The 144,179-nt window shown below is 37.8% G+C and overlaps 1 protein-coding gene and 1 long non-coding RNA gene across 7 annotated transcripts; both read right to left on the bottom strand.

The window, feature by feature from the left end:
* Nucleotides 1–24,611: 24,611 nt before the first annotated feature.
* LOC113064195 (uncharacterized) lies at nucleotides 24,612–32,660 on the bottom strand. 6 transcript variants are annotated; one of them, XR_003278788.1, is made up of 9 exons: nucleotides 32,396–32,660; nucleotides 31,833–32,103; nucleotides 31,683–31,746; nucleotides 31,388–31,530; nucleotides 30,809–30,979; nucleotides 30,540–30,607; nucleotides 28,358–28,556; nucleotides 26,054–26,134; nucleotides 24,612–24,718 (listed from the first exon to the last, which is right to left on the bottom strand). It is a non-coding gene; the product is annotated as an uncharacterized LOC113064195 (long non-coding RNA). The 6 variants fall into 6 exon arrangements; XR_003278790.1 differs by having other exon boundaries at nucleotides 31,683–31,733; XR_003278786.1 differs by lacking the exon at nucleotides 31,683–31,746.
* A 7,128-nt stretch (nucleotides 32,661–39,788) lies between these two features.
* LOC113064194 (transmembrane protein 132C-like) lies at nucleotides 39,789–142,503 on the bottom strand. Its single transcript, XM_026234826.1, has 9 exons — nucleotides 141,670–142,503; nucleotides 108,868–109,774; nucleotides 76,141–76,284; nucleotides 59,355–59,541; nucleotides 50,314–50,457; nucleotides 46,635–46,843; nucleotides 43,627–43,894; nucleotides 41,804–41,995; nucleotides 39,789–40,957 (listed from the first exon to the last, which is right to left on the bottom strand). Exons 1-9 carry the CDS (start codon nucleotides 141,716–141,718, stop codon nucleotides 39,839–39,841), a joined length of 3,219 nt encoding a protein of 1,072 aa, XP_026090611.1. The 5' UTR covers nucleotides 141,719–142,503; the 3' UTR covers nucleotides 39,789–39,838.
* Nucleotides 142,504–144,179: the final 1,676 nt, after the last annotated feature.

The raw sequence follows: 144,179 nt of genomic DNA, 5'->3' as shown, positions 1-144,179 counted from the left end.
AGATGCCTTTATCTAGTCTTTGACCTGTGCTCTGGTTCAGCTCATCAGTGACCGCATGGAGTGAAAAGAAGAAATCTCTGCAGCAAACAAACTGCTCTGTTTTATTATGCCACCAACCATATCTTTGCAATGACTTCCATCGCCCTCCGCCCTAAATAAAAAACCCCAGCTATCTCTCTTTGAGTTAACACTGCTTGAAATCTTGAAATTGCGTTTTCCTCATTGCATGTGGAAGAAATAGGTTGGACTAACCCAGATAATCTGAGGAGTTGCACCTCAGGACTGTTATAGATTTGCAGAGAGGATTTCATCTCCAAAACTGCCACAAGTTTCTTCCACAGAAGGAACAGTGATGTATGAAATACACTGCCAAACATGTTACCTTTGTGTAAGTGTAAGTGTTGAATTAATTTGTCATGTACCATGTGTTATGCTGGTAAATCACACTATGCTCTTATAATATTGTCAGTTTTACTGATAAGTAAGTACTTAATTTTGTTGTATTTTTGGAGTCCTTTCATCTCATGAAAATATTATTATATATTTTTTGGTTTTAAGTCAAATATGAAATGCACTGACTTAGCACAAAGAGCATAGCACAAAGAAAAACATATTCGTGTGTAGGATGTTTTTAATAACAGCTACGTCTGTGCTATCATTACACAGTCACCTCTGGAGCGTCGGATATTCTATTGATTACAGGTTTACAGGACTGAGGTCATTGTGTTTCTGGATTACGCAGTAGTTGATCCCTGCCCACATGTGGGCCAAATATGGTGAATCTCCTCTTAACTCCATTCACTTCTGGCTTTTATGTATTTGTGGTCAAAGGTAGTATGTTCATGTTTCAGGCAGTGGTGTCTGCACTTTTTCCAAGTACATTACAAAAAGTATATTTAACGGAATTTTATTTGAGAGGGTGTATGTTAGGACAACTTTATTTATTTTATTTAGTTTACTGAATTTACTCATTGATATAATATTAGATATAATCTTTTGCAAGTCCAAAGACAGAAAAACATTTAAATTATATAAAAGATATAAATATATTTTCAGTTTTAGCTGAAGGCTTTACCACTGCATGATAAGAACATGAAGACACACACACACAATAAAATAAATAAAATAAAATAAAACAGTGTTTGTATACATCCTGCCTCACTTCTCACTTCATCAGTGTGTGCTGGAACCATCACTGACGATCCAATGAACAAGGGCAAAAGACTGAGAGTGGAGGACTTGGCATCCTCTTACAGAGAAACTCTAACTGATGAAAGCAGCCGCATGGCGAGCTTCCACGAGTTGATGAGGAAGGAGAGAAATAGTGAGGCAGTGATGTATGACAGTAGGTGAGATATCAGTTATTAAAAAGAAAATGGGAGAACATGACCTCTCATAAAAGATTAAATGAAAAAAAAAAAAATAATAATAAAATGTTGTGTTGTTTAGTGGATCAGGGCTGGTAACCAGAAGGTTGCTGATTTGATTGTGACCTGAGCAAAGCACTTAAACCCAGTTTGCTCCTCCTCACTTTAAAAAAAATCAGGGCTTTTACAACATAATGGGATACCAGAACATTTAAAGTTCCTCTATAGATTGCAATAGTCTGGTTCCGGACGTAAAAATCCTATTCACTTTCTCTGTAGGGGAAATTTATTTTTGATGATAGCTCATAAAATGTTAAAGACAGACCTACTGTGAGATATGAGGTTGTTAATCAATACAAAATTTTGTTGAAGCAAAATTTCCACATTATTTGAACTTGCTTTTTGGTTTTAAATCAAAGTTTATAATGTTGTGATTCACCTTATAGCTGGTTGGTTTGGTTTTATGGCTTATAACTAAGACTTCTTAAAATTCCAATTGGAAAAATACTTAGAGAACCAAGGGTGCTGAAAAAGTGGGTGGGCACTATTGCATTCTATTAGGCTCTGTAGGAAACTTGATTCTGATTTGTCAATTGCAGCATCCAGTCATGTGATATTTTCCTAATATCGCAGTAGTCCATGACAACGCTGTATCTCAGTCTGCTCTTTGGCTGTACTTTTATGTATCATATCAGATTGCAGATGAGCTTGCAGGTCGCCGTGATTTTGCCAAGACATGTTCCTGGATCAACATCTTGCAATGATCCTGGATCAACATTATTGTCCAAAAATATAGACTTAACCCTATCCTTACCCCAAACCTAACCCTACCCGTAATTTATTCCTAAAATCAGTGAGAAATGATAGGTGATTAACAAGGAAGCAACCTAATCCTGGTTTTAAGCCTAAAAACAGATATTTTTTGAAAAGTTATATCTTAATTCTGATTGGTTCTGACAAGGATGTTGATCCAGGAACACGTTGTACTTGGTGAAATCACGCTCGCCCGTGCTTGCAACTGGCACCATCTTGTGTCTCAATTTTCGACTGTAGTTGAAAAAGATCATAGAAGACTTAAGTTTTAATATTACTGTAACACTGCTTCAGCATTCATCTTAGGCGGATTGTTTTTGTATGTTGTATTCAGCTGGTAAGTGGCATAGAGTCATTGCCTATAGAATAATTGAGGCCTAGCTAAGCTGGTTCGCTAAAAGCAGCCAGATGTTTTTTTAGAAGCTTTAAGTTGAGAAAGAGATCTGGAAGTGACCATATCTGTATTGGTATGATATATCAGATTTGTATTTGAATATTTGAAGAGATGTCTGCTCTCTGGCCCAGTTTAAGCTATTTAGAGGCTGTTGTACTGTTATGGCTTGAAAGATTTTTACAGTGTACGAAATGTCTTCCCCAGAGCTACTGACAAAGTCTGAGAAGAGCATTTAAAGTTCAGCAAATCTGACTTGAAAGTACAGATGAAGCGTTTCTATGCTTTTTGAAAAGCATATGAAGTCAGCCTGTATTCACTTAGCCCCACACATATTTAATCTATTTCTGTTTGCTGAGTCATTGGGTTGTGGTTTATTGAGACTGTGCTTAGTGTTTTAGGAGGCTGATAGAAAGAGCTGCAAATGTAAGCAGAAGCATTTCAAAACAGAATTTGCAAATCTTTAAAAGATTAAAAGCAAAGGGCTGGATGTCTACAGTAAGCTTTTACAGTAACTCAACAGGAGGCCTGATGGTGCCCAATTCTTTTTAATTGCCAAAATGCGCTTTCAGCTCTTCAAGCAAAATTGTATCTAATTTGTTGAGGAACACATTACTGTTTTGCTCTAGTAGTCAGACATAAAGCTGACTTGAATCAATGAAAGGTAGAACTGTAAACGAAAACGAAAATATGAACTTTAGATACAACTGAAAAATAAGGGGCTGTCTGAAGTTTCATTAAAGCAATACCTTATAAAGCTGCAGTAGGTAACTTTTGTTAATATATATTTTTTTTACATATTTGTTAAACCTGTCATTATGTCCTGACAGTAGAATATGAGACCGATAATCTGTGAAAAAAATCAAGCTCCTCTGGCTCCTCCCAGTGGTCCTATTGCCATTTGCAGAAATACATCGCTCCTGTTAAGAAACAACCAATCAGAGCGGCGGTCCGTAACTTTGTTTGTGTTCAAAATGTAGAAAAATGTATATAATAAGCGAGTACACCATGAATCCATTTTCCAAACCGTGTTTTTGGCTTGTCCTGAATCACTAGGGTGCACCTACAATAAGTGTTTATATTCGGACTATTTTAGATTTATTCGGGGGTACCGTGGCGGAGTAACCCAGTACCTTTGTGATTCTTCATAGACATAAACAGAGAGAAGTAGTTCCGGCTACGATGTTCTTCTGCAAGACGCAAGCAGTTCTGTTTATTAACCGCTAGAGCATCAAAAGTTCCCCACCGCAGCTTTAATATTCTGACTTGGCTGAACTCATTGTTTGATTTGAGGCAATGTATGAAACGTGAAATTATCTGGTGTCTTGGGCTGCTTTAATTTGATTCGAGGTGGTGGGTGTAAGGAATTAGGGCAGAGTAGCTCAGGGTCTTTGAAAAGACATAGACCTTAAAATAATGAATGAACAAGGTGAAAGACTATCAAAAGGTTGGAAATTGTTGCTTTTGAGTTCTGGAGGGGAATATATTTGGACATATTTTCTGTAGTAGCGTGTGCAATTTGTTTGGAACCCGTCTTGTTTTGCGTCTGGCAAACTGTGCTGCTGCTTATCGCTTTGATCTGTGACAGCCAGTTATTTCTCTTCTGTTTCTGAGCGCTGTCACCTCGAGTCAGACTGTGGACCTACACATTGCTGTCTCAAACAAACATTAAGCCAGTTGTAAACACATGAAATCCCTCTCTTACACAAAACTCCCTACTTCCATGTGTCCTGTAAGAGAGAGCAGGGATAAATAAAACTTTTGTTTTATTTTATGTTATATATATATATTAATTAATTTTTTATTTCCAATATGCTAATTCTAACGTGCCAATATAATATTTCTAATATGCCAATTTGGTGCTGGAGATTTATTTCTTATTATCAATGTTGAAAACTGCTTAATATTTTTTTGTGGAACTTTGACACAATCCTGAATAGTCCTAAAAATTGTATAATAGTTTCCACAAAAAAATTGCACAGCAAAAAAACGATTTCTGAAGGATCGTGTGACAATGAAGACTGAAGCAATGCCTGCTGAAAATTCTGCTTTGCTGTCACAGGAATAAATTATACAAATATATTCTAATAGGCAACAATTATTTTAAACCATAATATTTTATTATAATACAATAAGTGATGTCGTCGGCAAGGGGAAATCAGTTCAGAGAAAGACCAAAGCACATTTTGATTAAAGATTATGAAGTCACCGGTTTGTTTTTTGGAAATAACATGCCCAGATGAATCATTCACAAAAAGCCCAGGGGCATGCATTAATAATGTAAATAGTGTCATGTTAAAGGTGCTTAGCAACACAACATTCAGAATGAATTTGTTATTTCAAAAGGATTTTACATTTAGGAATATATAATGAAACGATCTCAAATTATAAATCGCAAGAAAATTCCAACTGTTCATCAGTCTTCATATACCTCACTTTAGTTGTTGATTATTAAATATACTGTGTGTTTGTGTATAATTCATCTGGCTTAAGAAGTCAGTAGTTTGGAGTGTGCAGGGAGAAAAAATAATGATATGACTACACAAATCAAACCAGGTATTAAAGAGCTGTCACATGAAACAGGAGCACCTGCTGCGAGAGAATGTTTGTGACAACAGGAGGCCCACAGAAAAGGGACATGAGGGGGTTTAAGTGTTGACACAAACACTTATAAAGAATTCATTTGTTAACTCATGTTGTGCAGATTTTCTGTCCTGGTTGCAAAACATCTCCTGCATCATGCTAAATGTGCCGTGGCAGCAAATCTATCACACAACCGGCAATGATTTCACCTTTTTTGTTGCACTGTACTGTACCTCAGTGTTACAAATGAGGGGGATTCTTGTGCAAGCACCTTCTGTCTTTGTGTTGAAAAGTTGCATTCAAGAACAAAGACATCATGTTATGAGAAAAATCTCATAATAGACCTTCATATGAGAATAAAATATCATATGAGATTTTGTATTTATTTATTTAATTTTTTGGTGCTGTATGTGCATTATTTAATTAAAATACAGGCATAACAATTTGAAACTGTACCTTTGGACCACCTAAGTTAATAGGTATTTCTTACAGAGCACAACCGAATTTAATAAGTGTGAAGTTATTGTTTTAGGACGAGCAAGGGCTATTGATGACAGTGCAGTTGTCTATAGACGTCTACCTTTAGTTCAGGCTCAATGTGTATGACCTCTTCTCTCCTGCTTTAAACTTGTAGATAGTATGGCACAAGCGTTCTCTGTCAGTGCTATTGCTGCCCCATATGGCCGAGGACACTATCTGTCTGTGAAGCTGAGCAGATGATTTATGCCCCATTTATTGCAATGCATCCGTTCACCGATTTTCCCATTAGAGCTGTTTCCAGCACCACATGAAAAACGCATTTCCTCTCAGGTCTATTTTTAGTACTTAATGCTTAAGATCCCCTCATTTTCTCAACATTAGAAATAGCCCAATCCTACAGTATAATGGCTAAATCGACGGCCGTCACTTGAAATCCCATCGTCATCTCTCCCCCATGTCAAAGGTTTGGTGGGTTTGGCCTCAAGCGCGGTGCTCGATCACTGACTGTCTTTCAGTTATCATTCCTCCCGGCTGCTCCACTGAAAGCACATTGTTTCTGCTGATCAATGAGATGCCAGTTCAATGCTGGTGACACAGTTGGCATGACCATGGTCTCTCCAATGATATTCATTTTCTGTATTATTGTTATGAAAAGAGAGCATTCACAATGTGACTTGCACATTCTGAATAGCATGCAACTTAGATAATATTCACTTGTGTCATTTTGTGCAGATGCAAGTTATAATATGCGTATAAACAGTATGCACCTGCTAGTAAAGTTCATTGACTGTTCAGCTTCAGCTCAAGTAGCTCATTCCTTAAAACTTTTCACTATGATTAGATTATTTGAAGCAATCATATTTTATTCACATTTTTTTTTTATTCAGAAATCTTTGTTAGTGCATTGGTAATAGCTTGTGGTATTATTTTTTGTTATAATTTCTCACCTTTATTAAAATATATATAATTATTGTTTTTACTCCAAACAGATACTGTATAATTATTTAAATGGTTGCTGTTAAAAATTATTTTTGAGAAAATGTCCTGTCAGCTCTCAACGGGATGAGAGTCGATACATTTCGGTAAGTTGTACTTTATTTTTCAACATAATTATGTTCTGATGTTCATTCATGTATTTTGTGCTATAATGTGTAAAAAAAAAAAAAAAAAAAAAAAAACAAAATATATATATATATATATATATATATATATATATATATATATATATATATATATATCGCTAATACTGTAAGCATACTTCATTGCGACATCTGACAAATCAGACTGCGCTTCACATATTTTTATGAATTAATACAATTCAGTTAATCATTGTCATAATACAAAAATGAAAACCCATTAGTGTATAACTGTTTTTATCAGTAAAACTTTTGCTGACAAGATTCACTATTGTTGGTACATTACGGTCTAATTAAGGACTCTCACGCATCCACAAGCCACAATCGTTTGACCTTGATGCTTTTTTCTTCTTTATGAGGAAATGATTGACATTTGCAGTGCTGATTGGGAGGCTTTTCAAAAGGTGCACTCAAGAACCAGACTAAAAAGCAAGAACTGTTTTGCATATATGATCAATGCATCAAGATACGTACTGTACAACCACTTCATCAGCATGCCATTAGAACACAGGTGTCCCTTTTTAGAAAGCTATACATCAAGTGTACATGCCATATGTTTGCAGCACATTGAATTTTGTACAGTGCCTTGAAAATCATCCATTTCATTCCCAGCTATTCTCTTGGTAGCACTCCAAGTAAAGAAGGGAGGTGGACTTCTTTGGCAGGCATATGTGAAATGTGAAAATGAGACAGCTTGATGGCAATCAGTCTGAAGTGTTTGGTAGAAAATAAGCTGGACAGCGGGGCTGACGAGATGGATGTGGCATGTATAGGCATTGGTGGAAAGGCGATGACAATCAATGAGGCGCCAGGGCTGGAGTCTCACACACTTGCCTCTCATTACAGGCTGCAGTGCGGCAGAGCCAGGAGCCGTCAGGAATCATACAGGATTGTGTTGGCTGATCAAGGGGGCTGTGCACTGGGATGGCCGCAGCGGGGGGTCTGCCGACTGAGGCGTCTGAAGTTATGACACCCTCTGGGGACACACAGACAGGTGTCTAACTGTCGCAGGAAGTTTGTGCGACAGCAGTGGAAGAAGGGGAAAGCTTTGCACTTGAGGAACCAGCGACGGTGTGAGAATAATGAAAGGGTTACAATGCCGTGGGTAAAATCGGTTTGTCTTAAAGACAACTCTAGACCTTTTGAAGAAGTTTGAATGACATTATGTAATGATAATAATAATTAAAATGTAATATTTCGAGGTGACTGAATGCATCAGGCCGAATGGAGGCCTTTGCTTCTTTATTAGTCCTCATGCACGTCACTTACGACATCCACTTAAGATTCCTACCCGGTTATACAGAAACCATTTAAATGCATGGAATATGATGACTCTAAGATGAAATGACTCATCTCTGAATGTGACACATGATGGTCATTCAAATGTCACAGCAATCCTAATGGAACCCAGTGGTTCTTTATCTGACAACCAGCACATGTTCTTACACAGGATATAAGTTTTTCACCTACATTGGTCCTGTACATCACTGGATTTTTCATGCAAATAGGCTAATTTCTAATTTTTTTTTTCTTTAGTTTTTGAAAAGGGGTCTCATGCTGTCTTTTTCCATCTCTCTCTACATTTTTTAAAATCTTTTTAAGTCCCTTTCGCCATCTTATGTACCTCCATAATGTTTTTGTATTTTTTTTCTCTTATGCTCACCAAGGCTGCATTATTTAATCAAAATACAATAAAAACGGTAATACTGTGAAATATTATGACAGATGAACTGTTGTCTGTTTAAAAATATATTTAAAATGTAATTTGCTCCTGTGATGATAAAGCTAAACTTTCAGCAGCCATTACTGAAGTGTAATAAATCGGGGGCGTAAGCTAGCCTATCTTGAAGCAAGTGCAGACAGAAACGGCTCTGTATGTCATTGCTTGTCATCATGCTCTGATCCTTCCCTATTCGCTTTCTTAGTCTTACACCAGTGTCTCCAAAGGCCTAAAGGTCTTTCCTGCAGGCGGGTCTTGCTGATGATTAACATAAGAACCAAAAGCCCTCTGCATGCATCTGCCCTTGCTTCATTACCACCCATTTTTTGTAGTAGGAATTTCCACCAGCTCATGAATGCAGGCATCCAGCTGGGGAGCAGCAGCTTAAATGATCTGGATGCATGGTAATTAGGTTATTTTTTCCACTGTCAAACATGAGAATGGCTGACAGGGAGCATAAAGGCAAGAAAACAAACAAGCACACACACACACGCACACATAGGCTGTCAAACCTCAAAGGTATGCTTACAAATTAGTTGCATTTCAGAGGTAAATACTTTTGAGAACCTCACCGAGTGCACAAGAGAATTGAGTTGTGTCTGAGGAGTCTTTTTGCATAAGAGGAAGTTAGGCTTGCAAATTGAACTGGCTCCAAGACAAAAAAAAAAAAAAAAAAACCTTTTGAATATTTTTTCCATATATTTTTGGCCTAAATTGAGCAAGTGAGTAAGAATAGTGTCCTATAGTATATGTTTCACTTTTCTGACATTGATGTACAACGCTGAAGACAGAGCAATATGTTTCTGAGTTAAAGTATTCAGTGTTGCCCAATCCTGCTCCTTGAGAGCCCATATCCTGCAGATTTTTAGCTCTAAGCAGCTTGCCTGGACATTTCTAGTGAATCTGAAGACCTTGATTAGCTGGTTAAGGTCTGTTTAATTAGGTTTGGACTGGATCTCCAGCAAAACATTTGGACACCCCTATGTATTTAAATACAAGTCTTAGATTTAGTAAGTCTCATATTGTGTAAAATGAAAAATTTATTTTCATTTTAACCAGACAATACACTGTGCGAATCCACTTCCACCTTACAGAGAAAAAAAAGGTAATTGTAAACTTATAAATGTCACATCCACACAAGGAAGCTTTATTAACATAGCTTTATTAACATAGGACTTTTGACAGAACAAGTAAGTGTGGTCACAGACGAAGAATCTTCAAGCACTGATCACATAGGTGAGTTCAAGCACAAGGCTAGGCCAGACAACAAAGAGTCACTTCCCTTAATCGCTGTGTCTGAATCTCCACAGAGTCACAATATGATCCACAAGAAGCAGGTAGAAGATCCATAAGATCGATTCCAGCCGGTGAGTGAATGAGTGAGGTGAGTATTTAAAGGTGTGGTAATTGCTGGTGCAGGTGCAGGTAATCAGTATTCAGGTGACGGTTCACGTGAGCGGTGCATGGGAGATTGAGTGGATGGTGACTGGCAATGGTGACTGGGGCTGAGGGAACGAGCTGAGGGTGTGACACTACCCCCCCCCCCCCCCACGGGTGACTCCAGGCATCCTAGAGCGACGACGGGGACGACCACGACCTCTGGGAGCCGGGCGGTCTGGGTGTTGTCGGTGGAAATCTTCGAGGAGAGCCGGATCCAGGATGTCATTGCGTGGTACCCACGACCTCTCTTCGGGACCGAACCCCTCCCAATCTATGAGGTATTCCAGGTGGCCGTCCCGCCGCCGGGAGTCGAGGATCTCTTGGACCTGGTAGATGTTGTCTCCGAGGATCTCGGGTTGGTCTGGAGGGGGAGGCGGTTCTGGTTCTGTGGAGGAAGGAGAAACTGGATCAGTGTGACGTTTTAGCAGTGAGACGTGAAACGTGGGTGAGATCCGGTAACGTGGTGGTAGGTCCAGGCGGTAGGTGACGGGATTTATCTGAGAATGGATGGTGAACGGCCCTATGTAGCGGGGACTCAGCTTTTTGCAGGGCAGTCGGAGGCGGATATCCCGAGTGGAGAGCCAAACCTTGTCTCCAGGTAGATAGACGGGATTAGGCGATCTGCGTCGGTTAGCGGTCTCTGTATGCCTCCGAACTGCCCGTTGGAGATGGATGTGAGCTGAGTCCCACACCCTCTCGCTCTCCTGGAACCAGTGATCTACCGCGGGCACTTCAGAGACTTCTCCTGACCAGGGAAACAGCGGTGGTTGATAGCCTAAAACACATTGAAAAGGGGTTAAGCCTGTAGTGGTTTGACGAAGGGAGTTTTGGGCATACTCAGCCCACGGCAGATACTGGCTCCAGGTATCCTGGTGTTGGGAGCAGTAAGTACGGAGGTACCGTGAGATCTCTTGAATCTTCCGCTCGGTCTGGCCGTTGGTCTGAGGATGATATCCAGAAGATAAACTGACGGATGTTCCGAGGAGTTGGAAGAACGCTCGCCAGACCCTGGAGACAAACTGAGGTCCTCTGTCCGAGACAATGTCCTCTGGAGTGCCATAATTCCGGAACACGTTGGTGAAGAGGGCTTCGGCGGTCTCGAACGCTGTGGGAAGACCCTTTAATGGGATTAGTTTGCAGAATTTAGAAAAACGATCAACAACAACTAGAATGGTAGTGTACCCCCTTGAGGGGGGAAGGTCAGTGGCGAAATCTATCCCTAGATGGGTCCAGGGTCGGCGAGGAATGGGCAGTGGTTGTAATTTACCCACGGGAAGTTGACGAGGTGTGGTGGTAACGGCGCAGACCGAGCATCCGAGGATGTACCGGGTAACGTCACGAACCATGTTAGGCCACCAGTACTTCTGCTGGATGAGCGAGAGGGTTCGCCTGCTGCCAGGGTGTCCTGAGCCAGGTGACGTGTGCGTACTTTCCAGTAGGGGGAGTCGCTGGTTGGTGGGCACGTACATTAGACCCGTGGGTACCTCCGGAGGTGCAGGCTCCTCGAGGGTGGCGGCTCGAATTTCCTCGTCGATCTGCCAGAGGATAGGCGCGAGGAAAACGGAGGGTGGTAGAATTGAATCAGGCTTGTTGGTGTCTGGATCTGGTGAGTACATACGGGACAGGGCATCTGCTTTAGTGTTCTTGTGACCGGGCTGATATGTGATCTGGAAATTAAAGCGAGCAAAGAAGAGTGACCACCGAGCCTGACGAGCATTGAGTCTTTTGGCATTCTGCAGATATTGGAGATTTTTGTGGTCGGTGACAACAGTGAATGGGAACTGAGCTCCCTCTAGCCAGTGCCGCCACTCCTCAAGGGCGAGTTTAATGGCCAACAACTCACGGTCTCCGATTCCATAATTGCATTCGGCAGGAGAGAGTTTCTTAGAGAAGTACGCACACGGATGGAGTGAGCAAGGTTCACCAGACCTTTGGGATAACACGGCTCCAATGCCGTGATTGGCCGCATCCACCTCTACTACGAAAGGCTTGGACGGGTCAGGATGTCGAAGAATGGGCGCTGAGGTGAAGAGGTGTTTAAGATGGCTGAAGGCTTCTCGAGCTTGGGGTGTCCAGCGCAGCCGGCGCTGACCTCCTTTTAGGAGGGATGTTAGAGGAGCAGAGTGCAGGCTGTAGTTCTTGATAAAGCGCCGATAGAAATTGGCAAAGCCAAGGAATCGCTGGAGTTCTTTCACCGTTGTGGGTTCCGCCCAGTTGGTCACAGCATCTACTTTGGCTGACTCCATCTGAACTCCCTCCGCAGAGATCACGTATCCGAGGAAGGAGACGGTAGTGCAGTGAAACTCACACTTCTCAGCTTTTAGGTAGAGGTGGTGGTCTCGGAGTCGTTGTAAGACGTGGCGGACATGGGTTTGGTGTTTTTCTATGTTCCGGGAGTAGATCAGGATATCGTCTATGTAGACAATGACGAATTGGTGGAGATAATCACGGAATATTTCGTTCATGAAACTCTGGAAGATGGATGGACTGTTAGCAAGCCCATAGGGCATAACCTGATACTCGTAGTGCCCGGCAGGGGTGATGAAAGCAGTCTTCCACTCGTCTCCCTCTCGGATACGGATCAGATTGTAGGCACTGCGGAGGTCGAGTTTGGTGAACACCTTGGCTTCACGCAGTTCCTCCAGAGCCGCCGGAACGAGTGGTAATGGGTAGGCGAACTTGACGGTGGCGTCATTTAGCACTCGGTAGTCGATGCATGGTCGAAGTCCGCCATCCTTTTTGGGGACGAAGAAGAAACTGGATGCAGCTGGAGATGTGGATGGTCTGATGAACCCCTGATCGAGAGCCTCCTGGATGTATTCCTCCATCGCCACCTGCTCAGGACGGGAGAGTGGATATATTTTCCCATGTGGTAGCTTGGCACCTGGCAGCAGGTCGATACAACAGTCCCAGGGCCGGTGTGGTGGTAATCGGGTGGCTTGTTCCTTGCTGAACACATCGGAGTAGGAGGAGTAAAGGGCAGGTCTTCCTATGGAGGTGGAGTGCAATTGAAGGTGCGGTGGCTCGGACTGTGAACTCTGGACTGGTGAACGGTGAATGTGACTCTGGCATCCCGGATCCCATGCCTGGATCTCCCCTGTGCTCCAGTTAATTCGTGGGTTATGTTGGGCCAGCCACGGCCTACCCAGGACGACGTCAACGGTAGCGCGAGGAAGTACGAGGAGGGCCAGTTGTTCCCGGTGTCCGTGGGGCAGAACGAGTTCCAGCTCGTGTGTCCTTCTAGTTATTTTGCCTCCCCCTAACGGTGATCCTTGGATGGTAGTGATACGGTAGGTGGTCTCATTCTGGGTGATGGGTATACGGTGCTTGGTTACGAAGTGAGATGAGATGAAGTTGCTTGCGGCTCCGGAATCCACCAGGACATGGATGGGAAGATTACGTGAGTTAATTGTTATCTGGGCTTTGATATGAGGTATGTGAGATACAGATGGGGTAATGGAAACTGTACTCACCATTGGGCGAGGCGGACGGACCGGGCAGGCGTGGATCAGGTGAGTGGCCTCGCCACAGTACAAACACAGCCGCTGCTGGATGCGGCGTCTCCGTTCAGAGGCATCTAGGCGGTAGGAGTCGGTGATCATGGGTTCCTCCTGGTTTCGTTGAGGCGAGGGCGTTCTGGTTGATGGAGAGATGGTATATGAAGCCGGGGAGGCACAAGCCGAGAGGTGCTGAGCAACATTTATAGTTTTTCTGATGAATGTCTCGAGATCGACATTATCGTCGTAAATGACCATTTGTTTTCTGATCTGGGGCTTTAAACCTTTACGGTATGCAGCTAGCAGGGCAGTTTGGTTCCAACCACTGGTGGCGGCTAATGTCCGGAAACGGAGAGTGTAGTCGTGAATTTCCGTGGCTCCCTGGCGGAGATTTAAGAGTTCATCATGGTTTGAAAGAGGAGTTAGAGCCACCCCGAACACTTCCTGGAGGTGGGTGGCAAAGGCATCAAATGAGGATAGAACCGGACTCTGGGAGTTCCAAAGAGCCTCCGCCCATTGTAGCGCTCGTCCGGTGAGGAGAGAGATCACAAAGGCGACTTTGGTGGCCTCATTGGGGAATTTACTGGTATTCGCGTTGACGAACAGTGAGCACTGCAGAATAAACCCACTGCAGCCACTCGGTTCACCCGCATAGCACGCGGGACGTGCAAGGGGCGTGCTGTTGGTGGTGGAAGCACTAGTTTCGGTGGGTGGTGAAACTGACTGTAATACTTGGCGGAGGGCAGTCACCATTTCGGTGAACGGGTCCGAAGCCGCTCCCTGAGCAGCAGCGTTAACATCCATGGGAGATATGAAGTTCTGTTTTAGGGGCTGGAATCCTGTCACATCCACACAAGGAGGGGAGGAGATGGGTAAGTGTTTACGTGAAGCTTTATTAACATAGGACTTTTAACAGAACAAGTAAGTGTGGTCACAGACGAAGAATCTTCAAGCACTGATCACATAGGTGAGTTCAAGCACAAGGCTAGGCCAGACAACAAAGAGTCACTTCCCTTAATCGCTGTGTCTGAATCTCCACAGAGTCACAATATGATCCACAAGAAGCAGGTAGAAGATCCATAAGAGCGTCCATGCAATCTCGATTCCAGCCGGTGAGTGAATGAGTGAGGTGAGTATTTAAAGGTGTGGTAATTGCTGGTGCAGGTGCAGGTAATCAGTATTCAGGTGACGGTTCACGTGAGCGGTGCATGGGAGATTGAGTGGATGGTGACTGGCAATGGTGACTGGGGCTGAGGGAACGAGCTGAGGGTGTGACAATAAATGAGGAATTAAAATCACATTAAGATATTAAAACACAGCTATGAGAAATTTCTAAAGACTGACACTAAAGAATGGCCGCCCGAAAATTCAGCTTTTTATGACAGGAATAAGAAAAAATGAGCAATTAAAATCAAATTGTGAGATATTAAAACACAATTATAAGAAATAAAAAGTCACAATGAATTTAAATAATAAATAAAATTTGTATGCTACAGTTGTATCATTTAAAATTTGTATATATATATATAGTTCAATTAAATAAATAAAAAAATGTATGCTTTTAACAGACGCTTTTATCCAAAGAGACTTACATGCAATCATTCAGGCTAACAATTTTCTCCTAGCATGTATATATATAAAATGTATTTACCCTTTCAGATGTTGGCACCACACTGTGTCTACGTAGTCACTATGCTCTCTTAATATTCTCATCTGCTTTAGTCATAATAATAGCCCATATCAGTTGACCACTAATTCAGATGCATTCTGTGCAATTGGATATGATCAAGCTCTTGTTATGGATTTTTTTTTTTGTCTTTCTCCCATTTATGCAGTGCCTGGAACAGCAGCATCCAGCTATCCAAAGGGTCATTCAGACTCAGAGGGTCTCCTACCATAAAAGCCGGATTAGCTCTGACCTAATGAGTTGTGCAGGGCAGATAGCTCCCGTCTGCTCCTCTAATCCACAGCCAAGGGAACGCCACTGCAACTGGCCCAGTGAGCACCACCCAATGACAGCGTAAAGCTCTCAAACACAGCTTGAATTAATACACCTCATTAAATGCCCGGCCTAACATCTTTGTTTATTTCTGCGAGGCTATTATGGAAAATTCCACTCAAAATGTGTGACATTTACTAACTTTGTTTCCTTCCACAGTGATACTGTTTGAGCACAAAAGGCTAAAGACAAAGTTTTACAATAATCCCTTGGAGGAACGTAGCATTAGAGGAGTAATACTTCTGATATCCGCATATGCATCTCATATGATATGAATACCAAGAACTTGTACTGGAGTATTGTTTGATGCATGATCCGAGCTCTTTTTGTCTTACTAATGTTTCAAAATGCAAGCTTGCATTTGATGCCATCGAGAGCAAAGATGGGTGTTTATTTCTCAGTATAGTTGACCTTCTGTACCCTCCACATGCAAGAATGCCCTGCCTAATACCCCAAATACATTAATATTCTTTGTATGGAAACAAAGCCAACCTAAAGTGTAGCCATCACACTGTTTTTAAAGACCAGCAGTACTATTTGTTTCGAATGCCACGGCAGGATATGGACTGAGGCCGGGTTACCTCTGGCCTCGTCCTCTGTCCGGTACAGTCTGGAGCACACTACCCATCAACTCTCTGCTACACCGCACACATAAACATCCTCAAAAAATATCCATCTCCCCTCCTCAATCATCCCACACATTTCAGTGCAGCATTTGCTTGGGACACGGAATGGAGACGTGACAGGGTTGTGAATAACGAAGGCGTCCGGTGTCCTGAAACTGCCTGAGAAACAAATGAATGACTTGTTGGCCATTATATTGATCACAAGTGTCTGCTTGTCCTTCATTGTAATAAATAAAAGGGTCAAATGGTTTATTTGTTAACTCGAGATGACAAGACGAACTGTCCTCTGTTGATTTAGGAGATGATAATCATTTTAAAAATCACCTGGCGAGCTCATAGTTTCTGATCAATTTTCCTAAAGCAGTACGTTTGGCCAGCTCGCTCATCCTATTCTGTTGAAGCCTGCAAATTGTGTATCTAATTGAGTCCTACTTGGCTTACTAGAAAACAGAGGTTTTATGGAGACAGTAAAGGACCAAGGCTGCAATCACAAAGACTCGATGTGAATAACTAATTTCACTTATTCAGCTTTAGTTAAAAATCCTCTCACGCAATAGAGCTTGGTCTCACTTAAGGGACCATCTGTCATTTTTTACCTTGTCTGAGTCGATCGGTAATTGCATGCTGTTTACGTCTGTCCCTGCACTGCTGGTGACCCCAGCCCTCGCCCTAAGCACAGCCTGGATGGTCCAGCGCTGCAATGATGATGATGATGATGATGATGATGGCCCACTCCCCTGTGATTAAACTGAAAGAACATCTGCACATGCTCGCAATGTTAACAGCTGTGCCCTGCTCTCCTCCCATACCCGGTTCTCCTTCTCCACCTCACAAGGCTGATCGCCAACCAATCATTGTGGTGTAACTGAAATAAAGCTGAAACAAAATCAAATAAACTATAGATTCTAATAAAAAATAACTAACTAAAGTTAACTGAAGTTTAAGTACTAAAATAAAAATAAATTTAAGCTACAGAAATATTTAATAAAAAGAAACTATAAAAGCACATACTAAACATTAAACTAAAATTAATATATAAATCAGAAAATATAAAAGAAAATTCTAAATATTAATAAAAACAATTTTTGATAATACTAAAATAAAAAGGTGCAGGCCAGTACAATTTTAGTATCACTGATATATAATTATCGTTATTATTAATATTTCAATAAATGTTTTTAAAATATTTTTTTCATAAATCAACTTTTTAAATTATATATATATATATATATATATATATATATATATATAGTTTTTATTGATTTATATTTCAGTACATTAAAAACTAAATTAGAATGAAGATGAATATATGAAAATGAAATGTTTTGAAAAAGTTTTTTTTTTTTCTAGTAGTAGCTCAGGGTGAGAGCCTAGAGAGTCCATTCACTCCTTCAGATACACACAAAACTTTATTGATTTTCTTTTCCTCCTGCACACCACTGCATACATACAGTGTGTATATATATATATATATATATACAGTATTGTTCAAAATAATAGCAGTACAATGTGACTAACCAGAATAATCAAGGTTTTTAGTATATTTTTTATTGCTACGTGGCAAACAAGTTGGTTCAGTAGATTGTCAGAAAACAAACAAGACCCAGCATTCATGATATGCACGCTCTTAAGGCTGTGCAATTGGGCAATTAGTTGAAAGTGGTGTGTTCAAAAAAATAGCAGTGTCTACCTTTGACTGTACAAACTCAAAACTATTTTGTACAAACAATTTTTTTTTTCTGGGATTTAGCAATCCTGTGAATCACTAAACTAATATTTAGTTGTATGACCACAGTTTTTTAAAACTGCTTGACATCTGTGTGGCATGGAGTCAACCAACTTGTGGCACCTCTCAGCTGTTATTCCACTCCATGATTCTTTAACAACATTCCACAATTCATTCACATTTCTTGGTTTTGCTTCAGAAACAGAATTTTTGATATCACCCCACAAGTTCTCAATTGGATTAAGGTCTGGAGATTGGGCTGGCCACTCCATAACATTAATTTTGTTGGTTTGGAACCAAGACTTTGCCCGTTTACTAGTGTGTTTTGGGTCATTGTCTTGTTGAAACAACCATTTCAAGGGCATGTCCTCTTCAGCATAGGGCAACATGACCTCTTCAAGTATTTTAACATATGCAAACTGATCCATGATCCCTGGTATGCGATAAATAGGCCCAACACCATAGTAGGAGAAACATGCCCATATCATGATGCTTGCACCTCCATGCTTCACTGTCTTCACTGTGTACTGTGGCTTGAATTCAGAGTTTGGGGGTCGTCTCACAAACTGCCTGTGGCCCTTGGACCCAAAAAGAACAATCTTACTCTCATCAGTCCACAAAATGTTCCTCCATTTCTCTTTAGGCCAGTTGATGTGTTCTTTGGCAAATTGTAACCTCTTCTGCACATGCCTTTTTTTTAACAGAGGGACTTTGCGGGGGAATCTTGAAAATAGATTAGCTTCACACAGACGTCTTCTAACTGTCACAGTACTTACAGGTAACTCCAGACTGTCTTTGATCATCCTGGAGGTGATCATTGGCTGAGCCTTTGCCATTCTGGTTATTCTTCTATCCATTTTGATGGTTGTCTTCCGTTTTCTTCCACGTCTCTCTGGTTTTGCTCTCCATTTTAAGGCATTGGAGATCATTTTAGCTGAACAGCCTATCATTTTTTGCATTTCTTTATAGGTTTTCCCCTCTCTAATCAACTTTTTAATCAAAGTACGCTGTTCTTCTGAACAATGTCTTGAACGACCCATTTTCCTCAGCTTTCAAATGCATGTTCAACAAGTGTTGGCTTCATCCTTAAATAGGGGCCACCTGATTCACACCTGTTTCTTCACAAAATTGATGACCTCGGTGATTGAATGCCACACTGCTATTTTTTTGAACACACACCTTTCAACTAATTCAACTAATTGCCCAATTGCACAGCCTTAAGAGCGTGCATATCATGAATGCTGGGTCTCATTTGTTTTCTGACAATCTACTGAACCTACTGGTAACTTGTTTGCCACGTAGCAATAAAAAATATACTAAAAACCTTGATTATTCTGGTTAGTCACATTGTACTGCTATTATTTTGAACAATACTGTATATATATATATATATATATTAGGGGTGTAACAGTTCACAAAATTCACGGTTCGGTTCGGTTCAATACACTGATGTCACGGTTCGGTTCGGTACGGTTCGGTACGTTTTAGATACAGCAAAAAGAAAAAATTGGCAGATAAATTTCCTTGATTTTTTAAAAAATGTTTTATTTATTAAAACTAACAAAGTATGTGTTTTTTTTACATTGAACAATGATGGAGCTATTCTTTACCCATCTTCTATGGTGTTTTCTTAGCAGCATACTGTATAAAACAAAAATAGCTCCTTATAATTTTTTTTTTTTAAATTAAATGTAATATTGTTGTAGTGGTTATGAACAAATACAAAGATGTAACTCTTTTTATATGGAACTCTATAACTCTTTATATTTAGTGTGTTTTTACTCAATTGGTTCTCTATTTGGGCTTATGTTTTTTGGAACAAAGCAGGAATTACGGTCTGTCTGAAATGGGCTCGTGAAGGAATATTGTAATGGGGCTCAATTACATTAAGCATGTTCTTAAAACCTGCGTTTTCCACTACAGAGTAAGGTCTCATATCCGCGGCTATAACGTAAATGCACCATTCGCTGCGGTGATGTCCGTATACGGAGCCCGGGACGTCACCTGTAGGAGAAAAAAAAGCAATCCGTGGCGACGGTTTTGCAATCCGTCCCCTCAGTTTATAAACCGTACTCACGAATTCATAAACTGTTCACTCGATTTAACAAATCGTGCCCACGGATTAACAAACCGTGCCCACGAATTTCCAATCCGTGCACTTAGATTTTGTAAACCGTACCCTCGGTTTTTGAATCAGTACCCACGAATTCATAATCCGTGCGCACGCTTTCGCAATCCGTTCCCTCGGATTTGTAAACCGTACTCACGGATTCATGCAGCAAACTCCTACGTGTTAACATACAGTTTTATTGAATATTATTATGTGGAATAGGTTTACAGCAAAGTGTCTTAAGTGATTCTCTATCAAGTGTAGTACGAGGTGGAATACAAAGATTTAATAAGAAAGATGCGCATTAAAATCTTGTTCAATTGCTGATAATCTATAATAGCACTTGATTATTATTGTGCAATAAACCTGGCATTGTGACTGACTCTGGAGTAATTTTTTCCTCTTTTGTAAGTTATTTTGGATAAAAGATTCTTATGCATAACCTGTTTAATAATATATAATAATGATACAAATAAAAATAAAGTTATTTTTTATAATTTTAATTTGTAGGCTAAATAAATGAGTACAAGACAGTAAAAATATTTGTCATAAAATAATTTGTGAATTGCTTTATTTTTAAATAACCTTTGGACAGTTTTGGAAATGCTTGTGTACAATTCTTTCTTAACATGAAGACTTATTTTTGTGATTTTATTATACTAAGCTCCACCCACCTCACCCCACCTGCCGGAGTTAGATGCATGTTTCACTGTTAAGTGTAAAATGCGTGTCAGTTTTCAAATCCGAGGGAACGGATTGCGAAAGCGTGCGCACGGATTATGAATTCGTGGGTACGGATTCAAAAACCGAGGGTACGGTTTATCTAAACGCACGGACTGGGAATTCGTGGGCACGGTTTGTTAATCCTGGGTACGATTTGTTAAACCGAGTGAACAGTTTATTAATTCATGAGCACGGTTTATAAACTGAGGGGACGGATTGCAAAACCGTCGCCACGGATTGATGTTTTTTCTCTCCTACAGGTGACGTGCGGGGCTCGTAGTACCGAGCCTTCAGCGTGTACTGAGTGAGCGAGCGCCTGACTGAGTAGCCTAACATAAACATATAAGTTGGTGTTTTTTTTTCTTCGGGGGTGTCAGGGGCATTGCCTGTTACGTCGTTTGGGTAATTGGGCTACCTTGTTGAACGCATAACATTATATTTCACACACCTTTTTTATTTTCCAAATTTAATTAATTAGTCCAACGAACCGTTCGGTACATAATGCGTACCGCGTACCGAACCGAAAGCCTCGTACCGAACGGTTCAATACGAATACGCGTATCGTTACACCCCTAATATATATATATATATATATATATATATATATATATATATATATATATATATATATATATATATATATATACATATATATAAATAAAAGGAGAGCGCAGAAAAATCCCAGGATACAGGGATTGCTACACAAATCCTTTGCAAGATTTAAAAAGATAAAACTTTGTAGGGGTTAAGCTGGGACTTCTCACTCTTGTGTGGTTGCTGGATTCCCACTATTGAAGATTAGGGGCAGAATGCACGAGAATGCAGCGGGACACCTGCTCAAATGATAGAGGGACCTGTAGCAAGGCTGCTGAAGCTCTGAGTTAATGGTGGGAAGAGTGGAGGTGGAGGAGGAATAAGGCACACACAGCTGTCACTGTGTCCTCTTTCGTCTCCAGGGCTGGCTGGACTTTTCATGTGCTGATGGCATCTTGATCTCGTTATGGGTGTCATAGTCCTCACTGTGTATGTGTTTGTAAGAGGGAGAGGGGGATGGAGAAATGTGTGAGGGTGATGAATGTCAGAGAGTTTGCTATAGGAGTTAACTGCTGGTATTAGCAGAAAAGTTTGTTTGTGAAAGAGAAAGAGTGATTGACAGAACAATAGTGTTTGACTCTACTCTGCAAGCTTGTGAATATGTGCATGACAATTAAAGTGTAGCATAGGAACAGTGAGAGATATCTGTCTAAATTCAAAGAGCAATACAAGAATATGAAATGGAGAAAAATAAATACAGAAACCCAGCAACAAAAAGCCTACATACCTAAGCACTATAAAAGGAACAGAAACAAAAGAAAATTCTGCATCCTACATTACTTACTTGTTCTTTTTTGGGTGTTTTTTTTTTTTTTTTTTGAAAGGGTGCGAACTTAATGACTGAAAATAGCTGCATCTGATCTAAATCACACACACACACACACACACACTCAGATATATATAAAGTACAGACCAAAAGTTTGGACACACCTTCTCATTCAAAAAGTTTTCTTTATTTTCATGACTATGAAAATTGTAGATTCACACTGATTCACACTCGCTCCACCCATGTGGCTCTTCAGTGTGCACCACATGACAGTTTGGAAAACACTATAAAATGGTACCATGTAGAGAAGATGGGAAACAGATGAAACACACAAAAAATGTCTAAAACTATTAGAGAAAGATCATGACTAAAGTATGTGTGTGAGAGAGATATACTGAACATTATTATGTGATTTAGCTTAAAGCGCTATAGAGGGTTTTTATTCTGAATAATGGCAATTATCTGATGCACAGCTTGACATGACAGCCATCAGTGACAACAAAACCTTGGCTAATGTTCTGATATTCTTGGAGGATGTGAAGACTTTTCAGCATCTCTTTTTCTCTGGGATCAAAACACGTTTGAACTCAGACTTCTTCAAGATCTACTTCAAAAGCAGGGACAACAAAGTACACTTAATTTTCTGAAGGAAAACTGAATGATGTTTGCCCATGCACAACTCACTGCTATAATGGTAAGGCGCTCTGGGAGGCTGCCAGGGTGTAGCCTTCAGTTGCTAAGATGTTTTATGTGGTTACTAGGCAGCTTAAGCCGCGTTTCCACCGCATGAACTTTACCCAGAGAGCAGCCTCTCCTGGGATAGACCTTCTGATATGTGCCGCTGGCTCTGATGTGTCTTTAGTGGTTAAACATAAAATATAATTCAGCTGCGGGGTAAATCTAACAGGTTTTCTTTGGTCTGTATTCAATTTATCTATATGTTAAAATGAAAATAAAAAGGCAAGTCTATATAATATTTATTTCATTGTAATGGCTGTATATAACGTTACACTTATCCCTGAACTACATTTCTGCAGCTGTTATTATGTTTAAATGAAAATGAAAGGAGGCAGTGGTATTTTATATCCTATTTCGTTTTATTGTAAATATACTGAGGGGAAAATTGCAGTAGCCAAAGCGATCTGAGTTCACGCAGCATTGGTTGAGTTCAAACACCATTTATTCGGATAATTTTCAAATATTACTGTTATTGTGTCATGAAATGTAATTTTAAAAGTATTTCAGGTGAGAAGTAGTTGTTTAAAACTCAAATCTATGGTTTATTTATAAAGATCATGCCTATTTAAAAAATGTGTTTCGCCGATCTCGTAGACGGTGAGCTCCACTCGATCAGCGGAAGCTCAGTCCTCATGTATCCGCAGAGAGCAGCCTCATCTCGTATAGATCTTCTGATATGTGCCGCTGGCTCTGGTGTCTCTTTAGTGGTTAAACATAACATAATTCAGCTGCGGGGTAAATCTAACAGGTTTTCATTGGTCTGTATTCAATTTATCTATATGTTAAAATGAAAATAAAAAGGCAAGTCTATACCCAGACAGCACACATACGTTGTGCCGATGTCGAGCCGACCTACAAAACTCCATCGGGACGATATCGCTCAGGGAGCGTTTGCTAATAGGCAAGATGTCTCGGCGACGTCGGCCTCTGATCGGAAATGCTCTCCGGCCGATGCTGAGACGATACATCCCGGCCGCTCTGCGTGGACGCGGTTCACCGGCGTTTTGCTCATCGTTACGGACCACCCGCGGCTACCGCCGCTGGTTTATAATAAAACAATACACACCACTCTCAAGAACAGATGCAACTTTATTAATATTTTCATTTATTTCATATTACATGTACAAATACATTAACATTTACCAGATGCTTTGATCAAAAGTGGATAATTCGGGATTATTTGTAGTCTTTTGAAAATTAACCATGATTTTACTACAGCTTTTGCAGTAAAACCATAGAAAAAACTAAATCAACCATAGTTTTACTACAATCACCATGATTTTACTACAGCTTTTGCAGTAAACCCATAGTAAAAACAAAAATAACCATTACTACAGTCCTTGCATGGTTAAATGTTGTATGAGTATAGCACCTTTTGACAATACTTATTTCAAAGTAGGTTTACAGGAAATGCATGTTTCAAGGTTACAGTTTAAAAAGCCAGAGATGACTGAGACTCACCGGGGAAGACCATTTAGGTAATAATAAAAAGTCATGTGTTCAGTGCTGTCAGCAGCGCATGCGAACTTTATGCCAAGAACTTTTTAAAAAGAGTTACATAAACACAAAATAAAACCAGGCAAACAATACTAATTAAGCAATTAAAACGTTTTAAATTGCATGATAAAAGTTCAAAAATATTTTCTGATAAAATCTTACTAAACAAGTCTCTAGTTTTGTATTCAGTTAACATTAACATTATCTTTCAACATTTTTAAAGTGATGCTTACAAATAAAAGGGGACATGTAGGTCCACATAACTCAGAGAGTAAATATTGTTCATTTACAGATATAAGAGACGTTACAATAAAGCAGTTTGAAAATCATCAAATTTACCCTTATAGGCAAAATAAGGATAATATTTGTTTTGTGTGTCCAATGTTTTGTGTGTTCATGTACAGTTGTCGTCTGTAGTCTTTGTGAGCGTTGGTATCATCTGAAGTCTTCACAAGTAAGTTTGGATTCAGTCTGGAGCTGGTGTAATCTCTAGAAACCTTGGGATGGCCATCCTGAGATAGAGACAGGAAAAAAAAAGGAGAAAGTTTAGAATAGCTGCTGCTGTTCATATTATTTCAGACAAAATATTATTTATTTAATCACATATAACTGGAGTGCATGGTTATTAGAGGTGTTGTGTGAATACTAAACTATGTATTTTAATTTAATTTAAACAACAACAAAAAAGTGTGTCCGAGCCCCAAATATTATTTGGAAGGCTATTTTCAAAGTAAAATACCAATAGGTTTTGCTTCCTTTAGTGGACTTTGATAAATTCTTGGGTGTTAGAATTTAGTGACCTCACTACAGGCAATGCACCATAGATGCTGCTGCCTCAATTTGAGATTATTTTGCTATATATATATATATATATATATATATATATATATATATATATATATATATATATATATATATATATATATATATATATATATATATATATATATCTATCTGATTTAATCACAAGTAGGTTTAATAAACGCACATCCACTTCCAATTCACCAATCAATAAACAAAAATCGACACTGCCACTAATGCTCTCAAAAATCAGTTTATTGATGAAGTGTTTCACGTGATCCCTGTAAATGTAATATTTGTGGAACAGGCATCTCTTTAGAATGGAATATACATTTCAGTAGGTGGAACATTATATTTGTAATTTATACTACCGTTAAAAGTTTGGGGTCAGTACAATTTTTTTACGTCTTTGAGAAAAGTCTCTTCTGCTCACCAAGGCTGCCTTTATTTGATCAAAAGCAAGTAAAAAAAACTGTAATATTGTGAAATATTACAATTTAACAACAGTTTTCTACGTGAATATATTGTGAAATGTAATTTATTTCTGTGATCTAAGCTAATTTTTATTACTCCAGTCTTCAGTGTCACATGATCCTTCAGAAGTCATTCTGATTTGCTGCTAAATAAACATTTTCAATTACTATCACTGTCTTATCAATTATCAAAAGTTAAAACAGACATTTCTGTTTCAAACACTGTACTGTTTTAAAACTCTATTCATCAAAGAATCCTGAAAAAGTGAAGGAACACAGCGGTTTTCAACACTGATAATAGTCAGAAATGTTTCTTCAGAAGCAAATCAGAATATAAGAATGATTTCTGAAGATCATGTGACACTTGAAGACTGGAGTAATGATGCTGAAAATCCAGCTTTACCATCACAGGAATAAATGACTTCTCTAAATATATTCAAATAGAAAACTATTATTTTAAATTGTAGTGAATTGTATTCATTTCATAAATTAAACTGTGGTTGCCATAAAAGACAAAAAACCATACCTTCCCAAACTTATGATACAGTTGTGTATGTTCAAGATTGTACTTACTGGTCCTGCAGTTTATAGCATCTTGGAGATGTTATCTGACAGCAGCGGTGGGCCGTCAGGGTGAGCAGGGCTCTGCTGGCCCTATAAAAAACAAAATTGTGTGAAAAATGCTTTTAAAGACTATTTAGTTATCATTTACATTTGTGTAATGTTCACAAATTGCTTGTGATTAGTTTAGTTGAGGTTGACCTGGAATATCCTACATTACAAAAAGTCTATGGCCAGCACTACAGATTGTGCTACCCCTTTGTTGAAAGAAGTCACATCTGATTTGTTACAAGCATTAGTGACAGAATCATCAGCCAATCAAATTTTGACATTCAATGACAGCACACCCTCTGTGTCTAGAGACGTGCCCAGTGCTACCCCCAGCGTTAGACTGCCCTTTTAGTCAGGGATTTCCAAAGTACGAAAGTGAAATTAAATGAAAAGAAAATACAGCCTACAGACCTGGTTGCCAATCTACTAAAATGCTTTTTTAAGGTGCTAGTTTGCAGAAAAAAAGAGAATAACTGAGAAATGAAGACCTACAACTGAGAAAGGAAGACCTACACCTAAACTGAAGGCCAGCAACATTTTTATGCACCATTTCAAAGATTGCAACTACGAGTGCTATGAGTGGCTAACAGTTAACACCAAGCACAAGTTATTTTGTTGGTCGTGATTACTTTTTAATCTGAGTCAAGGGACATGAAAAGAGTTCTTTATTATTTGATGAGTATCGTATCATGCACATTGTTATAACAGAGGTCGACCGATTCATTGGTTTTGCTGGTTAATCGGCACCAATAGTTGATTTGTAGAACTATCGGTTATCTGCAAAATCCATGGCGATATTTTTCTGTGTTGCGTTTGTTTTGCCATGTGACACTGTGCGCTGCACAGAGTGGGAAACTTCAAACGCGAGTTTAAATGCAGCCGTTCACATAGTTTTCTATTAAATAACATTATATTAATCTCAAATCATTGTAAATTTACATAATGACTTCACCCTAGGCTATAAATTATGTATTGTGCATTTTACAGCAAAACGTTGGTCTTTCTGTGGTTCTAATACAGTCTGTATGCTTCATATAGAAAGCTGTAATACAGATTGCGCGTTTTCTTTCCGTTTGCTCTTTTTTTTTTAACACTGAACTTTAAACACATATGCCACATAGTTCATCCGGTGTGTGTGACAACTGTCACTTCTCAAAGACGCTGCACATGATTAGATAATCATGCACTGTTCTAAAATAGCAGCAAATAAAATGTGATGCATTCGGTGTGTAGGGTTGGGTATCGTTTGAATTTTATCGATTCCAATTCCGATTCTGCTTATCGATTCCTGGTTTCGATTCCAATAAGATAAAAAATCCAATATAAAAAAATTAAGTCAAACATTTAGATGTCAAACATGTTTCCGTCTTTTTACAAAGCATTCTGTTACAGCTGAATAACACGAGCAAAAATCAGCAGCTTACAAAACACTGCAAGAGGAATTTTGCCTGTGCTTAAAAAAAAAAAATACCATAGCAAAAACAATTAATTAATAAAAATATTAAAGTGTTAAAGACAAGTAACCAGTCAGTAGTAAGATATGAACAAACAAATCAATTAGCAATATCCTAAATACAACTAAACAAAATTTCAGGTACAGAAACTGTAATTAAAAGTTTAAAAACACTGCATAGTTTTCTTTTTATAAATAAAATAAAGATTAATCAAAGTTATTAAATATATTCAGTCGAGATCAGTGAATTATTTTCTTTTGTTTCTTTTGTTCTTTGATTAACATTAATGACAGACAGCGCATTTATTAGGCTGTTGTCTCTTTAAACAAAAATACTGTACGTGTGTGTTTTCTTTCTCATCTGTTTACATTCATGTAAGACAAAAACGTTTGTGTTTATGATGATATACTGATGTAGTTTTCTGTATATTGGTCGACAAATATGAAAGAAGTCAGTTTCGGCTCGGAACAACCTTTTCTACAGTGGAAATACATGGAATGGTCCGAGAATGGACACAAACCCGGGAACCCACAGCGCGACCGCAGACCGCTGCTCTCATTCAGTATCTATTTTGTTCAGTATTCATTTTAAAAACTATTGGTTTATAAATCGGTATCGGCCAGTGTGGTCCAAACTAGCTATCAGTATTGGAAAAATCCACTATCGGTTGATCTCTAGTTGATAATACTGTGGTGCTGTGTGGATGTCCAGAAAAAAAAAAGACCAAATCAATACCGGTGGCTACTGGTGATACATTGAGGTCTAATGAAGTGAAATGATCGGTATGTAGGAGAAAATGAACACTACTTACAACAGTATTACCTTTAATCCATAGCCTGGGCAACCAGCTGTCAGCACCCTCACAACTGTCTATAGAACGTGACTTCTCTGTCGCATGACAACAGATGCACGGGCGAGATACTGGAGCTGATGACGCTGTTTGCCAGCGCAGCATCGTGATGTCTATCAGCTATCGGCGATGGATGATGGCATCGTCAATCAGGCCAACCCTAACCAGGATGACATAATTAAACAATTGTACACAACTGTTTTTATAATTAACACACAGTTTTTATAATTTATTAGCTAAACAAATGCACAGCTTCCACCAACAAAAACAAATAGTTAAAGCAAGAGTACAGCACCAACTACTGTTACCCGGATGAGCCTGTGTTATTACATTTTACAGGTTTTTATCCAGGGACAACATGCATCGGAATGTCGCAACTGACCAATCAGAATCAAGTACCCACAGAGCCATGTAATAAAAGTAATTAGCTAATGGTAAACTAATAATTTACAAAACATGACTGTGTTCATAGATGATTAATAAGTGATGTTAATATTTTTATCTATGTTCTGTAGATTAAGTTATAAATAACTTACAAAGCTTTCTGCACCCACAATCTAAAGTGTAAACTACTCATCAGTTGTAAATGTAAACTTTCCTGTTACAGGTTGGTTGATTGTGTGTATGTGTGTGTTGGTGTGTGTGTATATATATATATATATATATATATATATATATATATATATATATACACACACATACGCACACACAACTGAAAACCACAAAGTTTGTAAAACATTTACAACTGATGAGTAGTTTACACCTTAGATTGGGGGGTGCAGAAAGCTTTGTAAATGATTTATACTGTTTATTGAGATAATAGTACAATGTTGACATTTCAATGATTTATAAGTGATTCATAATATATTAACTAGTAACTATTAAAAATTAAGGATCTGTTTTAACTAGTTACTATTAAAAATTAAGGATCTGTTTGATTTTTTTCGTGATTTTATTTTTAAGATTGCTTATGAAAGATGTGTAAATCATATCATATTAATCATTAGTGAATGTATATTCATGTCACTTGTAAATTATTTATAACTTAATCTACAGAACATAGATAAAAATATTAACATCATTTATTTCAATGAACACAGTCATGTTTTGTAAATAATTAGTTAATCATAATCGAATTACTTGTAAATGACTTTTAAAATGAATTTACAAAAAGTACACAAATTATTAGTATGTCACTTATTAAGCGCTTATGAATGTTTTGTAAATGATTAGTTCATCATTAACTACTCACTTAAAAGTGACTTACATATGAACTTTATTATAAATTGTTACCAAAAAGTCACCCACACCTTGGATGACCTGAGGGAAAGTAAATTAACAGCAAATTTTCATTTTTGGGGTGAACTATCCCTTTAACCCACACTAATCTAGCCTACTGCTGAAGTTGTTGATCAGCCCCGTCATTGTTGTTGAGAGCAGGTGTGGGGCATAATATGTGCATTAAGGGGCGGTCACACTGCACTTTTCGTTCCACTGATTTCCATTCATACGCATGCGAATGCGTCAGACCGGAAACCCAGGCTCATGCGAAAATTTTCGCATTTCGCTGCATTCGAAAGTTCAAGTTTGGTGAACCTTGACCTGCGAATTCGCATCACGTGAAGTCGTGGGACCAGTAGATGAATGATACGTCACTGCGTGACCTCTCTGTACAGAAATTTAAAAATGAAGTGCTAATTTTAGCCGTAGCGCAGCATCCTATTTTATATAATACATATTTAAAAGATAATTAAAAAAGAAGCTGCATGGTTCGCAGTGTCAATGGAAACAGGAACAGATGGCACATTTGAATGAGGACACGTTCTATATTTTTTTTATTGTTTAGTGTGTATATTTATAGAGAGAGAGAGAGACAGAGTGCAATATAATAAGACGCTTTCGACGCCATCGCCAAAGACACAGTAAAAGCACAGATTAACCCATGTTGTGATAAGGGGAAACCGTTATATCTTGCTCCCGCCCATATTCGCAGCGGCGTCCGAAATAATTTTGCACGTTCAAAGGCTAGTGTGACCGCACCTTTACACATACGGCTGCGTTAGCTGTAACAGATGTGTAAGATGTGTACAGGTATCTAACAGTTGTTTACTGAAGGCCCTGACTGAAACCTCACGGTACTCACTGTCTGACAGCAGGTTCACTCAGACTCTGATCGTCATCACTGAAGAGTCCAGGAACAAAACAAGCCATCTGACACAGAGACAACAATATTTACTCTACAGTTCCAGGTTCATTAGAAGGAAACAAGCTAGAGTAGAGGTGAAATGGAGATAAAAGACAGAATAATACATAACAATTATAATAACATGTAATATACATATTCTACTACTGAAAATATAATCTTAAAATAACACAATCTATATTTTTAGTTTTAGGTTGAGTGTGACTCACGTTATGATGTCAGGGACTTCTTAAAATTGGTGAAATGTATTCTGAAAAAGGCATATTCATGTTTTTCATGAGCTTCTTCAGGTCACCTGTATTTCTAAGTCAGAATCTCCCTTCAGAAATTTTGAAATCTTGGAGCTTCACTTCTGTTCTGTAGAGTTTCTTTCTGTCCTCCTGAAATCACAGAACAATTTGTATTAATATCTGTTTATCATGAAATATCGAAACTAATGTGAACTTGATTTCAGCCGATTACACTCTCAGTGTGACGTCATCGATTCAGTAAATCCAATCCAGCCTTTTCCAATAACATACTGACAAATCACCAGCAAAACATTCAAAGTGCCATCAAAATATCTCATACACACACGAAGATTTGATTAAAAGCCCTGAGTTTCATCAACAAGAGCTCAATCTATATAGTTAGCCTACCTGAAAACTGCTAAGATGATAACGGACTTTTTCGAAGAAACTAAACCGTTTCTATAAAATAAATTTAATTGAAACATGTCAATAACAAGCAAGAAACGTGTCAGGAACATTTGTATGTAATATTTGTGTGATTTTAGCGACTAAACTTACCCAAAACAGTGTAAACTGCAGCGAGAGACGGAGATTACTGTTTGCCAGTAACGGTTTTTGTGTTGACGCCCCGTTTCCATGGCAACTCTGCTCCCCGCTTGAGCAGGACTCAACGCGCACACAGCATTTACACAAACAAACATCTAGAGTTAAAACATTACATTTATAAAGTACAGTCTTATTCAATAATCATTCAATAATTAATTTAAATATCATTTTGTTTTAATCAAATCGAAGATTTGATTAAAAGCCCTGAGTTTCATCAACAAGAGCTCAATCTATATAGTTAGCCTACCTGAAAACTGCTAAAATGATAACGGACATTTCCGAAGACACTAAACCGTTTCTATAAAATAAATCTAATTGAAACATGTCAATAACAAGCAAGAAACGTGTCAGGAACATTTGTATATAATATTTGTGTGATTTTAGCGACTAAACTTACCTAAAACAGTGTAAACCGCAGCGAGAGACGGAGATTACTGCTTGTCAACAACGGTTTTTGTGTTGATGCCCCGTTTCCATGGCAACTCTGCTCCCCGCTCGCGCAGGATTCACAGCACACACAGCATTCACACAAACAAACATCTAGAGTTAAAGCATTACATTTATAATGTACAGTCTCATTCAATAATACATTTAAAAATCATTTTGTAGTTCAGAAGCAACAGCAACAATAGCTCACCATATTATTTCACCGGATTATTTCTGGAAGCCTGTAAAAGAGTGAAAAACACGGCGAAAAAGCACTCAGGACTTCTCTTTAATAACCCGCTTTTACATTTTCCCTCCGAGAAACTTCTGAAAACGCATTAAGGCGTTAACATCAATGTTAAAAAAAATCGCTACCGTGACCGTTGGCTCAAAAAGTTAACGGTAACATTATTTGAAAATGAGCCAGACTCTTCAGCTGCCCACAGACTGTATTACTAGTACTTTTTCAGTGTCACAGAATTAACAAAGTAGTATTTTTTGTCTAATTGAGCTGAAGTGAAATCGTAACGTTACCTGAGAGCCACAGATGTCGCTGGGATTATCCTCTTCTCTCTCTGGGTGGCTAAAAGAGACGAATACTGGGCACGCGCACACAGAGAAGCGCGGCATCGGCCCGCGGTCGTGAACCAACTCAGGGCCGACGATTGATGAGCTGGAGAACAGAGCACTGACCAAATTATATCGGCCTCCACCAGGCCGATGTTTTATAGATGTTTTAGGTATAGAGGCCGACGTTTCGATATTGGGCCGACGTCGGCCAGACGTACATGTGCTGTCTGGGTATAATATTTATTTCATTGTAATGGCTGTATATAACGTTACACTTATCCCTGAAATAAGTACATTTCTGCAGCTGTTATTATGCTTAAATGAAAACGAAAGGAGGCAGTGGTATTTGATATCATATTTCGTTTTATTGTAAATATACAGTAAGGAAAATTGCAGTAGCCATGACGAGCAGACTGAAGTTATCAAGTACGCTGCTGTTTATAGATTTACCGGACTTGCGTCGTCGCAGATATCACACTCCTGAGACGAATGCACAAAGTCTGAACCAACTACCGAGGATGCACGTCCAAAGTCAGCGTACTTTTAAAAAAAAAAAATTATCAGCGGTACTTTTTATTGAGAAACGCGCGCAGACCTACGTCACCAGTCTATTTGCCTAATCTACCCGGTACTTTACACCGCGGTGGAAACGCAGAAAGCAACAGGTCTGGGGGGAAAAAAGTTCCTGGGAAAAAAAGTTCCTGGTACAAATGTTCCGGGTAATTTCGGTGGAAACGCGGCATTATTTGATTAGGCCAGCAGTTTTACATCAGTCTGTGAAGTTCAGCTGCAGCATATATGCACTTCTCTTTATACTAATCTAACAACATGCTGCAGTACTATATTTGACATTTAAAACAGAAAAACATTACAGAAAGCATTTAGGACAACTGTAGAGATGGTTTAGGTTTGACCCTCATATTTGCCCTCAAGAGAACCTGAAAGTTCACTGGTTTGGGGAGCATTAATAACAAATTAAAATTCTCTTTATACAGTCTGAATCAGACTTGCTTGGCTTTACAACAAAAAAGGAAAGGTAAAAAGAAAAACGACCTTTGCCTGATTTAAAATAAAAAGATTTAAGGTTTGTAAAGTAAAAAAAAAAAAAAAAAAAATCTTTTGACTGAGGTATCTTGAAAACTGATTAATTCATAGCTGCCAGTGCATATTTGAGTCATGGTCTTCTCTTATTATTCATATTCATAAAACAGTGTTACGCAGCATATTTTAAGGCAAGACACGGTGTGCAGAATTATGCAGTTTTGATTGAGTGCATATGGAAAAAAAAATCCTTCTGTAGACTTTGAATCACGAGTCACGCTCATATGTGAAAACAAAGAGACAGTCATTATCAAAAGCCTTGATTACTAATTCATATATATACTGGAGCATGTTATTACAAAAGGTCAACATGTGTTTAATTAACTGTATCTTTTTTTCCTGATGGCAGAAATGTTCAATAGCTTTTTCTGTAACCAAGACTTCAAGGAATGCGTCTATAAACTGCCTTTGAAAAATAAACCCACTGTCAGAACAATTCACCGCAGCGAAAGCAAGACTCCCCTATATTTATACACACTTTGATGTACATATATCCAAGCGTTATTCCTGGTTAAAGTTGCTCCCTTGTCATCTACACTTGCACAAAGCAGCAGGAAGAGGCAGCAGGGAAGTTGACCCTCGCTATTTATCGCGATATCTGCTCCCAAGCTGACAAGTGGTGGCACTTTGAGGAGCACTGACATGGAAACAAATAAATGTTTTTTATTTGAGAGCACCTATCATGAGCTCCGCTGCTAACAGCGGGACAGGTTGACTTAAGCAGAGTAATGGACCTGCCAGCCTTTTCCCCTGTGTTCCTGATGGAAACCTCTCAACCCTTAGCTACAAACTCCATTTCCCGAAGAAGCCGCTTTCATTTAGACCCCGACACTGACATAAGAGGCAGACAGAAAGAAATAGGAGCACGTTTTGCCTCGAATGCTAATGGCTTCAGTTCATACAGCTTCTCAAAGTGAGCTTCTTTTTGTTGCCAGAAGACAGTGATGTGATTTATTGGCCAGGCCTGAGGTACGGTTATGAAGCAGAGTAACAGTGACACAGATAATCGGATTTGTTAGTGTGGTCCATTAAATACAGAGCCACCTTCTTCTGCCACAGGCCTCTGTGTATAGGTGCACTAACAATTTATGTTGCTTCAAAATAATTGCTCTGCAGACAGTGTGCACTGGAGACTTCTTTCTTGCTCCGATAATTTGATTGCAGATGCACAGTGTGTTCAAACAATCCTCCCACACTCAATATAAATATGTATGGTCTCTAGGCATTGAATAGAGAAATCATTGATTTTATATTCTGCCAGAGGCCATACCACCCTGACACGAGGGCTTTCCTCGTATTCCCTATGTGATCTGCTGAGCATGTAAACTTTTCATTAATTTTGCCTGCATTTGCTATTTATCAGTGCATGGTGGGACGTCTTATTTTCATGTCTGTTGTGTTCTGTTGAATTTCAGACTAGCAAATTCAAACCAACTGCATGATGACGAATGTGATATTAAAATGAGAGCTGAACCAAAACAGAAGAAATATATTAGTGGTGTTTCATTCCTAAATGAATCAATGAATCAGTGAATCAGTAAATGAATCAGTTCAACAAATGATTCAATGACCCATTCATAAAGCTGGTTAACTTAGGGTGCTTCTCAAATGCAAGGACGCATCCTTTTAAGGCTGTATATCTAGGCTGTCATGTCATAAAGGATGTCTCAATTTGAAGGATCCTTAGCTGCCAGTCTTAATTTTGCATCCTTCATTCGTTCTGTATTGAATGATGCATCAGGTGTATCATCTGCATCCTTCACTCGTCCACAATCTTTTGATTTGAATCTTTTCAGACTCCAATTCCCAAAATGTAATTAGCTGAAAAAAAGAAACAACACTGGGGTTGTTTGATTATATGAGGTTATGAGAGACAACACTAGGATTCAGCATTCAATTTAAGAAGCACCCTTAGATTGTTTCCTAAATTAAGCGTTTTGTATTAATCAGTTGAAGAAATGATTCACATTGTTTCGCCACCTGCTGGTTTAATGATGTAACCTGCAGAAGCCAAAAGTTATGGACCACTAATACACTCGTGTCTGGGATGCCCTTCGGCCAAGGACTACAACTGAAAACAGGAAACCTAAATAACTTTAAAGAAAGATAGCATGAGCACATTTTCAAGCAAAATATTTTATAAGACATCTGTCTGTTGGGATTCAAAAATAAAACAGTATATTAACAGTTAAAAGAGAAGAGAATATTTGAACTTGTCTTTAACCCTTTAACTGCCTGCTCAACCAAATGGTTGATTTGTCACTTTATGGTAAACGTAGAAAAGCTAAGCTAATGTTTTCAGATAATCCTTTCTGCTGTCAGAATGTACTATTTGCTGAGAAATAAAACTTTCTGATCATTCATTATAGTTCATATTTTCTGATTTCCATAGTATGTGTATGAATTCCGGTACTTTTGCCATAAAGTGACATATCAACCATTTGGTAGAGGCCAATATTATAAAAATTATGGGACGTGTTGAAAAAAATACATTGAGTGTGGTAACTAATGACATAAGGAGATAAGAAATGAAAACAAAAAATTTTTCAAATGCTTTTTTCTTGGTGGGGCAGTTAAAGGTTTAATCACTTGATTTATGCATAACAATTCATTTATATATAAGTGCTGTTTAAGTGTACAAAGAATTGTCTGGGCCAGATATTGGTGTCTCAGCAGATATTGCAACTTAATGGCTGAAATCTTACAACTGCACGGCTCTGATTGTCACATAATCCTTTTTCAGCGTTCACACCAATTCAAGCAAATGTCTTCTCTTAAAGAACAAGAGACATCCATATGAAGGAACTGCATCGTTAACCTGGCACACTGGTACAACTATCCGGAAAAAAAAAAAAACACATTAAGCCATGTTCAATCTTGGAAAGGTATTGCTGACAGATATGGCTACAGTATTGGTTCAACTTTAATTGTGAAATGGAGCAACATTCTGCGTGTAGCCTACTCGTCTCCTGGTTTCTTTGCTTCTATCAGCTCCTTTAATAGTATGTCACGCTTTTACTAGAAGTCGAACAGTGAGAAGCTCCTCTTTGAACAGCAGATAAAAGCAGGCCAAAAATGGTTTGTTGTTACACCCGTAGACACGGAAAAACATCCAAACGCGCTGCCAATTCTCGTAAAAGCCGATGTTTATGTCATGGAGGCTGTGTAAAAATGACCAGCGCAACAACATCCACAGTCCCAACGTGATTGATATACTTAAATCGGCATTGACAGACATTTATGATGAATCTGGAAAGGTTTATTGTAAAGTTATAGACCGGATAGTTTAAAATGAAGTCCATTTCATGTATTTTACATTACTGTTTTCGTTTTTTAGACGGCATATACATTTGTTTGCAAGTCGGAAGGTTTTGACGTCCTTCTTCATCTGTTGTGAAAGCAGTGCTGGCATTCTTCTGACAACTGTGTTGACATTTACAGCAACGCCAACGTTGTTAACTATCAGCAGGCAACATTACAGCTAGATGCTCTTTGTAAAAAATCAGCTAATGGGAGGTTGAGAGGGCTTTTTCCCCCCTCACCCTTTGTTTTATAAAATCTGGAGAACTTGAAAAAGGAAAGAAATAAACTTTTCATGCAGATAATAACCAGCCTATGACATTAGCTGCATTAAAATACACTCCTGACAGACACTAGCTAATGTCATGATTTAATTTAGAGAGTTCTCGTGTAAATTCCTCTGAGACGTGGAGAACAGAGACCCAAATACCAAAATATCAGCTGAGATAAAAGGAAAAAACAGACCCAATTCCAGAAGCATCCCTCTGAGGGTTAAGTGTGCAGCCTCTCAATTTGGATCTCAAAGACTTGTCCCACCGGGAACGATATTACTCCCGCGCATGATTTCCGCTAATGAGCTTGTATTGTTTCAGACGCCACCTTGGATAAAGTTGTGCGCCTTTGGAAAACCATTCTCCGCTCTTTGTTGTTTTGACACGGTCGTCCTTTAATTTGTTTACGTTCTAGTTATCACAATGAAAGATAAATTAACAGGACTTTAGGGAAATTTCAATAAGTTAGGAAACATTCTCTGGAAATGCACGTGTCAAAAACGTACTCAAGTGGCACGTCAAACATTTGCCGAGATTGATGGGGCGGAGCTAAGCTTATTTGTCACATGTGATGAGGAAGGTGTTAATTGTCAGATCACTGTCAGTTAAATGAATGAAATCATTTAGCACAAAGAGGTTGCATGGTAATGTCACATTAACATGGAGTAAAGCCTCACCGCACTGATCATTAATTAGTCTGGCCTGTCTCACAGAGGAGGGAGCAGCACCATCCAGCATTAGGATCCTGTCTGTATAGTTTAGCACTAATGAGCCTTTTATGTGCACGACCGAAGAAATGGACTATATCTCACATCCAGTCCTATTGTGTCTGCAATAACCTTTGAATTACATGGTGCTCAGATGCCGCAACAACACACTTCTCGTTACACTGTTGTTTACTGCAGTGCAATGTAGTAAAATCACAGTCGGATTTGAAAACATTTATTATATGTAGGTTGAGTCGCAACTTTGTACTTGCAGACTTACAGTATAGTTCAGCAGTAACCTTTATTTGGAGACTTGGATCATGCGCCTGTCAGCGAGAATGACCATCAAAATATGCATGTCCCCTTTGAGTCAACTGTGGTTAGAATTCAGCGCCATCAACTGGTAAAACCTGGAACAACAGGATGTGATGCTTTAATATGTAAATAGAAAACCCAGTGATGTAATGCATATATAAAAAAAAAAAATATGAAGTGCTTTTTAGCTCACAGATAAGAATACAATAAAAAATGAAACTAAATTCTTAGACACTTGAAGACTATTCTGACAATGGATGAACCTTCTCACGTACAAGTATTCTTCAGTGGTCTTCAAGAATATGTTTCCATTACATAAAATACAAGACAAGCAGGGAACATTGGAGAGAATTAATACAATTTATACTATTAATTAGACTATTCTAATTAATAGAGTCTTAAATAAGACATTTGCATGATCAATCATCATGCCAACACACCCGGAAGAGGAATTAGTTGCCACACACATCTTAAGAGAAAATGGTTTATGAAATAAATTGTGTTAGGGTAACTGAATATTGATTAAGTTCTTTAAAAAATGGTCAACTGATACAGATGTTTGACTAATGAATTTATTCACATATAAACTGTTCTGTGATTTTCTTACTAAAGTATTCACATCTCTCTGCTGCATCGATCACATTACCTGAGGATTGCACCCCCAAACTCATCCAATCCAGTTAACTATAACCTAATTATTAGGCTACTCAGATGAACAGTCATTTGGGTAGGTTGGATATCTCTTGTCCTACACTGCTATCACTGTAAGGGGAAAAAGTAAGGAGAATGGGGAAATAAAGCAAAGCAAAAAGAAAAAAAAGAAACCTTAATGCTATAGCACACATACATAAGCAATTGGAGTGCATACCATCTATCATTCTAATACTGTAAACAACATATTATACAATATTGATAATACTACCAACAACAATACAATTTGCTCACCAGCTCTCAAAGAGACGAGGGGGGTCATTTATCTGCCTGTTTTCCCAGAAGTCTTCTGCACTATATACATGTTCATTCAAACTGTTGGTGGAAAAAGTTCCAAAATAGAATTTTTTTCGTCCCTATTTTGAATTCACATGCTTTTACATATGCGAGTCAGTCTTTGGAGAAATACAGCAGACGCACTAACATGGACAGGAACAGAGATGTATAAAAATATCTAAAACCTTACAAAATGTATTCTCACTCATCGTCAGAGCCTGTCAATGTTCAGTATGTGGAAATGTATCGGTAACCAGCGCGCGACTGATATGTTTAAATGTCAGCTCTTTGAGATATTCACTCATAAAAAGGGACCACCAACAACCAGGCTTTAGTGTGATAAAATAATAGTAATAAATAAATAAAAAAAACACAAGCATATGTATTTTTAATATATAACTGGAATATCCTCTTCTTTGAAAAAAGAAAATATAGACATCTCAATTGAAGCATTTCTCATAATCCGATGTTCTCACATCCTCAGCGGTTTCACAACCATCTCTGTTTTCCTTCGTTCCTGATGATGAACCCTCATGTCAGTTGCCATGGAAACAAGACCAGATGAATGGCTTGTCTTTTCATGGTGAGATGTGAGTTTGTCAGAAGTGCAGAAGAGTCAGGACAATCCCCCCCCCCTACACCCCGCCACCACCACCCCCTTACCTAGAAGGCATATGGGTGAGCTACGCTTTTGTCTGAAAAATACAGAAATAACTACAAGCCCACTATGCAGTGTTCTTAGTAGCATTGTCGTTTAACCTTTCCATGTAATTTCGGAGCTCTTTGGAGTCCCCAAGTTCTATGTCTGGGCATACCCATTTGATGTCGTTCTGACCAATGAGAAGCGGGCTAATGGATGGGCAGCCATTGCTGGGCTTGCTATGGCTGAAAGTGGTGAACTTGACCCGTTTCCTTTTGGTAGTGGGTGAGTTTATGGACTCGCTCTTGTGATCTCTCCCAGCACACCCTGAGTCAGAGGCAGACCTATGGACCTGGCCTTGAATGCTCTTCTGAGAGGAAAGGCCATTGAGGAGCTGACTACCCTCCTCCAGTCCCAGCCCGGAGTCCATGGTGCCACCCAGCTCCTCTTGGTCCAGACACAAACCTGCCTGACTTTCTAAAAGCTCAGTTTCATGGCCTAACCAAACCCAGTCGTGGGCATGAGCCATGGTCTCCTGGCCCTCCACTGGGAGCTGCTTGTTGCGATACTTGAGGGCGTAGGAGACGCAATTGATTAGGAATACCAGGATGGCCAAGCAGAAGACACCTAGCAGGGCGTACATGCCTATTTCCAGGTCTGTAAGCCCATGGCGAGTCTGCAGCAGATCATCCTCCATGTTACGTCCAGGTGGAAGGTCTGCTCGAGCTGGGAATTCGGAGAAATCCATTGGAATATCACCAGCTGAGAGCCTGTCACCATTTGTTTTCCCTGTAATGGAGGTTTTGATGGTGGTAGCGCCTCGGTTCATGATTCCTGCCTCCATGTCTGAGATCGAACCGCCGTAGTATGGAGCATTGGGTCTGTATCTCCTGTCGCTCGAGCTGTTTCCTGTTTCTTCATCACGGCTAAATTTCACGTGGACATTTGCACTGCCTCCGGCCAGAACTGTGCGCCGCTTGGTTTTCTGGCATGATTCAGGGCCATACATTTCCAAACGCACCAACATGCCTTGACCTTCACCCTTAGCCACCACCACTGGCCATCTCCAGTTGGTGCTTTTCTTCACTGTCACCACCTGGTCATCCAACGAGGTGGCCGTAAGGACAAAATGCGCAGGGTTATAGAGGTCAAGAGGGGTCATGGAGCCATCGCTGAACTGAAGCCAAGCACTGACAAGGGACTCCTGAAAGGAAAACACAACATGAACAGATGCTCTCAGATAATGCAAATTTTCTTTCATCAAGTATATGCAGGATTCTTAGCCCCATAGCAGGACCGTTCAAAAGCTTTAAAAGTCCCCAAAACCACATTTCAAAGAGAGCAGACGCACTGATCAGCGGGAGATTCAACCAATCTGCCCATTTTATGTCTATCAACGGTGACAAGAGAGAAAACCCCTGCCGATGTAAAGGATTGGTGAAATCAGACTAATCAGAAAGGGTTTTAAATGTGAGATGACTCAGAATAAGTGGGCATCCCTGAGCAGCGTGATCCACTATCAAACCGCAGCTACTCATCAACATGCAGTCCATGTCAAATGACTTTGTCCATAATGACCGTGATTACAGTGATTGCACCTGCACATGGATAAAACAGCCCTACATTTCTGAGAAACGGACATGGAAGTATGCAAAACTGTGACCTGAGAACCAAAATACAATTCGCAATTTAACTGCATGAGGCTGAAATTTTCAATGAGATCTCGCAGTGGACGGGCTATCCTGTTCACTACACATAAAAAAATAAAAAATGGATTGGCCATAGAAAAAAATATGATTGATTATATTAATTAAACATTAACTTAATATGAACGAAATTTATAATAATAATAATAATAATAATAATAAACAAATAATGTTGAAAAATATGTATTATTTTAATTTATAACAAAAAACTACAGAAAATAATAATACAATATATAATATATAATTTAAAACAACAACAACAACAACATGAACAACAACTGTATTAAAAATTATAACTATAACATACATATTTTTATTGATTGTGAAGAGTTTAATTAGACTACCAGATTAGCACTGCGTATTGTCTCCTGTGTGGTAGCCGTGGCCACAATGGCCCTGTTGCTTCCTGGGCTGAGTTGAAGGTTCAAGGAAAGGCCAGAAACCAGCTGCACGCCCAGCTCTGTAATACTGACTCTGTCATCCAGAACCCGGATCATCCTCTCACCCAGAACAGAGTCTGACAACGGGGACATCACCTGGATAAGAATGCAGACAGATATGCTTCTGTTACATAACACTGTAAAACAACTGAAAATTCTCTCCCACTTCCTCATACAAACTTAGTGACATGAAAAAAAAAATGAGTAGGCTACATGCAATGTCAAAAATCGAAATGACAGCTGTCCGCCCTCGGGCATATCTGACACACAGGCAAGGAAATGACTTCGATATGAACTGTGATGAGTAGACTTCCTATCTGGATCAATTAATAGCAAAGCAGCCACCTCCATATTTCCAAATTCATTATGTTATAATGAAGTGTCAGAAGCCGTTTACTTCCTGTCTGTAAGTGGAACTTCTACTTTCACCAGTGTGCATGGCCCACACTTGCTTCTAACCATCCTTTGCACACTGTCTTGAAGTCCACAGCCAACACTTTTTCCACTTTAAAATGAAGCCATGTTAACGTAAAGAAACAATTCCTATTCTATTTTTATATTCTGCTCTCATTTCGGGCGCATTTTAAATTGCCATTTGAATTGAGAGATTTATTAATTCGAAATAAAATAAGAATAAGCAAGGGGAGCCTCGGGCTTTACCCAATATTGCATAAGATGCTGCCCCAGGGCTCCACTTTTTATAAATAGATCTATAAAACAGAGGTTTGTGCTAGCTACAGTACTTCACATTTTTCTTCCAAATAGTCTACTTTGTTTTGGAAACCACACATATTTTCCCTCTTCTAATTCCAAGTAATTAGTCATTCAATTTAGTTTTAATGAACTGCAAAACAGGTGGGCCTCTTTGGAAATGTAATAGCGAGTTCGGTTCTGATAGCAAAGTGGACGATTGGTAATTTTGCGGTGGTTAAGTGCTGGGTTTTTGATTTCAGGGATCCCGATTTATAAAGCAGAACTGCTTTTCAGACTCGTATTCCATCCCGCCATTACTGAGCTTTTTATCTGATTTAAATTTTTAGCAAATTGATCAAATCGAAGTGCTCTCCACCTGTTGCTCTGGCGTATATTATTGCTGTCAAATAGCACTCTAATGGCACTTTCAACTTGAGTAGGTGTATTTATGTGTGGACGTGTAGTTGACATGTAAGAAATAATGTGTGATTTTCACAGACTGACCCTTAATTAGTAGGTCTTCGTAAAGGAAATTATTGTTTGTCATAAGAGCTGTGAGATGTGCAGACAGACACATGCTGAGATAGAGCAGAGTGAGAGATGGTGTGCTGTCTAGTTCTCGTCTGACAACGTACACGTGTCACATCACAACTCGGACTGATACACCTCTCATCCGCACAGTGAAATAGACAAATGACAGCCAGGATTTTCCAAAGAAAACAAGGACATCCTCGCATTTTATTCATGCAGTATAAACACAAGGGAACTGCAGCTTAGTCAGCTGTAACTGTCAGTTTTGTTCCTGACAAAATGGGCAGCTCTGGTTGTGGTGTGTTGAGGAAATTGCATAATATTATAGAACAATGAATCATGGAAAAAGTTTTTATAATGCTGGAAATCCATAGATTTAGTAGATTATTGTATTAATGCAGCCGTGGTCTTAATTTTCTGTGGAGATATTCACACAAAATTTTTTAATAGTACATCACGTCATTTTTAGACATAATCAAACATGCATTCTTCCAGTTTCTCACCTGAACCTTGGTGATGCCAGTGTTCAGACCGATGAGGACCTGTTCTCCTGACAGCTTGGCCACGCGTTCATCCGCCACTCTTAAAGAGTCTCTCACCAACTCTGTCACGTCCACCTGCCAGTCACTGCCCAAGAGGAAATCTGGCTGGCCCTGCCATTCCTCTGGCTCAGCCTCAAAGTGTGTGAGCACACGGACGGTGGAGCTCTGGTACTGTGGACCACAGCTGCGATCCTTCTTGGCTCCTTCAACCCCAGCATCCTCTCCAGACCTGCAGTAAAAATAGCAACCAATACCAAGTGTTAACTAAAAAAAAAAATATATTATTCAAAATAAAAATAGAACAAAATGGGTGTGAGAAATAATATTTCTAGGTAAAATCTAATTTATTTTACATTTTTTATTTTCAAAGATTCAAATACATTTTTTGATTTTTTTTAATTATATGTATATATGCACACTCAAAAAAATGTGAAATTAGATCGACAATAAAGAAAAGTTAAAAAAATTAAATATTATATTATATTCTATAAAAAATAAACCCATTAAAATATTTTTATTTATTTATTTGAAATTATAATGGGATGAACATTCTGCTTGACACTCAAAGCAAGAAGAAAAGACAAAAAAAAAAAAAAACTGTGAAACATTTGTTGGCTGAAAAGCATTTTCTATTCTATTCTATTCAATTCTATTCTAAGTCCCTTAGTATTTATTGGACTGCTCAGAATTTTTTTTATGAAGGAATTATTTTTAATTATATATATATATATATATATATATATATATATATATATATATATATATATATATATATATAAACAAAATCAGTGTGAAAATATGGTTTAAAGCAAAGATAAGCCATAAAAAAAATAATAAACTTGTACTTTAAAGAAGAATTTGGCTGACAAATTCAAGTAGAAATGACAAAATAATTGTGAAAAAATTAAATGGTTGAAAAAATGTAATGGTACCAAAGACTTTTGGTAGACTTTTCTATTATTTTTAATGAGTCGAAGTCATCCAAAATAACAAACAACAGCAGTGGCAGGTTAACATGGTGGCTTTGACCAGAGGGGAGGTCACGCTTCGCTAGACTTTTCCTCAACAACGCTTGACCGACGGTAGAAACAGCATGACATTTACAGAACGCAGGTGTATAAACAGGACCGGCGGCACTCAGCTGAGGAATGTCAGGTCACAGGAGGTCTCAGGTTTAATGAGACTTACAACTCAAACGCATGTTTCCCCACTTTCAAAATACTACCTGAGAAAGACACGGCCTCAGACCAAGGGCACATACAGTATGATACAGCAAGTGTGCAAATTTAAGACTCATCAAGTACCACATTTTTATGAATATAACTCACCAGCCGACCAATATCTTAAAGGAACAGCTCACCCATAAATAACAATTAAGTCAAAATGTACTCTCATATATTTAATCTAGGATTTCCAGGTATCAGTAAGAATCAAAAAGGGAGTTTTTACAGTGAAAGCATAGAAGAATCGTGCAAAAAAACACGCTTTTCTTATTGTGAAGAACATTATTATAGTCAATACAACTTTTCCACTACAAAAAAAAAAGTTTCCATGGATGATCGTCTGGAGCTTATTTCCTGCAGAACTCTATGTGGCAACACATATTTTGGAATATTTATCATCATAAGTCATCAAATGATTATATTAGGAACAAAACAATGACATAACAGATAACAGAGACTCAAACAAGATGCTATGAGCAACAAAAAGACTTGTTTGACACTAGAATCATGACAGCATAAGGAGACCATTCTGAGAATCAGTCTTTCCTCATTTAAGTAGACAGGAACTGTATTTGCATGTCTATTGCATGTAAACTTCCAGCAAAGGAAAGAGCTGCCAGGGGGCGTTATGAAAATGCCCGCTGCATGAACTTGCCTCAAAGGATTTTGCTTATATGCAAGATTCTTTTTTAAAATGCAGTTACATGGCATTTTCTCAATTCACTTTTTTCGATTGCAAGAGGAGGTCTGGTCGTACTGTGATAATGGAGTAGCGATCATTGTGCAACCCACACATCTGCTTGCTGACCACCACACATTACTGATGACCAAACAACTTAATAGTATAACCACACTTATTCCTCAGCCTCATCTTTGCCTTGCAAATTCTCCACCGCTCATTCCATCTGTCATCCATTTCTCACTTATCATGCATGAGTCAATCCGGCGGGATTGTTTCTGGTGGAAGAGTAATTAAAAATTATCTTGTGGGTATCCGCAGTGTATGGCAGCATTAACCTGCGTGTTGTCTGGTGCTGGTGCGTCAGAGGCAGGTGTGCCTGAAGACCACCCAGCGGTAATTAAAAAGTCAGCGTCCGCATCCTCCCTTCACCTCCGTCATGCGTTCCAGAGGGAGCTCAGCTACACGTCTGCTGTTACCCAAGAACGACAGAGCATGAAAACGGCTGAGGAGAGCGTTGATAAAGACAGGACAGGCTGACACCGGGCCAGCTCGAGCATCATCGGTGCTGTGAAGTACTAAGAGACTTTTTACAGTAATCTTTGCGTTCTCAAATCACTAGCAGAACCATATTGCATAACGGGTGGGCTGTGCAGGAAGTTTTCTCCTCAGCTAAAGATTATGAAACTTGACAGAACACAGTTTCCTGGCTCTTTTCATCTCAATTAAAATTTATAGAAGTTGTGTAATTATAACTCTCAAAAATGCAGGGCTGCAGGTGATACACACAATCAGCAATAACACACTTTTCCACACTTTACTCTCCTCTTTAGGGTACGGTATAGTATAGTATAAGAAATAATAGCATCTAACGTCACTGATGTGTAAATGTGGGCAGCCATGCATTCAAATAAATAATAAATGTTCAAATAAATTCAGCTATTTAACATCAGAAATTTCTGGGGAGGGGTTTGAAAGTTACAATACGTTTCAATAGCACAATGAACCTTTCTCAAATGATCAAGGTCAAATGTGAAAGAGAAATGTGAAACAAAAACGGGGCTAACCTCTGGTTGGTAGTATCTACAGGAACTTTCCAGCTCCTGATCTGGCTGAGCTCCGGATCGGACATCTCGATCTGCAGGGGGAGTCGAGGCATCCATACGCTCACCTCCAGCTGAGCACTGAGGTAACTGTAGGTGAAGTTCACCATCATCCTCACTCTCCCACGTGTCTCCTTGCCATTGACGTACACATAATCGCACCTTTCGGACACCTGAGAGGCAGGGATACAAATCAGACAGCAGACAAACAAAGCATTCAAGCAACACTGTATTCAAAGCAGCACTAAATGAAAGAAAATTGCAGCCCTGGCCAAGGTATCAGCCTACGTTTTGCTCCAATTTCCTGGCGATGATTTCAAATTTTGAAAGCACAAAAAAAAGGAGGCCTCTTTTTGTGCTAATCAGCGCAATATGTGAAAAACAGTTTGGCCTTTGTGTTTTTTTTGTGCCGCTGTTATTCGCTTTCATTCTGAGCTTTAATGAGGAAGATGAGAGATTGGATGGGCTTTGACTGGCCTGTCCAAGTATTTATTTCTGACTACAGTCAGAAGGAGAGTAGTTGCTGTTGATAATGAGAGTGTTTGGATGTCTATATTTCTCAGACTAAGAAGCTAAGCAGATGGAGGGATAGAAGAAAACTGAAAAAAATGGCCTTTTATTGCAGCAAGTAATTCATTTGTAGAACATCTATACTGCTCTTAGCTAAACCTCATCTAATCCAATCAAATTGAAGACTTTTTTTAAAAAAACTTCAGATGTGGATGTGGACCAACAGCATAACTGTTTTAAAAGACAAACAGAAAACACTGGATTCCAAAAGAAATGTCACTTTTTCATGAAGTTTAACACCTCTTTTCTACTTGTGACTTTGGGGGAAGTCATTGGTGCATTTACATGAGCTGTGATTAACTTTAGTTGTCAGTATCCATTATACAGTGAGCACTGAAGCTTGTGAAATGAGTAATATGTTGTGATAGTGGCTACAACATAATTAACTCAAAATCACACTGACTTGACTTTCATGACAGAATTGTCAAAAGGTGGATTTTAGTAAGAAATGCAAAACACATAAATTACTTAAATGACAAGTTTATTTAGGAAGGTCAGTATAGTAATCTGAATAGTAGATTGATTTCTGGATAAATGGCCACTTAAAACTGTCATCACAAATAAATTAAATTACAGTATACATTAAATCAGAAAACAGTTCTTTGAAATTGTAATAATTTTTCCCAATGTTACTATTTTTACTGAATTTGTATCAAATAATTGCAGCCTTTGTGAAAGCATGAGGGAATTCTTTCAAAAACAAAATCTTGAAATTTTTTTAGCGGTAGTATATAATTACAGGTAATTAGGTTGTGTACAAATGATTTTGGTTTTAAAAAATAAAGTCTGTGCAGTTGAGTCTGTAGTAAAGATTCATATTTAAAGTTTAAAAAAAAAATGTATACACATTCATTTTCACAGTGAGGTACTGTACATAGTGATTTGAGGGGGCAACTAACTAACTTGCTGAACATATTTAATTTGTAATCTTAATTCTTATATCTGCCGCACATAGATTTTGGAGGTCAGTGGATAAAACCATGGATCAACAATTAAAAACCAATATATGACTTATCGGTCCTGCCTTAGTTAAATATATAGTAGCTGTGAGCTATTTCATAAATCATTTGGGACAAAATCAGCATTGGAAAAGTGACTAAAAGTAAATGACGCCTAGGCTTGTAATAATGAACAACTGCAGTGAACTTAGATAGTACTATAATCCCACACAGCAATTATGTCTGTTAAACACCAGATACATCTGTTTAACTGTCTGGATCTGCCCATATAAATGACATAATAGACAAATGTGCAGTTTTACATTGAAAACTGCATTCTTTTAATCTCCCACAAAATTCAGAGAGCCAGAGATCCTTGGAGGTGCTCTTTTGGCCCATAAAGGGCATTGGTTTGGTTGTACAGGCTGACAGTGTGCAGAGAACAATGGTCAGTCTAACTTCACAGCAGCATGTCCTTCCCATGAGCATCTATATACGCCAAAAACAGCCTGGCAGAGCATTAATCAGGAACATTAAGACTGCTGAAGAGAGGGACGCTTACAGAGGACACCGCAGGGAACTGGTTTGGGTACTTAATGTCCCATTCAACAGGCACACAGTGAGACTTGACTGTGCTCTCTGACGTAAATGCTATCCCTTTCTTTCCGTCCATCTCGGACTGCGGTGATTAGCAGAGTGCATCTTGAACATCACTAGAGGTTCAGCGCAAGGTGACCGGATGTTTGGAGTAACTAGCAAAAAGCAGAGATGCAACAACCTAACACACATTAACATATGAACATTGAATTTTAATCAAAGTCATATGAATTGTCATACGCCATTTTATCTGAGCATAACTGAGCCAAACCCATATCTCACAGGACAGAAATGTTATGTTTATCTCCTCATACCAAACTGTTAGATGAAACGTATGCCCATGCAAACACAGAAACGACAACAGTACATGTCGTCTTTCCACTGTGGTTCATAATATCATCTGACACACATCATATCAACAGATACTAATTAAAATGCCCTTAAGATAACAAAAAAATCTAACATTAAATTGGGCTGGGAAATGTAGCTGGAAAACAGTCAAAGGTAAGGGCTTTTCACACATTTAATTGTAGACCTAGATCCTGAACCCTGGGTAAACATAACTCTGGGATATATAGTTCTAAATTTGACATTGTTCATATTTAGCCCTCTAATGTGTAATCAGTTGTATGGAAAGAGCAGCTTGGTCATTCATCTAAACATTTTAAAATGAAAATAATACAGGTCTGGAACAACAGGATGGTGTGTAAATCAAAGGTTTAGTTTGATTAATCTGTCCCTTTAACATGTAAGTAGATGGCTGCCATTTGCCATATTTAACCATTTATTTTCCTGACAGAAACAACTGTGCAAAGCACATGCATAATTAAAAATGTAAGCACTGTTAGTTTGTGATTAGCTGTCTGTTGCTAAACAACTCACTGTATTACACTGGCACTGCATTGTTTTACAATGTATACATTTTACATTGGTGTCTGGATCAGTGCTAAAAGTAATGCTCTGGAGCAGGAAAAATATACACTTCATGCAGGGTTAGACAATTATATAAATATAGACAAATATACAAAAACTGCAGTGATCAAAAAGTCAATATAGACAAAACTAATGGCACTGTGTCTTCAGACGCTATGAATCGAGGGCACCAGTGCCTCTGTGTGTGTGAGTGTGCTGGCTTTTGTGAAGAAGGAGATTCCTCTCCAGAGGTCAGTGTTTAAATGCGGGGTGTTTAACAGATAATTAAACCCAAAGGGAGTAAATTCACACAAATCCACACTGTCATTTTCTCCCTAATAAAATGCTCTCATATTGTGTTCCCAAATGGCAGATGGAAGTGGAAGGCACAAGGGTGTTCAGAAAAGAGTGCATTTAACATCCCTTTTTTTTCACCTCTGGCTTGACAACTTAAAACAGACATTACTTCAGAGCAAATCTATAGCTACCTTAATACGCTATGTTTTCCCTCCAACAATTCTTTTGTTATCTTAGAAAAAAAAACAGTTTTATAAGACTATAGGGTCAAGTGCATCTACATGTGTGTGATTTGTTGATGTTAGTGACCCCTGCAGGCTTCTGCCTACCTTAACGACATCCTCATCTGTCGAGCGACATTCCACCGACTCGGTCACATCGGTCACGGTACCTTCGGTTCCAACAGTGACCACCTTCACTGGCATGGCAACAGTCTTCCCAGTGAGCACTGCAGTGTTAAGGATCTCTGTCTCCTGCACACAAGGGCAAATCAATCAGACTGTTAAGTCAGGATAATTCACTCGCAATTATTCATGATAATTCGTCATTTTGTCAGCCCAGGCTCTTCAGCACCAACGCTGAGTTGGGCTATTAACCCAGTGAGTCATATCATTCAATTAGAGTCATCAGCTCTGGAGAGTCTCAGAGTGAGATGGAGAGCTCTGTTTATAGCCAAACAACACATCCTGTTTTTGTGAAACGGATCCACTCTCAGATAATATATATTAACATGAAAAGCACACACCAAAATATGTTACACTGTCAAGTCACTACAAAAAGTAAAAAAGATTTTTTTTTTCACATATATTCAGAAGAAAATATGAACCCTTGCCCATGCAAATTTCTTCAACATGACACTAGGGTCTTGTGGGAAATCTGCCAAGCTGATGCGATGTGGTTCCTAAGAGTAGTTTCAACAAGTCGTTTGTGGTTGCTAGGATGTTCAGGATAGTTGCTGAGGTGTTTCGAGTGGTTGCTTACTGCCCCAAAATCAAAAGAGCTCCAAAACGAGTTATCAGATATAAAGTCTTCAGGATTTTATCATCAAAAGGGCAAAATAGCACCTCTGGTTAATTATTATTATTATTTTTTGTAAATAAATAAATAAGTAATATGTATATATATATATATATATATATATATATATACACATATACATACACACACACACACACACACACACACAGTACAGACCAAAAGTTTGGACACACCTTCTCATTCAAAGAGTTTTTTTTATTTTCATGACTATGAAAATTGTAGAGTCACACTGAAGGCATCAAGGGCTATTTGACCAAGAAGGAGAGTGATGGCCTCCACAGTCACCGGACCTGAACCCAATCGAGATGGTTTAGGGGTGAGCTGGACCGCAGACAGAAGGCAAAAGGACCAACAAGTGCTAAGCATCTCTCGGGGAACTCCTTCAAGACTGTTGGAAGAACATTTCAGGTGACTACCTCTTGAAGCTCATCAAGAGAATGCCAAGAGTGTGCAAAGCAGTAATCAAAACAAAAGGTGGCTACTTTGAAGAACCTAGAATATGACATATTTTCAGTTGTTTCACACTTTTTTGTTATGTATATAATTCCATATATAATTCCACATGTGTTAATTCATAGTTTTGATGCCTTCAGTGTGAATCTACAATTTTCATAGTCATGAAAATAAAGAAAACTCTTTGAATGAGAAGGTGTGTCCAAACTTTTGATCTGTACTGTATATATATACATAACAATACTAATTCAGATCCCCTAACTCTAAGTGGGCAAATAGTGATTAGTGATGCTTGACTGACGAAGCATCAGTTATAAAAAAAATGATGCTTATAGTGAACATCAATACCACTGTGGGAACTTCCTTTACATAGAGAACAATGTCAGGGAAAAACACTGTAGGCACATCTTATTTTCACAGAAATATCCTGTAATTATAGAAATGCGAATATAGTAATTTTGCGAATTCATTCTCTTTTTGTGTATAATCTTATCTAAAACATGTCCATGTGCTCAGTTCACAGTTCAGACAAACTAAAGTATGGATAATTAGATTTCATATAATAATCATTTAAGTCTAACTTGTGTGTTTCCTGCTGGTTGGGACTATGGGTGAGTAGACGACACAAAAACAGCCCTCGTCATAAACCATGCAGCACTTTGAGATGGATCAGCCTAAATAAAGAAGCCCTCTGTGAAGGTTTAGCTCTTCATCATAGGGTGTTTTCTTCTCTTCATGTCACAGCTCTCGCCATTCTCCTTTAGAGAAAACAGATAACATTATTTAATCCTGAACTGTGGATAATGAAATTTCAAGCTTGTTAATAAGACTGAGGTCTTCTGTTCCTTTTTTTTTTCTCCAGGCTGATCCCACTTCAGGCTTCACTTGGCACCTGATTCTTATTTCAATCATTTTCACTTTAATGCAACGCATTCGTGAGGATAAACGAGCCTCTTCCTTTCTTTCCCTTTATACCTTTAAGCTGATCATTATTTTCTAACACAGGCTGGGCTGTCTACTTCAGAGTTAAAATTTGAATGTGCCATTTCCCTTGATTTCAAAATTATGTAAATGTGCAATAGGAACGCAGTGTGAGCAGCGAGAGCTTGGTATTCAAAGCTTACGCTCAGACATTTTGACAGGGAGTTATCGCCTGTGTTTGATTTGCTGTCAAAACATTAATTTATCAAGACCAGGAAAATGACTCTGATAAATATTCCACAGGATGGAATGGGTGAAGTGTTTACAATTCACTCTCCCCCTTTCACTCACTTCCCACTCAGATGAATTCAAAGAACTCGGCGACACTGTTCAGCAGACAAGGTGCTTTCAAACGCCTTTCAATGTGTCCATTCAACGGCTATTAAAACCGAACAATGTAATTTTCAGTCAAGCCTGAAGATAACGCAGGGAATTAAAAACAGAATTCCACAATAAAACAGGCATAAGTGGTGGAAAGCCTCTTATTGTGATGCCACAGGCTCTGATGGGCGGCTTTACTTCACTGTGAAAAACAAAACAAAGCTGAGGTGAGTTCAGTTCATCAAGGGAAGACAGTTTGAAACCACACAGGTCAAATCCACTGATCCTTCAGAAATGCATATGTGCCTTTGACTCACGTGGATAAAGCAGCGGGACTTTTCTGGCTATGATATATCAACAAAATTATATCTGAAGATTCTAGTTCTTTGCTAAATAAAGGGAAAACAAATACTTATTCACCTGAAAAATGACGGTATGTGAATGTTTGCACAGTTATGAAAGGATTTAAAAGTAATATAGACCAGACTCTCAAAATTCAGAAATACACACACAATAATAAAACAATCTTAATCCAATGCAGTCACATAAAAGTCACATCAATCTGTGCCACATTTTCTCAAGCTTGGGGAGAAAATCTTGTGTTAAAACTAATTAAAATCACAATCATTTGTGAATATATACAGTACAGCGCAAAAGTTTGGACACACCTTTTTCTTTATTTTCATGACTATGAAAATTGTAGAGTCACACTGAAGGCATCAAGGGTATTTGACCAAGAAGGAGAGTGATGGGGTGCTGCGCCAGATGACCTGGCCTCCACAGTCACCGGACCTGAACCCAATCGAGAAGGTTTAGGGGTGAGCTGGACCGCAGACAGAAGGCAAAAGGGCCAACAAGTGCTAAGCATCTCTCGGGGGAAACTCCTTCAAGACTGTTGGAAGACCATTTCAGGTGACTACCTCCCAGAGACCATCTCTGCAGGACGGCAGTGCTTCTACAACATGCACTTAACTTTAAATGGTTCCACACTATCTTGAGTAAGAGTGAGAGAAAAAAGACGGTAAATCGATTTAAAGGCCATTACACTTGTGACGGTGCTAGTGGGGCCTAAAGCGGTATCGGAGGTCGGGGAATGTAGGGTTAATATCAGCACAGGTGATTGGTTCAGTTCGTGGTGAGCCTACGCCGGCTCACACCGGGTCTGATGCTCAAGGACAGGTAGCGCTGAATGAATCGGCACCCCGTATGGATGCTCCCAGCAGATCTATTACAAAGCCATCGATCGGTGGCTGGATTTCTTTTCAAGACCACGGGTCCTCCCAGCTCCTCAGCAGCATTGGCTGAAGCCTTTTTGCCTCTCAGAGTCTTGCTGACAGAGCCTCTGATCAAATGGCACAACAGTGCAGACAAACAGGGAGCAAAGAGGAAGATGGCTATTGATTTCAGTAATAGCGCAGAGAGATAAAGTGAACGCTTAGCTTTTGTTGAACACATTACAGCCACAGGGTCAGCCAAGCGCCTCTCAGTGGCCGCTAGAATGAGGATAATCACAGTTTTGTGTTTTCTGTTTCCACATCAACCTATAATCCAATGCTTCTCCATCTCATTGTTTGGTTTAATGAGCACTCTTTCCAGGAATTATGAGCCCTGTTATGAACAGTGGATGAACCGGAGATGAGCATAAACCTGGATTTCTCCACTACCATTCTTTTAGAATGAAACTTCACTGCATTATTCATGACACTGCGTAAATGTGTTCATATAGATAGTGTGATTTAGTCAAGTAGAGACTGTTCCTGGATCAATATCCTTTGTTAGTCCTGGAACAACATTTTTATCAAACTATCACAGGCCAAACACATTCTCTAAAGCTTAGATGCCACCGAAACCTAGTAGAAATGATTCATAGGATTGCTGATCAAATCCTAACCCCAACCCTAAGATCAAATTCTGATGACAGAATGACAGGAAGGTTTTTCCAGGAACATGTCCTCCTTGAATAACAGCAAGTACAAACGGTTTTACACTTCCAAACAATTACACTTCCTTTCCACTGCACCAACAAGACAATCTCTAATGTTTGGTAACTAGAGACCAACAGATGCTGCTTTTATGACTAGTAATGATTATTTTATGTGTAAGTTTAAATGTTTGAAGAACTGATTCATAATTATTATTTAATTTTAGTTTTTTGACTGCATAATACAATTAAAAAAAAATCTGTAAGGTTATTGTTAAAATAATAATAATATTAATAATAATTATAATATTTATAATATAATAATAATAATTTTAATATAATAAATAATTTTAAATAATAATTTTAATTTTAAATCGCATTTATTATTATTTATATTTATATTATTGTTAATATTCTAATAATTCAACAGTTTTAAAATATTTTTGTTTACCTTTAAGTATAAACAGAACTGATTCTTAAATCCTGAATTTTTACTATTACATAATACAAGTAAATAATAATAATATAATGCTGTAATATACATTTTCATAATAATAACTTTAATATTTTTTATAATTCATACTACTTCTACCACAACTACTACCATTTTTATATTATTTATATTATTTATTTGTTTTTACATAACTGGATAGTTTAACAATTGTAATAATTATTTTTATTAAAATGTAAAAATGTTAATAATTGAATAATAATAATATAATATTTTGCAATCTAGTCATGTCTAGTTGCTAATGTTATTTATTTCTCACTTGAAAATGAATGAATGCCACAGTATGTAAAGGTTTAGTAATTTAGGCAAATAATATAAAATAAGTTAGTGATTTTACCATTTAAGGGTAATTCAATATCGCCAGACTTGATTCTAAAGAACCAACAAACAATTATTTTAAACCAAATGTCTGTCTATAGCAACCTGCAGCTCTCAAGGGTTTGGGGGTTAATGTTCAAACAGCACAGAGAGAGGAATTTAGATGAACTCTTTCACCACTCTTTCAAATTAACACCTGCTAGAAAACTCCACCACCTATTAATAACTGTAAAAAAAAAAAAAAAAAAAAAGAAAGATCCAATCATCATCTTACTCCACCTCCCTCATTACCTCCATCTCTGGGGCAGTGAAACGTGGAAGAACAGATTCCATGTGCCCTGTGTAGTGTGCAGGCCTCCAGGTGAGGGATAATGAATACATAGGCTATTTCAGATGATTGTGATAAGGCTGCAGCAGTTGTGCGCACAGCCGTGGTGGAGAGAGAGGGAGGGTGAGTGAGATGCTGGTAGAAATAGAGGGATCGTGCAGTGAGGACCATCGATCCCCACAGCTCTGTGGCAGGGCGCAGGTTTACCGAGGCCAGCCGTCGCACACAAAAACACGCTTCTGTCTGCATCTTAATCTCTCAGCAGTCACAAATCAACTTGCATTTCTTTCAGACAACTGCACTCATTCTCTCTCTCTCTCTCTCTCTCTCTCTCTCTTTCTGTTCCTGTATGTGTGCCACACGGTCCTGTGCTGAAGGGAGTTCAATGTGCATCAATCATAAATTAAGCAGTAATACAGAAAAAGCTCAAATACTGTTGTACGGTGAGCACTCTGTCAAACTGAAGCTTAAATTGACTTCTCTCAAAGACATTCTTATAATAAACTGTCTAGATCACAGTGTAACAGGATAATATATATATATATATATATATATATATATATATATATATATATATATATATATATTGCTCAGATAAAAGGTTGTTCGTCTCAGATATAGATCAGGAATATCAAAATGCATTCTAAAGATCAGACAACCATGCTGAAAAGAACAGCTGAGCTAGTTAATGCTGGTTAACGCAGGTTTAGTTAAAAGACCAGCCTCAACAGAAAGGTTGATACAATATCTAATTTGTAGATATCTAAAAAGTCTTCTGTTTACTTAATAGTGTAGCACTTAACAGTTTGTACTCTTGAAATAAATAAATTCGAAACTAGTTGACAGAAAGTAAATAAAATACAAGCATTTGTGCAACCAATGATGTGAAGACACATCGATGTACCATGATATGCTTCTTGCTGTTGCTCCAAAGTGAAAAATCTATATATCTTGTCAGTTTTTTTAAAATAGAAAAACTGGGCACCTCAGTTTTTGAGTGAAAAAAAAAATCACAAATTATCCACATATAAAGTTATTTCATTCAAAAACTGTCGTGAAAAAAGACAAGATTTGGTGATAATATATCATAATGAGGGATTTACTAGCAATTTTTTAAAGTTTGGTTCTTTATGATAGGGTACACCAAACTAGGTAAAGGATTTTCAGCACAGTAAAAGACTTCAAAAACCTGAAAACTTGAAAGCGTGCATTAGATGAGAACAAATTTAATGAAAAAATACTGTAGATTAAATGTCCAATATGGTACTGATATTTTAAATTGTGCATTCTAATTATTAGAAAGAAAAGAACCACTAGCAACTAATTCTCCATGTAAATTTGATCAGTAGTTCAAAAATGTCGCCTGATTGTGGAGAACACAAAGGAAAAGGTATTACCTTGTCCTGTAGGTGGTTTACAGAGGACACTGTTCAAACAGACTTGAAGGAAGACAAACAGCAGGCCAGCATCGCTCAGAGAACAGAGAAACACATGAGCTCTGAAGAAAAGCCCAACACACACCGAAACTCAAGACTAAGGCCAAGAGGCTATGGAAAAACTAAACAATACAAATCCTCGAAGGAAAAAAAAAATCATAAGAGGGGTTTGAAGGGAGATGCCTCTGACTTGGCAATTTGTTTGAATTTCCTTTTCTCTGAACAAACTCTGTGTACTGCTGGAAGACAGGGCGGCACACGAGAATGAGAGCGCTTTCAATAGTCAACAGAAAACAAGCTCAGCAGGCAGTGAAATTTGCCTTCGAGAGGGCTGAACGGCCAATTACAAGGAGCTTAAGTAAACTTGATTCAAAAGTTGTGAGGTATAGAATCAGAAAGCGAGGAAGAAAGACAAACACACATATTATAAAGAGAGAGGGGAAGGATAGAGACAGACAGAGAGAGAGAGAGGGCGAACATGCACGCTGATGCATCCTAATGAGCCAGAACAGATTTCCTACATTTTGTGGGTATCTTGCACTGCCAAATCCTATTAGGGCATCTCCTCATTCAAAAAGTTGAAAGTGATGTGATTACATTGATCCCCTCCTGCTGTGTAGCACAACAATCTGCTCTCCCAGCATCCGAGCGCTCAAGACAAATGTGCTCCGTCAGAGGCCCAGACAACACAAGTGATTGGTGCTGCTGTCTTGTTGTCTGTGGCCGTGATTGTTGTGTGAAATGCACCGGTGGGCAGAATGGGCTCGAGCTGGGGGTGTCGAACTAAGGCTATAAGGGCATCCAGGCTAATTTTCGCAATGTTATTACATCATCCTCTGCCCTCGTCGCTACTGTACGACTGGCTGTGTTTATAATCGTAATGGGCTGAGACAGCACTGCTCTCAAACGTGAAGGGTGATGGCGCTTGTCTGACCACTGAGTGGGGAACGGGGCCGCAGAGGCTGTCCTCTTTAATGAGGCTGAAGAGACAGCCGGCAGGCCGGAATTAGCTGGTGTCTGTGAAAGGGGGAAAAGCTAATACTAATGGTGCAGAGGCCTCCAATGGGACAGATTGGAGTCTCTTGTCTTTGTTATGGTATGCCATTGTTCCTGTCACACCAATCTGCGTAGTTCCTCTACATTAGACAGGTAGAGAGAAAGGTTGGGGGCAGTTGGCCGTGCTCGGGGTGATTAGAGCTGCTTACTGACTCTTCTGCTGGCTTAACAAAGTCTTGATTAAGTTTAACAAGGTGTGTTGATGTCATTGTCATCATTATGGACAAAAGCCGCCATAGGGTGTGTGAGAGACTGCTGCACTGTAAAACACAATTAAGACAGGCTGCTGAAGAGGCATGGTGATATAATTCAAGATGCTATGCAAAATAGAACCAAACCTACTGTGTGTGTATGTGTGTGTGAGTGTTTGCATGTGAAGGTCGTGAGAGAGGAAAGTGAGATAATGAGAGGGAGCATCCAGATTTCAGTGGTTTGTGTGGTTACAGAAAACACACAAACCTTTTCACATCGACATGAAATCATCTTCATCCTACATGATTTTCTGATGAATAGAAAGTTTTGAGAAATTTTTGCTTTATTTTTTGCATAATTATAAACATATGATCTTGTATATATACCTTGATACATACTTTGCCAGTGATAAATAGCATCTGTGTTTCCCCACTCAAGAATAGCACCAGCTGTGACTGTTTAGCCACTATATAGCCCGGTCTCCATGTAGCTTGAAATAACCTTTATTATCTTACATTTAACCTTATATATTTGAGGCCAGTAACACAGTTTCGTCTAATTTTAAATGAATTACTTTTGGTCCTGACCCGATTGCTGGTTTGAAAGCAAACTGCACACTTAATTAACCAAATTACATCTAATTAAAGTGCTAGTCATACTGTTGCTTCAGAAGACACATCAGCATTTCCTGTGTGATAAATATTTATGCCTGAAAGTAGCAATCATTTATATAATATGCAAACAGTAGTAATTAAAAGAAGACTAAATAACTGAATCGCATATGAAAGACATGAGTTGTCGAGGACTAAACTCACCATAGCCAATGGCACGATTCCCCCGAGGTCATGTGGTGCCAGACGGATGAGTGTCTGGATCTCATCTGAAAGGGTTTGGGAGATGGGGTACTCGATCTGCCATGTCACTGAACGACTTCCCAGAGGATCCAACAACCCATTGACCTCCAGATCCACCTGCAGGACTTTCTGGAAACCGGCCTCCACCCTAATATAGGAACATGGAACAGTAAAGAGTTATATCAAAATGTCTGATTGCAAATTAAAAGTTAAACTCATTGGGGTCTTGTGTTTATTAGTTGTTATGTGGCCACTGGCCAGTGCATGCTGGCAACGGATGAAGGGGAAGTCAAGCGGCCATTTATTGACACTTTTGTTTTTGTACACCTGGTGTGTGTAGGATCTAGGCTGCGACAAATGTGGGTGTGAGTGTGTGGCGGTTTACTCTCATTAATTCAGCTCAAAAAAACACATGCCAGCAGCAACCAGAGAAAAAGACAGCAAAAAAGCAATTTACTTTTGGTCCAGCACCACAGCATTTTCAGAAAAGATTTCCAAAGCAGAGCATAACATTGTCTCCACTGATTTCGATGCAAACAAAGCTGAAAAACAATGAATAAAACCAAAGCCACTTGATTTGCCCAGGCCTAGGTTTGATCAGCCTGGCTGCTCCGGGATCACAGTACTTAGTTAAAACTAAACCGCACAAGAAAAATTCCTACTATCAAAATACAAATATGGAATATGGAACTGCAATTGAATTCACATCTGGAACTCAAAAACAAAGCTATATTATTTTACTCAGAATGCTTTTTTCATAGAATCAGAACAGTATGGTATAAAATCCCTCTTAAAATAACTCACACACCAATGAAAAGGTCACCACAATATTCTCAATGTTGTCATTTAATCATTTTGGAAAAATAATTAGACCAAAAACACCAAATCAGCATATTAGAATGATTTCTGAAGGATCATGTGACATTAAAGCTGCTGACAAATCAGCTTTGCCATCACAGGAATACATTACATTTTAAAATATATCAAAACTTTTTATATTATTATTATAATAACAGTTTACTTTTTTCTGTTTTACTGTATTCTAATCAAACCAACTTAGCCTTGGGAAGCATAAGAGACATCTTAAAAAAAAAAAAAAAGTAGGAAAAATGTTTGGATATTGGGCTGGTTTTGGGCTAGTTTGGATTAACCTTTAAAACTGTAGGTGCAAAATCGGAGAATATCTCTTTTAGGAGCAGAGAGATGCGTCATCCCTTTTCTGTCAACAAAATAATTCCGGAAATAAAGTCTCCCTCAAATGAATCCTCAAGGAAAAAAAACATCTTCAACCTGTCTGTATCCTCTAATAACTTTAATTCCAAAAAGCCCTTTATTCTCTGATTTCACTGTCATGGAAACAGAGACGGCAGGATATCTTTAATAAGCAAGTCTGGGAAGATCATATCAGTTTTCACACGTTTTAATCTGTGAATTTACATAATAAAAGCGACCACACACTGCCAGTCTCTGCCAGATTGCACATGCCATAAATTAATTTGATTTGTGGATTCTTTAAAGAGACCATATCTGCAAGAAGCAGAAAGGTGAACTCAAGACACAACAAAGCTTGTTAAAAAATCCTTAAAGGAATCAATTTGCTCCAAACCTGTATGACTTTCTTCCTTCCATAGACCACAAAAGAAGCTGTTAAGCAGGATATTCATGTTCTTTTGCGAACAATAACAATGCAAATGACAAAAATGCATCACAAAAAAACTTTAATAGTAGTGCACTCTACTTGTGCACTATATTCAAAGTAATCTAAGCAGGCATTAACTTTATATGAGGAATAGATCAAAATTCCATAAAGATCAAAAGACCATATTCACAGAAAAACCACTGCTGTGGATCGCGAAACTAATTTGTATATGCTCTCATTAATATTTTGTCACACAGTGTAGCCACTTGAAGTCATATTTAGTCACTTTTGGAGCATTAAAAAGTTGGTCACCTTTCACACCTTTCAAAAGAGCAGTGTGAAATCCTGCTAAACTTCCACTTTTGTGTTCGACAGAAGAAAGAAAATCACATGGGTTTGGAGCAACATAGAAAAGAATAAATGATACCCATTTAAATTTTTGGGTGAGCTATTCTTTTAACACCTACACAGATGTATGTATCCATAAGTATGACTTAACGTCTTTGCACACGGAAGTAGGAAATTTTCATCTGAAATTTTCGCACGTTGAAAAACATACGACCTCACGTTGTTTCAATCATGTTTACACACTGCCTCCGAAACTTTCGTCCATCATAAAAAATGCAGCTCAGATTCGATTTTCTGCGTTTTTGCTTCCGTAGCATGCATTTTGATAAGAACGGACGGTGAACACAGAAAAACGGAAAAACGCATGCAAAAATTTCAGACTCTGTGTGCAAAGGCCTTCACTCTAGGAAATGCAATTTCAGCAATTACGGCAATAACAAAAGGTCTTATAATAACGTTAAGCACTTTTCATGCACAAAAAAGGGCCAAAAATGCCTTTTTAAAGTAAGTGCCATTTTGTTGTGCTAATGTGGTGCTGGTGGATGGAGATGGGCAGCTAAAAGGCTATGGTGTTAGAGAGGTATTCTCGGAGAAACACAGCTGACAGTTTTGTTGCACTTAAAAATAAATGCATCCGCCTTGTAAACACTGTCTTTCCACGACCTCACTGAATGCTCTGAAGAGCCCTGTTGGCTCAAACACTTTAATGGGTCATTGTCGTTTTTTTTTTCATTCACTGCTAAGAAAATCAAACCAGTAGAGGATTAACACTACCATTATGGCTCGAATGTCCAGCAGAGGGCGAAGTGCAATATCATTTCACCCAGATGGAACATTTCTGCCACACGATCAAAAGCTAAAGCTGATTGATGAAAATCCTTTTGCTTGCAGATGGAATTTGGGAATCTCTGAATTTTTGCTGCTGATTTTGTGGGATTATCTGCAGAATGGATTTAAAAATGGTTAAACGTGTTAAATCAAGCATAATGGGAGCAGATGTAGCCAATGTGTTCAAGAAACAAACATAAAGGATGGGAATTTAATGAATGACGGGCATTCCAGCAGTTAACTACTGAACTTTCAGTGGAATTCTGTGTATGACTAAGTTTAGTGTGCATTCTACCTGTTTATAGCCTATATTGACTGAGTTTTCTGCTCTCCACAGGCCGCTTCAGAAACCTAATGCTATGCAGCAGAGTTTATAAGGGCAGCAAATATGAACATTTTCTCAGACACAGAGAGCGAAAAAGTGAAGCCTGAATACACAATTTCATACCACAAAAAGAGTACTTTGTGAAAACAGGAATGTAAAGTGGAACGTCTCGGCGAGAGTTTCTCTGTGAAGTCTTTGAGAGTCTCGACAGGTGCTCAAATGCTCATCACTAGGATGAATGGATTGTAACGTCAAAACGTATAAAAATGCAGATAAAGCCAGAGAGGAGCTATTCGTTGACATAGACTTGCACTTGTACGTCGGAGGGAATGAAATTCTTCCAGAGAAGAAGTCTGATGACAAAGGGTTCGACGACAGGAGGTGGAGAATTAATATAGTATAAGTGGAGTAGGAATAAATTTCAATCTTTCAAAAAGGTTATTTGACAAAATTTCCTGAAACAGAGGCTCTTCAAAGGGACGGCGCGCCTCCCTCATTTTACACAACCATGTAAAAATGGCGTGAGAGAAAAGGAAAAAGGGCAGAAAATGGAAATGGCTTTCATTGTGGAGACTCTTGGGTGGATATATTCATGCACAGTGGTGATCTGCTTAGCACTGACAACAATGATACATCAAACAAATGGAATCAATTTGACTACAAAGCCGCTGTGGTTGGCAACTCACGGCTTCGGGGAAATAAAAGTCAAAGCCAGGGAAGTAATGGTAGTTGGCGCATCAGCTTTGAGTAAAGCTGTGGTGGAATTTCATTTCACAGGTTGCGGAAGACCCTGAGTGAAAGAGCCGCTGAAGAAGAGCCCTAGCCCTCCTGCTGGAGGATTTGGCAGCCGCCTCTTTCACTCGTTTCTTTCTCAAAGGCAACACTGGACACTCAGGACCCCCAACAGCTAAGCATGAAACTCAATCACAGTGCTAGCACGGGGGCCCTGACCTGCATCACACTCAATAAAGATGTTTATGGTCTAAAGACGGAGTTCAGATGGTCAGAACAAAGAAGAGGAGGATGAGAGAGAAAAGAGGGGATCAGCAATGACTACAGATAAATATTAATGTGGAGCCAGTATCTACATGCATGGTGCTTTTATAAAGTATCATGCTGCTACAATAAATGATTGCAATAAAGAACCAGTTGCCAAGGATTACAAGTTTTGTGGTATCAAGTCTTAAAAATATTATAGTTTTTTTAGATAATTGCAAGTAATCCAAGGAACTATTGGCACCATTGGTCAACTAAGGATCAGGGTGCATATGGGACACAGCCCAGACCAGAGAAATGAAGCAACTGAGATATCCCAAAATGTCAGACAAGATTATAGCTTTTGATGATCCGATTTATTAGCCACCCCAAAAACACCAATGACTTCCTCTACAATCAACTTTTGCGACACTTCTGGGAAGTGCATTCCAAATATTTGAAGTGAAAGAATGTTTAGTGAACTTTTTTTTTTGTCTCTTATTAAGAACATGACATGACATGACATGAATTTAAAAACAAATTATACCACAAGTAAACAGTATTTCAGCACTTTCTTGAAAGCTGTAATTCATTTAGGTTGTAAATTTATATTTCACCCCAGAAATAACCGGTATTGCATACGGTTGACTACCACCCCACTATTGTCTGGATATTTCGGACACTGTTCAGAGGGACAACCTTAGACTATAGTGCTTGAAAGAGAGAAAATGACCCTTAGCTCAATGTTTTTGTATAGGTGTATTGGTGTGAAGCAATAGCCTTTATGGGTGTGTGCACACGGCTTTGTAAATAGATGACAAGTACCACAGCATTGTCTTTAGGACCTTAGGAGACCATCCCACTGAGGAGGGTGTTAAAATATCTAACTGTGGCATGGACCTGAAATGTTACACAGTAAGATACAAAGTGACTTAAAGATGCATTTCTGTTTGATTTTATTGCACAATACTTAGGTCCCTAAAATTAGGCCTCAGATGATAGCGCAGGATGCCAACAAACGATGATCCAAAATTGTAATTCTGGCTGATATGATGAGAAAAAATAATTTGTTTGTTGTTATGGCCAATAACAGGTAAATAAAAGTTACTGAAATTAAATAAAAAGTAAAACACTTTTAATAGCATCTGCAATAACATTGCATCTTAATATCATCACAACAGTATAAAAAAAATGGATATTCAGAATTCTGTTTACGTTTTACTAATGTTATAAAGATTAAATTTAAGTGAGCATTAGATGGCAAAGGCAATCTAAATGTAAATATCATGGAAATGAGCATGCACAATTAAATGCATATCAACCAACGAATTCTCCATAAACCACCAGCATAAACCACCAATACATTTTTATCTGTAAGATCCTTGAAATTATGGACAACCAGCATCTAATGCAAAATTCCTCTGACAAGCACCAGAAAAAAACAGCCCACCTTGGCTGTCTGCAACCCGCGATCTCCTGAACCTTGAGGCAGAGATGTAATATTCATCGCACTCAGCAGGTTGATTTGCTTGTTGTTGCTTCGGCAGGAATGCAAGAGGTGTTAGAAGAATGTGAAGCGGTTGGAGTGAAGCAGAGGAAAATGGCTACCCTTGGGTGAGACATCCAGCTGGGAACATCATTTAAATCCATTAGCCAGATATCATCAGACTTTCCCACTCACTTAGTAGCCATGTTATCACCGCTGCAGACGTGATATGGAATGGGCCTGGCTATATTGGCGGATCACAAATCCTCCTCACCAAGCAGTATCACATGTGTCCCAGTCTCAACTTTGAAGCACAAATAATTGTATATGTGCTAGATACAGCTCGGTAAAACTCACAGTAAAAAGGCAAGCAAGTGGTGTGACACACAAAGAAGCAGTGCTGAATATAACCAAGATTAATGAATGGTGGTCTAACAAAAAATAAAAAATTAAATGCTGGCAAAACTTCTTCGTTCTATCTCCAAAGTCTTATTGATGAATACAAAACCTGAAGTTATTCAGCACACACCTGCTGTCAAATGGGCATAGAAGCCTATACGACAGCGGAAAACATAATAACCGAAACGTGGCCATATGAGGAATCATTTTCATTATGCTACAGTAATGGATCAGAACAGTCATTATTGCCACTAATTCATGCTCTGCATAAACCAATTTAATTAAGTATGCAAATATGTGATCACATGGGATCCATGTAAGTTCTAAGCACACATGCACTAATGTCGGCATGCTCACGGGAGTCACACACTAACACTTTTGTTCCTCCGCAGCACTTTGTTTGATTTAACTTGATTAACTTCCTTGCCATATGTTTCCTATTATTTTTTCATCATTAAGCTCCATCGCTCTCCTCCCAGTCAAGAAACATGCTATCATTCGCTTCTTTCAGAATGTGAGCTGAATCCTAATTATTTAAGTTCTTCTTTCTGACTGATGAACTTCCCATACCTCATACGCTGTGAGAACAAGACGTCAATCTGTAATTGGAAACTCTCAAGCGTAACATACTCAGACTAATTAAAAGAACCAGAGCTAATGGCAATACACGCCATACTGTGCTCTCCCAAAACAGGTTGTCCCTGATAAAAGTCATTACAAGGGCTACAACTGACCCCAAGCTTGGGAATGTTAATGTTCGATTGCATGTACAAAAATGATCAGAGAAAATCTTTTGTTTAAATATATTGTTTGTTCAATAAATTGAGTATATAGTTGTTCACACAGGACACGTTCTCACATTCTGTCCATGTTATTTCAATGACATGTTATTTCTTTTGCTGTTCTGTCATGTCTTGCTGCATTCCAGTGTCTCACAGCATGAGCAAAACATTTTAAAGAGGCTGTGTCAAGTTAAAGCTTAGTAAACACTAGACTCTTGCATTCTGTTGCATTCAATTGCGCTACGTCCAGCTGTTTTTGAATGCATGAATGTGTCCCGTGTAAATACCTTTCTACTTTGCCAGTTCTCTGTAAATGTGGCTTGGCATGTTGCCTGTCAGAAGGTGGTACTTCATGCTTGAATTACTCAAGTGGAAAAATCTCATTATAGAATTTAAATACAGGTCAAGACATATGTCTAATTGCATTAATTACAAAAAAATAAAATTAAAAAAATATTATTAAAAAAAATTATTTTGCAACATGCTAATGAATGAAAATGTAAGCCAAATCATATCTGCTGACTGGCTATGACTATTATAATTTGCTAATTAAATTGCAAAATTTTCTTTGACATTTTTACTTTTTTCTTATTTCTAATTTTCTTATTTATTTATTATTATTAAGTTAAAAAATATATATTTTCCCCACATGTCAATTTGCCTTGCATTCTTAGTACTTCTCAAGCAGTGGGAAGTTTCTAAATGCCATACGGGACACTTCCAACATCACTTTTTTGTCCCGTGAGGTGTGACCTTGGTGGAATCATCAGCTGTTTGAGAAGAAAATGGTGCATTCTGACCCACTGCACTGAGCACCAACATGACACACACTCACCCTCTTACATTCAAAGTGGGACTATTTTCTATTCCCTGATTAATGTGCTCATGCAAAGTCAAATATAATTTGAGGAGGTGTCTTTTTACATATGCAGATTTCTGCAGCACAGCTAACTGCAACAACGTATTCATAAGCTCATTAGAAATGTGTACGTAGAAGTAGCACAGCTTGTACAATTTAACCCAAATTGATGGATTGTTCTCTAGGTATGCTAATAGTGGCCAGAGGCATTATTATGGAGCGCAACACCCATCCTTACTGGGCTGGAGGGTGTATTCCTTTTTCCTCCCATGAGAGGAAACAGAGAGTCAATAGAAGAACTAAGATGAGCAACAGCACCCCCAGCATAGAGAGAAAGACATTTTAATATATTACAGTGTGCATGTTTTATTACAGGAAATGAGTTCAGGCTGGCGATGAGGAGCACACAAGGCCATGTTTATTTTAAGAGCTGCGCAGAACAGAACATCAAAAAAACCTTCCCATATTTCAGTGCAAACATCATTACTATAATAGCATACAACATCTTTTTCAAGCCACGCTTAAATCAGAATATTGCATGCGTGGAGATATTTGCATAAACGTACGCCCCCGATTTTGCCTTTGAGGCATCGTTTACTCCCCGTTTTAAGGGAAGAGCCCCGCTCTCATTTACACAAATCCACCAGCACTGACATTCAATCAGTGACAGGGTTTATGGTACAAGGCCACAGGACAGTAAATTAGGCTTAAATCAAACAGCCCAATGTGTAATTCAGGCCAAGTCACAACTTCTTCATCCTGCAGATGAAGGAATTTTAATGACCAGTCGGAGGAAATGTCAGTAAAAAATGTAACCGTCAGAGCAATATCCTGAGAAGACATGTTTGATTAGAATGCAGTCATGATCTGAAAAAAAAAAAAAAAAAAAAAAACGCCACAATTTCCAAAGCATGGTGCGAGGAGGATAGCAACAAGACACAGCCGAAAAGTCAGAAGAGAAGAGGCAATGCCTCCATATTCCTCCAATCAATCTATAAATCTGCATTAAACAAGGAGGTCTATGATATAGATAGATAGATAGATAGATAGATAGATAGATAGATAGATAGATAGATAGATAGATAGATAGATAGATAGATAGATAGATAGATAGATAGATAGATAGATAGATAGATAGATAGATAGATAGATAAAAAAAAAGTTTTGACGGAACCACGGTTTAAATAGCATGTTAATATAACTTCTAATATAAATATTGTAGTATTTGCTGCTTGTTCACAGTCCCTTGTGGGAGGTAAATTCCGTTTAATATGCCTTTAACTCTGTGAAACTCTGTGAAAGTATGTAAACACCAAATCGGGGTGTTACAAACTAAACCCAGAGAGGAAACATTGACTAGACATTTCAGAAGTTCAACACGCCATTAGTCAAATCGATCTCTTCTGATCATTACATGCACAAAAAACGAATTACCTATACATTTTTGCATGTTAATTCTCTGTAATCTGGCTTCTGCCCTTGACTTCTGTAACCGTCCTTGTGTTATTGATACATATACCTACACACACTAATGCTGAGATGATGAGCACTCGTCCTCACTAAAAAGGGGGATTTGTAAAGCATGGCAACATGCACACAATCATTGGATGGGTTTAAAGCATTGATCATGTGTTATTTAATTTGTGTGAGTGGCGCATGAATCTTAAATGTCTTGCGTGGCCTTGAGCTGTTATGTAATAATAAACGAGCCGTAACGGTTGCCTGGCACATGGCTTTGGAATAAATTAAAAACAGGGGAAAACATATTTACAGGCTCTGTCATCATTAATGAAAAAAAGATAAATAGAAAATGGCCCTCCTACTCCTTAACATAATGGAACAGTCTAAATCGCTTACTATGATTTATATTGACTCCTCTACCCAACCTCAACAAACCTCAATCGATACGGGGGATAACGAAGATTTCTCCGGTATTTTATCCTCTCCCGCATCTGAAATCTCTTTAACCTATTTGTTTGTAAACCAGCTCTTTTACTCCAGAGCATCTGCCCCTCTCTAGCTTTATCAGGCAGAGAAACACCAGGGTTGGTTGCTTTTCTGCCAGACGAGAGCCTGGAGACAGTAAAGAGGTTTGTCAGTGAGGCCGGGCTGGCCTCATGCGATAAGACGTAGTGTACAAATCCAGGGTGGCAATTTAATCCGAACCATCCTACAGTACTTCATATCACGAACACCAACTACTGTAGAAGTGCTGCGGTCTCTGTATTCTATCATAAACACAGATACACACAGAGGGCCCACTGGGAGAGAGAAATAAGACCTGTATGATCTCAAAGAGCATTCAACTTCAGACACGTTCAGAGGACTTGGGGCTGCAGGAATTCAATGTCAGCAATTGAATCAATCAATTTATCAATCAATCAAATTAATTAAAAAAAGTTAATTTTTGGTTAGCAAGGGTAAAACTAAAAAAAGCATCTTCCTCCACTGACAGCCAGACATTTGCAACACAAATTATTATATTTATAATTGCTCTATCATTCAAAAGTTTGTAGTCAGTAAAAAAGCATTACATTAAAAATCAGAAAGTAACAAAAAATGACGTTTCAAATGCTGTTTATTTAGATTTCTATCAAAGAATCCTGAAAAAAAAGTATCACAGTTTCCACAGAAATACTACAGAAACATTGGTAATAATAAGAAATGTTTTTGAGCACCAAATCAACATGCCTTCATAATGATTTCTGAAGAATCATGAGATACATGTAATACAGTTAAATTTTTTTTAAGTTTTTGCTTAATATCTGATCAAATAAAAATTTGTGAGCATAAGAGACTTCTTCACAACCCCAAACTTTCGAATGGTAGAGTATAATAAATACAAAACATGTTTTATAAGATAAAAGATATAAGTGACACGACATGCCATGATATATGATAAATGGTATATTTGGAAAAGGGTGTTTTAAGTTCTGAAAAGTACAGTGTTTTCATAGTAGCTCTATGACCTATTTACCTTAAAAAGATCAATAAAATTGTCATTCAACATGATATGACCTCTTTAAAACACAGATGCAAAATCTACTGAGAAATGTTCAGAGCTGTCTCTAAGAGCTAGTTTACCTGAAGACTACAGAAAAACACATGTCTGTGTCACCAGGGATGACAAACAGCACAACAAAGACATGCTGTAAACTAATAAAAAATATTCACAGACTGACACAACATTGTATGGGGATTTTAATTAATTACAATGTCTTAAATAATTTGATTCTGTTCACCGATCATCGTCTTCCGGTAAAACCACGTAAACAGTTTGGCTTGAATAGCTTTCTGCAAGTATTATAAACCTACTTGACTTCAGAAGCATGTGCACAAGAACGATTTGCTGACCTAAATGATTCAGTTTAGTTTTCGCCCAAAATGCAGCTACTATATCAGCAACAATTTATACTTGTCTTTGTTGTCCTTTTACATGCCTGGGGTCTCTGACAGTGCAATGAGAGAGTTTGTTACAAGCAGATACTAACAGAGCTCAATAGTGCACTGACCTGTGGGGTGCTGCTACTTACAAAGAGCCAGCAACAAAAGAGAGTGTGTGTGCACGCATGAGGAGAGAGGAACTTCACTACTGTCCTTGGCACATTAATGAGGTAGAAAGACAGAGGGTGAGAGGCGAGGTCACATCAGGGTCAACTCTGGATCAGCGGCCCGATTAAGTGGTCCAGAGACAGCGCTTTAATGAAATCAACCAGAGAAGAGGCCAGCGGCTGCTTTCGAAATCACTGCACAGCTTTCTATTTATTCAGAAACTGTTTAGTGTGATTGGCTTTATATGAAGAAGCTTGATTCTTTCATTATAATACCCTTGCCTTGTGAATGGCTGATGGGCGCATGTTTGTTCCTGCATATGTTTTCCTTTCACTGTCCCTCATCATGAATTCAGCCGGTTCGAGATTTCTTATCTAAACAGAGGCAGGCGTCTGATAGATGGATGCTGACAAGCATGTTTCGAATTTAAATCCACCACCTCGGGGGAAAGGGTGTAGTTTACATTCAAGCCAAACTATGTCTGATGTCTTTAAGGTGTTGAACATCTTCTTCGTGAGTGAAGTGCACTGGCAAATAGTTGCCTTTGGCAAGATGTATAAAAAGAAGAAGAAGAAGAAGAAGAATGTGATGAAGAAGAAAAAGAAGACTTAGACGAAGATGAAGAAGACAAAGAAGAAGACGTAGATGAAGAAGAAGACGGAGTAGAAGAAATAAGTAGTAGAAGAAGAAGAAGAAGAAGACGGGTATAGTAACTTTACTCAAGGTGTCAAGGTTTTGGGAGATGGCTTAACTATGGCTTTAGTTGGCTGCAATAAAGCATCATTATCCATTGATGGATATTAATAATTAGCAGTGTATTCTGATGCAATAAATAAATAATAATATCGATCATTCATATGAAACTGAGCAATTCCAGTAGGATCCTCACACTGAGGAGCTCAGGCCCTTATAATTATAGATGTTTTAGTCATAGTTTTTTTTAGTTTAGGATAGTTTATTTCAAATAACTGCTATTCTTCTGAGCTTTCTATTCACCCCTGAAAAATGGCATTACTGATAATATTAAGAAAGCTTTGCCATCACAATAATAATAAAAAAATATATATATTAAAAAAAGAAGTTGTAAATTGTAATAATAATTCCAACCATTACTGTTTTTACAGTTTATTATCAAATATAGCTTTGGTGAGAATAAGAGAACCATTTCATAAACATAAAAAAATCTTACCAACCCCAAACCTTTGAATGTTAGTGTATATTTGAATAATCTCTTCTGTATCTCAGCATTAGCTGAGCAACTGTCTCTGAGATGAATGGGAATGATATCGTAAAAACTTCTTCCACACCCTTTATCAAAAAAAAGAGGAGAAATCAGTAAAAGGTGTGCAGGAACAGACATTAAAACAGGCCTGACCTGTCAACCATGTTTTGATGAGAGTACAAACCCTGCTTGGGTTACTACCCAGAAGGCTGAGTTAAACATTTAAACCAGTTGCGGGGTTTGTCCATATTTCACCCAGCACTGGGTTGTAGCCAGTACCCAGCATTTTTTTGAGTGTGTAGTGCATCTGACAAGGAAAGTAAGAGAGAGTGAGAGCAGGAGCGGCAGTCTGTTCACTTAGACTCCACCTCTCCATCGATCAAGCAGAAGGCTGAGAGAAGAAAGGACACATTTAAAACGAAAGACAAGATGGCTCAATCTAATCCCCGCTGTGGCGCTCCAATGAAAAGAATAAATAAGTTGATGAAAGAGTATCGTGTTAGTTTTTATGCTGAGAATCATCCCTGGCTCTCCATGCCACTGACGGTATGAAGGATTACAGCCTGGCCCATTGAGCAGAGTCCCAACCCCAGGATTAGACGGCTTGCTGTGCCGCTTCAAGCACCTCGATAAGTGGCGTTCCCACTGCCAAATCAATACCAGCACAAAACAGCGAGCAACATGGCCAGACATGGCACTCAAAGCCCAATTACAGCCTCTTTACCCAAAGAAACATGAGCCAGCGAACTGAACTTCTGCACCAAAGATCAAGTACTTTGGGTTGAGAAATTAATTTTGACACGTTCTTCACTAGCAAAGAGAACTTTTTATAAAGACATTTGGTTGAGTTTTGGCGTATCGTTCTAGTAGGGTGAGTAGAGCTTGTTACTTTCTGAATATAGCCACAACTCCCCTGAAAAGAGTGACACATACACAGCACTAGGGTCTCTGGCACCCCAAACATAAAAACAAAAAACATGCAGATCATCAAAAGAATATGAAGGTTAAAGTAAGCAAGATTACACAAAGTGCAGCCATAACAGCTCAGATCTGTAGCTTCTCTGCTTTGATTTGACAGTGTACACTGCAGTGCTGCTTTGCCTGACACAGACATCTTGAGGACTAGTAATATTCCCTGAAGAAACTGACATCTTTTCTTCCTTCTGTGTTCTTCTTAATCATTTTCAGCTTCAGACGACTATCAACTTCACATCTTTATCTGAGACATGCTCCAGTATAATTGCTCTCACATGAGTCATCAGAGGCTTTGGTAGTTTGTCATGCCCAGCACTGCAAGTGTTCAAATGCAAAATGGCTAATTCTACCATCTGTCCTGTAGTGCTTTAATTAAGCAGTCCAAAATACGGGTTTACCACTGCTTCAATTATCACCTACACAGTGACTAATTGTAAATTCTTACAAATGGACTAAATCATAACAAGAACTTTCAATTCTAATTAAACAGTGAAGTAATTTTAATCTGCGGTTCTGAAAAACCTATTTGGTGTCATCCCGAAACTAATATTGATGTTCCTCATTTGTAAGTCGCTTTGAATAAAAGCATCTGCTAAATGAATAAATGAAAAACACCTTTAATTTATTTCAAATGTTAAAACATTAACATACTCGGTTCCAAACCCTAGCAAGGAGCTGCCAAGACAACATTTTTAGTCACTATGAAATGAAAATCAAAAATGATCATTTTCAAAATGTATATAAATGATATTACTCAATAGTACCCAAATGGATTATTCTACCAAATATATAATACTAGGCCATCTTACAAGGTTGCTGCTTATATAGTAGACAGCGAGGCAGTTCACTTGGTTTTGGAACTGAGCTACTTTCTTCACAACATGGTAGAGGAAATGTTATTTCAGGCACAGATTATTATGTAGAAAAATTATAAAATCAACCTTCGTCAGAGTGTAAAATGTACAAAGTGTAAGGACTCATTAGTGATCTACTGGAGTGCAGGAGAAATCAAAGAGGATGTATAATAACTCATTACTGATCTGCCCCCTGTGGACTGGAGCTAGCATCTCTCACACCATCCTCTCTTAACATCTAAAGTTAAAGAACAAATGAGAAACATCCATTGGGAAAGCATCCTCACCTCCCATACTCTCAAGTAAGCCAGTAAGTTTTCTAAGATTTTTCAGCCAGTAACTTTTGTATCCAGGGAGTATAACTTTACAACTTTACCCATAGGCTCTTAAGAAAAGGTGTCAGTTTTTAAGGAATATTCTGACAGTTTTTCTGCCGAGAAGTACGTTTTATTCCAATTTTGCTGGATGTTTCTTCAGATTTCCAGTGGTCGGAAGGATTTAAGTAAGTGCTTTTGAAGCAGTTGTAAACTACAGCTCCCTTGCGCATGAATCATAAAACTTTAAAAGCCCCTGTAAACAAAAAATATAATTTTTTCAGTTGCCTGGGACAAAAATTGCAATTAGGTAAAGCATGTCAGAGTAACAAGAATATCTTCTTGAAACACCCACACATTAGGTGGAAAAGGAATTTCAATGAGCGAGCATAATCAAATAACTGTAGATTATTGGAATATGATTTATATAAAATTCTACAGATGAGGAAAGAAAATTCTGTTAATGTTCATCATTTTTCTATTTAGGCTGAAAATGAGTGCATGAAAGCTCAGGGCTCTGTCGATTCCGCTTACCACCCCACATTGTGTGACCATTATAAGAACTGACACATTTGAAAGTAATGCATTTGCAGTCTGATAGGAAAAAGCAAAGCAAGAGACGATTCAGACCTTGATCAGAATTAAATAACATAGATGATTTATATCCCTGACTGTCATATTTTTGGCACTGAAAACAGTGTTTCTTTTTTAATCAGGGGTTGGAATGGGGTGTGTTTGTGAGAATCATTTGCATTTGCAAATAGCACCAAAGAGAGGTGCTGGAAAAGGTGAAGGACCTATAAGGGCTGAGAGCACAGATGTCAGTCAATGACTTTCTAATTTCTCTGAGGTGAGAAATGCAGAGTGAGTATAATATAATAATTTTCAGCCAAAATATGCAAGCTAACAATATTTAAAAAAAAAAAAAAAAAAAAAAAGAAGAAGCTGGTTGAAATATAATCTTCAGATTTTACAGAAGTAGATAAAAACCACAAAACACACACAATGATCTATCAGCACTGGGAAAGAATATATAAATCTATTCTATTACATATTGATTTTATTTTTCAATCTCTATTTTAATGTCAATTAAAGTGACAGCAAGGCACTAAACCTAAAGTGCTAGTTTACCTAAAAATAGAAACTTCTGTCATAATTTTCTGAAATTCATATTTATAATGGAACTTGAAAGATTTCTGTCCCTCCATTGAAAGTCCATTATACCAAAACTTGCATGAAGATTCTGAAACAAATCCATATGATCTGATTTTCATTTAATTCAAATCTTCTGAAGAGATTGGATCACTTTACATGGCGAACAGATTTAATTTAGACTTTTATTCACATATAAACATTGATCGACACATGCATAGAGTACATTAAACATAGCTTTTTTTATGTTTGTCAATCAATGTTTACATGTGAATAAAAGTTTAAATTAAATCTGTTCATCACATAATTTGCTTAATGAATGCTTAATTTTAATGCTTAAAAAGATGAACAAAAACCCTGTGGATTTGGAACAACATAAGAGTGAGTAATTGATGATTTGTGGGTGAACTGTCACTGAAACTAAATACAACTAATGAATCAGCCTGATTTATATAATAAAGTCAAAGGTGTAGCAGCAATTCAGTACAAATGAACAAGTGACTCAAATGAATCACATGAATACAAAAAGGAAAAAAATGCAATCAAAAATAATTTCAAATGGCTTAAAGCAGTGATAAAGCAAAGGAAGTTTGTTACATAAAAGTTCCATGTAGTTTCCCAGCACTTCATAATAGGGTGCAGTATGCTGAAAAAGCATGCTGTCAGTCCCAGAGGGCCTGTACGGTATATGAAATGTGCAGAAGAGTTTATAAGAATAGTCATTAGGCAGAGATGCTTACTGTATATTTGAGGGGTAAAGGCCCAAGGGCTGTATGGTGCAGGTCACTGTACATGTGCATGCGTTTGGATCTTTGTTGGCCAAAACTTTACAAAGAGAACAGAGTTGTGAGCAAAAGTGAGAAAAAAAAAACTTCTTTGGGTTAGCAGTGCTTTTGCCTTTGGCTTCGATCATAAACTTTGAACTTCTAGGACCATTCAAGTAACTAGCAGCCTTCTTGTGTTGAAGCCTTTAAATCCAGAATTCCCCTTTGTTAATAAAAGCGTTGATAGAATGGACAGATTGAACAGATACTGACCTTTTCCCGAAGTTGGCTTCCTTCCTGCGACAGTGCAGAGTGACCACTCTATGTCCCTCGCTCCTGACGTCTTGACTAACCGTCCACTGAACTGGGTTGCTGGCCCTCGCTCCTAGAAATGCCACACCATCCTTCAACTTGACCCTGTTGCAAAAATCAAAATGACCACACAGTATATAATGCTTATTTTTTTAATTAAGTAAAGAAATGATACTGAAAAGATAATAATAATACTTAAAAATATATATATATTTTACACATATTTGCGTTTGCATGTTGCAAAATACTGGATGATTAACAAAAAGTGTTTCTTGTTCTTGAACAGGTTGCAGTTTTTTGCCTCATGCATTATAAAGAAAAGGAGAGACTACCCAACAGCTCATGTAATACATCGTAGGGCACAGATGTGCTTGTATAACCTCAAAATGATTTTAAGAATTATTTTGAATCTATTGTGTTCTGCTTTCTTCACATATAATCATAACTGTGTGTGTTACAAAAGATCTCTGTATGGAATACTTTTTCAAGTCTATTAAATTGATTAACACTGACACATGAATAACTACTTTAAAGGGATAGTTCACTCAAAAAAAATTTTTTTTGTCATCATTTATACACTCATGGAACACAAGGTGAAATTTTGAATAATTTGCTTGTCACCTGCAATTACGATGAATGGGGATTGGAAGTATCATAAGTATCATAATAGCAGTCCATACAAATTGTCAGCTATTCAAAATCTTCTGACGTAATCTGATAGCTTTGTTTGATTACAGATCGAAATGTAATGTGATATTCACTGATAATCTTCACCTCCAATGAACTGTTAACCACTGCTAACCATCATTGTGAACCAAATTACTGCAAAGAACTTCAACATTCTATCTATAAATCAGACACTGCAAAATATTAGCTTATGTAAAAAAAAAAAAAAAATTGTTCTTCATTTTATACAAGCCTATTATATGAAATCAGAAGACCACTTTTATAATACTTATATGGTGCTGTTTTGTCCTTTTTAAGGAACCTTAGCCATCATTTATTATACTTAAGAGACTGGTCAGGATATTCTGAAAACATGGTCATACAAGTTTGAAACGACATGAGATAAAATAAAAAAAATAAAAATAAAACATTTTTGTGTGAACAGCCCCTATTGTTTACAGCGGTAATGAAGTTGCACAATGTATCCTTGTGCAGGTCCCACACTGTTCTAAACGTTCAATACCTGCATTCAGCCAATCAAAGACAGGATGCTGAAGATGGGCTGCAGTGCAATTCAAATGCAGAAAATAATGGAACTGATGTTATCGCTAAGACCCAGACCAAATGCAATTAGAAACAGTCCTGACGATTGCTTTTTTTTCTCTTTTCATATCTTGGTTTGCTTTGTTTTTTGTTTATGTTTTTGTTTTTCTTCCTTTTTTCTCCACATTTGTGTCTAGAATAAACTAACTAATGGCACATGAAGCCAAAGTGCTGCAATAATATACTAACCCATACACAATTCAGGACCGCATACCATGTGCTATAAAAGCTCCACTGGTGGCAACTAAATTGGCTGCATAGAAAAATGCTAAGAATGCACTCAGAGGAGAGTTTAAATAAACAACATGAGTGAAAAAAAAAACTCAAATCCCCTCAGAAGAAAAAAAATTAAACCACTGATTTCTTGCTTTCCTTATTCCTTTTAAAGGGCACTTTAAAGTCAGCTTGCAGTCATGTGCTTCTTCTTTTTTTATAAATGTGACTTTTTTATATACCACTCAAGAATTTCCAATAAGGAATACAAAAATAAAAAAACGTACAAAAAATAATAATAATCATGTTTTTATCTTGATATTTAATGGTTATTCTGTGCCTCATCTGACAGTGACTACTTTTAGAAATATTCACCACTTCTGGAACATTAGTCTGTTTGTAGTGTTGAATACTGCACATAACTGAATGCTACCTTGAACACATCACGTACTAGTGCAAGAGTCTGAAGCACATGTACCTTCAATATTCTCAGTAGCTTTTCATATATTCCAGCTGCTAACATTTCATTTGTAATAGAACATTTATAAATGGCCTGGTGACCCTGGATCATCCAGGTTGCAAATACTGTGAAGTGGTTTTATCGCTATGGGTTTATTCTAAACATCATGTGGTGTTTGGATCATATCTACTTGCTTACAACTGCTACACACTCTTAACCCTCTAGTGCTCCTCATTCAGGAGTTACACTTGGGATCTTCATGGTAAAACGTGCCCAAGTAAAATCAATGTAATTTATTTTGGTTCAATAGTATTTTTTATTTTTTTTATTTTGAGATAATTTCATGGCTAAAGAATATTGATGCAATAATTATGATGAATTTTTGCCCATTTAAAATAATCTTCAATCAAAACATCTTCAATCCCATGGTTTAGCCCATAGATCCATATAGCTCTATGTAAAATGCCTATAAATTATCTTATTGTTTTTAGACATAAATACACATTTCCATGAAGTTGTGGGTTTGGATATATATTTAGACATTCTCAAAGACAACTTTATGTTAATTTGAAGTGTCAGTTTTTTTTTAATATTACAGCCAAACCTGCAAACAGAGAAAGCATTTTGTTACACATAACATAAAAATTATGTGTAAATGTAAAAAATAAATTAAAATGATGTTTTATCAGAGCTTAATCCTAGTGGGTTTGATCTGATTTCAACCTCTTATTTCATATAATTCATTTAAGTGAGTATAATTGTGTCTGTGAGTGTAAGTGTGTGTATGAGTGATTGTGTCTGTTTTGCACTCTTGATGTTTTAGAGTGTAACCCCTTCCTTGCTGTACACTTTTTTTGTACTGCATTTTAGTTGAATTATTGCTTTTATTTTACTTATTTGCTGTTACTGTCACACTAGTTCATAAGTGTGTGTGTAACTGTGTGTGTGGGTGGATATGTTGGTTTTGCACCCTTAAAAAAGGTTTCACCCTGTCATTGCGGTGTACTTTTTTCTGCATTGTGTAAGATTTGTAGATTGTGTCGATTTACCATTGATTTCCTAAGGTTGGTCATTTTTCATTGAAGACCACTGAAGTCTGATATTTTTGTACAGCCACTTAGTCTGTTAAAATCATGGTCTTTTTTGCCATAAAAGCCACCAAGTTTCATACCAGTCCGATGAAGATTTAAAAAAATGTGCCTTTAAAAAACTTCAGAACAGAACATTCTAAAATTTATAATCAAAACAGTGCATCAGAGGGTTAAATACAGGAACACACATATGCATTTATACAAGCAATGTTATTAATAGACGTTTTTTTAATTATAAATTTTTTATTAATAAGCGATGTCTTGGGTTGAAGGATAAAACACTGCTTCTATGAAAAGTCTTGCTTATCTTTAGGTGGAATTCATTAAAATTCACTATGAATTGCACATTACTGCTGAAACAGCCAATCAGATTTTTGATAGAAGAATTGATAGACTTACAACACTGACATTTCACATTCAGTCCAGTAAAAAATTTTGAACAGTTTTCTCAAAAACATTAAGCAGCACAACTGTTTTTAATATTGGTAATAAGATTAGATTCTTGAGCACCAAATCAGCATATTAGAATTATCTCTCAAGTATAATCTGACACTGAAGACCAAAGCCATGGCTGCTGAAAATTCAGCTTTATAATAAATCAATTACATTTTAAAACATATTAAAATAGGAAACAGATATTTTAAATTGTAATAATATTCCACAATATTACTGTTTTTACCATACTTTTTATCATATGAATGCAGCCTGGTGAGCCTTTGTTCATCCAAAGCAGACAGAGGCTGTTCTATCATAACTGGAAATGGACTCATTTGTCCACCAGACAGCTTTTTTTTTTTTTTATGTCCACTTCCCTTCAAGAGTTAAAAAATTGCAATTGGAATTCGCCCAATGGCTTAATTTACATACTTAAGCAGCAGTAAACCAGCGCAGACTTTGTCTGGTTAAACTGGACTATGGGTGGTTAAAGGGGGGGTGAAATGCTATTTCATGCATACTGAGTTTTTCACACTGTTAAAGAGTTGGATTCCCATGCTAAACATGGACAAAGTTTCAAAAATTAAGTTGTACGTTTGAAGGAGTATTTCTGTTCCAAAAATACTCCTTCCGGTTTGTCACAAGTTTCGGAAAGTTTTTTTCGAGTATGGCTCTGTGTGACGTTAGATGGAGCGGAATTTCCTAATATGGTTCCTGAGGGCACGTTTGCCGGAAGAGCGCGTGCTCCCGTATAGCAGAGCACTGGGAGGCTGAGCACAGACAATCACTGATCAGAGCGAGAGCATCGCGAAATGTCACAAAAGGAGTGTGTTTTTGGTTGCCAGGGCAAGACAACCCTGCACAGATTACCAAAGAAAAAACAGCATTAAGGGACCAGTGGATGGAGTTTATTTTCACAGAGCATCAACGGAGTTGTGCAAGTGTTTGTGTTTGTTCCCTGCATTTCTAAAATGCTTGTTTTACAAACAAAGCCCAGTTTGACGACGTATTTGCGTATCGTTTATTTCTTAAGGATGATGCAATCCCAACGAAAAAGGGTCACGATTGTGTGTTGGAACCGCAGGCGGTGAGTAAAACTGCTTAAAATATCTCTGCCTCCTTGTTAGTGCGTCCGCCTCCCATCAGAGACCCGGGTTCGAGCCCCGCTCGAGCGAGTCCTTGCTGCTGCTGCTCTCGTTCAGTTTCAGCCTTCACAGCTGTCACAGCTTCCAAACGCTGTCAACGCAACTGGTGCTCGTGATCCTTTAGCTCCGCCCACACGTCACGCCTCCAGGCGCTCGTGTTTTTCCGGGAAAAATCGGTACAGACTATCTTTCTCTTATGAATATAATAAAACTAAATACTTTTTGGAGTTATGAAGGATGCAGTACTACTCTATGGGTACTCAAGATTAACATGATATTGAGTGAAAACGAGCATTTCACCCCCCCTTTAATGAATAAGTCGCAGGTGTTTGCGCAGAAATTTGTATGCACAAAAGGCTGTTTAGTCAATTCACCCCTTCATGTCCCATCTGATCTGTTCATGTAATACTTGCCATTTACATAATGAAGAAGATACCATTTTCTGATTGATCAAAATAAAAAATCCAATATACTGCACACAGACACACACCTCTAATAGTTCATCTAAAAATCTACCAAAAGTGCTGTTGTAAGCAGCATGAGAAGGCGTTGAGGGTTAATTAGGGAATGGAAGATTTAAATGAGATTGGTTTGGCTAATATGATTTCTGGAGCGCAATAAAGGCTGCAAAGCAATTTAAAAAAGAGAGATGTTCTTTCCCCTCACACCAGCACATGGGTGCCAGCTCATTAATTCTAAAACAACCTGAGTATCAATTAAAGTGGTATTTACCAATGTGATAGGAGTGTCAGCGCTCGAGAGATGACTGGAGAGGCAGGAAGCGAAGGACGGAGGGAGATGGATTGTAATATCAGATAGAGGAGATCTGTCGAAATCCTGACAGTCCGTCAACCCTGTGGCAGTTCTCCAAAATAACATAGTAAATTCCCCAATTCTCTGACATTATAAAAGTGGGGGATGCACACGCACGGATGATTCCGGTATTCGTCACAAATCACATTCCGTGGCAGTTGGCGGAGTGAGTGCTGTGTTTTTCTCCTGTGTACAGGCTGCATTCAACTGGCCGATGTCAGTGATCTATATTGACCTGTCTGAATTACATCAAAGAATTGTTAAAGCGTAATCGTTTTATCCTCTGTGTTGTCCACTGAGAACAGTGAAGGAATATCTGATAGTGGAAAGAAAGAGAGAGGCCAGTAAGAACGGGATAAACAGTCAGTGTGTCATTATCACTAAATACATTTATTTGAATTGAAATAATTTTCATGCTAGAAGACCACAGAGTGCAACACGAGCGGAAACTATTACGGTATAATTAAGTGGTCTATATACAAAACTATGCAACAGTTAATTCCAGTCCTCAACAGTCAGTGCATTACAAGTTGGCATTTTACAGTGACTCTTTCTGTATTGTATTGCCATTAGGTGGTCATTTCAAAATACTGTAAATAATCAACTTTGAGGGAGTCATATAAATCATTTATCTCATTTGTTCACAAATGCTATTTCATTCATTAATTAATTACTGCAAGTGACTGACTTTATGAGTGAGTTGTTGAATGATTCATTCAACCGATATGTTCAAAAACACAGATTCATTCAGGAACTAAACAACTAAACAAGTTCTGCCATCATGAACAAGTCACTGAATAATTCATCTTTTGTTCAAAAACAATGAATAATTCAGCACATGGAACACAACAACTGAGTGTTGCTTAAAGATGCGCAATGGCCCTGATTTTACCTAAATGTTACCATTTCCATTGGAAATCTAGGCAATGGAACCAACAAAACTGTGTGTAAATGCAAATTACTGTACTCAGTATATAAAAGAAATCACTTTATTTTAATTAAAATGCTATAAAAGCATTGTATAAAACAACCATGCTTCCTCCTAAGTCAAATCAAACTGTTCCATACAAAAAAAGTATTTTTTTTTTACTTATCTGTCAACTGAAGTGTTTTATATATTTGATTCTGATTGATACATTATGGCATTATGTGGGCAGACATTAAAGGGCAGACATGTTACACAGAATACTATGAATGACCAACCAGAAAGCAACCAGAGATGCAATGTAATAACAGCTCAGTATGTCAGAATTGATTTAATTAAGGGGTCAAAAGAGAGTTTTTTGGCTGCACTATGAAAACTACACATGCATTACAGTAGGAAGACAGACTAAGAGAGATGGCACTAAACATTGACTCGGATTCAACACCTGCAGTCTGTTCACCCCTTGAGCTGCATATAAACCCCCGGCGTGTGAGAGGAATCATTTATGATACATTACACAGACACAAACATACGCACACACATTTGTTCCAGACCTGCACAGATAGCCTGGGGTGACAATTACTCCAACACCACCAAATCGGCATTTAATTGCTATAAAGGGCCATATTAGCAAACAGCGTGTTAAGTAGTTCACTAAAGACCTGGAGAGAAAGGGGGGAATAAATAAAGGAAAGGGGAGAGGAAGACGGGTTAAATTCCCCGGGAACACATGATATGTAAAAATGTATAGCCTGAATGCACTGTAAGTCGCTTTGGATAAAAGCGTCTGCTAAATGCATAAATTAAATTAAATTTAATTTAATTTTGAATGCTTTTTTTCTATTTAAATGCAGGCAACTGTTCTGTCAGAAATGATTCAGTGACACAATTCAATTCCTAATTTTATGTAACTTGAATAAATAAATAAAAAAAGACTGGAATCTAAGAAACTAGCTCAAGTGTTGAGTTTAAATATATATTTAAAATTATATTAAATAATAAAATATATAAAAAGCTTATTAATCTGAAAATATTTAATAGAAATATAAACCATATGATTTTTTATTAGCAATGTAATATGGACATTGTACACTGTAAAAAATTTCTTGTTGTTTTTACAAAAACTTTTTGGCAGCTGTGGTTGCCAGAATAATTTTGTAAAAATACAGAAAACTGTAAACACATTTACGTCAAAAACTGTTAATTTTACAATATAAAGCTGTAATTTACAAACAAGAAAATGTGAATATAAACCAGTAAATTCAACAACACACAAAATTAAATCTGTTTTGTACCTTGAAAATACTGACAACCACCATAATAATAAAGATGGTACTGTATAAGAGAAAGCCACATGAAGTATCAAAGCTCATCACAAGTAGCTTCACCACAAGCAGAAGTATATATTAACATATAGAAGGTGCACATTTATGGAAACACAAAACACCATCATGGTAACACACGTGATACTTAAATAATGCAAAAAACTTTCATTAAGCAACAGAAGATGTAACATAAAGCTCAAATGTACATAACTGATAACAAGAACTATTTAAAAACATGATTATTTAAACAAAATACTTTCAAACGTGGAGTGTCACACAGGGAATTCTGGGAATATCAGTTTACAGTTTTAGACTGTAAATTATACATTGATTTGTTCTTTTTTTTACTTCTAAAAGCTGTATAATTAACAGAATTTTACTGTAAATTTACATTAAATGCTTTGTTAGATCTTTTACAGTTTTTCCCTGTATATAGTACGGGAACTTACTGTTAACCTATTATCAGTTTTTTTCCGTAGCGTTTTTACAAAATTTTACAGTTAAAATTACACTTATTTTTTACAGTGTATGTCAAAATTTGCTGTTAATTGTTTTGGCAAATCAATAAATTCTGAAAAATGAAAGCTTTAGCATAAGTTCGGCCCGGAAGACTCGATTACCTTCTCAATTGTCCAATCACGTTCTAATAATAGAAGCATAAAAGAACCTGTACTTACACTTGTCTAAGTTTGCAGATGCCGAACGCTTCACTCACCACCACCCACCCTTCCACCACCAAGATGGGCTCCTCCCTCACCAATAACAAGCAAGTATTGGGCCTACGCCAAATACAACCATATAGCTTGCTGGGTCATAAATAAATGGATGAATTGTTACAATATCTTCTCCAAGTCTTTCTGGTAGAACTATACGTTATCAGTTGAAAAAACCTTGCAGCTGAATTAAAATAAGAAAAATATAGAAATGAGCAAACAGACACAGTAGTGGGACTTTCTTTGGATATCTTTGGATTGCTGTTCACTAAGTTTTCTGTCATTCCAAATCAACTTCCGGCATATTAACTGAAAGCAAGCAAATTCACAATTTCACTCAATCCTTTGGAAACAATCTGCTAGAAAGCTACCATAGTCTTCTTAAAGTTAATCTTTAATGGGCGTGTATTTTTCTGCAGTGTTAATGACAGGATTTTAAGGACTGGCATGACTTATGAGTACATTAACCTGCTTTAAAAAGAAAGCCTATATAAAGATCTCCAGCCTGATGGCAGACAGAGTGTGAACAGTCTAACTGAATGGAAAGGAGGGGAAGGAGGTCTCATTTCAAGCTCCTGTCTAAGACTGACAGACAGGCTCTTGAGCACTTGCCAATACCAAAGGGGCCTTGCCGTTCTCCCAGTGTGTCTCCCAGACCCGGATCAGTGTACCAGGCTCTCCCCCGCAGCTGCACATGTGACATCGGTTCAATTACAGAGATTCCTGCCATTCATGCTTTGAGCCATTACCTGCCAGTGAGCCGGGCGTACTTTACAAGAAAGGCCAATACTCATTCCCAACAGGTGCCGGAGCCTTAGATCTTCCCGAGCTATGATGAGACATCCGTGCACGTCAAAGGAAGAATGATACCAGAGGAGTAAAACATCAAGCTTTGCATTGGAAAGAGGTTCTAAAAACAGTTCACTAAAACTTGCTTTTTCCCTACACTGTGTCTGTGGACATGTTGATATCAGTGTTTACAATCCAGTAAAAGGACTACAAGCTAAATACAGTAAGCCTGCCATAGAACAAGAAAGGAAATGTCAATATATGACCAGGAAGTTAATAGTCATTCACTAAAAGCACAAAAGCAGATCAGTCATAACGTTTTTGGTATCTTTTGACTCACAGTAACAAAGACAGTAAAAGGGGGAAAAGAAATCTCAAAGATCATATTTATATATATATATATATTGTTACCAGATTTGATTGCAGATTTACAATATGCACTACCAATTAAACAGACTTAAAAATGTACATTTATCTATTTGAAGCGACCTTGGTGCTGCTAGAGCAACAGGAACACTTTTACACTTTAGATCAGCACTTCATAAGACACCTAGCAAAAATAGTTCAAATAATTTACAGTAACAAAACCATGACACGTACATGACAGTAACGTACAAGAGCAGTGAATAACTGAAATAAAATTAATTGGGAGAGAAAAATAGAGAGTGAAAGATGAAAATTGAGAGACAGTAATAGAAAAAAAAAACTGAATAAGCCACAGCTAACTGATTAAACGAGATGTGTCAAATCAGCTCCTGAAAAAAGCTGACCTTTAAAAGAGATATTTGAAAGAAACACCATCTCATCAGCTTTACTATGATGGAAGCAAGCTCATACAGAGCACTGAACTTTTACCCGTAACGGTCCAGAAAGGTGATTCAAATTAGTAGCACACACATTACAAATCAACAAAGATAAACTAGTTGTTATCTGTTGATGTGTAAAATAAATAAATAAATAAAAACAGTATCTTGTAAAAAATACGTTGCATTTATTCATAAACTAACTATAAAATTGTAAATCTCTTTATGTAAAGTCTACAGGCACAGGATTTGTGCAGTTTTACCAGAGGACAAACTTCTGCACAGCTTTTTCTACAACAGCAGGAATAATATACAAGGCTAGAATGGATGCATATTTTAAACACTGTATATGTGGGAAAAAGACTTTAAAGGTTGCATCCAAACAGGTGAAAGGGTTTTGCGGAATTATAAAATAAAAAACCTTCAAAAGGGTAAAAATGTCATTCATTTGTTTCTAATTTCCCTCCGGCTCAGGCAGTGAGGCCCATGCAAACTACACATTCTGCTCCTGTCTAGGTCCCGCCTGCCCACAGGGGAAGATATCCAATGCTGTTCCAGGCCTAAATGACCTCTCTGCACCCTGCAGCAAAATGGAATTACACCATAAAGAAACTGAACAAGGTCAGGCAAATTGAAACAAAATGAACAATATCTGGCATGTGCCTGACTGAGATCCAGAAAGTTGGAGGCAATCAGAGCAGTGATAAGTGGACTTGGAGAGATGCACGGTTAAGGAAGCTAATTTAATTAATGAGTCTAGTTCCCCTCTTTTCATTACCAGCCTCGTTAAACGTATTGGGGCATGACAACATGGCAAATGGGAAATGAGATTAACGGCGCCAGATTCGTAGCCCTCACCAGACTAAGCTAATCTCTATGCGGGCTTTTAGCGTTTCCTTGTCTTACGCACGAACACAATCTTTAAGGAACATGCACACACGTAGTCTTTTTTTCCTTTTTCTCAGCCTTTTTTCCTGCTCTGTGCTGAAATAATAGGGCGGTGATTAGCTGGGGTCTCTGCTGGGATGGAGGTGAGGCTAATATCTGGACCTGGAGCACTGCTGCAACACTTCTGTAAAGCTCTGATAGAGACACATGCTAGGCTCTAGCCAAGCACATCCACGTTATCAGCGCACAGGCCCTCCCTGAAATTCAACTAGAAATACTAATTGACACAGAATGACATTCTACATCAATAAAAGGGTCTAAAATATGGTAGAATGTAGAAATGCATTCACTAATAACTGCATACAAAAGTGCCTATATACTTTAGTTTACACTACTTTAGATAGCACTGAGATTATTATGATTTCATTAGGGATGGTGTGTCAGAAGAAAGACTCACTGCATTCACACTTTTATTTAAAACCTTTATGCGTGCAGAAAAGGTTCTTACGCAAATTTACGCAGAGATTCATAACAGGTGTGTACGCACATAAATTATATGTAGCTGTTGTTCTAATGTTGAATCCAGATTATCTAAAATGAGGGAGCTGGGAAATTAATTTTGTCCCACCAGCCACAGTGAATCTGTTATGATTGGCTTCCTGTCCTACTTCATTTGAAAAGGCTAAAAAGAAAAAGAGGTAACACTTTAGAATAGGTAACACTTGTTAAAGCTGCAGTAGGTAACTTTTGTAAAAATATATTTTATAACACAACTTTGTTTGTGTTCAAAATGTAGAAAAATGTATATAATAAGCGAGTACACCATGAATCCATTTTCCAAACCGTGCTTTTAGCTTGTCCTGAATCACTAGGGTGCACCTATAAGTGTTTATATTCGGACTATTTTAGATTGCTTCGGGGATACCGCGGCGGAGTAACCCAGCACCTTTGTGATTCTTCATAGACATAAACAGAGAGAAGTAGTTCCGGCTACGATGTTCTTCCGCAAGACGCAAGCAGCTTTTCTGTTTATTAAACCCCTAGAGCATCAAAAGTTACCGACTGCAGCTTTAACTATTAACTACGACATTTCTCTCAATAAATTCCTAATGTACTGCTTATTAATAGTTAGTAAGGTAGTTGTTAAGTTTAGTGTATTGAGTAGGATTAGGGATGTAGAATAAGGTCATGTAAAATAAGGCAGTAATATGTGCTTAATTAGCACTAATGGCTAATATTCTAGTAATATGCATGCTAATAAGCAACTAACAGGTGTAACCGTAAAAATAAAAATTATTACCATATAATTTACAAAATTATGCTGTCTATGCATATTGCATATGTGTGGGTTTTAGCTGATTCTACATTATTTATTTATAAAAAATGTCATGGTTTTCACACGGGTTTTACACCCTAATACTCCTGTATGCATGGTTAGTAGCAAACGAGACCCAATGTGAGCCACAGCATTAATCCTTAACACATTCCTGTTGAGTATTCAAAGGAGGCTCTTAATTATCAGGCTTAAGCGTATCACTGTATGCTGCCTTTGAGGCAGCAGGATGAATGAGCATACACCTGATCGTCTTTATCAGGCATCATCCCCTATTATTTGCCCTAATGCTGTAATGAATGCAGTGTGATACAGCACCCTAATCCACAGGAAATAAGATTTCGAATTATGGAATCTGTCTTGTGTATATTATTATTATCGTTATTATACAACAATAGCAGTTTGATAGCACACATTGCTGGGATTCCCAGCCATTATTACCCCGTTCACATCGATATAGATCTTGGGAATTGTACCAGTGGTTCATTTTTGCTGTGTCCTCTGGTCATCATTTGCTGGAAAAGTGGAGATGTCTATAGAACAGAGTGATTGAGCGACTCCCTGGTGTGACTGCTATTAGCAACTTCCCAGAGAGAGAAGCGCTGTCACCCGCCTCACCAAGCGCATCTGTGTTTACCATCAGACTAACTCAACCTGCCATGCCTGGGGAACCAAGCTAATGGAGCCCATTAATGAGTCTGATGCAGCAAAGCACGGTGCTTCTTCAAATCAATGAGAGGAAAGTGCACTAGTGTTTCTCAGATTTGTTACAGAGGCAGGAAGGAGGATAGGCTCTCTGAGCGCCGTAGAAGACAGATGGAAAAGCGGGAGTCTTTAGACCGGCATGGTATTAGACCGGCATGAGTCGAAAAATAAAGGTGAAAGTAGCTAACGCTGGCATCAAGATAACTTTAATGCTGAGTGTGGATATATATATATATATAATTTATTTCAACTAGTTACCAAAGCTAATCTTCTTTTATTTTAAATTGTGGTTATATCTCAATGTACTAAAATGACTAACTAAAACTGAAATAAAAAGTAAAAAAAATGAAAATAATAATAATAATAATAATAATATGTTTCTGCCATCCCTGACCCTAGACCAGGGAGGTACGTAACAAATAATAATAATAATAATAAATAAATAAAATACATAGACATTTGCAAGAACAAATTACTAAAACTTTAACTCAAATTTAAATGAAAACAAAACATATATAAACATTTTTATTTTATTAATTAATATTTTCTTGTAAAAATGTACTTCAATAATCTTTGCTTTATTCACAAACTCAATTTACAGCAATGTTTGGTTTTAATGTATTATCATTTATAATTTAGTAATTTAACCCATCCTGCTACTTTTAACCAGTTTTTATTTCAAATGATCCTGCACTCTATGTATAGCACAAATTCACAATTCTCTTTTTCTTTTTATAGTATTCGACCACGGACATACTGGGCGAAAAAATTTCAGTAAAGAGAATACATTTTATATTTTACCCAGCTAATCAAAGAATAATTGACAGACATTTGCAATCCTTGATATCTGAAGAACCAACTTGAAGAGACTTCCAAACTCATCTCATTCAGAGAAAAAAAAAAGATATAATTGAAGGACAGAAATTTGGAGCTTCCTTCCACACTAATTACAAATATCAAACGGAATAACTGAATTTTCACTTTAACCTCATCTAAATTATTTCACAGCCACGTCTAATTTCCTCTTTAAGCGCTTATGTATTATTCCTTGGAATCGCTGTTCAGTGACTGTCCGATTGCCTCACATACTAAAACGAACGTGGCTGCAAGGACATGAGCGTAACTTTGAACCTTGTGCTGATTAAAATCTTCTCTGACAATGACAGTTCAAGTGTGTTCAGCTCGGTCAGCTTAATGATTCTTCTCTGATCATAACCTTACCCGCACAGCCCCCATGGAGCAGAATCAGATTAACATAAATATATATAAAACTGCACTAGTCGCCACTACTGGCATTCCACAGCTGTTAATAAGATACTATAAAATGCCCTGTAAATCCTGCTCCTTGCTTTAAAGCTGGTTACTTAGAAGCATCCGAGATCTGTCCTCGCATGGATTATGTGCCCTCATGCTTATCAGAGATAGAATGAGTAAATTATATGAGCTGTCTTTATGTGTCTGGTACAAGCTGCATCGAATTGGAATCTTCATGTCAGTTTTTAATGAGATAGTTGATGCAAAAATTAAACATGTTCTCATTTTTTATTCACCGTCGTGTTATTCCAAACTTATATGCTGTATATGCTGTTTTTCCTGAATTTAATGTTGTTGTTTTTTCATACAAACAGCTCATAGTGAACAAGCTTGTCATTTTGTGCGAAGAAAAGTCATAAGATATATATCCTATAAAGTTAACAAGATCACATACCTTTCACTTTTTTGTTCCTCCTCCCTTTTGAAGGATATATATTAAGAAAGTCTTGCAAACCCTCTGACAGTCTCAGCAATGATAAACAGAGTTCTGTGTTCAGAGGACAAGACTGAGACAGGGGGGGGGGGGGGTAAAAAGTACAATGTCAAGTGAGCTAAAAATGCTGGGGATTTCAAACGAGATCCATCTACATACTGAGATCCCAGTGCGCTTGAAACTGTCACTGACTGCAAGACCAGAGAGAAGGAGAAGCGATGCAGGTGGCATAGCCTTCACAGCTGACTCATTTCCCTCATCCTCTCTTTACAGAGAGTGGCCTCGGAGATGAGTTTCGATTAACCTTTCAATACAAAAGTAATCTCAGCTACCTATTCAGCCTTTTCAATTGCAATTTTTTCTGTCTGTAAAATAATCAACAGCAGAAAGGGGGAGGCTGGCTGCAAGTACACAAAATCATGCTTTGCAATGTGAGGCTGTTATAGAGACGCTTGGGCTGAATATAGAGCGGATGAAGTAGGAACACACCGGACTAAAGATGAGAACTACTGTACAGTACAGTGTTTTGTCCGTCACTTATTAGTGCTTAGAGTTGTAAAACAAGACAGGGTTTTCCACAGCTGGAATGAGGCATGATACAGACCTAAATGTAAGGGTGTTTTCACTGTCTCTCAGAGATACTCACAATGTAACTCTAAAATCTCCACAGGCAGCATTTTAAGGCATTATAATTTAAGTGTTCAAAGTTAAGGATTTTCTGAAAGGGTGGCAACACAAAATTGGCCAGGTTTTGAGGCATTCTTCATAGGAAAGGCAATTCCATAATGCACTGCAGATAAGCTTAGTGGAAAAAAATATATTGTTGGAAAACGTTAGCATATAGATTTATACACACAAGCGCTCGCATACACATACACATGCTTGAATCTTAAAATACATTTTACAATTTGATTGTTTTACTGTTCTGATCAAATAAATGCAATATATATAACATTTCAAATGTGAGTATATAACATGTATAGATATAGACTATGTTCCTGCCTATGTGAAGTGTTTTACGGTCATTTAGAATGCTGTCTTAGTATGTAAGCAGTGGAGAGCACTGAACTAAACAGAGCATATACTATCACAAGAACATAAACCCAACAGCAGATACACCACGTAGATGTCTGACATTTCAAAACTGTCTCTAAGTCATGTATTGACCCGTCTCAAGCTTTCCTGACAGATGCCAGCTGCAGTTCTGACGAGTGCGTTGAAAAAACAACTTGTATTGATAAATGCATTCCTACAGGCAAACACACGCATTGATGTTTTTGTGGATACATTTTAGCTAAAATTATTATCGATTCCTTGTGATTGGAAGTGAACAATCTTATTAGTGGCCTTATTAATGCTGCATTAGAGCAGAACCTAGTGCAATGCCTTTTAAAGAGGTCACAGATATTGTCATGACAGCGTCTGTTCTGTCCAGGTCAAGCAACCTCGATTATATTAACAGATGTGGACAGGCATCATATGTTGGTGAAGATTTCTGTGTGAAAGTTGCAAATAAGTATGACAAAACAAAGATTTGCAAGAGCTCTAACCCTGAAGTTATCAGCACAATAGAAGCCAAAGTAAGAGCGAACCAAGGCCAGGGCAGCATCTGCTGGGGTATATATGAAATCATGCTATTACTAAAATAGCATGAGATGCACGGAAAGGTAATAAAATGTCACTGTGGAAGGGAAAAATATGATAATTTCAGTGCTTTTTCTTTTTTTATCAATAGATTTTTCCATTACCGTGCAAAATGAATCATAGACTTTTGCTAAGAATTACATTTAGGACCTCGAAATGGTGCTAAGCCAACCTGCCTCATCTTTGTGTCATTTTTTAAACTCTTTCCTCCTCTCCAAGGAATGAAATGACAGGAAATGTAAACACTTTTAAAATAGAAGATTTATTTATGGTCATCCTCTAATTAAACTAGACCAGTGCAAAGAGAGTGGGAAGAGAGAGGAACAGGGCCAAATTATGCAGTGATAGAAGAAATCAATGAAATATGAAGACGATGAAAGATAAAGAAATAACAATTGAAAGCCTGTTGTGACACAAACTACTGAACCGGTGCACAAAGGACTCAATGCTAAACTAGTGTCAAAAGCCTGTCTAACCTATGAGACCCCAATGATGCAATAATTCAGATTCCCTGCAACTAACATCCTGCAGAACGTCAGATGGGAGTAAAAACTCAAGGATACAACATCTTAGCCTGTGGAGCAGCAGAAAGTACTAATTTAGCAATGATTTTGTGCATTATTAAATATCATAGGATTCTAACATGGACATATCTAGCTCTAATGTCTGATGTCCAGTTCATACCAAGAACGATAACCATATACCTCTTTTCACATACCTCTTTCCTGTTTATTATAAGCGCACGCTGCTGTTATGTAAGTAGTCTGCCATTTTAAATGCTCAAGCTCCTTAAAGCAGGATGGATACTCATTGGCTGTCAATATTCTTATTTTTCATCAGCTGGAAAAAAAATCATCACTGTCAAAGGGATTTCAAATACATTTGTAACTATTTTTAAAACAATATCTTAATCGTTATAGTTAGCATCCTTTATGTGAACAGACTTTAAGTCTTCAAAATCCTAATATGTGCTGATGGTTAAGGAAAATCATTTTGAAATGGCTAAACAGGCATGAAAAAAGAAACACAAATAAATGAAATGTGTTGGTCGTCTTTGCAGGACAAGCAAACTAATATGTTTCCTTGCCAGAAGAGCAAACATACAGCTTTTTCTTGCTCTTACAGGAGTTGTGGGATGGATGCCCAGTAAATAATTTCAGAATTGAGGTCACAACCAGGCAGGAAGTGGTGCGAGTTATACTCTAATCAATGCCACTTCAGGCCAGTCCTTCATATCAGCAACTTTTCCTAACATAAGTCTTTCCTGACCCTGGTTTGATGCCAAGCCGATCAAAAATTTAAAATCATGCATGAGATTCTGGGTTAAGGTGGATCATCCCATAAAGATCCAATATTTAGATGGGTTTTGGAGAATTGAAGGGGATAATCACCAGCAGCTACAGTAGAGATTATAGACTGACCAATGAGATGAACAAACCATCTAAATAGCCTACAGATGCTCTATTTGTGTGCCAACGGAGCACTCATTTTATGAAGAAAAGGTTATGAATGTTGTTCCTAAGGCGTAACTTTGTGACAGGATTAAACATGGTTTAGTTGTAGAGCGTTTCAGCTTTTCTGACTGTAAACAGCAATGCATTGCGGGAGATTATGGCAAATCTGATTACCATTATTTTACTCGTTCCACCCATGCAAAATTTCATTTGGAAAAAGACTTGAACCTTGACTTCTGGCAGTACTTCAGAGAGGAAAGAAACGTAATGAAAAAAATATTGAGAATATTTCAATGGGGAGACCAATTTACAGAGCATCAACGCTAAGAAGATGCAAATGACAAATCAACAGACAGAGATATGCAAATGGCGTTGATCTAAAGTCATTACCACCACAATTAGTCTTCGTAATCATCAAAATATTTCAATAAGGATGGTTACAACTCATTGACTATTCATTATGTTCTCTAATTAGATCATAAATTGTAAAGATACACGAGCGCGAGCCTTTGACAGATACTTCTGGTGAGAAAAATGTACAGCAGAATTCTTTGAGCATGTGTTAATAATAAAAGTCAAAGAATAAATCTTTGAAAATAAATATTGTTTGTTGAGCAACTTGTGCTCAGAAACTTAGTGCACCATATTTAATATAATATAGAAATTGCACCGAAAGTAAACTATAAACATGGTGACCCATGACACACAACACAAGACTGACAATATGAAAGAATGTGTGCCTTGACAGAAAATTAATCAGAGATAACAGCCGAAATTCTGCAGAAAATACATAAAGCAATATGAAAAAGTGTTTTCAGTTTTTCCCTTTTAAGCCATTGCTGGTTGCTAATGATAAATTACTCAGTATTCTAAGATCATTTGTTCAGCACCTACACAGTCTGACACTGGGTGTAGAGAGACACTGACAGACAGTTGTTTCAGTGTTCAGTAATTTTGTTACATACCCTGACAGTGGAGCGATGTCAAAAACACTTTAGTATGTCCTTCTAAACTTGGAGTGTGTTAATTTTTTTCTATCTCTTGCTTATGCACCTAACTTACAAGTTTAATTTCCTTCTTCTGACGGCTACAACTTTTTTTTCCCATCTTGGCATACCTGTGATGCTTAATAAAACCCAAAGCACACACTATTTCTAAGACATGAATTGCAAAAAAATGTTCCTCAAGCTGTATAAAATAAACATAATTTGCACTCAAAGAACAACAGAGAACAACTGTGTAAATGTTCCTAAATGGTATGGGGCCAAAATGTCCCTTCCCCTTGAATTGATGAAAAAAAAACACAGTGGATGATTGTGCATCCTGCTTACAATGATGGGGAATGATTGTAATTTATTTATTTTTAATCCCTGGACACATATATTTGTTATATTCAATTTTATTATTTGTTAATGGCTCAGTGGTGCTGGGACTAAATCAATTTGAGCTGATCTTTAAAAGCCAGCGCATCAGTGAGCACATTAGCCTGATTTGCACTTCATTATGTGCACTGATGGGCAGTGCTGAACAATCACATCAGCAGGTGCAGAGTAGAGTGGAGGCAACCACGGCAGGTAGAGCAGCAAGAATGTGTGCCTGTGCGTAATGCACAAGTAATTGCCTTTCTAGAAGACGATGCAAGTCTGCAGAGAGCTATAGCGGGTGTTCCACTGTTCTTTTCACCAGTAAAAGAGTAGAGTAAACTAGGACTTCTTGAAAACAGAAAAACCCATTTTAAAAAATGTTGACTTTTCTGAAATGTGTCGTCCTCTCTGCATGCTTGCAATTCTTCGAGCATTGCTTTGGGATTTGCAATCTGGAGTTGTTGTGTTGCTTTTAAGTTTCTTGATGATTTGCCAGTCAAGCTTTTACACAGAAAACAACATCAAGATAAAATTGCATCAAGTCTTATATATACTATAAAATTTCCTCATTCCCTCTCTATATGTACCATTGCACGATTTTGTTATATATGTGTAGAGCTTTTTTCAAGAAATTAGGTTTTGAAAAATTACATATGTTAAAAAAAATAAATAAATCTAATTTTGGTATTATAACATTAACTGTTGTATCTAAGTCTCAGAATTCAAATTAAATTAAAATGTATTCCCTAAACCACAGACTGACACAAGGAAGAGCAAAAAGATTAAACTGGTTCAAACTAAGAAACATTAGCAGCAGATATTTAACGTTGAAAACTGGAAAGCATATTATTTAGCTAAAAATGCACTTAATAAATAATAATATGAGTGTTTATCCAATTTATGTCTTGCGTTTGGTTGAAGTTCAAGTCATCTGGCAAATCTTGTCATTTGAATCTTGTGGGAAGGATTGTATTAATGCACATCAATAATTCTTGCAAATTAGGCAGGTTATGTAAAATATCTTTAAAAATCTCTTAAATAAGCTGTTCACTTCATAATACCCTGAAAAGCATTAGCATTTTCACACCATGGGTTTCCACTGGAATTTGTAATGGGTTTTAAGAATACTGGTTTTCCATTTATCAATAAAAGGTCTGTGGTTAACAAATTATATTAAGTATAAATAAATTACTTTTAAAAATACTTATTAATTTACCAACTTGAGTTTTTAAAGTAAACAACTTACATTTGGGGCATAAATGCATGCAATTTTATGTTGCAGAACAACTTACAAGTCTCTATAAGTAATGTTAACCAAAGACCTTATTTTACTCATAAATCGAAAATGGTTGTTCTAAAAACTCATTAGAAATTCCCAATGGAGCCCATTGCGATTGAGCCTTCTGGGCTGCCCTATAAATTGACTACATCCTACATCTCCATATCGAAAACTGCTCTTTTGTACAGAAACTGTCCCATTTACGTCAAACACACCAGTTACATTCAGGTGAAGAACTCGTATCTGGAGGCCACAGTGGAAGCAAGCATAAATATTAGAACTGCCGCTGTCTAAACAACCTTTAGCTTTGGCTAAAAGTCAACATTTCCAGACAACTTATTCCCTCAGTGACCACCTATAAAGTCCTATTATTGCATTAGACAAGTGCGAATGTGATGAGTCTGGGAGCCACTTCGCGGATAGTGTTTGTGTGGATCTATTGTGAGTTCCGGAGGACAACACATCACCTCTCTGGTGGGTCACAGTTGACTGATCTCTCTCCCCAGGGGACGACCTCTCCGCCGAGAAAGTCATTAGACAGGGCAGCAGTGGGTTTTAACAAGGTAGCTGGCTTCATTTAAGCATGTATTGCTTATTCGTAACTGAAATGCTCTCAGCGCAGCTTATGTTTGACATATTTCCCCCTCTGCTACTGCATATTTACAGAGGCCATTGAAAACTCCTCAAGGGCATGACAGGCAATGTGGTCTATTTGTAGCCTTCAGCTTTTCTGTATTTCTGAGGTCTCTGCCCATATTCACGCCCTTGGTATAAAGAAATGTGGGTAAAAAAAGCTCCTCCAATATATCAAAAATACTTCGGTATCACTTATAATACTCACAGAGCATTAAAATTGCCCATGGATGTACAGCTTCTTTTAATATTTCTTTGGACTCGCTCTGAAGTGCCTTAATATTAAAGTGCTCTTTCATGAAACATCAAACAGGACGTCCTCTTAGTTTTATATGCTACCAATCGCTGTTGTCTGTAGGAATATTTCAACAAAATATCTGATGGTCAAATCAGTTATGAGTATGATGTATACAGCTCATAGGTGTGTTATACAATTTCTCATAAACAAAAGCTACACAACAATACATTTTTAACAGAACCTGTGATTTAAACTTCAGGAGCAAAAACGACCTTAGAGTTGATACGTTTGATTTATTTCCATGAATCATTGTCATTCAGTCTATTTGATTCAACTATTAATTTTTGTCAGTGCTCACAAAATTCCCATGAAAAACTTATCAAATATATTCAGATATGTCTCTTTTTTTTATAATTGCATTTATTTAGATGCAGAATGTCTTTAACACTGCATCAAAAGGGAAACTCAGATGCACAGTCCAGCTTTGCCTCAGATTCAGGTGCTGGTCAAATGAGTGAACGAGTGAAAAATTACAGATGATGGGGTAAAAATGATTTTTTTCTGTCTGGTCAGCTGTTATACTGTGCTCGTATAGTGCTGCTCTTCAATTGCACGCACAAATGCAGCGGTCCGCTGTTGCCTATATAATTTAATATTAAAACTCAAAAAAATATATGAGCATGCAATGTCATAGTTATGTCGTCAGTTAGCAAAAAAAGGCAAATTAAGTTTGTACAGTGGGTATAGAAAAGAATCACTCCCTTTAAAATAATCACATTTTGTTGCTTTTTAACATCCAAGTGAAAGATATAACACCAGCATGTCAGAATTTTATAAATAAATAAATAAATATTTCCTAAATACTCCTAAAACTGACTAGTAAACTCAATCAGGTGTAGCTAATCACCTTCTCGATGGTACACAAAGCCATTTGACTTTCAACTGTGATCATCTGTGGTCATTTTGATTAGCTCAGCATGAAAAGAGCTTTCTTGGAGCATTTCAGTCCTTGGCAGTGCAACTGAAGCAAACATTCAACTATGGGTGGCAAGGCACTGTCAAATACGCACAGTGGTTGAAGGAGAAAAAGATGAATGTCCTTGCATGGCCCAGTCAGACCCCATTTAAAATCTGTGGAATGACTTGAAGACTGCAGTCCACAAATGCTCACCATCAAATTGAACTGAAGTTGAGCAGCTCTGCAAAGAAGAGTGGGCAAATATTGCAAAGTCTAGAAGTGCAAAGTTAGCAGAGACCGAGACAGCTCCCAACAGACTAAAGCAAATGGTGGTTCAACTAAATACTGACACAAGGGGGTGATCCTTTTTCCAACTCACTGATTTTATTTATTTATTATTTCTGACATGTTGGTGTTATATCTTTCACTTGGATGTTTTACATTGCACTGAGTAAATACTGTACAGCTGGATAAAACTAAAACTGTGTCTGTCTTCATTTCAGGCTGCAAAGCAACAAAATGTGATTATTTAAAAGGGGATATTCTTTTATACACCCACTCTGTGTGTGTGTGTGTGTGTGTTTGTGTGTGTGTGTGTGTGTGTGTGTGTGTGTGTGTGTGTGTGTGTGTGTGTGTGTGTGTGTGTGCATACACATAAGGCTGAAAAAAAAAACTCAAAAGCCTGAAAATATCACCCAGACCACTGCAAAAAATTTCATAGAGATTAGAATGGAAGCCAGCTTCAGTATAACTTGCATATGGGTAGAAATGCTCCTCAAATAAATCATGAACAACAGTATAACTATTAAAATTGTCCATGGATGTATTATGGCTTATTTTAATATTTTTCTTACTCACTCTAAAGTGCCTTAATATTAATGTGCTTTTTCATGAAACATCAAACCAGAGCTCCGCTTATTTTTTAATACGCTACTGCTTACTGTTGTCTAAGGGACTATTTAAGAGGAGTCCAATTGGACACATCTAATGGTCCAAAACATCTGAGTCTGATGTGTAGCCCATAGGTAAAAAGGCTCGATGAATCACAGCACACGCAGGATTAATCTTTCTCATTAACGGGGAGATGTGAACTTGAGCTACACATGACCGCACAGGAGGTGTAGAGGCTCTTTAAACTTGGACGGCACTTGTTCAGAATTACATAAGCCGCATCTCATTTTATGGCGAGGAAACAACATATTTATGAGGAAAATAGCGTGTGAGTCAATTCAAGGCTATTGGGATATGAGTACTTTTTAGAACTTATTAAAAGTCCTAATTAGAAAATTTTTGGCAAGAAGCACCACCATTCTAGCTGATAAAGCTTCTTTTATTGTAATATCTGAAATATTATTATAAAGAAAGCAGTTACTTGGAGTGCAAACAATTAGCAAAGGCAAGGGGTGAAATCACTAAACAGCTGCACCACTTTAGCATTTTCCAAGCAAAAAAATAAGATGTTTGTGTACATTTTCTATGGATAATAGCAGCTGTAATTAATCAAATCATGATCAAATGGTGGAGAAGAACGTTAAAATAAGGCACATTTCTACACTACCAATCAAATGTTTGGGCTCAGTATGATATAGTATGTACAGATATTTTGTAATAAATAATTTTAAAATAATTCAGAAATAATTGTTTAGCTGTTGTCAAGAAGAGGAAAATACATGCGGCTTGGCGTCCTCGCGCTCCTGCTGTTTGCACGCGCTCGCGTGCGTGGAAGAGCGATTTCAAATACAAAGAAGTAACGGCTCCTTTCCTCAAAGAAGGTGCACAAGGTGAGTAAAGACTCCGAAATAAATACACAGATTTATTATTTGTATACTAATTCATACACTGACACATTAGACTGTATGTTTTTTTTATTTAAAATGTTTGTTTTAACCATTAATTTAATAGCCGCGATGCTTACGAGTCTAATGCACTTTGTGGGACGAAATGGTGACTTCAAACACAAGGTCACAAACAATAATTAATGTTATTAGTTTGTTTTACGCATTATGTTTACTGTACGTTTATTCATTGTAACTCTTTTCTTTAACTTTTCTAAATTATTGTTGTAGTTTTTTACGTTTGTTAAATAGTTACACATCCATGTTGACGTACATTTAACGTTAGGCTATTAGCCTATTTTTCGAGTCATTTACACATAACGTACATAAAACTGGTTTTGATCATTTTCTCTCCTCAGAAAATCCAGTATGACTTCTCTAAAAATCTCAAAGGGTTCACAGAGCAGCACTATGTAAGTATTTAATTATTTATTTGACATTGAAATAACTGAAATAGTGTTTCAGCTTGGCCTAATCCAAAATTATATATGACTGTATACACTGTTACACTGAACTGAATTAAACAATAAAAAAACTACCCATATGTGTTTTTTTATTCATCAGTTAATAAAGAAATGTGGCTCTGTAGTGGACACCTGTGAGGCAGTGGACAGACAGCTGCTGAAGTCTGATGCTGCCTGACAATAAACAGACCTCTCTGGACGTACCCCATCTTTTGCAGGTGTGTAAATAAGTGAACGGTTGCAGACACACACCAGAAACCCTTCTAAAATGTTCAGTTATTTATAGTTATTTATTCATAGTTTATAGTTTCAGAGTTTATAATTATAATTTCAGAGAAATTCTAACATTGCCCTTCCTGTAACATGATGATCCTGCTGTCCTGGACTGTATATGATGAGTTAAGTATGAGTTTGTCCATGTGTGTATACATATGTAGTGTACACACAAATAGACACATTGTGCACTTAATTAGCCCACAACCATTAATCAATGCACTAATATGACAAAAATAATTCCTGTGGTGTTCCTCATTTTTAAGATAATTTAAAAATTACCTGTGCTAAATGAATAAATGTAATATTTTATTATTTAATTTGATGTATATCACTCTTTTTTTCAATGAACAGCCTACAGATAATCTCAGAACAGCTGTGGTAATAAAAGAGGACACATTTGGTGAGAGCAGCACTGCAGACTTTCCTGATGGTGAGGAGCTTCTTGCTGATGAACCTGCAGACTTGATTTCACCTTTCTATGAGTAACTATGTTCTGTTCAACATTATATAGAAAAGCAATTAAAAGTACACTAAAGCACACTGTTTTTCTGCTGTATCTGTTGGCCATTCAGGAGGAGATCATGGACCATTTTCACAAGACTGATGATGTGTTTCAGCTGTGTTTTCATCGTAAATCCTCACAATGTTTGTAAATTTTGATTAAAAATAAAATGATGTGCATTTATAACACTATACTTTGTATTATATCACGTTCGTATCAAATTACAGAAAAAAAATAGTTAATGCTAATGCAAGGGTGTTTCTAATCCAAGAGTTTTTGGGAGGGATGCTAAATTTGACATTGTTCTCTCTTCTGACTGCTGTTATCAGTCTCTGTCAGATTTTTTCCTTTCATTGAAAGTTGTGAAAATGCTATTGAAGAGTTTTTCATTTTGCTATTTGTGTAAATAAGAATGCAAAACAATATTTTTGATACTGTCCCATTCACTGCTCTCGAAGTTAACCCAACTATAACAAAATGCTACCTTAGAAACTGGTTTATTAAGCTAACTACAGCTATCTTGAGGCTTATCAATTTCTTGAAATGTCCTGTGTGAATTCTCCCAATCAGTTACCACTATTTAGAACAGGAAAGAAAATGTTACTATGAATTACACTGTGTCTAAAATGTAATTTAATTTATTAATTTAAATTGTATCATTGTTTTAGGTACATAAAATGTTTTTTAAAGTTCTAAGATAATTGAGTCACATTTATTTGTTTATAATTTCACCAAGGTGTAAATGCTTTTTTTTGTTTGTTTGTTTATAGCAATATTAACACTGATGTTTCCATGAATGGGATTTTGATGTGCATTATTGACTATTTAAGGTGATTATGGATATTGTTGTTGTTTATCAATAAACTATGTTTTATACGCATTTGTTTTATTTTTTCCGTTTTTTTTAAAAATCATTAAAAATGTTAATAGCAGGACAAATAAACCGGTGGGGTGTGGTGGTGGGGGTGGGGTATTAAAGAACTAAAATTAGGGAAATGGTGCCTTGAAGCACCTCAGGTGGTTCCTGGCCATCCTAATAAAAGGGTTCCTCCAGGAACCATTGAAAGTTCCTCAGAGAACCACCCCCATTTAGAGCGGTGCCTAGAGGCTCTTCAGAGGGTTGTGGCGAGGTGAAGAACCCCAAAAGGTGCCTCCAGGAACCTTTAGTTTTTACAGTGTGCAATGCTAAGAATTCATTTGGACACCTTTAAAAAGGCAATTTTCTCAGTATTTAGATTTATTTGCATCTTCAGATTCCAGATTTTCAAATAGTTGTTTATTGGACAAATATTGTCCTATTCTAACAAACCATACATCAATCCAAAGCTCATATGTTGTGATGATGAATAAATCTAAATTTTGAAAAACTGACACTTAAGATTTTGTTGTCCAGGGTCACATATCACAGTTTCCACAAAAATATTAAGCAGCACAGCTGTTTTTAACAATGATGTTAATAATAATAATGATAAAAAATGAATCAGCATATTATAAATAATTTATGAAGGATCATATGAAGAATGGCTAGTGAAAACTCAGCTTTGCTTTCGCATAAAAAATAACAAGTTTTTTTTTTTTAAATAACAATAATATAATGTTTGATTAAATAAATGCAGCCTTGGTGGGAATAAGTGATATCTATCAAAAAACTGAAAACATCCCTTAATGTTTGTATGGCAGTGTAAAATTATGCAAGGTGTTGTAATGCATTTTAAAGAGTTCATTTAGTTGTCTGGATTGTAGTGGTGGAGTGATGCTGTACTGACTCAGTACAACTTTGGAACAGTGTCATGCAAATCACATTCAACACAAAATTTTTAGCCATGTTTGCGCTGCTATCTGATTTGCATTATGCCATGCAAACTGAATGGGTGCTTACATAATCCAAAAAACTTGCCAAAAATTGCCCGAGAGTCTGTCTCAGGTTTATCAATGATCATTTTTCACTCTTAATCTGAAAAATTAAAATCCTGACAGGTTCCTGTTAGTATATAGAGCAGACAGAGCAAGAATCCCAGGAGACATTCAGGGAAAAGAAAAAAAACACAGGGACACAGTGAAAAAAATAAACAAATATAACATATATTTTTGAATAATAAAAAATAACATATATAGGTGTATTTGTGTGTGTGTGTGTGTGTGTGTGTGTGTGTTATGTGCATGAAACACCACATTGTTTTGTTCTTGGCTGTTCTTCACAGGGAATTATAGTTCTGGTGTAGGTTGCAGAGATCAGCGTTCACAGACAATGTCAGGTTTCTTATTCTTTTACAAAAGTCTTCAGATGTTTTTGTGGGTAGGGAAGTGAGTAGGGCTCACTGTAATCTGTTATGGCTGTGTATTTATGCCTTATTAATAGCCCTTTTTAACACTTTTGCAACTGCAGAGATAACACCATCATCAGGTCATCAATGCATTTCCTGTTATCTGATGATTCTGGGATTACTGGACCCGACAAGAGATCCCCCCCACAAGCTGATCAAGGCTTAGCCACCCACTACACACTTTTCCAGAAGCTTCTGAGGGCTTTGCCCCAAATCACATGCTTAAAGTGAGAGATAAAGGCCAAACCTCCCAACCAGGCTCAGTGGTGCTGACGGCCAGAATGAGATCATTCCCAAGCCTTGAAGCACACTTCACCAATCCCCATCTAGGGAAACATCTTTCACTGTTAAAGTCTTCCAATTGTTCTCCCCATCCAGCAGTGATCAAAAAGAGAAGTACAGGAGGCAGACAGCTGTTGTAAGATCAATGGAGTGTTTTACAAATAAATAGAACTTCAGTCTTTCTACTTCAAAATTCAATGTGTTACTTGCAGTTTCTTTTTAATTATTATATTACATTTACCAGCAATGTCTGTGTAATTCTTTTTTCTTTCTTTTTTGAAGTATAGTAGAAATGTAAAAACTGCAAAAGTAATTAATGGAAATATCTGAAATAGGTGCTCAATTTAACATCCAATACCAATACATATTCAATATCAAACCCTTCTGATATATTTGAGAAATCATCCATTTAATAAATATAATCTTTTTTTTTTTTTTGACATTACGGCTAACTAATGAATGGCTTATATTACAAATATATGCATGCATGTATTACAAATAATACCATTTAAGTTTCTATGTTTATATCTAATATGTATGTACTTATAATGTACTTTTATGACTGCGAAATGTACCACTGAGTTAACATTTTATGTGTATGTATGTCATGTTGTACAGTATATTGCAACAGATAGAATGTGCGATATAGAACGATACTATCATGTTTCATCACAAGCAGATTGTGGAGAAATTGTAATCATTCACGATCAAAAATTGTGAAATATCACACCACTAGCGAACATTCAAAAATTTGACCAACCCCAAACTTTTAATCAGTAGTGTAAAAATGCATTCAAAACTTGCATTCAAAAGAAGAAAAGAAAACAGGGGACTTCATTTAAGCCAGCAAACTTCATATACCACTATCATGAACAACATTTTCTTTCTGGGAATAAGTCTGCTTCTTCAAGTCAGAAAAACAAACAGATTTACTCTAAAGTGGTGGCCTGCTGCTGTGAACCGCGGGGAGGAAAAATGAAAACGTCTGAGCACTGACCATCCACAACACTTAATGTTACTTATACTGATTATAGTTCAGACTAACAAACTACCTCACATCAAACCCCGGGTCATTGAATCATCCAGTGCCTTCAGTCAAATAATGACAGCCAATGTGCTGAAAGGTTGAGAAATTCATGGGTGGGGATGCATTAAAAATCATTACCAAGAAATGTACGCACTACGATTATTCACTGCGGGCAGCCTCTGATTGCTTTGTGGGGGGAACAAAGCATCTTCTGTGTGGCAAGCAAATCAAACTAGAGCTTGAGACCGAATAAGTTTCCCTTGTGCACAAATCACTAATTACTTATTAATGGCCAGATGAAGTGAGTCTGTGCCTTCAAAGTAAACACCTGCCAGTGACCCTGGAGGGGCAGAAGGAAATTACGAGGAATCGCTCTGTAAACTGTGATGGCAACTAATCAAGTTTAGTTGCTCTTCCAGCTTCCAATACATCAGTGCAAAGGCCAATACATAGCCCTTGATCTAAGGGGACACTGAATATAAATGCACAGTACAATCGGTGTGTGAGAGAGAGCCAAACAATGGATGAAAGAAATGCCATTTCAGGAACATCAGGAAGAAACGTATATTTGATCCATACAATGAAGGTGAATGGGGACCAAGGTGAGCCGTTGTCACCATTGGCGTTCATTGTAAAGAAAAGAGCAGCTGGTAATGGTAATACACAATAGATTAGGACCATATTAGTTAACACTTCAATATTGGACATTTACACTACATTTAGATATCTAACACATTTAGAAATAAAAGGTCTTTAAAAACACCTGTTTTTAAAAAAAAAAAGCATTACTCAAAATGAAAATCCATTTTTCGCTGTAAATTACATTATAGTACAAATTTGTTGCAAAAGAACAGATTTTAGTGTCAATTTTTTTTTTTTATTAAGACAAGAGCAGAATTTCTCCATAACATAACAGAATCAGCCATAACAAAAATATGTATCTATATCAGCCAGAATATTTATATTGGTGCAATCCTAGCATGGACAATTTATGTGAAAGAGCTTTGGTGTTCCACACACACACAAAAAAAGAATTAGTATTTGTTTGAAAAAACTTCAAGAATAAAACAAATGATGACGGAATATTCATATTTGGTCTCTTTAAGAATGAATATTTTATATCAGAACGTGATTAATATATGCATAAATGTGTTCTGTGCCGACAGTAAGCCATATTAAACAGAGTACGATGGATCTACAGAATTGCTGTACTTAAGAACAAGTGTGAAAAATGCATTATGGGTGGCCTTTAAATCAGCTATTTAAACATAAACCTTTCGCTTATTCAAAAAGGAAGTCAATAAATAATGTGACCACAGGCTATTAAAGTGAAATGCAATAATTATATACACATTTACATTTTACATTTAGTCATTTTACAGATGCTTTTATCCAAAGCGACTTACAATTGGGGAATACATAAAGTGATTCTTCGTAAAGAGGCAAACAGACACAGGAAGTGCTCATAATACCAAGTTTTAGGCATTTTTCAAATAAGTACAAGCTAGAAAGGGAAGGAATAAATAAAGAGAAAGATAACTTTTTATTTTTATTGATTTATTTAAGACACACCTTCAGATTCAAGACAATCAGATTCATGTTTATGGGCCAGTCAAATGACAGACCCAATCAACTTTTGGTAATTTGCACTTATCAGAAAATTGTATATGCAATTGAACTAAACTTGGATGAGGAGAAATATCTCTGGTATAGGAAAATAAGAAATTGTCCGTAAGGAACGATTATTAATTTGCATGTATTAGCATATTTTCTACTGGGACATGCAGAAACGTGTAAGATTGTTAAGTCAAATTTACAATACAGCAGGGGCTATTTATCTTATGAGAGGTTGTTAATTTGTTCGCGAGGGAAGCGTGTTACCAGTTGCATTATGAATCAGGTGTAAATCCCATCTCAACATGTTCTCAACTGCTCTCCAAACCACTAATGAGGCAAAAAGCAAGGAAGTGCAAGCTCCAAATACACAACACTAACCCAAGAAAGAAAACTAATAACTTTACAAGCGTGGTCATCACCAATAAACACAGTAATCTTACAGTCATGAGTTCTATTCTCAAGGAAAGATTAAAAATAGTGGTTGGTGGGAATTTTAAGAACAGTTGTGAAATGCAATCTCAAAATCTTGTTTACAAATAAAAGCTCGTTACGGAACACATGAAGTTTGCCCAGAACCAGATCATACTGCCAACACTAACTGTATGCTTTATTATAATAAATATACATTTGATGAAAGTGATCCTGACTGAAATGCATTTATTTCAATTGATTTGTAGATTTTCATTTGCCAATTATGTGCAGCAGCGGTTCAACCATGCGTGTCAATTCTTTCATCTTATACATGCTGCAAAAAAAAAAATCTGAAGATGCACTTTAAATCTCAGTTCTACAGGTCACAGAGTATGTGCTGTGTACGCTGTATTCATTTGCACATCATGCTGTATGAAGTCTGGCATCAGATGGGGTTCTCAGGAGCTATTCTGTTTTACCCTGATTGTGTTAAGGCAGGGAAAAGCTGATCAGGGAGGATTTTTATCCCTAGGCTGATTATTAGATGAGAAGATCCGGCTCCAACAGGACCAGCGACATAGCCAGTTTGAACCATGTGTTGCCGCCCAACATAACCTCTTCCCCTCCCCCTCAAGCACCTACACAACTACACAACACATCAGCAGCCAGGGACCCTAGAGAAACAGCCCTATCAGCAGAGCTCAGCTGGTCACTATTAAAAAAAAACTGTTCGGTTGGAACTTGGAGCGTAGCCCAAGCCAAGAACAGAGCTGTGCCTATTTCCAGGGGTTGAGGGGACTTGGAGCCATCACAAAGACATTTAGGCATCAAGTAGAGGAAAGGCAAAAAGCACAAAAAACTAAACATTTATAGGATTTTATCACCAGTCTGTATGAACACAGGAGGAATCAACAGTTTCCCACAGCACCACGTCACCCAAGACATCATAAATTGACTTGCTATTGAGGACTAAACTTTTTCTTTCTGCATTAATTAAACCTGGCCGCATAACTCTATTAGAAACTGCTGTTTCTAATGTTAGAGCACCCTTGGAGAACATTTCCAAAAACAACGCATCTGCCAGGAGCTTCTTTATTTCTGTCTACATCAAAGGCAATTCATTTCTGAGCTTTTTATTTCTGCATGCTAAGCTTCCTTCATTATTCTAGTAAACACCCACTACTCGCAAATGAATTAGACAGAAGCAAAACTGGCTCGTATTGACACCGGAACATTAAAAGTTTGTTAATCACGCACAAGATAGTGGCTGAGCTATAAGCCAATGCTAACTGAGGTTGACAAATTTGCCAAGGTTGTCAGTGTGTAATTCAAAACATGGTTTAGATATCAGGCGTGGGAGAATACAAACAGGAACCAACATTAATTTCTCTCACGGTCATTTAATCATTTGCACAGAATGTCTTTAGTCGCTTCATCAAATCCGCTTGTTCTAATTAGAGCTCAACACTCAATGAATCAATAAAGAATTTTCTCACTTTTGCACACTGTGTTGCGAGGAAAATTAATTTCAATGAGGTCATCGTGCAGTTTGCACAGCTCTTCCCTGAATAATTAATTTGTATTTAGTCTACTAATTAAGAGTTAAATCTACTAATTGAGAGTTAATTAGTAGTTGTTTTGAAAGAGTAATCTCATGAATTGCCTTTGGGCTACGTAGGTGTCATGCAATAAATGTCAAGTCAAATGAAAAAAAAGTATTACTCACCTTAAAGTGAAGATCTCTACTGATGAAAGGGTGGAGACCGCTAGGAAGGCTGACACTGTCTCCCTTTGCCTGATGGGTCTGGAGGGAACCATCACCACAAAGTTACTGTCCAAACGCAGCTCAGAGAGCGGCTGGAATAGGCGCACGCTGCCGATCCTGCGCATGGGTGTGGGCCCTAAAAAGTAACCGGCAGGGCCTAGTTGCCCAGTGCGAATGGAATTGGTCTTGCGGGTGTCCTCCGAGCTGCATTCCCCAGTGTCGGTGGATTGTAGCATGTAATACAGCTCCACGGGAGTGCCTTCAACCAGCTCGGGAGATCTCTGTCGACCTGGTATGACACTAGGGGGACTGAACCAGCTGGGCAGAGGCTCCAATTCAGCCACGCACAGTCCGAGTTCCCCTTTCAGATGACAGGTGCCTCGTACCTCTTGGGTTTCATGGAAGGCAAACATCCTGACACATGGCAACCTGTCCACGGCACTGTAGTCGTCCCAGTCTCGGCCCACAATGTAGAAGAGAACCTGAACCTTCGGCCAACTCAGGTGGATTCGCTCACTGATAATAAAAGTCTGCACTTTCCAGTTAAAACTAAAGAGTGGCGAGGAAGTGGATGATGGTGACATGGATGAAGGGTTGTTGAAGAGTCCTGGGCCCAGAAGCTCCGCAGGCACGGGCTGTTCCACATACAGCGGCCCGTAACTGACATTTACCGACGGCATCTTTCTGGCCTGTTGGATAAAGAAAAGTTCCGTACGAGCCTGTAGGCTGGAGTTCCTCATAATGTCCTGGTTGGCCTCCTTCAGGAAGAAGGCCGACTCTGCGTTCAGCACCTGGTATCGGACCGGAAGATACGTCGGGATGGCACCGAATCTCTGTAGTCCTTCCATCAGCATCCGACTGTGGGTGACTGACAAATAACAGAGAAGATGAAAAAATACATCACTCAGCCATCTATCAGACCTCTAAACCCAGCCCAGCTACTTGCATGCTCTTACATGCTCTAAAGCAAGAGTCATTTGTCTACTGCCCCATTCTGCAATCTCATCTCCAGGCAACTGAACTCTTTTATTGAATGCCTTCAACCAGCAGTTCACTGCAGATATTTGGGGTGATGGAAGGACCCAAGAGGCTCCATTGATTTTGCGTCACAGCGCTAGTCTGAGAGAAAGAGATGCTGGAGATTTGTGACAGCTTGTGGCAGACAAATGCTATGGGTGCTTAAGGCAGACACTACAGCACAGCAGGAAGATGCTTATACCACTGTGCAACATGAAGTATTTCATGGTTTGTTTAAAGGTTTTGCCTATGCAATATATATTAAGTCGGGAGAAATGTTCTACTGAATTTGTATAGAGTGGGTTAACTTTGTTTAATTATTCTTTTAATAAAAAATCACCGATAATAAATCAAAACATCTCATGAATATTGAGTGAATATAGTGGAATCAGTTTGTTTTGTTTTAGGGGATCCAGATATTGAGAAGAGTAAAGCAAAATGTCAGTGAAGTAATGTAAGAGTAAAAGTTTACTCAAAGACTATTTTCTTGTGGGACTAAAACATTATTCTTTTTGGCAGCAATAAAAAGGAGAGAGAGAGAGAGAGAGAGAGAGAGAGAGAGAGAGAAAGTGGGAAAGATAAAGAGTAAAGAAATCAGAGAAATAAAGCACAAAACATGCACTGGATGCTGTGCTACACCAAACTGATTAACTTAAGTAAAAATTCTGGTTTCTTTTCAAAAGTGTTACCTAAAAAAAAAAAAAATTCATTGAATTGCAGATATTGTATCTTTCTCCTGAAAACAAGCAGAATATCATGTCTAGTCATTTGGAAGAATCAGATGGGCATTTTCGCAGAACATTGGCAGTAAACCAGCATTTCTTTGTCTCTCTGTTAAACTAAGTGTTTAGCCAAAATATTATGTGGGCCATGTGTACTGAAAATCACACTGAAACTTTGTTCAACTTACTGAAAAAGTGTAATTAAAAAAGAAAGGAGATGTGACAATATTAAAATTAGGCCAACTGTGATAATTATCAGCAAGTTATGGCTGATACTAGATCAATTCTGTTATTTATAGATACATTATTTGACAATTTTACATTATACTTACATATTTTGGCAAGAGATTTTATATATTTTTTATATAAATTTATTTATATATATTTATATATATTTATTTATAAATATATTTATTTATTATATTATATATCTTGATCATAAGGATACAGACTAATATGATATCCTGACATGAAATTCAAGTGTTTACAGCATATTAACTTAACAAATATTCAATATATTACAATATAATGATTCTCCATAAATATAAATTCTATAAATGTAATTAATTATATATACATTTATATTTATTATATATATATATATAATCAATATGAATCTAAATATTACATCTGTATTGGTTGACATTATTGATGACATATACAAATATGGTAGTTATAAACAGTCCACATCATGGAAAGAAAGAACGCTCCACAGGGCACAATCAGTTGCTATGTCCTAGAGCAGAAGGAAGAAAGCTAACAAGAAAGAAACACACATGCGTTTCTCAAGCAGTCAGTGACTGAACATACATGCTGTCCTTGTCCTCAGAGCCAATTACAAGTGAGAGCACAAGCTTATGACATATCTAATCACTTCACAGAATTGTTGCTCAAACCCACCTCAATATTCAAGAGGCAACCTCACACACAAAAGTACAGAATTTGTGTGGAGAAATTAAAATCTCAGAGCTCTAAGCAGAAAAAAAACTAAAATTACTTGTAAATCCATTTATGAATGATTGATAAAAGAGGGAATGTGTTACACTGTTTCATCTCTGCTGGATCAGTTAAGCGCTCCTATTTTTTCTCTAAAATTAGCATATGTTCATCCTAAACTGTATTCAAGGCTTAATTAGCAGGTGAGCCGAGATCATTTTCTGGGGTTAAACTGATGTTGTGTACAATTTTGATACAGCTCAGAATAGTTCATTTAAAACTCAAGGCAAGTCAAGACTGTTGCCTCACTGAAAGACGTTAATCTAAATATATCCTATATCCATCTCAAATAATCTCAAATTCACATTAAAGAACCAGACTGTTATAGTTTGGCGATTTTAAGTGAATTCTTGCATTTTTAAAAAGTCACATTCAAGTTTCTGTCATCACTCTTCGGTGAATAAAGAGCCTCACAAATGCTTAATTTACTCTACTCGAAGCACATTCTGAATGATTGCATGACACCTAATTGTACACTATAATTAAAACAATATTTGAGAAAAAAAACACATTTAGTAATTCATTAGGATATAGACCAGAAAATAATACTCCAGCATGAAAAAGGTTTATTACTTTCTCTGTTTTTAATGATTAATGTGTGGGAAGAGATCATTCTTCATTTGAGTTGTTATCTAATTTCTAAAAGGCCTAGGGTTTTCTTTTATAGTTACATTATTAGTAGTTAACTCATATGCTCTACCATGGAAAACCAATTTTAGATTCTGGCCTTCAGGAAAAGTTAACATAGTAAGGTTTTGGGGCATCGTAATTGGATTGCCCTTGGGACATTTTCTCAGCTGCCAAAAGAAAAGCGTGTTTAATCTTACTGTAAGTGAAGTATGGTTGCATGGGACAGTGGCCAACTGATGAGCTGAAAGGTAACATTAATAATAGTAATAGTTCAGAGCCCCCACACTGCATACTTTAAATGAGTAAGTAGTGTTCGGAGTCTGAGGTTAACACCATCATTTGAAGGCAAGTAGAATACATCTTTCAAAGATAGCCACTTAATAGGAAGACAATCACTGAGCCAAAACATATCTTAGTCCACTTAAAAAAGAATGAGAGAAAATTAAGTTTTAAGACAGACATGGATGCCCTAGGCACAATATCATGGCCTGGCACTGAGAAAAGAAAAACGTAGGCTAATACTTAATATAATGAACTTCCAAGTTTTTAAAAGCTAAACCCATCCTAAACAGACTCCGGCAATGCCTAGGGTTTGGAAACAGAATGGTTTTGTTTCTCATTTATGCAGATACAACAAAAAAAAAGAGGAGGGGGGTACTGTTATTACAATTATATAACATTTGATCAAAATTAACAACAAAATAAAACCAAAAGCACGAAAATCGGCTGAAAATGACAAGTACATTACATATTTTAATGTACAGTATGAAAAATGAATATTTGGGATTATTACAGTACCTATTACAGTATACTTGCCACAAGAAGTGTTTATTCTGATAATTATTAGGGCTCCATCCAAGATTCTGTGGTTTCATTTTGGTTATAAAGCCCTACTAGACAGCAGTATTGTTATCCCTACACATAAATCATGACAGAAAGTAGTGAAGGGCACAACACTAAGATTAGCATTAGCAAACCTAGCTCATATTTACCACCAATAGCAGCTCAGCTCTGTACTCCACAACAGGCTTCCACTATAAAGAAGGCAGTTTTTGTAAAATAAGCTCTTCCGAAATAAAGAAATACTGTTTACAATTTCGCAATATATTTTATTGCCAGATTCTTGCCAAAACACAGCTCTAATAATTATAATTTAGAAATGATTAATAAAGAACATTAGTGTCTTAATTTATTGCTCATGCCTCAGAACAACCCTTCCTCAAGGTAAAACCACTGTAATACATTGCCACTCATGGATTATTGCTTTAGTCTAGCTTTAGCTTTAGATTATGCCGCTGATCACAATTTTGCCATGCAATTTGTAGTCTGTTCCAGATTACATTTCAGAAGTAACTCTACACTGCACATAATTACATGCTGAGTTAGAACATGACAGAGACTGGGAGGAAGACAGAAAAGGCACCAGCTATCGGGGCATTGAGCACACGCACTGATTGCATCAGTATTGTGGAGCAGGAATCTCAGCATGTAAGCTTCGTCTGAGACGAGTCTGTCGAGCAAAGGGGAGAAAATTTAGCTGATTTCAAATGTTGGGAGATAAGTAAAAGAAAAATGAAATATTCTGAGCCTATGAGAGGATGCCACTCGGAAAAAAAAAAACATAGCTTCTGTCACATTTAAATAGAGAGTCTTTCCTCGTCATCCATTGTTGATTTTAGATCTAGGCAAAATGGCACCCACCACTTCAGAGCTACTTGACATGACATGTAGATACAGAGTGCATTAACCTCAACTGCTCTGTTGACATCAGCACGATTGCTAGCTGTGATCGGCCTCGATTGAGCTCCAAAAATAATAGCTGTTTAGTCATGATGTCGGTTTGTAGGACAACCCAGTGGGTTGATTCACTCTGGGTCCCATCGGGAATTCAATTAGGTTTTTAGAATAGCAGATTTCCATTTATGAGTAAAAGAAGGTCTAACATTGCTTGAAAAGACTTTCAGATTCAACAAAATAATTCATACCCTTTTATAACCATTTTGTATAAGTTGTTAACAATTTGCCAAGTAAGGTTGTCTTACCCATCAAGCACATCAACTCTAATTTTAGTACTTTGAACTTTTGTTTTTAAAGCGGTTACAGAATACACAGTTGAGATGACTGTAATTCACACTAACATCTACAGTATTGCTGATTTGGTGTTCAAGAAACATTTGCTTATTATTATTAGTGTTGAAAATGTTGTGCTGATTGATATTTTTGTGGAAACTGTGATACATTTTTTTCAGGATTCTTTGATTAAAAATTGGTTTGAACAGTGAGGTTCACAACAACAAAACAGACTGTGATAGTTTGGCGATTTGAGGTAAATTCATGCATTAAAAATGTGTTAAAAAATGTGTCATTCAAGCTTATCTCATCATTCTTTTGTGAACAAACAGCCTTACAAATGTTTCATTCCTACTCAAAGCACATCATAAATGATCTTTTGTAACAACGTAAATCTTTACTGTCACTTTTAAACAATTTCATGCCTCTTTGCTGAATAATTAAATTAAATGCATTCAGAATCCCAATGGATATTTCTCTTCCAAGTTTTAGACCTCAGCTCAATTGATATCTGGTAGATTCTATAAATCCATCTTCTCCCTTTTCCCCATTCAAAATTGACGCATGAAACATTACCATTTTCCATAATGATAATGAAGAAATTTTCAGAGAGCGACTAATGGCAGGAAACTCTTGATCTGCCTTTGTCATGCATGGCTGCAGAAATATCTTCCACAATCTGCCCTACGTCACTTCATCAAAACATAAGCAATTGTGCACTAAGGCTTGCAGGGAACTTGTGCCCCGATGAGACATCTAAACAAACCTAAGAGGCCAAAAACATAAGCACACAGTAGAAGACTCGTTTGAGACCAGAGTGGGCTTTTTATGATTACATTATTGCTATCTATTGCTCGTTGAGGCTGAGTGTACTGCCGTGAGGGCTGGAAAAGTAAATTGACTCTGGAAGTCTGATGGCTCACTAGATTTGTCAAGGCCAGAGGAAAGAAGGAGAAAAAAACTGCAGATTTGAGCACCTCAGAGTACCTGTTATGCTAACCACAGCAACTGCTGTTGCACTCTGGGAGAGCTGAATGTTTTTTTTTTTTTTTTTTTTCAAGATATCAGGCTTTGTGGATTGGTTCATCTGGTGAGATTTTTAGCCATTCCAACTCTCTCCCACTATTTGCAATCTCAGCTCAATTCTGTAGTCCTTGACTAACGGATTCAGTCTGATGCTGAGTCCAACATCGATGAATTATGGGAGACCATGCTTAAAAGGGAAGCAGGCACCCTGTCATACAGGAAGACTTGGAGATGATGTAATGGTATGCAGGTACTCTCTCATTTAGAGTCATACCTCCAGGGATCACATCTCCTCGACAAATGAAAAATAAGCGAGGACAGAGGCTGGTGGGAGGAAGTCAAATGGAAATATGAGTGATGGCTCAGACTATTAGAATCCAAAGCCTTCAAGAATGAAAATATGACAACCACAAACCAGCTTGAAAATATATGAGCTTCTATTAAATTTGCATACTTGGTTATTGTTCACCCAACAGTGCTTTTGTTTTTTCTTTTTTGGGCAAACTTTTGTTAGAGAAACAATTAGTTGACTACTATATATGTCCAATTTGGCCAGTTGCAGCTAGGATGACTTCACCAATGTTATGATGGCATTTCAGGGCTTTATTTTGTTTGGCCATTGGCAGTGTGTCTAGGCAGGCTGGAGTCAAGAGCAAACACAAAGTAATCATATTTGACACAAAGGAGAGCAGTTAAATATGATTATTTGATTTAAACAGAATGTGCATGTGCTAAACATAACTCATTTATAAATATAGCTCCAAACAACATGCAATTTAGCCTTAGTTTTAAAGCAGCATCTTTACTAGAGGAAATATTACTATTTGTACCAACTGGGAACAGCTCAGCAGCCCCATAGAAATGGTTTGACGACTGTTATTTTATTTCTTGACATGTTTCTTATTGAAACAGAGGGTGGAACATATTGAAAAGTCTGGGTTTTTTTTGTAAATATTCAGTAGTATTTAGTTTGTAGCTGAGTGATTTGCAACTTGCTATTGCAAGTCAGTGTAACAGGTAGCAAGGAGATCTGAAATAACTGGAGAGAGCACTCTTTTAGTATTCCCATTCAAAGACAAAGACAGCTGTAATGCGAGATTCAGCCCCCCCGCAGAATTCTGTCACCTCTGAAGCCGTCAATATTTTTCAAATAATTATGTTCAACTGCAGAACTCTTAATCAAAAACTACATTACCCACTGCATTACCCCTGAATTACCCAAATCTCCACCAATCAGAGAGTTGAAACATCCCATAAAGCACTTTGAATTACGTAATCATGTCAATCTCCCTAAACTCTGAAAATACTTTCCTATCTCATTCGCAATGCTTCATGGAATTCTAGTAGAGCTGGGGGATAAACTATATCATATCATGATAAAATTTATGTCAATAACGATGATAAGCTATGGACATTTTTACTTGGATATGGATTAATCTTACAGTCTGTAACACAGCCAGTAAGGCATTTAATTTAAGAAAGAAAGAAAGAAAAAACTACCATCAAACACACGCTGAAACTGAAAGTAAAACTCAAAGACCTTCATGGCAACATTTATAAAAGTCTGGTTTAACTTGAAGAAATTATGACAGAAAAATATAACTACTGTATACAAAAATCGAATTCTAAAAGTAATAATAATAAACAATATTTTAAAGGTATACCCAAGGTATTTTTGTTCATTAATTTATACAGTTCTGTATAATTTATAATTTATACAATAAAATGCTATATTTTGTTTTAAATTGATTAAATGTTATTACATTTTAAAATAATTATTTGTTAAATTGTTGAGGTTTTATATATTAATTCCATTAGACACTAATTTCATGATAAAATTTGTATTGAATAATAAAATAAAGAAAACAGAAAAAATTAAATGCAAAAAGAAAAAGAATTTGGGGGGCCCTAAATTAAAAAGTAGCGTCCTCTGTGGAGTTTAACTGTGAAGCTAACAGGTTAGCTGAATGCTTTGCAAACTTACAGTTTTTTCTAAATATCCAGTGTTATTAAACTATTATACTTTAAAACTATTATGATTTTTTGAACAGATATTCTGCGAGAAGGAAGAAATATTTCCATTCAAAATATATAAATAAATAAAAACACTTGTATAATGAAAACTCGCAGCCGTATTGGCCAGACTCCAGTTCGTGGGCATGAGCATGTGGCAGAGAGACAGAATCTTTGAAACGACACTTTTGCTGTTTTAACTGATGACAGTGCTTTGAATGCATTCAGAATGCAGTGGATATTTATCGGCAATAAAACCACAACTCTGATTTAAGCATGGCATTTAAATCCATTGAATATTCTTTGATCTCGATGAAGAAACCACATGGGTTTTGGAGTGTTCAACTGAAAATGCTTTAATCATGATCAACTTAACAGCCAAGTTCAATCCAAATTCATTCCATACTAAAGAAATTAATCCAGCATTGGCAGTAACTAGTATACATAGCAATGACACAAAAACTGTGTTCATAATAGTGTTGTTTTTCCAATATATAGCTACATGGCAAAATATCCAGTGTTGTTTAGAGTTGTTTTTATGGTGTTAATTTATCAGAATTAAAAAGTGTTGATCCTGGTATTGATTTGGATGGCATTAACTGTTGCCTTAACTGTTGACATAACTGACACTGGTGATGAGTTGATACAATTTCCGGTCCTCACACATTATTTCCTTTTTGATTAATGGCGGATTAATGACCAATTTTCATGTTTAGTTAAAATTTCTCACCATTCAGATTAATATTAGTACATTTCTCAACATTGCCAGAGTGCTAACATTTTTTTTCATTTTGGATAACGCAACTGACCACAGACTGGATCTCGAGGCCATTTAGCTATACCACTTGTTAGCTAGCAAATTGAGGTAAGAAAGACAATGTTTGTTAGTTAGCTGTTTTAAACGTAAGTGTTCTTATTTTACAATCTGGGGTAGATAATAGCATAATTTCTGTGATTTGTGTAAGTTAACAGTTTAATGTCTTAAATGAACACAGCATCCATAGTCCCCTTCTTGGGGCTCATGTTTGTGTTGCCAAAATAAGACATTATAATGCATTTTTGTCCTTTTTTGTGGAATGTAATAGTAGTTTATCTAATAAATGTAATGATTAACGTAACGTTCCGATTTTACAAAAATTGTTCTCTTGGCTTTCTGACAGGAGCATTTCTACGATTCAGAAAAGGGAATAGAGTTTATGATCTGGCACCTTAAAACTTTTTCAAGGAAGAACCCAAATCATGTTTGCTTGTAGATGATTGAAAGTTAAGGACCAAGTCGACAAAGAAGGATTGATGATGTGTAACAACTTTAAAATTGATTTCCTTGTCCATACTACTGATGAAACAGAAGTTATGCAAAAGATGAAGGAAACTTTCAAGAAAAGACAACAACTGGTACATAATCCTGAAAGATCAGCTGACATCCTTGATGTCTTTCAAAGATATTTGGATGTAAAAGAATTGGTAAATAAAACATTTATTCTCCTTTTCAAAGATTGTTTTAAGTGTGTTTAATATTGTTCATCACGATCATATTTTTTTGAGCAAACTAATTGTGATTAACCATTTAATTATTATCGCGCAACCCTACACATATCCATTTTTCAAAGAAAAATACAGTAAAAGCTGGAGGCTAAGTGCATTTGCCCAAATCTTGTCAAAAACATCTGAAACACCACTAGCAACAACAACAAAACAGCCGTCCCCTTTAACAGGCATGAGATAAAATGCCTCCAATGCAAAATCACATAAAGGACACGAAGAATTTAAAGGACAGGGAGAGGGGAGAATATGAGGCCGAAATGAGATGAAATCCACGTCTCCAGTGTGCATGGCTCCAAGTTCATACACATGCTATCCTTTCAAACACTGCCACAGTGAAATGAGGCTCCCTTTGTTCCAGAGTAAAATGTCCCCCCGTCATTTTGATTCAACACGGCGTATTGCGATCTCTATCAGCTCTCCAGGCCCCCGAAGACATTGTAAGTAACAGCAAAATTTGTGCCAGATAATTACCTCTCTCTGCCTCCGGTTTTTGCTGAGAAAAAGATTTCTGCCGAGTTTCCCTTTTCTTTATTGCCAGTCATAAAGTACGGGGCTGCCTCATAAAATGTCTCTATATCACTGTGGCATTCTTCAAAAACCTGTTTTTCATGGGACATCGGTCCTTGAAATACTGGGGTACAGCACCGAAGGTCAATGGGCAGATCGTGGCTGATAAATTTGCCCTAGAAATTAACCAAGATGGCTTCCCTCCAGGATTGTGTTGTTCCCGAATTGCTCATGGAATTGGGCAGGGAAAAAAAATACAACATTTTAACCGACCAAAACAGCCTACAGTGGGGTCCAAATTGGTGAAGAGTGTTTGTGTTCACTGGTGTATAGAATTGTCAGAATGTGTTGATGCACACTGCAATTGCAATGGATTATGGGAGGATTTATCTGTTTGGTACAAGGAAGTTTACCTCAGGGAAAGATTATGAAAAAACATCACGGCAGTGATGGGCTATTGGAAGCTACAAGAATTCGACTTAAAATGCTTTTTCTCTTTTAATGAGATGCTTTCATAAAACGTACACAGAGTCAAGTAAATATCTGTTTAATGAAAGCAGTGGCTTACGTAAGAATCAAATCCAACCTTTAAAATCAACATGAAAAAGCTTGGGGGTAAAATTGGTTTATTTGACATACAAAATTTGTTAAAAACGGAAAAAGAAAAGAAAAATCTCTTGGCAGATACAGTTGTTTTTCATTAACTCAAAGAGATCCAACAAAGAAGAGTCATATGTCAGCAACCCTGCAGGATATCTCAACAAAACAGCTTGCTCTACCATTGTTTTATGCATATAACATCTCATTTTACCACATCTTTAGCTACAGGAGTTGCCAATACCCCACACATTCAAAGAAAAGTCAGCCAGGACCCTTGGAGGAAGTGTTTGAAGACTAGTTAAACTTCATTGTCCACAACTCCACAACCAGCTGGTTATGCAGAGTTGTGCTCAACAAGATCAGAAAACCAGACCATGTCCACAAAACACCTATTCCACAAGTAATTAATTCACAATCATTAATTAGGGCATTAACATTATTAACACACACACAGTACTCTTCTCTTTCATGTGATTCTTCTATTCTAGCTTTTGTACTACGCTGGTTTTATCTTGAAATGCATTACTCCAGTATTACTAATTTTGTTGGCTTTTGTATGATAAACAGCTTTTGCTTGTCCTTATTTGTAAGTCGCTTTGGACTGTTCGATGATTAAATGTACAAGTTCATGTGCTTGTTCAATCAAAATCTTCAATCTCTAAACGTAATTTCTTAGTTCCGAGTAGGTTTAAAAAAACAACAACTAAAAAACAAGATAATGACAAATCTTCAGAGCCAGCTTTTTAGCTCCAATCGACAGTGATGCAGTACTTTTCTTAATCAGTTATATAAGGAATCGTCTTCTGGCAGGGAGCAGGAGAGGACTTCATGCGACAGGAAAACCGAGGGAGGGCTGAGTGGGAACGCAAGTGGTACTACAATGGCACTACAAAGAGTGGCAAATGACTTCAAAATGGATTTAAAATGACAGCCTGTTATCAGGTAATAGCTCAACCCACAATAGGCTGCCTTTATTCCATTTCTGTCAGGGGCCGAGAGAAGGAAGGACTGAAACCCTTCACCTCCTACACAGAACTAAAGAGGAGTGCCGTGAACTAAAATGCTGAAGGAGAGGGCTGCAGGTAAGACAACCAGTCAAGAATCAAACACACAACTGTCAATTATGGTCAAATGGGCTACATGTTACAAAGTGTTCACCTTGCATGTGTTTTTTTATGGAAAACCATATCTCACCAATGTGACTCAAACTACACAACCATCCAGCCTTGGGTTTGCTATTATCACAGTGTGTGAGGTTAACTGGGTCAATGACATAACGTTTTAATGATTTTATGAATTTATTCAAAAATACATATAAAATGCAATTCATACATGCAATGATTGAACATACATCTGCTTTGATGAATGTTTTAATTTATGTAAGAAAAAGCATTTTTAAAAGATTTTTCTTTTTCATGGACACTCTTCTTATTGACCCACCTACATCACTGAATCCTGAATTTTCAAATGAATCAAGTCATCGATATTTTAAGCATGCTTGACATATTTTACAGCTCATGCTTACAGACCAACAAGACCAACAAGGAATGAACTGCCATAATATATCAAAAGCAATAACTAAAACATGAAAGTGAAAGTGACATGACATTAAGCCAAGTATGGTGACCCATACTCAGAATTCATGCTCTGCATTTAATCCATCCAAAGTGCACACACACTGTGAACACACACCCAGAGCAGTGGGCAGCCATTTATGCTGTGGCACCTGGGGAGCAGTAGGGGGTTTGATGCCTTGCTCAAGGGCACCTAAGTCATGGTATTGAGGGTGGAGAGAGCACTGTACATGCACTCCCCCCACCTACAATTCCTGCCTGCCTGAGACGCGAACTCACAATCTTTCGATTGCTAGTCCAACTCTCTAACCATTAGGCCACGACTTGCCATGAAGATGGTTAATGGAGCAGGGGTCAAAGATACAATCGGAATATGTTGTGGAGTATGAAATAGAGGCCACAATGTGATCATTGAAAATCATTTGGGACAACTCCTAGGATTTTTACACAGGGGAAGGTGACGTGTTTAACCTTCGATCGAAATTAAGAGAGATTAACTGCTGGAGGTCTTGGAAAGGGGGAAGGGGGAATTTCAGTCTTGTCAAGGTGAAGAGTAGCTATCAAGTTGAAATTTCAAGTGACAAGTTGCTATCATTTCAGTGAGAACAGAGCAGGAGACAGAAAGTGGATACGAGATATAGACAAGAGTGTTGATGGCATGGCAGTGATGAGACAGACCATGTGATTTAATAATGGAAAATTGCAGAAAATTAAATTAAATTAAATAAAAAATTTAATTTATGCATTTAGCAGACGCTTTTATCCAAAGCGACTTACAGTGCCTTCAGGCTATCAATTTTGACTTATCATGTGTTCCCGGGGAATCAAACCCCCAACCTTGCACTTGATAGCACAATGCTCTACCAATTGAGCTATATGAACAATAATCTGCCTCCAAAAAAACTGATCCACTCAAGTCATATTAAAAAATAAAGATGGTGGTGTAATCAAGTGGTTAAAAATAATAAGCATTATTATTTTATAATTATTTAGACATTTAGATATTTTTTTCCTCCAAATGTTGCAGTCCTATGAATAAGCTGTTGATCCAGAATGCAACAGCTTGCTGGTCTTCAGCCAACTAAAGAGTCTCCAAGTCACACATCTATTGATCTCAGTACCTGCAGCTGACCACATCTTATAATAATGTCAAATGATGTTCCAATAGCTAAAATAAAATAAAAACCCATGCATAACTATGCTTTTGAATGCTCTGTAAAATAGCACAGCACGTGTTGGAAACCATACGCCCGTTGCCATAGTTCTGTATTTTAAACGCTCAAAAGATAGGTATGTTGAATGACAGCAGTAAATGACTAAAGAGAAAAAAGTATTGAGTCATTTTGATTTTGTTCTCTCTCTTTTCAGTGGCTATCAGTGGACAGTCTGCGCTCCTCCCCTGACCTCAAACCGTGGGACTTGAGCTCAACTCACCCTTTAAAGGTCTGAAGAATTTAATCAATACCTAAGTCTCTTATCATCTCAACCCATACACAACACACAATTAATCACTCAACTCAGACTTAATGAATGGTTCTAAATAACACCTTGCAAAAAGCTCTTTGTGTTTATGCTTACATCGATCTGATGAAAAGAGGTTTGCTGCAACAAATCCATTTGAAAGTGTCAAATACTTTATATCCCAGTAAATAGTTTTTATAGCTTCTTGAACTCCAGAGACATCATTTGATTTGATTTTTAAAAGGGTAGGTTAACAAACTTTGACATGTAGCCCATTTGGGCTCAGTCAATACACTGTCTACACAACAAAACTTTCTGGTACGTTCATAGTGGTTACATTCCAAACTCAGTGAGACTCCAAAGATAACCGCAACACTACATTTCATACAAACAATTGACTTCTAGTTTTGCTTTCTCCTTTGTTCTCTGCCTGTTGGCCACTCATGCCATTCTAGAAGAGGCTCCATCAATACATCCCGGCCAACTGCTGGGTCCTTTCTTTTCATCCTCCAACTCTGCTCTTTTCAGCCACCCAGCAGCTCCAGAAGAGATGTAATAGGTTTGAAGGTGAGTGCTGCAGCTGGGGTTTGTTGTCACAAATGCAGCGTGCATAGCATGCAAATCTACGTCTGAACCCTCCTCTACTAGTGTGAGCCGTAGTGCCTGTTTCACAGAGGATTCAGAGGCGATGCCTTAGCATGAGTCTCCCAAGCACAAGAATGACAGCTCTGACTGATCCCAGTAATAATGCTAAGGACATGTTGGGGTGCTCTCCTTCGATATAACACAGACCACAGACACAGTGTAATGCAAGTGTATGCATTAAGCATACAGTATTGTGGAGTTACCAGCATTGCAACTTAACATTTTTCAGTGTTTCTTCCTCAAGTCTTTTTAAAACACTGTAGCTTTTTCAGTAACAAGCTAATTTTTTCCAGTTACAAAATGGTACCCTGTTGTATTATATCGTATTTTGTTGCAAATGCAGATTTACAGCCTAGTGAGACGCTGAGGTAATAACCAAACACACTATCTTGAACTGTTCTCATCTGCAGTGTTGGGAAGTCTAATTCTTTTTAACTGAATTAGTCCATGAATCACTGATCACAAAAGTGAATCTTCTTCATTTTTTAAAGCTGAATTTGTAGTTAAAAGCAGTTTTTCATGGCTTCTTTTTAAGGCGAGACACTGCAGGCAAAAACAATGTTTTTTCAAGCACCTGTCAATTTTGAGATTTTGGGCTTTTTGGTTTTTCATAAAGTGCTTTTTCAAACTAGTGGAAGGAAAACATCCAAAAGACACTGTTAAGTGTTTCTTTTATAGCACTTTATCTGTTTGTGTCAATAGATTTCAATTACAATACATATTTTTAAAGGCCGTTTTCTCAAAATGAGTTTTTTCTTCAACACTGAGCCATAAATCTCAACTTCAGTAGCACGTACACACACCAAACTTGACATTTTTATTCCTGTCTGTATTCTGAAGATTTTTACAGAGGGATTTGTTCATATATATTTTCCTTGATTATATACAACATTTTGTTCCCCCCAAAATTGTGAAAATATATTGTTTTCTGGCTGTTCAAAGTATTTTCTGAATTATGGAGTGACAAAAAAAGATAACCAGAATTCCCTCTGTAAAAACATTTGACTCTAATATGTCAAAAAAATTAAACAAAAAATGTGAAACTGACTTCATCTAGTGTTCAGATTTTTGTACTAGAAATGTATGCAAATTAGCACATATTTCATTAAAGAATACCTCATTTGCATATTTAAACATAACATTTTTGAAAACTTGTAATACAAAAAATGTTTGCAATAATCAATGTAATCAAGCAACTGGGTAAGTAATGTGATAACTATTAGATATTTTTTTTTCCCTATTCACCTGCAGTGTCTCGCCTTAAACTAAGTTATATTTTTATATTAAAACATTTTAACATTTTACAATACATTTTCTTAGCCTTACAAGATTTTTTTAAGTTTACAATATATAACTGATTCTTTACATTTAAATTAAGATTAGCTTTTAACAGTGATTTGAAATTGTAATACAATTTCAAAATATTACTTTTTACAGTATATAAATGTAGCCTTGGTGAGCATATGATACTTTTTTTTAAATACAGTATTGTTCAAAATAATAGCAGTACAATGTGACTAACCAGAATAATCAAGGTTTTTCGTATATTTTTTTATTGCTACGTGGCAAACAAGTTACCAGTAGGTTCAGTAGATTCTCAGAAAACAAATGAGACCCAGCATTCATGATATGCACGCTCTTAAGGCTGTGCAATTGGGCAATTAGTTGAATTAGTTGAAAGGGGTGTGTTCAAAAAAATAGCAGTGTGGCATTCAATCACTGAGGTCATCAATTTTGTGAAGAAACAGGTGTGAATCAGGTGGCCCCTATTTAAGGATGAAGCCAACACTTGTTGAACATGCATTTGAAAGCTGAGGAAAATGGGTCGTTCAAGACATTGTTCAGAAGAACAGCGTACTTTGATTAAAAAGTTGATTAGAGAGGGGAAAACCTATAAAGAGGTGCAAAAAATGATAGGCTGTTCAGCTAAAATGATCTCCAATGCCTTAAAATGGAGAGCAAAACCAGAGAGACGTGGAAGAAAACGGAAGACAACCATCAAAATGGATAGAAGAATAACCAGAATGGCAAAGGCTCAGCCAATGATCACCTCCAGGATGATCAAAGACAGTCTGGAGTTACCTGTAAGTACTGTGACAGTTAGAAGACGTCTGTGTGAAGCTAATCTATTTTCAAGAATCCCCCGCAAAGTCCCTCTGTTAAAAAAAAGGCATGTGCAGAAGAGGTTACAATTTGCCAAAGAACACATCAACTGGCCTAAAGAGAAATGGAGGAACATTTTGTGGACTGATGAGAGTAAAATTGTTCTTTTTGGGTCCAAGGGCCACAGGCAGTTTGTGAGACGACCCCCAAACTCTGAATTCAAGCCACAGTACACAGTGAAGACAGTGAAACATGGAGGTGCAAGCATCATGATATGGGCATGTTTCTCCTACTATGGTGTTGGGCCTATTTATCGCATACCAGGGATCATGGATCAGTTTGCATATGTTAAAATACTTGAAGAGGTCATGTTGCCCTATGCTGAAGAGGACATGCCCTTGAAATGGTTGTTTCAACAAGACAATGACCCAAAACACACTAGTAAACGGGCAAAGTCTTGGTTCCAAACCAACAAAATTAATGTTATGGAGTGGCCAGCCCAATCTCCAGACCTTAATCCAATTGAGAACTTGTGGGGTGATATCAAAAATGCTGTTTCTGAAGCAAAACCAAGAAATGTGAATGAATTGTGGAATGTTGTTAAAGAATCATGGAGTGGAATAACAGCTGAGAGGTGCCACAAGTTGGTTGACTCCATGCCACACAGATGTCAAGCAGTTTTAAAAAACTGTGGTCATACAACTAAATATTAGTTTAGTGATTCACAGGATTGCTAAATCCCAGAAAAAAAAAATGTTTGTACAAAATAGTTTTGAGTTTGTACAGTCAAAGGTAGACACTGCTATTTTTTTGAACACACCCCTTTCAACTAATTGCCCAATTGCACAGCCTTAAGAGCGTGCATATCATGAATGCTGGGTCTTGTTTGTTTTCTGACAATCTACTGAACCTACTGGTAACTTGTTTGCCACGTAGCAATAAAAAATATACTAAAAACCTTGATTATTCTGGTTAGTCACATTGTACTGCTATTATTTTGAACAATACTGTACATCTTACAGCCCCCAAACATGTGTGGTACACATATGCATGTCATGTAAACTTTTCTCGCCTTTCATATACATAAAAAAAAAAATAACCTGGCTATGCGTTCTGTACTAGACTGAGAATTGTCATGGCACTTGTATAATGTTGTTGTTCTTTTGTTGATCTGATTGCTGCCACGGTTCTCATTTGTAAGTCGCTTTGGATAAAAGCATCTGCTAAATGATTAAATGTATATGTAAATGTACACATATGCAAAACACAAATATGCTCACACAAACCTCACTTGCACAAACCATACTGTTTCCACAGATGGGGTGACATAAACATACAAATATGACCGCCCACTCTGTATCTGTGTGGGTAGCTGCATGTCCCATGCTTTAGTACAGAAAGCCAGTGAAGACCACAGAACCACTGCAGTGATCCATAGCACCATCAAACTGTTACACACTGAACGCCTCCCTATGAAAACACTTGACTCTAAGTATACTATGCTATACACATACACACAGGGAAAAAAAATTAATTCAAAATTGAATGTTCTTCCAAAAAAACTGAAAATAAAAAAGAACTATACCAAACCACTTCACTTTTTTTTTAAATACATTTATGCCCTACCAGCATTTTATTAGAACTTATTATATAATGTGACATATATGTGACCCTGGACCACAAAACCATAAGTGTAATTTTTTTTTAAACTGTTTAATTTCATATGAAAGCTGAATAAATATACTTTGCATTGATGTATATGGTTTGTTAGCATAGGACAATATTTGGTCGAGACAAAACTATTTGAAAATCTGGAATCTGAGGGTGCAAAAAATCTAAATATTGAGAAAATCACCTTTAAAGTTGTCCAGATTGAGTCCTTAGAAATGCATATTACTAATGATAATACATTTGTGATATATTTACGGTAGAAAATGTAAACATTTTTCATGGAACATCATCTTTACTTAATATCATAATGATTTTTGGCATAAAATAAAAATCTATAATTTTGACACATACAATGTTTTTGGCTATTGCTACAAATATACCTGTGCTTCTTATGACAGGTTTAGAGGTCTAGCGTCACACGCTTTGTTCTGTATGACACTGTTCTAGATCCCTTAACTACCTTAACTAATATGAGTTTATTGAGGGAAAATTTTGTTTGTTACTGTATCGATTCTCAAAAACAGAATATCGATATATCGATTGTTTTCTTTAGAAATCCTGCAAGAACTTTCTTTTTTATATATTAAGCAGATGTAATTTTTTGTTCAGATCCAAATCATGACATTGTATGTCACAGGTGTAAATAAACTGTAAACCTTTAAAGCAGAGTCTAAAATATATTTGGTCTTTTTATAAAATACATTTTATACATATACATTACATTTAACTAAAGATTCCTGCAAGCACTTGAATTTTTGCCCCCGTACTCGTACTGCACAAAGAGTGAATCAATATCAAGGGACTGATTATAGCAAATGCAGATCCCAGTGTGTTCTGGTTAAACAATTTTTATTCATGCATTTTTTTCTAAGGTAAGATATGCATATGGTGCAAACTCTCTCACTCCAGCCACAGGTCAACAATTCATCCTTATTATTGAATCTTGCCTAAGTAACTTTAGGAGAAACTTCTGATACAAAGTTTATACGTAAAAAAAAAAAAAACTCCAATAAGCATTCTAAGCAATGAAAGGGGATCAAAATCTTCCTCTGGGAGAACATTCAGAATTTTCTTGTAATCAAAATCATGTTTTGAACTGGACTATTCAAACCTTCACAAACATGCATGAATCACTCCAGCTATATCACCTCCAGTCATTATTTACGGGATGCCAGTGGAGTGAGCCAGAAGCCAAATACAACCATTTGCAAGTACCGTCTGCTAGGCTAATTGCATACATCGTCTTTCATTTAGGGGTGATTGAAGAACAGGAATGGATCCAGCCGGCCCGATGGAGCTTCATCACTGAAGTTACTCTGTGAGCATGGAGAGGCACACAAGCCTCAAGGGCCAACAGCTTTTGATTCGTTCTGAAGTTCTCATTCCCCGTGTGCTCGTTGGCTGATCTGAGACCATTAAAAATGAAAGTAGCTTGGCTCTGAGATTCTGGCCTGCATTGAGGAGAAGTTGAGCTAAATGATTCCTGTGTCAGAGAACTTCAAAAGTATCGTACAGACGCACTCCTAAGTCAGACACTGACTAACTCAGGTTCATCCAAAACGACAGTGTGGAGTGGTTGTCTGATGAAGGCTCTTCAGCACAAAGATGGGACCCTTAAAACCTGTGTGGGAGGTTTTGCACTGGCCACCACTATCGCTAAAACTTCAGGTCACTACACTTCAGGTGTGTATATGCACACATGTGCTAACATATATGTGTGTAAAACCTATGTGCAAACATTTTAATATGGCAATTAAGATTCATTGTAGTGGCACAATTTAACACAAAGGAATGACAGACTATTATTAAAACCAGCTTAAACCATGCATGCAAGCAAAGAGGTCAATTAAAAGCAAACAAACAAAAAATCTAAATTCAAAATAAACATATAAAAAAGAATCATGCTAGTTTTCATACATGAAATGTATTATTTTATGTTATTTAAATAATGTAACTACTTTAGAAAAAAATCGTACATGTTATAAAATGTATGAAAATAAATTTTAGAAAATGATTGATGGTTCTGCTAGACCCTTATTCTTCAGCTGGGATCGTGTAGAGCCTGCACTGAAACTGCAATTTGGACCTTCAACTGTAAGAAAGAAATGTTGTCAATTTAACGTTTTCACAAAGATTTTGAGTTATATAACATGGGATGAGAAAAATAAATATTTAGGTTATTCTATCTATTCAAATCTTTCTGACTTCTGGAACATCTGCAGTGGTAATTCATTCTGTGAACTTGAAAAATAAATATTAGAAGTTTGAAAAACAACCTGTGCAGGTTGGATTGGTCTGTATCCCGAGAGAAAAGCAGTGCACTGTGTTCTGCCTGAAAGGTATTTTGGTCTACAGACTTCCCTGAAAGATACATGATGCAGTAAAGGAAAACAGCCCTGTGGATTCTATCCCTCAGCTGACAGGAGAAGATCATGTATTTTAGATAGAGCTTATACACTGGACCGTGCCGCTGTCCATCAGTCGATCACTGCCTCCAGTCGATATCCCAGAGAGCCTGAGACGTTTATTAAAGAGGTGGGGGGGGGGGGTGTTGTTGAATTTGCTGTATGCAAGGAGCTTAAATTGGCATGCTTGTAGACCTGGATGGATCCTACACAGTTAATTAAGATAAAACGATTCAATTCAGCAAAGATTGAGTTGCGATTGAGCCCAAGCTGCTCATGGTGGTTGCTCTGATTAGGAGCCAGAAAATGCATTTGCTGAGATTTTGATGCGAGACAATATTCCCGTTTTCAATTACACACACGAACAACCCCCTAACTACCAAAACTGACTCATTTGCATGATTGAAACATAATTACAGCAAGATGAAAAGATGCCTTTGTTTTGTTTGGTGCTACAATTGTGTTTAATTGTTTCTGCTATTTGTTTTTGCTTTGTCTGCTTGCTTGTTTTTTTCATCCAAATATCAGCGAATGCACTTGTACCAATCGGTCTCAGGGTCAATGAATAAGGATGAGCTAATTTTTCATATGTGGGATATAAAAGTCCTGCTGTTAATGACGTTATCATTGTAGTAGCACAAAAAAAATGGCTTCTGACTGTCCACCTTTAACTGTCATGTACTATGCTGACAAAGCGGAATACTTTTTTATCATTCCTGCAGAGGAAAATTGTAAGCCTGATGCAGGATACTTCATGGCGAAAATCAATGGCAAGAATAACACAGACAATCTGCGCAATAATAAGGAAACTAGATTATACTCCATGCATCTGTAATTCACTGCCCGTTTCATGACAGCAGTCACTCATGAGTAACAGTTTGCTGAGCTGCGTCCTTCCTGTCCTTCTCGCACCGTGGGAGCCACTGCATGTGGCCCTTGTCCCTCAGGGACTACCTTTCAGCTTCTCTTCCCTCCTCATCCTGCTCTCTCGGACTACCTGATCCATTTCAGTGCCTTTGGTGGCCTTTTCACTGCTAACAGGGTCAGTGTAGATGTCTTCACAAGACAAAACAGACACACGTTCAACGCCTGCGCCGATTCTAAATGTCAACGTCATGTAAGCTATCACCATTCATCATATAGAAGACGTTGAATGGTTTACTCAGTGTTTAGCTCCTAGCAGTCAGTTCTTCTGTAGTGTAGCAAACAATATTTTTGTATAAAAACATGACATGTAGTTGCATCAAACAATGGTATAATCATCATTCATTGTAAATTTTGATAATCATAATTAATAATCCCAATTACAATTTCAAGGGAATAATCGACAATTACGATTTTTGTCATAATCGTGCAGTCCTAATATGTTTACAAATTACATTAATACCATATTAATTGACATGGTACTCCAAACAAAATTTCTAAAAATACGGTAATGCCATAGCACATTTAGTCAGTGTAACGCTAATGCACATGCACGTGTTGAAATGTATAAATATCTTCTTCATGCGATAGGATGCTTTTGTAGGTTAATCTTTTCAAGTAACTTTTCTTAACAATTCCGACTGAATCGCGAACCGATTCATGCCATTATGCTAACATGCTTGACCGAATCATTGAAACTAACTGATTTAAAATAATGATTCAATCTCTGAATCGCATTAACAGATGCAAGGTAATATCAGTACTGGCTGTACTGGTATACGTAATGGGCCTCATGCCTCAGCTTTATAAATCAGCGCCATGTAAGAGATTGTGGCCTATGGTTTGTTTATTATAACATTCAAAAATTAACCAGATAGACAGACGAAAGGATCAAAAATTAAGAAATATAAGGTCTTAAGTGATGCACACAATTCATATCAACAAATTAGAATATGGTCATTTGCCAATCAGCTAATCAACTGAAAACACTTGCAAAGGTTTCCTGAGCCTTCAAAATGGTCTCTCAGTTTGGTTCACTAGGATACACAGTCATGTGGAAGACTGCTGATCTGACAGTTGTCCAGAAGACAATCATTGAAACCCTTCACAAGTAGGGTAAGCCACAAACAGAGTTGTTTACAGAGTGCTGTATCCAAACATGTTAACAGAAAGTTAAGTGGAAGGAAAAAGTGTGGAAGAAAAAGATGCACAACCAACCGAGAGAACCGCAGCCTTATGAGTATCGGTGCACTGATAAAGATCAGCCGATCATTAAAGCGCATCTTATCATTAAAGCCGGTTCTCTAATCAGCGGTAAATTCCATCAGGTGGGTGATTTCACATAGAGCAGATGTTACTACAGAGAGCCGTTGATCACAGACATTCTGCGCAAATAAATGCTGATAATAAATGTGGATTTGCGCAGCTTGTCTGTGATCAATGGCTCTCTTAGCTGATGCTAACTGTCTTGCTGGTGTTAAGTTGAGGTAATTTTTTAAAAATAAAGTCCAAATATTTTTATTCAACCACCTAGATAGATTACATCCGGGGGGAAAAGAAAGGATGTGATGTTCAGAACATGGTAACTACAGTAATTATCAAAGCGGGAAGTGATGCTCTCTGGGGGCATTTGACCAGGGGTGTCTTTACACCACAGACAAGGTTTGAGAAGAAAATAATTATTCAAATGTTCTTTCTAATTAGTAATATTTTGTTATATGTGTCTGTACTCAAGTACATACCGTGAATTGTGTACTTTGTCCACCACTGATTAAAGTAAAAGGAGCCCCCTCAAAGTATTGAGTACCAGTACATGTGCAGTAAATTAACATACTTTCCAGAATGCCAACAATTCACTAATTTTTATTTTATTTTATTGGTCTTATGAAGTATTCTAATTTGTTGAGATAGTAAATTGGTGGGGTTTTGTTAAATGTGAGCCAAAATCATCACAATTAAAAGAACCAGAGACTTTTACAAGTTTTAAAATTTGAGTTGATTACTGAAATAAATGTACTTTTCCAGGACATTCTAATTTATTGAGATGTCCCTGTATATAGATGCCAAAACCATAATTTATAAGCTTATTAATTGTTGCCATCACATACAGTACATTTCTGTACATTAAGAGGTTTATAACATAGATGGTCAATATGCACTAGATGAAAATTTAATTTGACAAACTTAAGGCAGATTAATCAAATTAGTATGTAAAATCTTTAGAGAAATCAATGACAATAGAATAAGAAGAAAAAGTTAGATGTGTTGAATATCTCAATTCAATATACCCTCCTGTATCAAAAATAATGGTTCTTTTAGCATTACATTTATTCCAAATGGAATTTATTCTGTGTTTTTGTCACTTGCAAAGGTGTCAGATCATTAGAAGCTTAGATACCAAGCCTTTTCTTCTGTGGCAAGCTGAATGCTCTTCTTGTCAATTCTCAAATGAGTTTGACTGTTTTGTCAAACTACCAGAGCTGTTTTGAGATCCTTAAACAGAATATATCTCATAATTCTTTCAGCTGTGACTTTCAATAAGGTACAAGTCACTGCAAATGTGATAAACACAAGAAGAGCCTGAGTATGGAATTTCAAGGAATGTTGTAGTTTCTCTTTTTCTTTTTAGGGCTAAAGCATTTGACTTCCGTGCAGGAAGAAGCATGATAACTGTACAGCAGTTAGGCCAAAATGCCACTTCATACCACACAATCAAGGACAAGAGGCAATCACGCAAGCCATGTTGTCCTCCATATCGGTTAGCATGCATAGAGACACGGCACCTTCTCTCCTCCGGCAACAACAAAACGTCGTCCAGAGGGGCCAAAGCACTGTGTTTATGGAGATTACATACAGTGGAAGAGAGAGCCCAATTATCTAAAGCAAATATATTGCGTGGAGCCAAAACCCACGGCAGCCCACAGCGAAACAAAGTGATTTTACAGCTCAATTTTAATCTACAGGCTTTGGCCTGGTCTTTGGTTCCCCATGTGGGCCTTTTAAAATCTGATTTATCTTTACGCTTTAAAGCAAAGCAGTGGCAGCACCAGCCACGATGCTAGTAATGCTTCTGAGGGTTCTCCAGTGATAGTGCTGGATTTAATGAGGTGGTCTGAATGCAGAGATGGTGCACAATGGAAATACTGTGGTGGTGGAAATTTTCGCAGGGTGGATGAAAAGTTTTATGGCTCAAACCTTAAAAGGCGCATGTGAGACAGAATTTGCGAGAACACGGGAAATAGTGAATAAATCAGTGTTTGTGAGTAGCTAAATACAAGGAACAAGATTTGCTTAGTAGTTTGACAGTAGTTTTATGAATGAACTTAGCTTCATTAGTTGTGCTCTCTTAAAATTCTCTTTGTTTAAGTTTTACTTGGAAAGTTTAAGTAAATGAACCGTTCGAAAGAGTTAATTATAGTTTAACTGTGAGTAGCTTGACAAGCTAAAGCAGATACCCCAACACTGTAACAAATTTCTGGTCATATTGGAGTCTGAGTGCTATTTCGGAGTAGGGATTGACTTTGTAAAAGGAACCATGGTACACTAACCAGAAGGAACCAGAAGGGAGCAGCTGGGAAAGGTAATTGCCTAGTTGGTGCCATGTGCGAAGAGAATTGGGGGTGCTGCTTTATCTGTGGGCTGTTATATAGGAGGAAGCACAGAAGTAGAGAAGCAATTCGCTACAATTTAGATTTAGGCTGCCTGAACCCAAGTGAACCCTGCTTACCACTGTTAATTAAATCTGAGAGAGAGGTGAAGGGCAAAGAGGAGGGGTCAGAGCAGGACGGTAGATGAGAGGAGGGGAGGCTAGTATGATCTTATCAAGGAGAACAGACCATTCTTTGGCAACGAATAATGTAAATGAAGCAAAGGTCAGCAAGTTTTCCCAACGAGTTCAGCTCTCCTGCTGGCATGAGAATTAACTTCACTAAGGAAGCAGCGGGAGAGAATGGATAATGGTGTAAAGATAATTGCCGGACTGTGCTTATTCATGTCAAATCATAAATTGAGGCTCGTGCCTCACTTTCAAAACAAATGAGACTTTTAAAATGCAGAGCTTGTTAAACACACACACTTTGAATAAAATGAACAGAATGTTGAATGGAATGTATTTATTCCATATGGTGATCCTAATTAATGTAATAATATTGTCACGGGAGGAGCACAAGACAGACACAGTGGGCGTGGCGTCAGGCCTCGGAGAGGCTTTTATTAACAGAAATCATAAAACAAAGGGACTAAAAGTGGCCAAAGGGGGAAAGTGTCCAAAATAACAGGGAATCTGGTGTCCTCGTTGTGCTGCGGGGTTTGTGTGGGTCGGGCAGTGTTCATGGAGGAAGGGTCCAGGTAAGGGGCGGAGTCCGGCGGCCGCACGCGCTCCCCTCCTTGGTCCGGGGCGCGAGGGGCGGCGGCTTCTCCTAGCGGCCGCGTCTCTCTCGTTGGCCGCGGCGCTGGTAGGGGATGGACGGCCCGGCATCCTGGCCCGTCGGCCGTGTATACGGGTGCGGTTCCCATCCGGATCGCGGGTCCGGCAGCTCACGTCTTGGTGGCGCGGGAGTCCCTCAACGCACCCTTCCTGGACCCACGAGGACACCAGTGTGCATGCACGGGGAAGAGACCGGTCTCCTGAGGAGAGGCGCGTTGGGCTTTTAAACAGCGGCGGTAATGAGGCTCCACTTCCTTCAGGTGTGCCCCATCACACGCCGCCAGCCCTGACTCGTCCAGCGCCCCTCCTCTCACACACCCACTCCAGTCGGGAGCCTGGTGAAGGGCGGCGATTTAGGACGGGGTGCCGGTGATAATCAGGGAGGAGGCAGCTGACTCGTCACATTCCCCCTCCCAAGCGACATCCCCGTCATCAGGGCGCCGCCCACACGGGAGTGCTACCATCCTCAACCAGGCTCCAAACGGTCGGAGTGGGCGGGGCTTCCTCTCCGGGCGGTCCTCCCTCTCGCAGCGCACCAGAACAGGGACAGAGAAACCGGGTTTTAGTGACAGTCTCAACCAACCACAGGGTAAAATGACAATGGAAAAGTCACTTACCCCTTGTGTGGCTGGGAGGCTGTCCCCAGTTTTCCTCCGTCCCAGTCTGGGTTCTCACGAACGTTTGCAAGCGAGAGGGAGTGACGTCACCAGACGTTTCCCAACTGCGCTGTCTAGGCTCCGTCTGCCTGCATTCTCCACCAGTGTCACGGGAGGAGCACAAGACAGACACAGTGGGCGTGGCGTCAGGCCTCGGAGAGGCTTTTATTAACAGAAATCATAAAACAAAGGGACTAAAAGTGGCCAAAGGGGGAAAGTGTCCAAAATAACAGGGAATCTGGTGTCCTCGTTGTGCTGCGGGGTTTGTGTGGGTCGGGCAGTGTTCATGGAGGAAGGGTCCAGGTAAGGGGCGGAGTCCGGCGGCCGCACGCGCTCCCCTCCTTGGTCCGGGGCGCGAGGGGCGGCGGCTTCTCCTAGCGGCCGCGTCTCTCTCGTTGGCCGCGGCGCTGGTAGGGGATGGACGGCCCGGCATCCTGGCCCGTCGGCCGTGTATACGGGTGCGGTTCCCATCCGGATCGCGGGTCCGGCAGCTCACGTCTTGGTGGCGCGGGAGTCCCTCAACGCACCCTTCCTGGACCCACGAGGACACCAGTGTGCATGCACGGGGAAGAGACCGGTCTCCTGAGGAGAGGCGCGTTGGGCTTTTAAACAGCGGCGGTAATGAGGCTCCACTTCCTTCAGGTGTGCCCCATCACACGCCGCCAGCCCTGACTCGTCCAGCGCCCCTCCTCTCACACACCCACTCCAGTCGGGAGCCTGGTGAAGGGCGGCGATTTAGGACGGGGTGCCGGTGATAATCAGGGAGGAGGCAGCTGACTCGTCACAATATGAATAATATAATAAGCAAATTGAATGTAAGAATATCGAAAAGTGGAATTGCCTAAAGCCTATATTTTCATGCCGAGCTTTGGTTTTATTCTATGATTAACTTTGAGCATGCAAGATTCAATGTGATATATTATTATTTATTAGATTTTGAAAATGTTGAAAAGAGTAATGAGATCATACATGATTTTAAAACAAAAGTTGGCTCTTTACATCGAGGGTTTTATGAAATTTTAAATAGGGAAACTGCATGAGAATTTAGATGAAAGTGTCCAATATGTTTTGAAAAACTCCTGTTGCTATTACCATATGAAATGGACTGCAAAATTATCTCTGTCGACAGCAACTGATGGGTCTAAAAATTTTGTTCCTGAATTCAGTTTGCAGAAGATTATCCATTTTGGGGCTGAATGCTTTCTAAAATATATCTGAGTGATTATAGAGAGAAAAATCTCAATTCTATAGATGAAAATGGAGACGCTTTTGGCACAATTCATTTCCCCAAGGCAACGTTGCTGAAAATTGGAAAGTGGCTTTAGAACTCTGACAAAACTTAGATAGTTTGAATTTTTCAGATTTCTTTAAACATGTTAGATTTATGATTATCTTTGAACTATTCGGATTCAGTATTTTGACATCTGAGGCTAGACATATAATTGCTGAAGAACTTTAAAAGCAGTTTCTTCTTTTGAAATATATCATCTGATTGAGGAGATTTTTTGATAAGCCTCTTACTGAGGATGAGAACTGCCTTTAAAAATATCTTTGCTTAATTCCCAAGAGAAAACTACATGCATTTGCATCTTATCTGGCAAAACATTTTAAGCTATGATCCATTACAGGTGAATATGAATGACTTCTCACTCTGCTCTCGTCAAATCTATCTATCTATCATCTCCAACATAAGACATAAACCTTTTTTAAAAAGTTTAAAACTTTCAAACAATACTTATTCAAGCTAACATTCAAAGTTTTACTTGAAATATTTAGCTTTTCTAATTGAATTCCACTTTGAATTCTACTTCCATATATTCGACAGTGATGGTGAGTGTTTGGTAATATACAGATAATGATACGTAATATCCAGTCCAATATTTTTACTTAAGTGACTCATAGATTTCATATTCTGTTTATTAATTTCAGAAACTGTTTTTGTGCTTTGATGAACAATCATTAAAAGTTCAGCGTCGCCTGCGAGATTCATAAGTTCTCTAACAGGAACCCTAAAGTGCTCACTGCTTGATTTTCTCTCATGCTAAATCCTTTTTGATTTTAATTTTTTTAAGATGCATAATTTGGGGGCACAATTCGCTCCCTTCCAAACGCCTTTGCTTGCGGCTGTCTGTCTAAGACATTATGTACCCTTTGATTAAGGCTGCTGAGATTGTCATCCCATCACAGCATGACGATCGCCAGAACCCTCACAGTGAAAGCAACAAGACACTTGGAAAAAGAAGCGAGAATCATGCAAAAAGAGAAAGAAGGAGCTGTCAGGGGGAGAAAGAGGTGTGATTTAATCCCTCATTCCTTCTGGCTGAGTTTGGAAAGAGAGCGTGATGGCGAGTGAGTTGTTTACTAATGTTCTGTTGGCTAATGCATCCAGTCCACCCAATGAGCAGCACCCGTCTGTCTGGCTCTGATGTTGTCTTGTAAGTAGTGATGTGTGCTCAGTTGCATGAGCCCAGCACCCTCAGCCCTGATTCTTAGTAGGCTTGTGCGATACACCCACTGCTAACAGCAAGCTGGTGGGAGTCTGCTCAGGCTTTCATGATAATGTATGCATTTTTCTGTTGCTTTACACAGCCAGATGCAAGCCGTTGGTTTTTTCGTTCACATGAGAGTTTTAGGAGAAAGCTGATATTTTTTTGCAAGGTTACCACAAATGTTCTCCTCAGTCCACAATTGGGAGTTAGGACCACAGATAAACTCTGATGTAATATAATGCCAACTGTAAATTGCGGTCTGAAGAACACAAACATCTGTTGTTGTATCTCCAGATTAAAATAGTAAAGTCTTGTTTAGTGCCACAGGAAAACCAACTGGCAACAGGAAAGTGCAGTGGTTCGATATCAAACATTATGGTGTACAGTTCTCTTTTGCTACCCTTCTCTTTGGAAACCTAGTGAATAAACTTGCTGGCTACTACCTAGCATTCTAACTAAAATGGATACCGATAAAGTCCATACGAGTGCTCCAACATTTAGTGAAGTGACATTCAGTGACATTCAGCCAAGTATGGTGACCAATACTCAGAATTTGTGCTCTGCATTTAACCCATCCGAAATGCACACACACAGAGCAGTGAACACACACACACACACACACACACACACTGTGAGCACACACCCGGAGCAGTGGGCAGCCATTTATGCTGCGGCGCCCGGGGAGCAGTTGGGGGTTCGATGCCTTGCTCAAGGGCACCTAAGTCGTGGTATTGAAGGTGGAGAGAGAACTGTACATGCACTCCCCCCACCCACAATTCCGTCCGGACCGACACTAGAACTCACAACCCTTCGATTGGGAGTCCAACCCTCTAACCATTAGGCCACGACTTCCCCGTCGTTGCCTAATTTACAACATTCCTTCAAAATTTTGCTGACAAATAAAGGTCCATTGTCAAAAATGTAACAATGCATGAACCACCGCCCACACAGAAGTCATTTTCTAAGCAAGCTGCTATCTTTTGACATGAACACATCTTGAACACTAGCTAAATCCATCAGGGAAACTTTTTCACCCTTTTTACGCAAATCTCTCAATCGCAGAGATTCCTATCGATATGATTGCCAAGCAGTAATAAATGTGACAGCACCTTTATATACTTTTATGTATAGTCAACATTGCTCTTCCATTTTGGAGTGGACTTTTTTAACAGAGATTGCAATGCATTGGGGGATTCCCATCTTCGTGAATAATACATATATGTACACAAATGTATACACGTAGTTCCTCATATAATGCATCATTTTTTTTTCTGAATATCATGTCTGGGGGTTCGGTACAGTTCCACAAAGCATTACAAAAAGATTTTAAAAATCCATCCAAGATGCCGGACAAAGCAAGAGAAATGTTTATTGTAAATATACTTCTTTATAGTACAGTATGAGGAGTACGCGATTCCGAATTCATGATCACTTAAACTGCTCACCAGTTACCATCTTATTTTGCTTGAAGCACACCCATACGAAAGAACGAAATGAGAGGTTGTCAAGACTGTCCAAATGTTTCTCTAACAATATATCAACACAGACATTCACAGTAATGATTATAATACTTCAGCTAATCATTTTTGAGGTCTAAATCGCCATCCTCGAGCTGAGGTTGTCAGACTGACACTTATTTGTTTGGACCGTGTTCAACAAAACACCGTGCCGGCGTTTATTTTTATTGATGTCGAGCAGGAAGCGGCATACGGTTGCTGGCAGCCACCCTGAATTATGAGGGAGGTGTTTACAGCCCCTCTCTCGCACTCTCCATAGACAAAGATCAGTGAGACAGAGAAAGACAGCTCTTGTAATCACTCTTAATAGTCTTGTTGTTTGTGTGAGTGTGCGTGGTAATGATGCTGGCACTTCAAGGATAGGCTCACAGGGGACCCACTATTGTTCCATCGTCTCACTGCCTTTCAAATGGCACCACAACAGGTGCCTCTGTGAGGTTCCTAGTCAGTTAATGCATTCAATTAAGGCTATGGTCCTTTTGTAGTTTTCTATATCATCGTTTAATCACACCTATGGATCTAATGACTGTAAATTGATCTAAATTGGACCAATTAGTGTAATGTACTACAGCTTTTTTCAGGATTCCATGTTTATTGCCCTGTCTCCATGTTATGATCCTCATAAAGTTTCTCATGATGGGTCAAAGTCTTGTCAGCTAATTTAATGATGTGAACCCTTGTTTTATATACTTCTCTGTTTCATTGTGTGACTTGAACAAGACTGAGCATCTAAGCATTTGTGTAATGTTAGTAGTCAGTGCCACATTGATATTAAGCCAGTTCGGCGTGCCAAACAAATCAAACCTAAAACAGAGAGGGTATATGACATGGGAAATTCATACTCAGTAGAATTAGAGTGATTCATTCTCCACGAAGTGATTCACCCTTTTATTTTTGGAAAAATGCAATGATGATGTCGAAGGAAATTCATGTTTTCTCTTGCTGAATGCAATAAACTATTTTTATGAATGATTATATGTGACATTTTCCGGTCTGTCTACCTACATACATTATACTTATATGAACAGGTTAACATGTAACAGTTTGAGGAGGAATCATTGGTTAGAACAAACTAATCTCAGTAACAGAACTTATTTAAAGAGATAGTAGCACACAAAAATGTAAATTGCAATCATTTACTAAATCTCATCTCATTCCAAACCTGTATGAGTTTCTTTCCTTTGTAGGACTCAAAATAAGATATTCAGAAGAACGCTGACTTTAATTGTAATTGTAAAAAACAGAATTATCCTCTTAGTGCTCCATTTAAGAAAAAAAAGTAATTAAGGTTAGGAATAACATAAGGGTGAGTACATGAAAATGATTTTCCGATGCTTAAATCCTAAGGAATACTTAATGACAAGCTGTAATGTAAAAACAAATTGATAGGTGCCAGATTACAAGGCATCTGTGGTATGATTTAGTGCACCGCATTCTTAATTTCTGAGCAGTGTCATTAGTTTTCATCACTCTTCTTGTTTAAAATCCATATGGTAATTGTAGATTCAGCACATCTAACCACGGCCTTTCAGATCCCACCTTCAATTGCTTTACAACCGGTCATCAATTACATGTCAAGAGCACCTCTGGCAATCTGTAATCATATTGATTCACACACACCTTTTACACAGTAATAACCACTATGTGATGAAGAACCGAGCTGGTGCATTTATTACCCTATACATAAGAATTAAAATTTTACTAGGAACGTAAAAGACCTAGCATGCAGGTCTTCACCTGCTACTGACGCGCTTGGACAGACTCACCTCTGCAAAGCATGATCAACAGAAGCCCAGCTGGACTGAGAAGTAGCATCTTCACTTCCTCTGAAGTTGGTCGGGGATGGAGAAGAGAACGGGTCGGTGTTTTTACACCGACAAATCTTCCCTAAGGTCTACAGGACGATAAACACAACATTCATCTCTTTATAAGCAAGAAACAGTGTCGCGTTTAGATGTTTCCCCTTCTAAGCGTCTTAAAATGAGTCTCTCCCGCGGAGCCGTTACTAGATGTTGTCATCTTGACAGCCATGGTCTGTTTGGTGGGTTTTATATGTCTTCTGGAGTGTCTGAGAGGCACCTCAAACATCGAAATTAAAGAAGTGCCATCCCCTGAAAAGTCACAGATTTGGAGTTCCGAGCCACAAGTGTCTTAAAAGCAGCGTGGTAGTCGTGGATGTGCGCTCGGTCTAAATAAGCCTCAGCTGTGTGGAGAATCTCAGAGGAAAGTTGAACATCGCTCGTGACGCTCGGCAACGCTTCATAATGATGTCAAATCCACTGTAATTCAAGGGGTTACAAATAGAGTGACTATGAAAAGACAATATCTGTGATTAAGAAACAATTAGGAGGGTTTATATATATAAGTCGTCACTTAGAAAGGGCTTCCACTGTTACTGATTCACTTAAAAAAAATTAAACTGTAGTCCAGCCGTCGATGTGTAACCTATCGCCCGCCGAAAAACAAACCATGAACTTCAACAATGTGAGGAAAGAAGTAATTAAAACCATTTGTATTGTGAAAATGCGCTTTCTCTTGTCCATGAAGTCCACAGTGAATATCCCTCGTGCTTTCGTTTGCTCTTTGGGTTCCGCAACGACAAGCACAGTGAGTCATGATACTGATGCACGCTCTCTCTCTCTCTCTCTCTCTCTCTCTCTCTCTCTCTCTCTCTCTCTCTCTCTCTCTCTCTCTCTCTCTCTCTCTCTCTCTCTCTCTGACAAATGCTGCTAAACTGGGATGTTGGCGTAAGAATTTCAATTGAAACTTCAAAGTAGCCTACTTTATTTCCGCGATTGTTTTATATACAAATTGTTAAAGCATAAAAGACAGCAATCCTAGTCTGCCCTAAAATTAGATGCAAGAGCCAGCTCCATTAGCGTTGATATGAATAGTTTGCTTGCGATGTGTGCTTGTTGATGCATGCAGTGCAAACAATAATTCGTGTAAAATATTTTAACCTGTTGTTAATGTGTTTATCGTCCATCGGCAGTAGATTAATCGATCAATATGTATAAAACCCGCGGAACGACGGAGCCTTGATGCTAAAGATGGAAGCTATTATAAGCATATGTTACAAATGTTTATCAAATATTTTATGTGAGTTATTGTGCTTATATTATTATAAGAGTGATAATGCAGGTTTTAATTTAGCTATTGATTGGTTGGGCCTTAAACTATTGTACAACAAGCGCGACAGTACCCTCTAGTGGTCAAACTTATGTCCTTGAGATCGTTTCCCATGCCATTGGTGGCATGCTGATATAAAAAGTGCTGCAAACGGCACAAGATTTAAGTCTAGAGTTTACAGTAAGTGTTAATAGGGATGTAAATGCAATATTTGCATTTAGGGTCAGTGAATAATGGAAAATCATTCCAATACATATCGTAGATCACTACTATAGCTTATTTTCATTTTTTTAGTTGTCAGGAGTGGCATCATTGAGACGTAAATTATAGTGTCTTCTTCGATAAACTCGTTTCTCGTCGCTATTCGTGATTTTAAATAGTGACTGAGAGGATGGAGATCAAACTGCCCGCGTCTGTACAAAGCTCATGAATATTTAATGAGGTAAACATTAAGACAGATTGTGATAGGTTGTCCTTTGCTAAAGAACTCACATTGCCTAGTTTGGACAAAAAAAAAATGTCAAGATGTATCCAGATAACATAAAAGTTTAAGAATTGCCATTGTATTTCTTATACATTTCTGGCACCTGTTTCTATTAAAAAAATCACTTTTGATGAAAATACTATTCGATTAGAGGATGGAAATCTAACTGTATGAAAGTTTCTGCGTCTGTGCAATGCTCATGAATATTAAATGAGGTAAATCGTAATAACATTCCCTAGCACTAAAAGCGTTAAAAATGGCATTAAACTAATTATAAAATATTTGTTAGCAAAGAAGGCTTATTCAAATATCGTAACATACATTTTAAGAATTGACATTGAAATTGAAATTGAGAATTTCTTGTACTTTTTTGGTGCCCTGTAGTTCCTGTCCTAAAATTAACTTTTAATGAAAATTAAAATCAATTCCAAATTAAATGCATTAAAATCATTCTCATCTTCGAACCGAATAGTCCATCAAACGCAGTTTTCTTCCTACATGTTGGACGTTTAATGTGGCCCACATTGGGGTTCTGGCTTTAACCTTGAACTCACTCCACGCTGAATAGAGATATTGACAGCAAGAGTAGCTGATGACTCCCCTACTGCTCTAGTCAGCAATTACTGTCAGTTCACAGAGGGAAGATGAGTGTTGATTTGTGAA

The sequence above is a fragment of the Carassius auratus genome, chromosome 46 (assembly GCF_003368295.1).
Source record: "Carassius auratus strain Wakin chromosome 46, ASM336829v1, whole genome shotgun sequence".
Taxonomy (NCBI): Eukaryota; Metazoa; Chordata; class Actinopteri; order Cypriniformes; family Cyprinidae; genus Carassius; species Carassius auratus.
Note: the sequence above shows the minus strand (reverse complement) of the source record. Positions and strands in the feature narration are given on the sequence as shown.

What these genes read in the sequence shown, in the direction of transcription:
- LOC113064194 (XM_026234826.1), bottom strand. Translation starts at nt 141,718, where the DNA reads ATGCTACTTCTCAGTCCAGCTGGGCTTCTGTTGATCATGCTTTGCAGA. An exon ending in GTAGAGATCTTCACTTTAAG is followed by an intron (nt 76,285 to 108,867) that starts GTGAGTAATACT and finishes TTTTTGCAACAG; the next exon opens with GGTCAAGTTGAAGGATGGTG. An exon ending in GAAGCCAACTTCGGGAAAAG is followed by an intron (nt 59,542 to 76,140) that starts GTCAGTATCTGT and finishes TTCCTATATTAG; the next exon opens with GGTGGAGGCCGGTTTCCAGA.